At 40.8% G+C, this 121,998-nt stretch overlaps 11 protein-coding genes across 13 annotated transcripts in view; 4 read left to right on the forward strand and 7 right to left on the reverse strand.

The window, feature by feature from the left end:
• eif2s2 (eukaryotic translation initiation factor 2, subunit 2 beta) overlaps positions 1–3,845 on the reverse strand; it is a 5,513-nt gene extending 1,668 nt beyond the window's left edge. The window contains exons 1-8 of the mRNA XM_026331899.1: positions 3,716–3,845; positions 1,704–1,887; positions 1,454–1,554; positions 1,136–1,265; positions 955–1,055; positions 441–589; positions 228–284; positions 1–74 (exon numbers count right to left, since the gene is read on the reverse strand). The exon at positions 1–74 is cut by the window's left edge and continues 12 nt beyond it. Of these exons, the coding sequence (XP_026187684.1) occupies positions 1–74; positions 228–284; positions 441–589; positions 955–1,055; positions 1,136–1,265; positions 1,454–1,554; positions 1,704–1,887; positions 3,716–3,730 (811 nt within the window). The 5' untranslated portion in view covers positions 3,731–3,845. The remainder of the gene's footprint in view (positions 75–227; positions 285–440; positions 590–954; positions 1,056–1,135; positions 1,266–1,453; positions 1,555–1,703; positions 1,888–3,715) is intronic.
• Positions 3,846–4,226: 381 nt separating this feature from the next.
• LOC113145512 (charged multivesicular body protein 4c) lies at positions 4,227–9,985 on the reverse strand. The gene is made up of 5 exons (XM_026332330.1): positions 9,651–9,985; positions 7,748–7,925; positions 7,146–7,260; positions 6,449–6,575; positions 4,227–5,538 (listed from the first exon to the last, which is right to left on the reverse strand). Exons 1-5 carry the CDS (start codon positions 9,832–9,834, stop codon positions 5,474–5,476), a joined length of 669 nt encoding a protein of 222 aa, XP_026188115.1. The 5' UTR covers positions 9,835–9,985; the 3' UTR covers positions 4,227–5,473.
• Positions 9,986–11,152: 1,167 nt separating this feature from the next.
• LOC113145511 (vesicle-associated membrane protein-associated protein B/C-like) lies at positions 11,153–16,786 on the reverse strand. 2 transcript variants are annotated; one of them, XM_026332329.2, is made up of 6 exons: positions 16,461–16,786; positions 15,087–15,239; positions 14,432–14,535; positions 13,983–14,063; positions 13,368–13,499; positions 11,153–13,169 (listed from the first exon to the last, which is right to left on the reverse strand). In XM_026332329.2, exons 1-6 carry the CDS (start codon positions 16,516–16,518, stop codon positions 12,996–12,998), a joined length of 702 nt encoding a protein of 233 aa, XP_026188114.1. In that variant the 5' UTR covers positions 16,519–16,786; the 3' UTR covers positions 11,153–12,995. The 2 variants fall into 2 exon arrangements, with proteins under 2 accessions (XP_026188114.1, XP_026188113.1); XM_026332328.2 differs by having other exon boundaries at positions 13,368–13,550; positions 16,461–16,785.
• Positions 16,787–20,020: 3,234 nt separating this feature from the next.
• On the reverse strand, positions 20,021–39,688 carry gnas (GNAS complex locus). 2 transcript variants are annotated; one of them, XM_026331879.2, is made up of 13 exons: positions 38,273–39,688; positions 37,949–38,087; positions 33,587–33,659; positions 29,967–30,021; positions 29,712–29,831; positions 27,783–27,880; positions 24,590–24,644; positions 24,258–24,331; positions 24,089–24,147; positions 23,880–24,000; positions 23,126–23,256; positions 22,409–22,476; positions 20,021–22,160 (listed from the first exon to the last, which is right to left on the reverse strand). In XM_026331879.2, exons 2-13 carry the CDS (start codon positions 38,085–38,087, stop codon positions 22,014–22,016), a joined length of 1,140 nt encoding a protein of 379 aa, XP_026187664.1. In that variant the 5' UTR covers positions 38,273–39,688; the 3' UTR covers positions 20,021–22,013. The 2 variants fall into 2 exon arrangements, with proteins under 2 accessions (XP_026187664.1, XP_026187663.1); XM_026331878.2 differs by having other exon boundaries at positions 37,949–39,687.
• Positions 39,689–44,446: 4,758 nt separating this feature from the next.
• LOC113145754 (piezo-type mechanosensitive ion channel component 2) lies at positions 44,447–69,142 on the forward strand. Its single transcript, XM_026332815.1, has 56 exons — positions 44,447–44,510; positions 45,860–45,955; positions 47,184–47,285; positions 47,415–47,460; positions 47,688–47,847; positions 47,939–48,152; positions 48,281–48,494; positions 49,041–49,218; positions 50,144–50,242; positions 50,341–50,382; positions 50,577–50,703; positions 50,939–51,093; positions 51,778–52,044; positions 52,800–52,891; positions 53,032–53,179; positions 53,432–53,491; positions 54,403–54,551; positions 54,681–54,845; positions 55,183–55,224; positions 55,489–55,521; positions 55,853–55,965; positions 56,218–56,393; positions 56,603–56,779; positions 56,939–57,103; positions 57,371–57,571; positions 57,657–57,861; positions 58,025–58,126; positions 58,259–58,424; positions 59,181–59,424; positions 59,516–59,612; positions 59,911–60,070; positions 60,475–60,564; positions 60,712–60,803; positions 60,959–61,024; positions 61,232–61,344; positions 61,528–61,648; positions 61,904–61,978; positions 62,139–62,305; positions 62,505–62,704; positions 62,895–63,053; positions 63,293–63,616; positions 63,727–63,985; positions 64,268–64,456; positions 64,592–64,799; positions 64,979–65,111; positions 65,279–65,426; positions 65,533–65,747; positions 66,037–66,195; positions 66,333–66,480; positions 66,696–66,884; positions 67,293–67,385; positions 67,479–67,648; positions 67,849–67,965; positions 68,108–68,187; positions 68,403–68,622; positions 68,887–69,142. The coding sequence occupies exons 1-56, from the start codon at positions 44,447–44,449 to the stop codon at positions 69,140–69,142; spliced, it is 8,250 nt and encodes a 2,749-aa protein (XP_026188600.1).
• Positions 69,143–69,913: 771 nt separating this feature from the next.
• On the reverse strand, positions 69,914–71,503 carry atp5f1e (ATP synthase F1 subunit epsilon). The gene is made up of 3 exons (XM_026332944.2): positions 71,380–71,503; positions 70,926–71,053; positions 69,914–70,093 (listed from the first exon to the last, which is right to left on the reverse strand). The coding sequence occupies exons 1-2, from the start codon at positions 71,409–71,411 to the stop codon at positions 70,927–70,929; spliced, it is 159 nt and encodes a 52-aa protein (XP_026188729.1). The 5' UTR covers positions 71,412–71,503; the 3' UTR covers positions 69,914–70,093; position 70,926.
• Positions 71,504–72,637: 1,134 nt separating this feature from the next.
• Positions 72,638–75,706, forward strand: LOC113145870 (PRELI domain containing protein 3B-like). Its single transcript, XM_026333005.1, has 6 exons — positions 72,638–72,754; positions 74,102–74,270; positions 74,381–74,470; positions 74,965–75,035; positions 75,161–75,263; positions 75,359–75,706. The coding sequence occupies exons 1-6, from the start codon at positions 72,723–72,725 to the stop codon at positions 75,473–75,475; spliced, it is 582 nt and encodes a 193-aa protein (XP_026188790.1). The 5' UTR covers positions 72,638–72,722; the 3' UTR covers positions 75,476–75,706.
• Positions 75,707–78,153: 2,447 nt separating this feature from the next.
• bpifcl (BPI fold containing family C, like) lies at positions 78,154–83,487 on the reverse strand. Its single transcript, XM_026333004.1, has 16 exons — positions 83,327–83,487; positions 83,052–83,164; positions 82,774–82,888; positions 82,388–82,519; positions 81,532–81,687; positions 81,382–81,445; positions 81,225–81,285; positions 80,993–81,084; positions 80,197–80,373; positions 80,027–80,086; positions 79,587–79,754; positions 79,279–79,346; positions 79,150–79,192; positions 78,984–79,047; positions 78,606–78,682; positions 78,154–78,494 (listed from the first exon to the last, which is right to left on the reverse strand). The coding sequence occupies exons 2-16, from the start codon at positions 83,149–83,151 to the stop codon at positions 78,435–78,437; spliced, it is 1,437 nt and encodes a 478-aa protein (XP_026188789.1). The 5' UTR covers positions 83,152–83,164; positions 83,327–83,487; the 3' UTR covers positions 78,154–78,434.
• Positions 83,488–84,912: 1,425 nt separating this feature from the next.
• LOC113145995 (vesicular inhibitory amino acid transporter-like) lies at positions 84,913–87,135 on the reverse strand. Its single transcript, XM_026333178.1, has 2 exons — positions 86,755–87,135; positions 84,913–86,100 (listed from the first exon to the last, which is right to left on the reverse strand). The coding sequence occupies exons 1-2, from the start codon at positions 87,133–87,135 to the stop codon at positions 84,913–84,915; spliced, it is 1,569 nt and encodes a 522-aa protein (XP_026188963.1).
• Positions 87,136–100,185: 13,050 nt separating this feature from the next.
• actr5 (actin related protein 5) lies at positions 100,186–105,832 on the forward strand. Its single transcript, XM_026333688.1, has 9 exons — positions 100,186–100,574; positions 100,978–101,216; positions 101,492–101,661; positions 101,860–102,077; positions 102,249–102,413; positions 103,052–103,156; positions 103,354–103,493; positions 103,722–103,854; positions 104,310–105,832. Exons 1-9 carry the CDS (start codon positions 100,191–100,193, stop codon positions 104,625–104,627), a joined length of 1,872 nt encoding a protein of 623 aa, XP_026189473.1. The 5' UTR covers positions 100,186–100,190; the 3' UTR covers positions 104,628–105,832.
• Positions 105,833–109,641: 3,809 nt separating this feature from the next.
• ndufa4l2a (NDUFA4 mitochondrial complex associated like 2a) lies at positions 109,642–114,395 on the forward strand. The gene is made up of 4 exons (XM_026333733.2): positions 109,642–109,816; positions 112,834–112,919; positions 113,633–113,693; positions 113,804–114,395. The coding sequence occupies exons 1-4, from the start codon at positions 109,772–109,774 to the stop codon at positions 113,858–113,860; spliced, it is 249 nt and encodes an 82-aa protein (XP_026189518.1). The 5' UTR covers positions 109,642–109,771; the 3' UTR covers positions 113,861–114,395.
• Positions 114,396–121,998: the final 7,603 nt, after the last annotated feature.

The raw sequence follows: 121,998 nt of genomic DNA on the forward strand, positions 1-121,998 counted from the left end.
TCAACACATTTTCTATCTGTTTCTGTTGAAATCTGCCTTTAATCACAAGTTGGTTATTTCCATCTATGGAACCACTGTTAGGAGAAAAAAAACAAAGCAAAAAACACTTAAAACTTTGAAGCGTGCACAGAAATTTGTCTTTTCATTTGAGATTGACAACTTCTGCCTAAAACTGACCCAGGATTGAGTTATAATTCATTAATTCCATTATTGATACAAAAACATACCTCGTTCCCAGCTCAGCCAAAAGAAAAGCGAGGAGATGTTTAGGCTGACGATGCAACCTGACAAAGAACATGAAAGGTCAGTTTGTAGATGACACAAACCACTTGACATCACCTTTCACTGAAAAGGAAGAGCTGTGTGACAGAAGGCTTCAATCTGCTGGGCTGGTTTCAATCAAACTCAGCGTTTATGAGGTGAGAGAGTGGGGTGCTCACAGTTTGCAGATATCTGTGAAGTTGACGAAGGAGGTTTTCTTGGTCCCCACTCGGACCACCTGAGGAGGCTTCATCACAAATTTCCTCTTCTCTCCAGCTACCATGTCTGGGTTCTTCTCCCTCATGATGTTGAAGACTCTGTTCAGGAGCTGAGACAGACATGCCACAGAGTTATGCCAAATGTAGGCAATGCTCACTGCTTTCACATCAGGATAACATCCTAAATGTTTTAACTGTTAATTCTGTGACAGGTTTTCAATATAAAACAAATATCCACATATAGAGATACTTTTCTCCTTTTCCATACATTGCAAGTAACTTTCCTTACCATTTGTGAATACACAACAAAGTGTGATGTTTAAGTGGATGACAAGACTCTGCCAGATGTATATTTGGCAAATGCAGTGAAACAGATGCTATCTCCCTAAAAACAAATAAGCTGTCCCTCCTGATACTGGTTGATGGCTGTTGGTTTGTTTGGGCTTGTGTGTGTTTGTGTTTACAGCTGACCAACCTCATCATAAGTGTAGTCTCTTTCAGAACCGGCCCAGGCTGGTCCTGTGGAGGAGCTAAATGAGATTCCATCGTTGTTCTTTCCCTCATCGTCTTCCAATGCTGGAAAAACATGATAAAAACATTATTTGTCTGTCGTTCAATAGGTTAGTTGCTTTAAAGACGAGGTAACTTATTCTCACCGTCGTCCTTCTCCAGCAACTCTCCCTCATCAAAGTCCACTTTCTTTGACTTTTTCTTTTTGGTAGGAAGCATCAAGTCTAGGTTGTCCTCCTCCAGGGCCTCTGTCTGTTCTCCTTCAATTTTCAGCTCCTGGTTTGGAACAATAAAAAGTGATATTAAACAAGACAATGATGAGCCCTGCATCAGTGTTGTTAAGGTAAGATGGGAGAATTACAGGAAAACAACAGGAACAATTATCAGAGGATGGAAGCAAACAGAAATGCAAACTACAGGTGATGAGAAAAAATGCTGCAGGTTGTGGTTTAGCAGCGACTGACCTTTAATCCCTCCTCAATCTCATTATCAAATACTTTTTTGGGTTTCTTCTTCTTTTTCTTCTGGTTGAAGAAGTTCAGGTCATTCAAATCATCAGATGGCTCTAGAGAAGATGCAACAAATGCAGTTCAATTCACAGCATAATTCAGACAGGCAGCTAAATGGACAGTGTAACATCCCTCAGGAAGATAGAGTTGACACCGAGGCTTAAAAGTAAGCCTTCATTGAGAACATCTCTATTTTCAATCAGACCTTTCTTCCTGCCTTCATCCTCATCTAGATCCATCTCCTTGTCATCCCCAGCTTCTGGTTCTGCCTCCTTCGCCTCCACCTCTTTAGCTTCTTCTCCTCCCATCCCCTCTCCTCCTTCCTCATCCAGCATGAAGGGCTTCTTCTTCTTCTTCTTTTTCTTGGTCATATTGGGATCGAAAATCATCTGAAGGAGAGAAAAACAATAAAAAAAATAAAGAAAAAGTTTTACAATAAAGACATTATGGCGAACGTGACTGAGCTGTGACAAGTTTTCAGTTTTTCAAAAGTGTGAAATAATGCCCAGTTCAGCAAAGACCATCTGATAGTTACAGAACACATCCCGACACTTTCAGCGTCAGCTGGTTTGCACACTGGTCCCTGCTGAAAACATTATGGCCACAGTGTGAGTTAGGGGCTAAAACTTTTGTAGTTTGCTCAGCTAATTTTAGCTTTTCCTAGCCTTGAACACTGAATACTGATGTTTTAGTTGAGGCAGGTGTTTGTTTCATTAATCCCTTTTTATTACATAATCAATTCAGTGTTATTGGCTGGATGATTGCGGAGCATTTTCAGTGTGTCTGTCTGTGCTTATTCAGACTGCTCTGATAAATCAAAAATATCACCCTAGTGAAAATGGAGTGACACCTCCTCTGCAGACTGCTGTATTCCCATATATCAGGTGACTAAATCTAAGAAGATTGCAGGTTCAAATCCCGTTCGACACCAGCTTCTTTCCGCAGGGAGATTGCAGGTTCTGGCCCTGTCAATGTGGGTTCTTTCTGGGTACTCCAGTTTCCTCTCACAGTCCAAAGACATGCAGTTTGAGCTTAGGCTAATCTAAATTTCCCATAAGTGTGAATGTAAATGTTCAGCCTCGTGACAGACCGCTGATCTGTCCAGCATGTACCCCGCCTCTCACCCAATGTCAGCTAGGATTAGTTTCCGGCCCCATGCAACCCTGAATCCCCCAGGATAAGTGGCAGATGATGATGATGATGAATGGAGGGAAGTAACTAAATCTGAATCTAAATTAGCTGTTTAACATAAGAGTAGCTGTCAACTACGTTTGTAAGGGAATATTCATTTCAGCAATTTTTGAGCAAATCAACCATTTGTCTATTTTTCTCAAATGTGAGGTTTTGATCCGTATGGGAGAATAAACTGTCCATGTTTGACTATTGGATTATTTGTTGGACAATAAAAGAGAAGTGAAGATGACATTAAAAATGGCAATTTTACCGATTAATCAAAATAAAACTAAAATTGTTACTTACAGCCAAACGTCTTAAAAAAAAAAAAAGAATATTGTCTTTTAATTGGCACAACAGACACTTTCCAGATATTCAATGTTCTGAATAGATACAGTTGTGAAATATAGCAGCGACTTACGTAAGTAACTTTATCATATATTTTCTTGTGTTCGGGACATTCAAACGATGAAACACCGAGACGACGAGTGATCTGAATCATGGCTGTCTCTTTCTGGTCATCGCATCCATATGTCATCACGTTAAATGGATCAGGGTCAGAGATAAACTCCGATATTGAAATTAACTCCTAATATCGCTGACCGGCCTCCTGGTTCGTTGTGTACCATCTCTAGCTTGGTATAACGTTATGCAGTGAGAAAAACCAGCGCTAACCTTCAGCCTTTAGCTTTTTGTTTCAGGTTGGGAATATTAACCGTTATCGGCCAGTGCTAATGCTAATGCTAACTCACGTCAGCCCTTCAGTTTCCGTTATCCAGCCGCTATGATAAGGCGGACTAATACGATACACACATAATTAATAGTACAGCCACACAATGTGACAAACTGTTATACAACGGTGGACTGAATATTTGTGTCATGCTGAGCCGCTCGGGCCGTCGTTAGCTACATGGCTACAACCATGTGAGAGCTGCAGCAGCGCCCAGGCCCAAAGTCATCCTCAGCTCCGAGCCCATCCAATAATTCCCTTAAATTCCGCCAACAGGTGGACACACGACCCTAACCGAACACCAGCGGACTCACCTCGTCTCCTGACATGTTCGCGGACAGAAGAATGACTGAGCTCTAGCTTCTTTTTGAGTCGCTCTACCAAGCCTACACTTCTGCGCCCAAAATTTCTTGCATCAGCGTTGAATCCGCAGTGCGCAGGCGCTGAGACGCCAAATTCTGACGCAATTACTTCGCGACGGCACGTCCCAGCTCGGGGCATGTTCAAGAGCTTTAAGTTACACAACCCGGATTATTGCTAAATAATAATAACTTTGCATGTTTTTTTTTTTTAAATTGTTCACTAAAAACGGACAAATTAACAGCTTGTGTCGAATGTTATTTTATGTTATCCTATGTGTTAAGCTAACATAACACTCATTTGCCGTTTCCAGCTTCGGGAATGTGAGGAATTACTACTTTTCCTGAAAGTGAACTAAATATCTTTGGGTTTGGCAGCATGGTTAAAGTTGACCAACTCTGAAAGTGAATACAGTGACGTCGCACAGTAAAAAAAAAAAAGTTAACAGATCAAGCTTCCACTACATTAAAAGAATTGAAAAGTTTTAATGATTTTGCAAATAATATTCTCATCTGGATAAATAAAACATAGAAATGCAAACATGCTCGTCCATCTGTCCTTGTGTTAAGTTTTTTCATTATGTAAAAAATGTACATCATGACTTTGAAAAACTAAAGAATACACTCTTTAAACCCCAAAATGCTGATGTTGTAGACTGACTATAATGTAATCTTTTAAAAACCGCCATCATCTTCTGGATGCATTTATATGAGGTGTGACAATAGTTTATCATTATTATTATTACTATTATTTTATTATTATTATCATTTTAACATTATACAATTTGAAACAACAGAAGGACTGAGACAGACAAAGCAGGATGAAAGTGTTAGGATAAACATCTCTCTTTCTAGCCGTGCCTTGTGATCTGTATTGTGATTTTCCCATTGCTGCATGCTTCACACAACCTCTCAGTGACTGCAGAAATACAGTATATAAAAACACACACATTTGGGATATTTACACCAAAGAACAGGAACCACTGTGGGGGAAGCCACTCAAACAGTGGCAGGAGGTGACTGGGGGGTGGTGAAAAGAAGAAGAGGTTTGGATTCTGGCAAAAACACAGCTCAAAGGTGCTTCACCCAGAGCATGCTCAGCTGTTCATAAGCAGTTAACAAAAAAGAAACCAAAAAAAAAAAAATCAGGGCGTTTAGGACTGTTACTGTGTTAACAAGGGGAGGGAAAAAAAAAAAAAAAAAACATCCAGCAAGTTTAACGCAAAAAATACAGATAAATATGTGAGGACTAAGCTCCCCAAAAAATTCCCCTGTCAGCGAATAACGTTAACGCCACACAGCCCATATCACTAATCTGACAGCAGGTCCATTATCTCACCATATAGCTCATATTACTACACTTTATTATGAACTTGGTGGGTACCCAGTACAACGACCATGAAGTGCTAGTAGTTGTATTAAAATCAAGGGTAAAAATATTAGGTGACTTTGCCAAAGTACAACAAAACTGCCTCAATAAAAAAAGCCCCCGACTGGCTCATTTCCGCTGAGCACTAAGAAGTTTCTAGATTTATGTAGTGATAAGGTGTGGGGAAAAAGAACTACAGCATTTTTGCTTTTTTGTAGTGTTACATAAAGTAGACAGACAGCACTCCTCAGACACACAAAGTATTCATACACAACATCCTATCAGTCCATTCATTCCTCCTTGTTCCTTTCTCTTCCCTCTCTGCTGCAGGTGTGATACTGTGTTTACATGGCTTCCATCGCCCAGCGCTGCAGATCCTCCATGTCATCCTCATCCTCCTCTTTCTTGGCTGGAGAGGTGAAAAGACAGAAATGAGAGAGAGGCAGTTATATTAGTTATGTTTAGCCGATCACAACTAGATTCCAGGCGTCTATGGAGACTTTACCAGAGATTTGGGCTCTTGTTTTGGCATGATAAATACACCTACATAGCAAACATTTAGCTTAGCTTAGAATAAAAATGGGAAAGTTCTACCATGGCTGTAACCTAAGGTAATATACTCAGTCTATCAGTGTCTTTATAGCTCACTGTTTAATATGTTTGTTTAATCTGCCCAAAACCAAAGTTAAATGATAGTTCAGTGTTTTATGTGAGGATATGTGCTGTTCTATTTCTTGGCTGTGAGGAATTCCCAGTGGAGACTATTGAGGTTACTGGCCACCAAGAGAAAATAGTCCAGCGCTTTAAACTATTGCATTGTACAATCAAGAAATAATGTGGCAGGTCGATTTTTTTTTACCTTTGAATAAAGCCAGGCTAGCTGTCGCTAAGCTGTGCTAAATAACTGCTAGATGTTGCCTCACACCAAAGATGCTCATTTTTCTGGAAGTTCAAGTCAAATTGTGCTGACTACTAATAAAGGGAAGCAATAAGCCTTTGCCACTCATTTACCAGAAGAAGAAGAAAATGGTAAAAACACTGCTAGTCAGAAATTTACGTTAATGTGCTAAAATAAATAAATATATATCTAAACGTTGTTCATGAGTCCCAAACATCAAGTCCAAGTTGGGTTTCAAGTCTGTTGAGTGTATGCAACTTAGGTGCGACTCCAGTCTCCTTCTTTACATCATACAGAAGTTAATGGACAGGTGTGAAAAGGATCTCAATCACCTAACCCTAAATGAGGATATTTCCCATAACGTAACATGTTGCTGTCACACTCAGAGGTTTGTTGTATTAGTCTGGTATTAGTTTCTTACCAGGTTTGGAAGGTAATGAAGTAGAAGGCACGTTGGGGAGTGGGACATTCTCTGGTCCCCCGATCTCCAGCAGGTTTTTGTCCAGCTCTTCTTGTTCCAGCTCCTCCAGCTCTGCCATCAGCTCATCCTGAGAAAGAAAGCAGTCCACACTAAGAATGGGGATGAACACAAACTAACTTATGCAATGACATTGATCTTATGGTATAAAGAATAAATATTTAGTGTGGAAAAAATTGTCTCTGTAAGTTAAATTCAAATATTTCAAGCAAGTTGACTGAGAATTTGAGAAGGAACTAATTCGTGCTTTCTGCCATATTATTGCAGGATGACTGAATACCATTAGTTTTGTTGCAGTCAGGCCATGAGTAAGAGCATTCAAAAATAAAAGCTAATTAGACAGCCTAAATGCCACAGTGTTGACTCAAGAATGAAGCTGACCTCTGTTACATGAGGTTAACTTTGTGGAAAGATGCCAAGAAACAGTGTCTAAAAGGACCCACCATTCACTGTGTTCAGTAGGGCACAAAAGGTTTGCAACATCAGCATGAAGCAATAAATACAGTAAACTGTAACTGACAGTAACTAAGGCACTAGCCGACATAGAACTATCAGTTTACAGCAAGAGGCAGTTCAGAATCAGACACTGCAAACTTCCCACATGTAAAAATCAAATATGGTGTCACAAGGTGTCACCAACCTCATCAAACTCTTCTCCAAAGACAACAGGTTTAGAGATGGCGTCAGAGATTTCCTGGGCCAGCTCCTGCTGCTCTGTAATGTCCTGCATCAGGTCATCCACCTTGTCAATATCCCTGAAACAAGAATGAAGTGAGGAACCAAATCTGAGTAATACTGAATGTACTAATAGAACTTCTGACCAAGGCTAATTTATCATTTACATAGACACCTAAACATACAGCAATACAAAGATAACCAGCAGGAGCAACCACTGATGTTTTCTACTTAACCTGTAAGTTTAGCAGAGAACTGTATATGAATGCCTGTGAGTATATGGGCTTGATACTTATCTTTTTGTAACTCCAGCCTGTTAGACATTCACACAATATTCATTGCTGATGGGTTTGGATTACGAAGGTATTAGTGCATAGGGATCAAATCTCCTGTATTACTTTATGAGCAAAGCATATTCGTACTGTTTTGTCTATCGAGTTATAACAAACAATCTTTTGACTATCCTCATAGTCCCATGAAGGCAATTAAGAAGCAGAGGGCTATAAGTATACTATTTTGAATAACAAGCTTCAGTCCAGTCCAAATCGACTGGCTGATTGCTCTTACATGTTTTCATGTGCAGACTTCATGGCCTTGGCAGCGAAGCCCATGTTTTTTAGCACTTCAGTGTTGGTGTTGGCGTTCTCCAGAGCCTCTCTCTGGAACTCAATGGTCGACAGTGTCCCGTCAATCTGGGCAAGCTGCTTTTCATATCGCTTCTTTCTTTTCAAAGCCTGCAGAGCCGCTGTGGGGAGATGATAAGAGGAAAATGAGTTGGAACGGATATGAAATAGGTTTATTGCACAGAAATGTAATTTACTGAAAATGAATCATGGAGACTGGATTACTCCTAAACAGACCAGTCACATCATGGCAGGCTGAATAAGAGGTTAAACATGTACAGCGTCAGTCAGCACAACGTTGTATGCTCTGTGCAATTAGTGTGATCCACTACTGACTGAAATCATAAATAAAATGTTTCCATACCTACATAAGATTATCATCATTGTGACAGCTCAAAAAATAAGAAGAATTTAATATAGTTTGCAATGGGCACTTGGCAAATGAGATGGTAAAACTGGAAAGTAGATCTGAATCAGCCACATAACCACAAGCACAAAGGGGTTGGAGCAAAAACTGCTGGGATGACTCACTGTGTGTACCTTTGTGGAGTTGGAGAAGCAAACAATTAGACTACAAAGGGGATGTACACAAAGTATGCATGTACTATTCTTTTTCATTGGTTGCACTGTGATGCATGTGACGGTGATTCTTCATGTAATGAATAAGCTAAATTATTACGTGTGACGGGGTGATATAGATTTAAAAGCAATATTACTCAATAAATATCAGTCATACAGGCAGGAAAACTGTGCTCCCCAAAAGAAGAGCACCACTGATTTTGTTTCAGATCAAAATTTTACCTTAATGACACTTTGATGGATACCAACGCTACTGCACATTACACTCAGGGTATTCACTGGCCCAGAGAACTGTTCCTACTATTTTTGTTGACCCCATGATCTTTACTGCAGCAGTACAAGAGCTTTCCCAAGAATAAGAATGACCAGCTTGCTGTGACAAACTGGTAGATTCATGCTCCTTAGACGATGAAACACTTCACACGTCACTTTCGACACTGAGCTTTTTTCTAACACCAAATGTCAAACCTCTTGACTTCCTTGTTCTAGATGAATCGTCCACATCTATGTCTTCATAAACAGTCAGGACGGTGTCGTCCCTATAAGAGAATCATGTTTTGGTCAAAAAGCCTCCAAAGTAAGAGGCTGGTGACAGACCTATCGTCGTACCAAGTTGTGTCTGCAGTAAAATGGCTGGTGTTTGTGTTTGTCTTTGTTTGATCATGATCCTTTTGGAACCATCTGTAATGTGATGTGATCACTACCTGCTTTCATTGTCTGCTTTTAAATGACTGCCTGAATGTGCATGTGCCTTTTTATTCAACCAGTCATTTTTGTAGTAAGTGTCATAGACTGAGGTCTAGATGTTTCCATATTTCCCAGATGAAGAACAATGGAAGGTTCACAGGTGGTTGCAGTTGTTTTCTGACATTATTGCCTTATGTAATAATTTATCAGGCAGCTGCTGATAAATACAGACTCCTGACCGAGGGTCACACTCAGTGTTATCACGGCCTGTGAACATGTGAACATGTGAAGCTCCTTTACTCAGCCCACAGTCTGTCTACCTAACTAACCACACCTTTTAAAGGCGATCTTCAGACGTATGTTAGAAAAATGGCCTCAGTGACTCCCTTGGTGATAACAACCAGATAATCAAATCTGGCACTGGAATAACTAAACATCCAGGTGTGTCGGGTATTACCTATTGCCAACAGTGAAACAGCTCGGGGAACTTAGCCAACTTAGCTAACATGCTAACACGAAGCTCTACGTTATAAACCAGGCAGTTTGGCTGTGAAGGGAAGAATCACGCCACGATCTCTCACCTCTTTTGTTTTTTGTGCCGTTTTTCTTGGCGATCTGCAGTTCCTGTTCGATCTTTTTCTCTAGAAATTCCTGTTTCTTGGTTAGCATCTCCTCCGTCTCCCGGAGTTTCTGGATAGCCTCCTGTGGGCTCGGTCCCTTACCCCCTTTTCCTCCTCCTCCGAATATCTTCCCAAACAACGACATATTTGGAATACTACCGCACACTGCCTATAAAAAACAAACAAACCTGCGAATTACTGCGGACAGCCTGGCTACCTCGCCGCTAAGCTTCGCTGACACTTTAGCCTGAACCTGGGGGATTGTTGATGTTTTTCTACTTCCTGGATAAGGCCCAATGACGTCACACCGTCCAATGGCTTGTGGGCGTGGCTCGTTGTCTCTCTGCCGCCACCTGCGGGACAACAACAGTACTGAAAAATACTGCAGTACTTTTAGTGTACAGTACTTTATTTTCTTTGGTGCTTTATTATTCTGATATTTGATATTATCTCTGCTTATCTACATATTTCAACCTTTTCCCTCTGTCGTTTATTTTCTGCTTTTGCTCTCAGGTTTATATATTTCATCCAGTGACAATGAGAGCAATTTTCTACTGCACGAAAATTTATACTTTTTACTCAGCTAAACTTATTTGACATTTAATTACATTAAATTACTACAAGTTAAGAGTTTTGCATTCAAAACCTACACAGGAGTTTATTAGGAACACCTAGCAAAAACGAATGCCGCCTAACACAACACTCAGGTCATCATGTTCACTTTTCGTTTAAATCATTTTAGAGAGGTGTTGGTTCAAGAACATAGTAATTCTGGATGTTGTAGTTTGTGTTGCTGTTGAATTGTATTGTGATATACTGACAGATGTTTCTCTAATCACTGAGGCTGGTCTAATTAACATAAATATAAACCACTATTTCCTCCATCCCTGGCCTTACTTGAGCGATGTTGGTTTAAAAACTACAGTTCCCAGCTGTTTAAGGAAATTGTCTAAAAATTAACCAATATACCTGTGACCCTGCTTTCAAGATTTATCTATTTACCAATTGACATGGTGCTAAGTGCAACAGATAACTACAGAAAGCACTGTTAGTTTTGGTCTTTTATGATTATTAAAAGTATATACACATCTGGGAAGGATCTTTAAAAGGGTTTTAAGGGAAAACATATACTCGATAAATAACCATATCTTTTAAACCCTTCATTCAATTTTATCCACTGAATTTGCAATGAGAATAATAAGCTCCCACAGTAGTAGGCCCACTCCATATGAAGACAGAGCAGGTTAGTGAAGTGTTCCTTCAATCCATTAAAACCCATTTAAAACATATTATTTATGACTTTCTAAATTAGCAATTCAGCACTAAATACCTCATATATTAGACATTGGCTTAGTGGATGAGCACCATATTTTGCTATACTAAATGTGCAGCTACACACATGCACCATATTCTGTTCAAAGACTGCAATCAAAACTAGAAAAAAAGCAAGATTTTGACAACAGTTGGGGGTTTATGTATTTTAATTCATTATGATGCTACATGATCATTGGTGGTTGTTTAATTATTCCCCTCCTTTACTACACTATGTTAATAACTTTACCAGTTATCTTGTGAAGGCTTTTTAATTTTCTGTACATACAAAAGAGTATCCAATTACTGCGTGATTATATTACTGTGTGACTGTATTTCTGCATGTGTGGTCTGAAGCGATGAAGCCTTTTCTTTTCCTTTGATGTAGTGTGTATTCACAGGTCAGTCCTCCTCCCGACCGCCCACATTCTCACGCCTCTGCTCCCTCAGGCAACGAAACACACAGATATTTATTCTTTTTCTTTTTTAAAACAACCGAGCTCATGGTCATGTGATAACTGAGATAATACAGCTGTGTTGTCTCAGTTACCTTACAACCACAAGAGCACAACAGGAGACTAAAGAAAAAGATGATCCAAAGGAAACAAAACACACACGAGCTGATAAACCAGACTGACGATGGTCCCTTTTGAAGACAGTAATTATTTTGTTTTGCTAATATAACGCCAACACTCAGAAAAATAATCAGAATAAATCCAGGTCATTTCATGCAGATTGCAGAGTGAACACTTGAATATAGTGCGAATGAATATCATAAACAACAGAAGCATTGTGGCTACGTGATATTATAAGGAGGGAAAGCAAACAAATGCTGTAATACACTAGAGGATGTAAATACAATACTTCATGGAGGAAATGAAACAAGGCCAAATCTATTGTTACATACTGTAGATTTTAAAAACATCCCAGTTGGCTTTGCAAGTTTACGGCCTTAAGGGGGAAAGTTAGGTCTGAGTTTAGGTCTTAACTGGGAAAATCTGAAGCCCTGAACTCATTTACAGTTTGGTTTTTGAACTAGATCTCTCTGTAGCATAAATTCCTCATCATAACTTTGATTTTACTGAGTCATAATTCTACAAATGACCCTAAATTGGATTTACAGAATTTTATAACCAGGTCAATCAAAACACCCCAGGATTACTGCTGTATACTGGAATTCTGTTCCGATGACAGTTTTTGTTTAAGCAACCCTCTTCCTTCACTCTAAAACAGCCTGTGAGTTTATAGTTTGTGGTCTCATCACATAAAAACATCCACACGCAGCAACATTAGCCCTCCCACAGGAGGAAAACAAAACAAAACAAACAAAAAAACATCAACAAGTCTCACACACACACACATTACACACACACACCTTGCACTGGCTCACTTTTTTTTTTTTTTTTTACCACATACTGTTTAGAAGACAATATATAGACTTGAGTCTAGAAAAAAAAAAAAGTCTTTCACTGACCACTCGTGTTCACCTCTCCTAGAAGATCATCAGCAATAAGTGGAAGAGTTTAGCAGAAGAGGTGTGTTAGAGCTTTCTTACACCATGTGAGTGAGAAACTCAAAGACTTAAAGAATCAATGAAAGACTTGAGACATTCAGTCAGCGTGAAGCCACTTCCACACACCACTAACTTAACTGTGCAAGTTGGGGAAGATCGTTTGGGAAGGAGGGATGGACGGAAACATTAGAACAGAGGTTGTGATTATTTCCAAAAAAAAGGAAGAAAAGAAAAAGAACAGGGCAACACCAGTGACAAAAACACTCACACTCATGGTTTAACTTGGAATTGCCTTTCTTGGTTTTCTTTCTACACATTAAATTATTTTCCATCCAGACAAACCATCATGATATTGCCTTAAATGTTAAAAAACAATAAAGAGAAATCAACATAAACCCAGAAGACATCCCTGTTGCCGTCATTAACACGTGTCCTCCCGAGCACGCCGTCCCTCCATCACTGTGCTGTGTCCGTCTGTGTCTCTACAGGGCCAGCTTTCCAATGATGACACCAATGACAAAGAAGAGCACGCACAGCGCCAGGACACGGGTGCTTAGGCCTTCGTCCCTCATGGCAGAGGTCGCCATGGCGGAGGAGGAAGAGGAGTGAGAAGCAGCCAGTGATGTCACCTTTCTCTTCCGCAGCCCGTCGTCCTCCTGCGATGAGACAAGAGGAACCAACATACAAGTCCAAATAGGTCAGGACACAGTCACACACTGATGCAGAAGTAAAACAGTCAGTTTGTTGTTAAATCTTCTTCTGCTTTTCTGTGTAAGACAAAGCAGGTGATTGTAGACAATACAAGCCTGAGAGAAAACACAGACAGATTGCCTCTTTGCACTTGTGCGCCTCACCCTGATCTGTTTGTTTTCTTCCCGTAGCCTCTGCACCTCCATCTGCAGCCTCTTGCACTCCTCCATGATCTTCTTCACCTCCCCGTCATCCAGCGAGGCGCTGGCTGACTTGGGCAGCGCAGAGTGCTCAGTCTTAACAGAGGAGGTAGAGGAAGACACAATTTTGTTGCTTTCACTCTCATGCTGTAGAGAGAGATTTAGGGTGGGTGAGGACAATGGGGTGAGAGTTGAGGGAGAGGAAGGAAGGGGATGAAGAGACATGCAGAGAAATGGCAGGGAGTGAGATGAAAGTACAAGCAAATAAATCATAAATGATTAAATAAAGCATGTAATGGGTGATCGAGTGATGTGTTGTTGACGGTAGGAGATAACACCAAGCAAAAATGAGAATAATAAACTCAAAAGAAATATGTGATCTGAATGTCTCAATCTAACTTTAAGATTAGAACCACTGGCTCTAAAATGGCAGGAATGAGTTATATAAACCTGAAGAAGATGCAACAATTCTGGGTCTGTAGATGTGACAAAGATGCTTTGATACCTGGGAATTAGTAAATTAATGTATACAGCAATGCAATAAATGGAATTTTGCAAAAAACGTTTCCATGGACTTACAGTTTTGTCATTTTCTACTGGCATCTCAAATGTACATCTCAACTTTGAATCCATCAGCTCTTCAGGCTTCGCCTCCTTCCACTGTGGATGACAACATCAAGAGCGGGGGAAAGTTCATACAGGGATCCTTCAGCATCAGATCTGTTTATTTTATCTTTCATGTCACTATTTCAAAAGTTTATGGCCTAAAGAAATCATCTTCTAAAGAACTGCATTCACAGGAACATTATAAATGTGTGGGTTCATCCTCATATTTCAAAACAGCTTTGAGATAACAGATGTAAAGGGCAAAATTCAAGAGTTCATCTGAGTTGCTGCAGGTTCTCAACAAGGTAGTTGTTTAGGGAAAACTCAGGGTGAAAAAGTCAACTGTAATTAATAATTACATATTTAGAGAATTATCCTTTGCTGAATATAGTCCCAAGTCATATTTTCACTCCAGTACTCACAACTCCTTCCATGTCAGTCATGTCATAGGGAGCCAGCATGGACTGCACCATGAATTTGTGTTTACTCTTCTCATTGGGGTCGTAGTCAAAAGGCTGTAGCATAACTGTGGACATAAACAATGACAAAACGAAGAGTCAGAACATTAGGGAGAGACTAACTTCTTGCACTGCAACTGTAACAACTATGATGGGACGTGCAAAACAGATAACAGTCAAGTTTATGATTTGAGTTACATAGTTGTAGAGTAAGATATTACTCTAGCCTCATTAAAAATTGCATTGGCTGACTTGTGTATCAGTACATCCATTTAATCATATGAAACTAGATAATAATCATGTTGGTTATTATGATAGCTTCAGATGAGTTTAACATTGTTTCCTCTTTGTTTAGAAGCTGCAATAAAGTGATATAACTTACTCAAATTATTTCAGTTTGCCTTTTTCCCCCAGATGCCTAGCTCCAACTCAGGCACGTCTTATGAAAGCCAATATAAATAATCACCTTATTAAGGCACTAAGTAGAATATACAGGTATCTGAAATTACCCGTATCAGTCAGTTATCTGAATGAGACGTAAAAAAACACTTTGTTTGGATTTGAACGTTCACAGCGATTATCACCTTTGCTGCCAGAAGAAGCAAAAACATTTACAAACCAGAAACATTGATGGAGGTTCCAGCATCAATGACGCCACTGTTTGGGCGCACACAGTATCTGCGAGGTGCAGTTGTCTTGACTTTGAAACACACATTTCTCTCTGTGGGGTTGGTGAGCTTCAGAGTGGCAGTGATGACATCTGTAAACGGGCCTGAGGAGGACACAGAGAGGAATGTCACAGTGCGTGAATTTACAGACTTATCTTGTAGTTTGGGGACCGGCCTGCCAATATAAAAACTTCAGCAAGATTTATTTGATAAACTGAATACACGTGTTGTGTATCTGCAAGGATTAAATATGTGTGTAGTGTTTTTGAGAGACTCCACAGAGGCTGCTGTAAACACTGCATATTAAACATTAAAACGGTGCCAGAAGAGCAGCAAAGTGTGCAAGCTTTTATTATTCATGCCCCGCCCAAAGCCAAAAGCTGGATGCTGTAGACAGGCCAATTTGAGACACACAAGTGCTCGTGTTTTCTTGTCGGTTGCATTTAGACCCCCCTCACCAAGAAAACTGGAAAATTCAACCTATTAACCCTTAGTGATGTGACTGTGTGATGAGCCAGCAGTCTCTAATCAGTGACATTGTGCAACAGAAAGTGAGTGGGTGTATGCATCTTCTCCTGGTTTGTCTCTGCAATCAAAGCTCTGCCATAATCATTCACTACAGACTGATCTCATCACCTTAGGCCATCACTTGACCCATTTCTACAGCAGTATCCCACCCAAAGGCAACTTGTCTCCTATCCGTGGCACACCAGACCAGTCTGCTTGTTCATAATCGCCCTGGCTGCTGGAAACAGAAGAAGCTGAGAAGGAATTCAGGCTGCACAGTGAGAGCGAACGACAAAGCTCTGGATCACAGCTCACATATTATAATACCGTGAAATAAGCATGGAAACAAGGCCGGGCAGTGACACCCTGATCGTAGAAAATACTAGAAATCCCACTTCTTAGCAAGCTGCTGCTGGTCACAACACAGAGAACGACTATTAAACCAAACCGCAGTGATGCTCAGGCCACCAGAGGGTAAAAGACACCGAGCAGATGAGTTGTGGATTTGAGAAACGGCCCGGTGGGCCTGCCCTGACGCTGCAATGACAGCTAGCTCTGTGACGCGCTAGTCAGGTTAGCTCAATGCTACCTAGCATCGTCGCACAGTGTCGTTTCACCTGTCATCGCCACACACCACGCAGACCCCAGCTAATTATGTTACAGCTTAAATATCCGCTTTAACACCAGCGTCAACAAATGACAAACAGCAGCAAACGTGGCTGCGCTACGGGGAAGCTGATACGGGCTACACTGGCTATCGTCCACGGCTTGTAGGTTAGCTACCTAGCCCCTGGCCCTGCCCTTTGCTCCGGCGTTACCTCTGAATTTCAGTTCGTGTTGTGGCTCCAGCACCAGGACTTGTTCTGGTCTGGCCATGTCCCAGAGCTTCTTCCTGTCGTGACGGGGAGGAGGACAACTGTTTACCGCAGGTAGCCCGGAGAGGTCAAGCAACTAGCTTTCCGAAAAACACCCTGGCCGCCCACTGCTTTTTTACAAGAGGGAAGGAGGAGGAAGAGGAGGAGGATTACAAATGCAGCACCGCTCGGCCTGACTGGCTGGCTGGCTCTCTGGCTGGCTGGCTGGCTGGCTGGCTAACGTGCTAATGCTAACGGTGCTAGCAGCGGAGGGAGAGACTGGCAGGAAAGAGGCGAGTGACGTCGCAGCGGGGGCGGAGCGACGCGTTACGAAATGATAGGAGGAAAAAAAAAAACAAATTATATTTAAGCGACACTATTTATTTATTTTAGTGACCTTTTTGATAAACATAGCACTTTACTACGCTATGAAATGTTCATTCATATTAAATCCTTCCCCGTTACTAATGCAGAAAACTCACTTTTATGTATATAGCATTTATTTTATTTTATTCTAAAATTGTGTACATACTTCCTATCTGTATGTATGTTTGCACCAGTCACCAAGACAAATTCCTAGTACTGTAAAATATTCTTTGCTGTACCTGGTAATAAAACGTATTCTGATTCTGATAACAGAGAATTTACTTTATTTATTAATGCTATTCCTGATGCTCTATCCATGTTCAGTTTTAAGAATCCCTTAGAGTTAAACCCCTTTTTACGCATGTACCTTACCAATGCTTCTCAAAGTTTCTGCACTATCATGGTAAATGTGGTTTCTGTGAAAATGAACTTGAATCTTTATTACATATGTTTTAACAGTGTTCACCACACTGTAGCAAAATTTTGGGTTCAACTAAAGATTTTGTACATTGTAAAACTAATGAAAACATTGAGATAAACTGTAAAACTGGTTTTATTTTTATAGGCAACTTATTATGGTAAATTCCATATACATAAATGTAAATTTTCCAAGACTTGGCCCAACTTTACTGCTTTTCTACGTGAGTTTCAAATGTATATTCAATCGTTATCACTCATTCCTGGAAATTAAATCCTTCCACCCTGTTAGTCCCCTATTTAGTTCATATGATTTCTGCTACAAAATCATTAAATACAGTGTGTAGTTTTCCTTCTGTCTGAAATGTTGCATTGGCCAATTTTACCTTCAAATATGAAGATTTGATAGTTGGTTTTCTTAAGTGCCAACACTGAAGTCATGATGTCATGTCCTTTTCCCACTGGATTTCTTTCAACACTCTAAGACAAATTTCTAATAACAACAGTGCTGTCTCTTTAGTAGCAATGTGTTACTACAGGTTAACTACAGGTCCCATGGAATAAAATTACAAGCATGGCAGAGTGGGTAATTATGTCACTGTAATGGTTTTGTTTATAAAACTCACCAACGCTCTCTTCTAAATGACAAGCACGATTTTTGGCCTCTGCATTTGAAAACTGGAAACAATGATAGAGCAACTAAAATGTTTATTGTTGAAAGACAACAGACTTTCTCCTACTCTCCCTGACTGTGATACTAGTCATAGATTTTAAAGAGGAAAATGTTCAGTGGTTCGTTTTGTCAGTCAGACTTAGCACAGATCAAACTGGCTAGATGGTTAATGTGAACAAAAAGAGTTTTAAATTAGTATTTGGACTACTTCAGTATGAAACTAAGGTGACGTAGTATCAGATCAGTCTGATCGGCTGCAATGAAGGACAGTGTCTGACCAATAAAAGACCTATTTGACATATGGTCTAATGGAGCCTTCATCCTCAGAGAAGAACAATCAAATAAAAGAAAAGGGGATATACACATAGCTTATACAAGGGCCCTCCTTCAGCTGCTTATTCTCTAGACTACTCTGGTTGGGTTTAGGGTGAATCATTTTTTAGTGATGATTTCAACAACAAATTTTTGCCTTGAGAAGCAAATCCAGCCATCGCCACAGCAAGGATTTTTGAAACACAGAGTCATGTGGTATCTCAAACATTTAGCAAAGATTATCAGGCATAATAATGAAACATTAAATCACTAACCTTTTTTAAATATTTAATTTGCTGTTCAGTACAGCACATTTCTTTGCCCTATAAGTAGTGAAATACGCATCGTGTACGTTGAAGTGGAGATCTGTCGGGTTGTTACAACCTCAAATATTCCCGTCATTGTTGCATTTTATGCTTCTGTTTTTCTAACTCTTCTATGAATTCATTAAATTTGTATGATAAAGGACTGACATCATCATCATCACTGAAAAATCACAGAGGGAGAGATGAGATTTATCTGACCTGACTTTCAAACATTTAACAGGATTCAACTCCACTTTCACCATAACTATCTACATATTAGGATTCACACACCAGTTGTTTGAGCATGTCTTTAAATTTCTTTCAGGCTGACACTGTAAATTTAAGAGACATGAATCAGGAAAGAGTTGAGTCAGGATTCCCCAGGTCGTCTATTGAGAAACTGGTTCCACTGATTAGTTCGTATCTTTAGACTCCCATACAGAATGATCAACTGCTTAATTTTTAGAATTGTACTGTCCATGCTGACTAGTGTAATTAAACATCTTGTGAGGACTAACTCATTATGTAAATTTGGTTTAGGATTTGAGCAACTCATTGCTAAACTTCTATTTTGTGTAAAACCATTTTCCTTTACAGACGCATGTATAGTAAGCAACTTTATACATGGGAATATTATCTTGCTCCACATTCACAATATGAACTATAGATACTGTATTAGTTTGCACCAGCTCTTCACTGAAGACATTTGTTGTTGACAGAGTGAAATGCTCAAAAATCCAGACTTTATATATTCCCCAAAGTCCAGCCCAACATGTCTGGCATCATTAGAAAGCATGATGCACTATTTCAAATTGAGTTCTTTGGATGTGGATGATGTTTCACTGTACAGAGGATTTGTACTGTGGCACTGAAGAGACTAAAAGGTTTAGTTTCAGATACACTTTCACAGCGAGCCCAGACCAATTATTTAACTTTCAGTATGAAGGAAATGACTGGTAAACGAACAAGAAACTCCACTTCCTCTAGCATGGATTACAGCAACCCCTCCAGACGACACAAATTTAGGGAAAATATTGAAAAAATGCAACTTATGAGAGATAGTAGAAAGTAGTGGGTGTGTTTAAATGTGTAATGACAGACCTGTTGCTGTCTGCACCAAAAAAAAACTTTATTTCTTAGAGCTCCTGTTCAGAAAGTAGAGACCCATATTTGATGTACACATTAAATGAGGACTAGGGCACTGAAATGAGAGAGATGCTAATACTGTACAGGCTGCCTCTGCTGTGCAAGGCTAAGAAGGAGGAACCCCCTTATCAGAAAATAAACTGAAATTAATTTTTTTGTCTTTTTTTGCGGGGGGTCTGTTTTAGCAAAAGGATAAGATTTATGTACGAACAATCAATGTTTTGCATCTGTCTTCTCCTCTTTAACCCTTCCACATGTCCTTTGCAGATGTCAATGGAAGAAAACAAAAGAAACCTGAACACGACTTCATTTGAAAGGATTTAAGTTATAGCAATACGCACACTATCAAGTGTACAATTTGTCAAGATTCATTTGATTCTAATAAAATACTTTTTTAAAACCCATATACATTTCATATATTTATCTTTTAAGGGTATATGGATCCAAAAATAGACATTTAAATCATAAAGAGAATGGGAGGATAGAGGAAGAAAAATAAAACTGCGAAAGCTACAGATGGTTGTCCTCTGTCCTGGAGGAAAGAAGACAGAAACGACACAGGAGAGAGAGATCGAGGACAATAGATAGAGGGTCAGGTAAAGAGAGAGTGAGATAAAGAACAAGAGAGAGGAAGTGTTTGAGGGAGGCAGGGAGTCAGGAGGGGCTTGGCCAAGCTATACAGCGCAGTATGACACCCACTTTAGCTCATTACACACGTACAGTCGTGATCAAGGCACAGGGATCTTCTAAAAGTTTTTTTTTCAATAAAGTTGTACAAAATAATACATTTTACAGTCTGTACAAGAATAATAGTTCAGCAGTAAAGTAAAGACAGACATAGAAAGGAGCAAGAGGTTGGACAGGAAGGAGGAAAGATGGAGGAATGAGGGAGGTGCAAGCATTAGTGTCTCATTTGTTGATGTCATATATATATATATATATATATATATATAAATATATATATATATACACGCACACACACACACTCTAGGATTATGATATTTTATTTTCTCTCAAAACAAAAGAGCACTGCTGGAACAAACATGGAGAAAATGAGAGAAAGGGACAGAAACATAAAGACGAAGTGTGTAAAATCTTCAGAGGAGAAAGACCAGGGGTTAAAAAAAAAAAGAAAGAAGGGAGTGACAGAATGATAAAGAGAAAGCGCACAGGGCACAATGGCACAAAAGTCTACACAGACAAAAACAGCTGTGGAGACAGAATAACAGGGTCAATCATGACAAGATGAGAGTTCTCTTTAACTTATATGATACTGTACTGAAGAAGGATGCTTTTTGCCCTCCATTTGTAAAGTTCAGTAAAAGTTGGCATTTTTTTGTTTTTTGTTTTGAACGTAACATATCCTCTTCATGTTTTGCTCCAACACCAACAAGGCAAAGTCCTATGGCAAAACTACTCGGAGGAGAAGTTGAGGGACTGTTGTCTCCATCCCTGTCAAATGTGTCTGAACTCCATCAGAGAGATTGAGTTTGGAGTTGGCTGTCTCTGCCCCCTTGTGGCCTGAGTGATCACAACATAGCCCTGGCCTCTTTTAGTCTGTGGTGGCGCTGCTGTTTGGGGCATGGCAGCACAGTTACTCAAGTCTTTAATCTAAAAGCACTGTGTTTGAAAACTTTGCTGTCAGCTTGCCACTAGTTTGCAGATCAGTATGTTTCTGGATCTACTGCAGTTGTGCAGTCTAGTAAAAAAAGCAGGTTTGATACGTTTCAGTGTGCAAGCAGATCCTCTGGTTGAATTTACGCATGTGTGTGATAGAAAGGATTGGTGTCAAGAACCGACCACAGTGCTTGTGTGTGTGTGTGTTTTTTTTGTTAGATACAGTGTCCAGCCGATCAGGTGACATGTTTATTCTTTATTTGTAGTAATTCAACAGTTCTTCCGCTCCCAGTTGCACTGAAGTAGTAGTTCTCTCCGTCTCAACAAGAGGCAAATCTAAAACCCTCCTTACTGCAGGAAATACAGCCCATACCAGGCCACTCTTATTTTGAAAGGTGAAGGTAACAGGATGATGCATGATATTGAGAGGAGCTGGGAGCATGGCTGAAAGTGGAGTCTCTTCACGTGTTCCTCGAACCCTTTCAATAAACCAGCTGTTTACTGCAGGTAGGGAGTTTGCATCAGGGGAAGTTCTAGGTTGAAGGTGTGTTTATTGTAAATGTAAGCGTGTGCTTTGGCCCCTGTTTCTTCACAAGAGCTCACACACTTCTGTGGAAGAGGGGAGTTTTTTTATCGTCTGATGTGTTTTTGTGTTTTCGGGGGAACACCTATCCTTTCCCATCACAACAGTTCGTACTGTCGCAGGTGCATCCGCTGGATGATGTCTCGACAGTCGTTGAAGACACGGCGGATGTTTTCTGTGTCAACAGCGCAGGTGAAGTGGGGGTAACAGTAGTGCCTCCCGTCGCCACTTGCTGTGCTGATCCTCTGTAGACAGAAAAAAGAAAAGGTGAGAATTAGATTATTACAAACAAACACTGTCGTAGCACTAAGTGCTTCCAGTTTTTATTTTTAGCAGAGGCCCAGGTAAAGCAAACACACAACACATTCAGTCACATTCTTGATCATGACATCAAGGAATATATTGACAATAAGAACAACAGAGACTGTTACAAGCAATTACCCTTTAAATTAATTTAAATGCATGAAGCACTAAAGTATTCCTGTGTACTTACCAGGAATTCATCTCTTATGAAGTACTTTGCCCTCGTAACACGTGGATCTTCTCCAGGCTCTGGTGTTGCTGACAAAGCAAATGAGGCCAAAACTTTTATGGAGTCGTTCAGATGGAGACTGATCAAACATGAGTAGCTTACACAACAAGGATGAAGACTTCGGCATTTATTAGTTACAAAATAATGTAATCTATGTTTCAGGGTGAGGACTGTGTGTGCAAGTGTGTGTGAGCAGAATGACCTCAGGTGTGTATCAAGGATGACCCCTTGTGGTAAATGACAGTAATGCACTGCCCCTGATAGATCATGTCCTTTGGAGACATGGCCAGTTAACAGCTGTGTCATAGTGGAAACAAACATTACACTAAAAACAGACATATCACTGTATTTCCTGTATCCCTTCACAGTGATAAGCAGGTGATTTTTTTAGAAACTGGAACATATTTGGCACAGGTGGTGGAAAACTGGGACATCATGGTATTTTTCAGAGACCTGCTGGGACTGTTTGAGGCACTTTGGGGTGTCTGGTCACTCTATTTTACAAACAATGATTACAAATGGAGAAAGGGCAGCTAAACTTGCACAGCTACTAATATAGGCAGCATTACTAAGAATAAAGGGCAAACTTCTCAACTACCCTGAAATGTTCCTGTCCAAATAAATGAAAGCATGAGATCACAAGTGCCTGGACGTGAAGTAGATAAAATGATTACTCACCATCATCAGGTGTGGTGTAGCGAGCAAACTCAGGAAAGTATTCCTCAATTTTGGACTTCCCTGCCAGCACTTTCTCGGCTAGCAGGTCCTGTTTGTTTAGGAACAGGATGACAGAAATGGTCCGCAGCCATCTGAAGAGAAGTACACGCTCTGAATTAAGTTCACACACTGACACATCAAACTCTTTCTGGGTGTAAAGAGGAAGAGAAGAAGGACTCACTGCTTGGAGATATAAGAAAATGGCATTAAAGGTTGCAGTACATTCTAGACAATAGTGCTTATTTAAATGGGTCCACAACAGCAAAACAGTAGATGTTTCCTGCAAAGAGGAAACTAGCATTCTGACTGAAGTCTGTGTAAAGATGAAGGCATTAAACTAATTGATGATAAACGTGAGATATGCTGCTAAAGGTTCTGATAATTTTCCACCTTTCATTAACTTTTATTTGCTTACACGCTGCTGAAACCGGTAAATAAAGCACATGATCTCTCCCTGATTGGTGTTCTGCTGTGTTTGTTGCTAGGGAACCCCTGCATCTAGTTATACAAGAGAAAAAAGGAGGCCGGTTCAGAGAAAGTTTACCAACCTTGACACCAAGCTTGGTCAATAACCACTATCTGTCTACTGTTACAAAAAGATGATTTTCATGTCATGATTTCTTAGTTGTCCACAGTTTTGGAAAGACTTTTCCCACCATCATAGCTTTTACAGAGTGACAATAGATCACAGGCGTATGTGCCTGTGACTCTTTACCTGTTGTTCCAGATGTTCTTGAAGAGGTTGAGGGCCTCCTGTAAACGGTTTGTCTGATTGTCCTCTCTGATCACCATGTTGTAACTGCTACTGGCCACCACGAAGATGATGGCCGTTACATCTGACAGTGAGAGAGGGACAGGGATAATTCAGCCACAGTGAGACAAAAACATAATGAGCTGAGTCAAGTGCAAGCAAACAGAAATTACCGTTAAAGCACTGAATCCACTTCCGGCGTTCATCCCTCTGACCGCCAACATCGAACATACTGCGAATCAAACGATTGAAACAGTCATAGCAAGAGTTTAATACTTAAGATACGAGTCTGTTTAAAAAAATACATACACAGTGGTATTCTAACATTTTAATTTTACTTACTGGAAATTAACTTTGTCCACTTGAAATCTTGTCTCAAAGATCCCTGAAGTCAGTACTCTGCACCGCAGCAAGTCCTGGTAGACACAAAACAAAACAAAACAAAACAAAAAACTCAATTTAATTAGAATTTTAAATTTCACAAAGCTGAAGAAGCTATGCCACTTTACTCCTGATCAAAACTCTAAACTGGAAACAAGATATCAAGATAAGGCCATCAGGGATAGAAAAGAGTAACAGACTGTTTATTACATCTCTGCTAGAAACAGCATTTTAAAACCACCTTCTCACTGACATATCACTAGAAGTTATAATGAAGTGTAGGTTATTTTAACCTGATCAGTTGGAGTGTAGTCGCTCTGTTTCACAATGTCGATCTTGTCTAGAAAGCTGGAGAAAGAGAAGAAAGACAGAAAAGACATTACTACTGATCGGAGAGTTGTTTCATGTTAAAGAGACACGGTCTTTAGAATAAACAGATTCGTTCAGGCACTACAATGTGTCACAAAAAAATGGAAGCAACATTTTAGATGTGAGACACAACAGTGTGTTCACTCATTCATTCATTCGTTCATTCAACACCTCAGCTGGGACATCATCTGTAATGCAGCCTGTTTTTGCATGACATGCTAGAAATCCCTACAACAGAAACCAACATAAACAATGCTGTGTTTTTCTCAGTAGGTGACCTTCAAGAGAGAGGCATCATCCCTGCTACAAGAACCAGAGAAAATACTAAAGCACTTCCCCAACATGTTGAAATTCATCTGCGCATGTGGCAATAAAGGAATGATCTGAAGGAACATACCTTGTGGTGACCAGATCAACACAAAGGCAGGAAATACACATTCAAAAATGAGAGACTACTATAATTTTTAGTCACATGGATAAATACGGTTTGTATTAAGATCAAACATGTGAGAGATGAAATTCAGCTCTCCCCTACAAGCAGACCCAGAGAGATTCAAGCATGTGGCACGGTTATGAATATAATGCATTTAATAGTATTTTCCATTGACAAAACTGTTTCTATTGTTAATGCTGTTTGTACATGAGAGAAGTGAGCCACCTGCAGCATCTGCCATAATTTCAAAATATCATGTGCAGGGAAATTTTCAGGCTCACAAAACAATTTCACTTTCATTCTTTTTCCAAACTAACATGATCTTTCATTGTAAAAAAAACAAAAACTCTGTTTACATTAAATTCATGAGATAAGACTATAAAAAGCTAGTGGATTGCTACCATATGTTTACAATCAAGACAGTGCAGCGTGATTTCAACATCTAATATAACTTCAAGTGTCAGGAGGTTATTAAATATATTTGGAGCTGCAACCTTGAAAAGCTGCCCAGTGTGGCTTGGATTATTTAGTCTGACATCTTAGTTTCACCAAACAGTCACAGGATTCAGTCACTGTAACATCATATGTGACCTAAGTGCATCGCTGCCAAAATGTGTGTATTCCTGAAAAACAAAGAAACTGAAGGAAAGAAAGACTGACAGACGGCAAAACACGGGATAAAGAGAGGCCGACATGGTGCACAGAGCGAGTGCACGTGCTAAGAAAGAAAAGGAAAGATTGGAGTGCACGTGGGAGTGAACGTGAAAAGTGGGGAGAAAACAGAAGGAGGGGGGACAGAGAAATAGAAAGAATGAAAGCGTAGTGGCGTCTGTCTGACATTACTGAGCAGATTTCAAAAATAGCTCCCCAGTGCCATGGCCTCCAGCACGGTTACCATGGAGACCCAACCACAGGCACTATTAATAGTCTATCAGCTCCCGATCTAGTGCGACTGGAGAAGCTCCAGAAAGACGACACACAGACGGAGATGGAGAAAGGGAAGACAGAAGACGAGGAGCAGGATGGGTTTCTCTTCTTCGTGTGCAAGCAAAAAAGACGGGGAACAAAAGAGTGGACTGTACCACGTCAGCCACCTGAAGAAGAAATTGGGGGATGTGAGGGTTTCTCCTTAAAATTTCAAAGCTCACAACCAAACCAAAATGCAACATTAAACATATGTAATATTACCCAAGACTGATTTATTAGTAAAACTGCAGCTCAGGATAAATGCTTGTAGTCCACAGCTGAGCAGCAAAGGTATACTCCTGAAAGAGCACCCCTCCTCCTCCTCCTCCGTTAAAATCCTGTTATCAGTAGATGACTCAGCCTCAGCCATGTTTGCTCCCAAACTGAAAACTGCTATCTGACATGAGAATGATTTCACTGCACGTTTTCTTTTTTGGCTTTAGACTTGATTTTGCTTAGGGAAATAATGCAATTCTGCCCTGTTAAACAATGCATTTAAGAGGCCCTTGTGCAATCTGGGCTTTCGAGATATACTCCAACTGTATCTGACCATAATTAAAAATAGATGTTGAACACCTACATGATTAAAGAAATAGTTGATCTTTGCATATAAGAGCAAGTTACATTCATGTCCACATCCACAACCTTTGCGAATATTTCAGCTCAAAGCAAGTGACTGCTGTGTTTTGTATGGTCCAATGACAGAGGGCAATAGATAAATATTTGGACAAGCAAATATGCTCACAATGAGGGGGATATCAGTACACCGGTACAGTCAGCACACTGACTTAACATCTGTCAGTTTATACAGGTAGGAAATATAGGAACCTCTCCAGTGCTCAGCTTTCACTGTATGTCAGTGTAAAAGAAACATTCACTAAGAAAACATGGAGTCATATCTCAGAAGTTACCTCACCTCTGTTTACCAACTTCTTCAGGGAAATCCCGTGGTTCTAAGTTAACAGGGTGTAATGAATTAATAGCCCTATAACTCAGTATTGTTTTCACCTTTATTTATTCAGTGTAGTTTCACTGAAAGGACATCCCTGTTGCAGGAACACCATGATTTCTTTCACATTGTTCTCTATTCTCAATTTCATGGATGTTGACACGTGACGGCCAGATGAGCCTCATGAAGGGAAAACAACCTAAAGTAAAATTGTTTTAAGTCTCCACACTAAACTAAACTAAGAGGTATCTGCTCAGATGTTTCCTGGCACCACAGAGCCACCAGCACACCCTGAACTGAATCTGAACCAAAAACTGCTAAAAGGTTTGTCTTGCTGCCGTGGCCTTGTAAAACTAGTGGTTTTGTAATGCAACTTAAACTTAAGAATGGCTGCCAGAAGAAGAAAAGTTTGGAAAATTGTTACTGTTTCTTACAAACAGAAGGCAAAACCACTTAACAAATGATTTGATAAAAGCGTGTTAAACATTTAGACAAAGTTCACGATAACCCAAAAACCTCTAGCTGTGGTTTACCAGTTAATACTGGTACAGCTAATGTTTCTTTGAACATAAATATGAAAATGTCTGTAATTCTTAGGGGCAGTTTTCCTCTTATTATTCAGGTTAAGGTTTTAGTGGAACAGTGTGATGCAAAAGCCTTTTATTCCAAACCAGAGGATATGTTGTGGGGATATATTAACATTTTTCTCTAATAATCATAGCTCAAAATAAATATCATGATGAAGCTGCAGTGGTGGAGAGTTACTTACTATTGTGCACAGTCGATTAGCTGGTACTCGTTGGATCTCTCGTAGCACGCCCTGACCCCCTCATCCTGCCACAGTGTCTTTGCATGTTCGTAAAACTCCTGAGGGAAAAACAGAAAACCCGAGAAAGTCGGTTGGGTTACACCTGTTGATACCGACTGATGCTTGGATCGGTTTATCAAGCTGACGAAATCACAAATTACATATTTGTCATTTAACAAAATAAGTCAAATATCTGCAGTTCTTCGTATTCAGTGATGTCTTCGTGTGAGCAGCAAGAATTTGTACATGTAGAATATTTTATTTTATACATACGCACAGCTCATTTATGGAGGAACTAAATTAATTCATGTACATTAACTTGACGTCAACATACAACTCAACAACCTCATCACTCCAAGTCATGGAGCTCATGCCTTCACTGCAATGCTGCATTTTTCATCTGGATCGAGCACAGATACAGACCAAGCACAGGTTACTTCCTTCTTCCAGATGGGGAACACAGGGGCGTCTGTCACGACGTGCTCTTTGATGCCAATGAGCGCACACACCTTTGTTTAGGCGTTGCCTCTCTGTCAGATCCCGATGAAAGGCAGAGTACACTGTCCCTATCCTGTTTTATCATCTGGAAACTATGCTGTTCTTGTCATACAAGACCAAAGAGGTTAAACCAAACAGCAACCATAAACAAATAGCTGCTTCCCAACAGCTCATTGCCAGTGGAACTCCGGAATGATTTAGTAGTTAAAGAACATCCTGTATGTGAAAACTGATCTGAAAAGAACTGATCTGTCTTAGCAACATGTCACTCAGAGAAACTGTTGCTTGCTGTTTGCTCATTAAATAAAAATCACGCAGGATAAGTGCGCAAGCTCAGTACCATGTTAAAAAACAAACAGTGAAGACTCAGGTGAAGATGGTCACTGGATTCAAATTACACTTATACTTTCGACTTTACTACACTGTGCCATTAAACGGACCTCACTTGTTTTAACATATCTTTGCTGTATGGAACGAAACGAGGCAATTTAGCTGTGAAACGTCGCTCTACAATCACCATTATATATGAAATGAGAGCAGTCATGCCAAATAACTCATTACAATGACTGTATTAATTAAAAGTCAGGTCAAAATATCCTTCAACATGGATGCAATAAATATAAAGTGGGTATCTCAACAACGCCAATGTTGTTTACATTTTTTTTAATATGTTACCTCATTTAATAAAAACCACAACTGTAATTGGAATAACTGCTCAGTAACATGTTTTTTTCAGATGAGTGAATTGAAAAGTGAATTAGTCCTGCCCCACAGGTGGCTGGGGATAAACAGTCAAACTGAGGTTTAGTCTCTGAGGCTGGACAATTAAGTTAATGGAACATCCCGCTGAGAATACTAAACACACACAGACACGATCCACCAAGTCATTAGTATACCTCAGTGTCTGCTACCCACGTCAAGGGATTAACACCTGGGATCTGCCCTATCATCAACTGAAACACATATACTATACGATAAGTACCACGATCTGATGGAACAGGTTATTAAAACGGTCATAAATGACTTTAGCCAGCTAGCACATGTTTTGAAGGTGACAATAATACACTGTCCCAGTCATTACAAAAGTACATACATAAAGCCACTACTGTAGTAGTGCAGCAAGTCAAAACTGAAAGCAGGTTCACCAACAGGATCAAACTACAAAGAAATGTCATCACATATATTCAATAACAGTAAATGATCAAAAACCTGAACTAACATATGAGTGGTATATATACTGTGGTTTCAAAGAGAATTTAGACCCATTTAGTTTTGCACACTTTGTGTTGTGCTGATCTAAACTCAATATCTCATAACAAGAAAGTGAAAACATATTTCAAGAAGCTGAGTTCTTGTGTGTTTGTTTGCATAGTATAATTTAATATTACTCACAGATGGAAACTCAAAGTCCTTCTGGCTTACAAGGTTGAGGATGTATTCGATTCGGTACTGGTTCTCTGGACACGCCAACTGCACTGGCGGTGTCAGGTTGCTCATCGCTGTTACTATGGTCTGTCACAAACACACAAACCCAAACAAAAACAGAAGATGAACATGACGTTGGAATAATCCAAACAGTTCCAGTGAAGCGGTATTAAACATTTTTCATCAGCTACAAGCAAAAATGACACGAACACAGTCACTTACCTCAATAGCCTCTTTAATATTATTCTTGATGTCTTGAATTTTCTGCTTTTTCTCTCTAAAACAGACACAAACGATCAGTGAGGGATCAGTCAGGGATAACTATTGTCCAGCAGTAACATTACAGTAACAAACTAAAGAAGTACAAAAAAAAGACCACTCACTTTAATACACACCATTGCTCTTGCTATGTGGAAACACAGAAAAGAGCTATGACTGATGACAAGTTTTTATTTTAATTCTTTTGTATACAAAAATTACATTAAAGGGGCACTTTAAGGGGGAAGTTTTGCATTACCTGTTCAAAAGGTCAAAGAATGGACACAAAGACAGCATCTTTCATTAGACCCTGTAACCCTCCTAAATATTCCTGTCTTATAAACCCCATACTTCCAGTTTGTAACATGCTTTCTGTCTTTTTTTTTTTTTAAACCAAAAATTAGGGCAAAGCAGGGCACAAATCTGTCTGAGGTAATGTTAAAAACAGTACAGGGCCCTGGATTAAGTTTGTTTTAGAATGGGAAAGGGTAAACAGACCTTCACTGGCACGCGTGGTAGGGAAATTATGTCTGACTGGTGTGAAAGATAGTTGTTTGCACAAGAGATTTGGACACACTGTGACCAAAATGTTTCTAATAAAGGCAACTAGAGGGGCAGGTAGTCTATCTTTCACCTTGAGCCAGCCAGGACAACAGTGCATTGTGTTTACAACAGTTCTGTGTCAGTGACAAAGGACGAGGTGGGCCTCTTTGTACTGTGCCAGTTTTACTTTTTCACAAGAGACGCTGCTCCACTGGTCCAAATCTATGCAAAAATGTAGGCCGTCAGCAGATAACTGAGAGACCACTGCCAATCTGAACTTGGCTCATCTATTTCTTTAGACCAGTGTAATATGCATACTCATCTATTTGACTACCAAAAACAAAGGCAGCACATTTCCTCCACAACATCCACACAAGGGGGAGCTGTTTTGTTACTGGCAGACTAGTTCTACATACAATTTCTTCCTCATATATACTGGTAATGTATTTGCAGTAGTGGTTTAGATATACACATGCAGAAATGTTTAGGTTGCCACCTACCAACAAAAAAAATAGCTCAATAGCTCAGCATTAGAGAACGAACACAATGAATCTTAAATTTACATCCAACTCAACGCAAACAGATCAGTATTGAGAACGTCTTCCTCACACCAGGCTGCAACAAAAAATGCAGTCTTATCCAAAATGCATCTACATGCAGGCACATACATTTCCCTTGGCCAAGTTTCAGTGCTATTGTCAGGCAATTTTGGCCCTTCACATATCTGTGGCAACATTGATCTCTACCACATGCAAAACCAGATGTTTATTAACACAATAACAATGTCACTGTGACAAGGAAGGAAAGACTACACCAAAATCCAGAATATACAATGTGTTTGCTTTTCAGAAGTAGGTCCAGAAAGGCTTGAACTGAACTATAGTGACCAGGTATATTCCCACTAACATAATTTTATATATTACATTTAAAAAAATACACAGACTTGTGTAACATAATTTATGTAACACTCACTGACAAATGGTATCAGCCTTAGAGGCCTGTGAGGTCACTGTGCACCAAGACACACAAGAGAGAGAGAGACAAAGAGAGAAAAGAGGGTGTAAGCCAGAGTTTATTGGGTTAGGAGAAAGACTGAGACCGGCTTGTTTACATTTTCAACCTGATAGTCATTAAAAATCACGTGTCTGTGTGTGCACTCTATTCTTGAGAAAGGACTGAATGCCTTTGTGTGGTTAGAGAAGACAGAAAGAAGCCGTGACACAACTAACTTCTTACAGTGACAAAGATAAATAAAGGCAGACAATCAGCACCTAGCTTTAAAGGAAATGGTGGGACAAATAATCTGGGTTCAAAATCAACAGCATACCTGTCATTTCTCTCAACCTTTTGCCTTCAGAATCTTTGATTATCAAATGAATGTTCATTGCATTGAAATTATATTAACTTTGAAAAATGCCCCTCACAAGCTCCCATAGCCTTCAAATCAGGTCAACAGACTTGTCTATAAACAACTTACATCAGGTGAATTACCCAAAATAGAAGGCAAGTCAATGTGTAATGATATGAAACTGACAATTTTAGCAGCTAACGCCAAATGTTAAAATAAAAGTGGAAATGAAAACTGGTTTGAGGGCGCCCCAGACAGCCCAGTTATTTTGGGGAATGCTCCCACATATGGATGCAAACTCTCTGTCTGTTACTCGTGTCACTGGCTGTCTGTACTGCACTGGCAAAAGCTGAAAAGCCCCCAAAAAAGCACAACAGTCTTCCAGTCACGAGCCAACTGTGCTGACCCTCGGGTTACTAAAACACTCAGTTCATTCACCCCAAATCTTTTATCACACATTTTGAATCCTTTCAGTAAATTCATGCCCTCAGGCTCATTAAAACATATTATTATGCTTGTCATGTGAAACCCCACAAGCAATTTGCCTGTTTTGATAGAGCTTCAAAAAAAGGTGATTCACTTTTGAAAGATGAGATTTGACCACATACAAGTCAGTCAGAGACAAAAATAAGGAGCAACAAACACAAGTCTCACGTTTACGACACATAAGGAAAGAATAGGGCCCAAACATGGTCGGGTAAAACAAACAAAAAAAAACAGCCAATTACCCATGCAGTATCACAGATCTGACTGAAATTGATGATGCTGTATATGTGCTTGTGTGTCTTGTTAATGAAAACACACATACACACACACACACAGATTAGTGCTGCAGTCATGCGCTTGGTCACACGCTCTTGTCTGCCTTAGGTGCTGATTTTCTAGTCTAACCTTGGTTAGACTAGGAACTATCGTTATCACAACTGCCAGACCACTACATGCCAAGTCACACACGCACAAATCCTTCCATTTTGCCTAAGCAAAAATCGAGTATGCCGTGTGGAAATCACGAGAGTTGTATGTCTATAGATTAAATATAAGAATCTGAAATTAGAGATAGACGAGGTTTAGAGATTCTCATGAAAGCAATATAGAAATTGAATCACAACTACCTGGGAGGCCCCTGCGAAACACTGTACTTTTTCAAAAGGGGTTTCTTACACTTATTCTTCTGAAATGCTCAGACATGATATCCTGTTTATTTGCCTCCACTCCCATACTTAATAATATGACCAACGACACAGGATGTAATATTATCAATCAGCAGCTATAGTTCTCTTAAAGTTCTGCATGTCCAGAAAAGGTTTACTGGACCATGCATGATGTAAAGCTAAATGTCAATAATGAACATATCATTTATAAAGCGCCAAACCTGAGTTTGCCTCATTTGCATTGGGTCAAATATGTATTTCTGCACTGAGGTGTTACTGGGCTACTACATAGTCTCTTAAAAACACAAGCAATGGTTATCTGACAATACAGACATGTTTCTCTGGTGGAATATTTTTTTTTAAATTCTTGTAGTCTATATCCACACAGTCGTTTAATACTGCAAACAGCTACTGTAGCTACTGGATGAACGGACATTCGATTGTGTGCCATGTTCTTGGGACTCAGCAGATAGTGCCTATAGCTGCTTTTAGTTTATGCTCATATTTAGCAGCTAATTTGCCTTTACACAAACCATACTTACTCTGCATTGAAGCCATTGACATGTAGGATCCTCATCTGTTTCACTATGGTGCTCTTTCCTGACTCTCCAGCTCCTGAGAGAAAGACAAGAAAATATTATGGATCTGCTGACATGAAACAAGACCCCCCCCCCCCCCACACACACACAACCACACACACACACACACACACACACACACACACACACACACACAAAGTGTTGGGATACCAGAGTATACACATTTCTCTGAAATGTCTCTTTACTGTATATGTACTGTGGTTCAATTTCCCATATTTAGATAAAAGCACTGCATCTGATTAAAAGGTTTTCTATTTGGATGTTTATAATCTGCTCTTGCTGTGACTTAATAGGCTCTACAGGAAACTTTCAATGGACAAACACTAGATACTGTCATCACACTTTAGACTTGATGACTACCTTCAGATGTTTCCATAAACAGGTTTAAACATTTCCCTTCGAAGGCAGGTGGTATAGTGTTAAACACAAAAGAGTTTCATAGGCAATAAACTCTACTGCCAGAACAAACCAAATGTACGTTTGGCATATGGGGGCATCAAGAAAAAATAAAAGGCAGCAATTAAGTTTGGAAGCTCATTGTTTACCTTTATGTCCTGGTGAAAAAATGTTACCAAACGATGTAAACATCAGTGAGAGGGGCAAATAATCGTGGTGTGTGTAACGTACTAACCAACAACCACATTCATTAGTTTATGTATTTGTCTGCCGACAATCAGTAAAGGGCATTAAAAGAAACTGGATGCTGCAAGAACCGCATTTGCAACAAACTTACATTTCAACATTTATAAGTGTCCGTTCTTTCACACTGTCCTAAGCTGTTCCTGTCTTAGGCCTTTAACATTTTTTTATTCAGCTGTTTGCTCTTCTTTATCTTAATTTCATCTTTACGAGTAAAGTGAAGATTAGGAATTGACAATGACTCTTCAAAGTCTTTCCTGAAATCAAATAAATGTCACGTCTTCAGCAGGAGATTGAAACAAATATTTTGTACAAAAAGTTTAAAAATGAAATGAAGTCTAAATGTGAAGCTTGAAAATCACCATTAAATCAAACATAACATTAATCTTAACAAGGCAACTAAGGTAAGGCTCTTAGAAAACACACACACACACACACACACATTAGCCTCAGTGTGTGTGTGTGTGTGTGTGTGTGTGTGTGTGTCTCTCTGAGGGAAACATTTAGACGGCCAAGCTCTTCTCAGATGACCTGGAGTCCCTGTTGAGTTTTTGGTGACTCCAGGAACATTAATACAGGTGTATGCACCGACAGTTACTTAATACCAGACTTCAAACAGTGAAAAGGAATATTGAAAAGTGTGAAACCTCAGAAAGGACATGTTATTCTCAGCCATACTGAAGCTTTCTAAATGAAAAAACAACAGGGCAACAAGAACTGTCACCGTTTGTCCAATGTCCTCAGACTGACCTATGTGTGTACTGTTTGATAAAGCAGAGAGCTGAAGATTTGAACCAATTCCATAAAGACATTTATCTAATGACAATCCTATCATTAAACTGTTAAAATAACTGGTAGTTTGCAGCAAGTTTATGTTTATATATATATATATATATATATATATATATTTATTTCAGTGTTTTGGTCAGCTTTTCCCACCCATGAGCTATATTTATGGCAGTCAGGGACATTATTGGACAAGCCACAAACGAGTTTGGGCATTTTGGTGGCTCAACAAGCAACAGCACATACCATGAACCCATAACATCATACTCTCAAATCTGACTGATGACCTCATGTCACAATGTCAGCTCTCCCACATCTCTCTCATCTCCCTATCTCGTCCCACACTACATTGTCTGATGAAGCAGAAAAGAGAAACACCCTAAAAAAGAAACGCAATAAACATTAAATTATTGTATATTAAAGTAGAAAAGTACAGTAGTGTAGCAAGTGGTTATGGGGCTTGCTACCTTGTGTAGTACAAACCATTTTTGGTGGCATATTTTAAAACACAATCAAATGGGGTATTGAACCTGAATCTGTATGAGTAAAAGCAGAACTGTGTGCATAATACAATTCATACACAATTGGCTTCCCTAACTCAGGCAGATTTATAGCCTTGCATCATATAATGTGCTTTTTAAATGCTGTGCAGCATTGCACGCTGCTTCTGAAAAGTCTGAGATGCTTTAAGAAGATCCCGGTCATCCGGCTCTGGGTCGGTTAACCAAAACTTTCAAACCACACCAAGAGTTTTAAAAGTCTTTCAAATCTCTAAAGTAACCTAATACAAAAATGTGTTGAGAAATGACCTTAATGAACTCAAGCTGAGTGACTTCCACACACAATAACAAAACTATCTAACTGTGCGTAACTTGCATGAGATGAGATACAGAGGTCAGGTACAGTGCTATGGATGATACTATAATCTGCCAGTGTTTAAATGGAAACATTGTGAAGAAAAAATATTAATCTACTCTGAACACAAAGACTGGGAAATATGTGGACAAAAGCTGTTACTGTAAAGCAGACATAGATGTAAAATGTGAAATATGCCAATGAACAGGGAAAACTCGTGACCTCTGACTAGCTAAAGTGTGAATAGCATTGTCTTTCATTTACAAATATTGTGCTGATACTGTATTAGAATTGGGCTGTCAAATCAAATACAGTCAACGTACCACCAGGTTTATTTCGACTTCAGACTGTCAATAAAATGTTTAAATGAATCTTGGGTCAGATAGGAAAACAAATATAAATAAAGTGGTTAAAAGATGTGCTTAGTTTCTTTTATTCTAGGCAAACATATCCAAATGTAAAAACATCACAAGCAACAGAATAAAAGGCTCCTCAGATTATTGTCATGCCTTTTCTCCATCTGGAAACCTCTGAATACATTAGAAAAGATATAATAGTAAACATGACTGCATTAAAAATAAAAACTCACTTGATAAATGTTACAGGACTCTGAGAAACTTATAAAATCCACTATTTATCCTCAAATCTAATAAATGTCCAAATCCAGTATTTATCTTACTGGTCAATTGTGTTTAGATAGTCTATTTGTTTACTTTCATTTCAAAATCTTTATATCACTTTGGTTATTATATCTTTAGCAAAGAGGGTTTAGTCTGTAAAAGCAGGTATTTTATCAACAAGGGATTTGTAAATGCTACCCTTCAATACAACAATGTTAAACACTGCATCATGTTTTGGCTACTGGCTGCCACCCTCGCTGTTAGATTTGATATGGCATGTATACATATTGTGCTACCATGCATTCTTCAGCTGCACCAGGTGTGATCTGAGAGCGATCCTTTAATGCTTCATTTGGCTTTGTTCAGTGTTTAAAACACATGCAGAATCACAAATTACAGCCTATAGGCCCACGGGTGTGTTACCAAGTCATGCTAGTAGCAACTTATATAATTGCAAGGCAGCTAACTTTACGGCAGACATCTTTGTTTTGGATTTAATGTGTGTGCCGTCCTTCTGCTTTCCTAAAGTAACCACAACTTCCTCCCCAACATAAATACCGGTGTGTCATACGGTACGCACCCTCACCGGCATTTCTGAAATTAAATATTATGGTTTTTACAGAGAACACTGTGACTTTTTGGAAGTGATAAGCCTGTGAATAGACACATGAGGAGGGTACAGAGGGGAGCATGGCAGGGAAAGTTAAGACACTCATTTGTCTCTTATGTAATGTTGAGACCCAGCCCACCTCCAGTTCACTGACACACACACACACACACACACACACACACACACACACACACACACACACACACACACACAACCACATGTTGAGTCTTACATGTTAATTTCTTCATTAAGTAGATTTCAGCAGGTTTTTTCATACAGCCACATTATCTGAAGACGCTCTTTCACTTACACACCCACAAACTGGCATATGATGTTAGTTTAACCAACTTTTCAGGCCATGATCAGGACCAGAGTGAGGACTGCACAAACTGATTTGGCTAAAAAACAAAAAAACAAAAAAGGATTTGTTCTGCTAAATTGTATACGTTTACTCTCAACAACAATAACAACTATTTTGATGCCAGTGACTGTTTGTCCTACAATGAGCACTAACTGAGGTTCAACCCACCTTATATATTTACTGCTACATCACAGTACAGTCCCAGAATGAACCTATGGCCTGTGATGGTGGCAGAAGCGGTAAAACTCAGCACAGTGCTGCATTTTCAGCCTTATGCAATGGCAAAGTCATACTGTTGACTATGTTTCCCAAAACAACATCCCAGAAGGTTATGCAGGGAGGAAGCAAAGCCTCAACTGTGCAGACAGAGGCCTTGTCTGTAGATCTGCACGCAGAGAAAGCAAAAACAAGATAAAATGAAATACCAAACTCACCTAAAAGTAGTAGCCTGTGCGTTGCTCTGTATATCTGCTTGTCTTTTTGGAGCTGCTTCTCTATCTTTTTGTTTGCTTCTCTTTGTGCCTTCTCCTCATTTCTCTGGTCTTCGGTCTTGCTGTTGCCCAAACAACCCATCTTCCCGCAAGAAAATAAAAAAAAAGGAAAAAGGGGGTCCAAGGGAGAAGGAGGAGGAGAAGGTGGAAGAAGAACAAGAAAAAGTGGAGCTGGATGAGGGGTATGCAGAAAGGAAAATAAACAAATCAGCTCAACTAGTCTAGATCCCTCGTGTGACCCGCAGATTTGGCAGCAACGTCACCCACATTTACACCGTGGGCCTGCTCCAAAAACCGTCCGTGGTGCAGGAGAGACTATGTGTCCATAACGCGTATTCTGCTGTCAAGAGAAAGGGCAGGATACTGTTGCTGACGACACCGAGGCCGCCTGTCGGTTTGCTGAATCCTGCTCGGGCTTTTTCCTCCTTCACATGCGGCAGTTTTTGTTTTCTCCCCCCCCCCCCCCAACAGTCTGTCCTTCGTCTAACGGTGTAACCTCACGACCTGTAATCCACCGGTGCCGTTAAGACACCAAAAATCGGGCTTTCACCTCAAACGGAGGCAGGATAAACAGCCTAATTTGCATCTCCGAAAGCCCGGGTCTTGCGTCTCACTGCTGCCCGTGACAAGGAGCCAAACTCGGCGTGTCCAAAAAGCTCGTCCGTGCTGCGGCGCCGCTCGTTTCCACGTCTCCGGTCATGATACACGTTTCCATAGGTGGGAACTTAAACCGTGTATTTGTCTGTCTCCCCGACCGAGGTCTTCGTCTGGGGCTCGGTTGGACGGGGGGAAGGAAAATAATATTTACACCCAAAAGAGCTACATGTGTGTTACTCTCGTTGCTTCCGTCGTCATCCGGCTCCTCTTCATTCTCCGCATCAAATCGACCCAAAACAGCCCCAAACTCGCCCCGGGTGCCTTTTCAGCTGGATCCCCCACCACATCCAACCCCGATACGATCCCCAAAGCCTCGATTTGCCCTCCTGATTTGTGATGGCTGTCCCTTGCTGTGTTTTCTCCTCCAAAGGGCCTTCTCTCCCTCGCTGCCCCTCGCTTTTGTTGCCGAAATGTGTTATCAGCCCCTCACATCACCGCCGAGCCTCCAAAACTGCGCACCGAGTTTTTTTTTTTTTTAAATTCCCAGCTCGGCTCCGACGGATCCCTTCAAGAAACACAAAACACGAAAAAAAGAAAATGAAAATGAAAAATGAAAGAAGAGGAAAACGTGACCAAGATGTGAAAAATCCCTCGAAATGTGTCCACGTTAGTTGCAGGTGAAAAGCAGCCCCCGCTGTCAGGCTGTTTTTATAGCCCACACACACGTTTCACTCCCGTTAAAACATACATGTGTGTATATATAGATTCCTCCTCAATCCGAGGTGTGTGTGAACAGGCTGAAGCCTTCAGACTAAATGCGTTTACATTTAGAGAAAATAGGACGCGGGCTGGTTGTGGCAGCAAATTCCCACCGCGAAGGCCGCTCCGCTCCTGGCCGCTGGTCGTGGAAGGTGAAAAACGGGAATAACCGATTCTTTACGGTTATTATTTTCTCCCTTTCTCTCTCTCTCTCTCTCTCCGAGAATAGTAGCCTACATTGAGGAGACACACAGCGCCGAAGAGAGACGGGGTGGGGCCACACGGCGCTCATTGAACCCTGGGAAGGAAGGACCGACAGAGGAGAGGAGAGGCCGCTACGCCTCGTCACGTGGCCCGGGCGCGGAGCGGCGTCAGCGGCGCCCTCTTCAAAGAAACGACCGCACACGGTTCGGCCGGTGGGGGGTCATGTAGTGCTGCCGGGCCCGGGGCTCCCAGAGGTCTCTGCACAGCTAGACCACTACAGCGGAGTAGAAATCCTCTGTTAGACGTAAATAAAACCACTCGTCAGGATCCATGTTATATTATGTAAGTGGATTATAACTCTGAGTCAATATGTAAGAATCACTTTAGTGTTGCAATAGTCTTGTTAAATTATGTGCCATAATAAATAATACTCTGGTAATCTGATTCTGTAAACTAACAAAGCTGTCAAATAAATGTAAAAACTGCAATATCTCCCTTTGAAATCTGGTGAAATACAAGTATAAAATGGCATAAAATAGTAGTACTCAAATACCCCAGTATACCTCAGCTAATCGGAGACTACATACCAAACCTCAACACACCCACACCCCCAAATAAACAAACAAACTAAATGTTTAGCAGTATCAAAAACATGTTATTATTAGTCAGTGTATTAAGCAACTATGTAAACCAGATTTATTGCGCCATTAAGAATAATATTGATAAAAAATATTACCAAAAAATGCCTCGCAGGACAAAGTCCCTGGGGGCCTAAGCAGCAGTTGCTCATCCCAGCATGTTTTGAGAGAGAGAGAGGTAGAAATGTTCCTAGGACACACGCATCACGGGGAATGCCAATTGGACAAACACATTCCCACTGACGTCTGTGCTCCTGAAGTTTCCAGTTCATCTAACTTGTATGTCTTTCGGCTGTGGGAGGAAACAGCAGCAACCGGAGGAAACACATAACCACAGTGAAAATCTGAGCCCAGGAGCTTCATGCTGTAAGAAAACAGTGCTGACTACACAGCCTCTCATGAAATTCACTGTCCAACACTGTGAAAATATAACTGTGTGAAAACTGACCAGAGTTTTAGGGAAGACATAGTAGTCATACATGCATATAATGATTTACACTAAGTGCCCATAGTACATTTGTTTTCATATGGACCTAGCAGGTTAGTCTGACAGTGGTTGACATAGACTGTGTAACCAGATTAGGCAAGCACATAAATCCATTTCCAAACAATACAAAATAAGGTGCTTCCTGATTCCCTGGGCTTGTCACCGATTTTTAAACAGCCACAATATGCATTTTTCATGTCCGTCTCTGAATTACAAAACTATAGAGTGAAGTGACTAGACAAAAAGTCAGAAGTCAGAATTATTTTTATACAAGTCTATCTCTTTTCACATGGTTACCAGACTTAAAATGTTTACAGTATGATCAATATTATAAGAAGTTGCTATAATAAGTAAATGTTTCTACTAAAGTCCTTAAAAAAAATTGTCACAGTAATGTGTGGGAACTCTGGCTTCATCCCACAGTCCAAACACATGCAGGTTAGTGTTAACTGGTGACTGAACATTACTGGTAGTTGTGAAAGTGAGTGTGAAGGTTTGTCTCAATGTCAAAGAGAAGGTTTATGATGATTACAGTGGTATCCCACCACCTCCACTGCTGTTAGGTCTGTTAAACGCAAGGTGGCAGCAGTCTTCTAACTCTGAGGCGAAGACATTAAGATAATTTATTGGCAGCCAAGTCATCACTGCACAATTATTATTTAAGAATACCTAAAAAAATATTTTACATTGTAACATTTATAAAATGCAAAGTCAAAAATTTTGCTGGTTAAGTTTCTAAAAATAAAGCCTAATAAAGGTTTTGAGGCAAACTCTCCCAGCATTTTAACATGATCAGGAACACAAAAAACATAATAGAAAATTCATACTTTTAAAATTTATGCTAAATTGATTAACAATTATGCTAATTAATCTTTCTTTTCTGTTAAGATCTAGGTTGATTTAAAGAGCACACACTATCCTTTAGCCCTACACATATCACAAGTTAAATGTGTGAATATTATGGACTGAACAAGTCAACAATATGTTATGAGTTCATCAAGATCAAGATGCCTTGTGTTGCAGACACATCTGCTGTTTGCTAAGGTTTGTTGTAAATCCAATGTAATGTAATGTTCCCTAGTGTGAAAGAGAACCAACCCTCAGCGATGATGAAAACTAGTCAGATCTTACTCCCGTCAGAAAGTCAGAACAGAGGATCAGTTTAGTACGGTTTTGTTTCAGTAACAGTAAAAGCAAAATGCATTTGTGAGCAGTCTAAAAGCTCCAGTAAGCTCCACGTTTGAATCCCCTGGCAGTCCTCTGGGTTTTGCGGCGGACTTTGTAGTGACTGTTGTGCTGACCTGGTGTTCTCCTGTGCACGAGGTGAAATCAGTCAAAGTCTCCAAGGAGCAGCTCCCATCTGTTAAACTAAGATTTAAAAACTACAGCCAAACCTACTCTCTGTAGTTTGGTTGTTCACAATATGCGTCACTGCAATCTGCCTGTACGTCAGCTGTATGACACATGCGGAGACTGGACATAAATATAAACATTATAACTGCTTTGCATTTAACCTGAGTCTGCCATTAACTGTCTCCAATCAACATTTCTTCACTCCACTTTTGTGCTTGTTTTGTAGATATTAGCTGTCACTGTGTTTACATACACAGCCTGTGGTCTGTAAACTGCAGCACTCTATTGTACAACTTGCTTCCTGTTTTTTTTTTTGTGTTAGACACAAACTTTATCACAAAACAGCTTTTTTTTTCCAATTTCAATTTCTGAAAACTGACCTCTGTCACTGACTACTCTTTCCTCCTTTCCTCTGTGTTCCTTAGTGCACATACCACAGTTTACACACAGTTAGTGTGTAGTATAAGCAGTATAGACTATTTTTTGTATCATAGAAGGTGATGGGAACAAATACAAGCATCACTGAAATTGGTAAATGATCATAAAATATGTAAATGCTAGACTAACTATTCCCGGTAACAGATCAATATTGGCTCAGAAGTCATCAAAACCAGGGCACTAAAAGTATCTAAGAATTTTTCAGTAATGTTTTTGCAATCTTTCTTTCAGCTAATAAATTGCCAAACTCACACTTTCTCCCACTATATCAGCCCCCAAGACCCTTTTACAGCATATCTGCTCACAGCTCTTTTTAACTGCGCTGTCATGAATTGTTAGCTGCCTGCTCAGCACTCATTCTCATCATAATCAATTTAGATCTGCTGCTGAGGAGTAATTGAGTGTGTTTTTTTCCCTCTCATAGTCACAGGGTTTATCTGCCCACAGAGGAGCATCAACTGTGATGATCTACAGACAAAGGAATTTATTAGTTTAATTTGGCCTCAGTTAACAAGATTAGGAACTTCTGGCTGATTTGGGTCTCATAATGACTAAACAGACAGTAATAAATTAGACACCTAGATGTTATTTGTAAAACAGTAAGGATGAAAACAACCTAAACCCATTTTTCTTTTGCCTCCTCTTTCATTTTAGTCTCATACTTCTGTAAGCTGTGTAAACCCAAAGTAGCTTCACAAAACAAAAAAGTGTAATTAACCTGTTGCAAGATGGGCCCCAACTAACAATTATTTTAGCATCAATCTGCAGATTTTTTTCTCTTTTATATTTTGATCTGAAAATATTAGAAAATTGTAAAGATAAAAATAAATAAATAAATAAATAAAACGTCTTAAAACTGAACATGTCTTCAACTTGCTTGTTTTGTCCAACAAACACACTGTATTTTTCCCAGTTGTGGTAATTACATTAACACTGGACACTAAACCACAGAATAATCATCAGTTCCTCAAATTTACAGTAAATAGACTTTACAGAATCCAATATATAAATTCTCTGTTACTGGAAATAAAATTCACCAATCTAGCCAACTCACCTCAGTCTTACACAGACACCTGCTACTGGACTTTTCCAAATTTTTTGCCATATATTTTGGAACAAGTCTCGATCCTTGCATTGTGCATTCCTCTGTAGTCACACCAGCTCTTAATGGCCTCGCAGCCATGAATATTAGATACACTTCCCTTCACCCCACAGCATAAATGTGATGAGCCAGCCTGACGCGGCTGTAAGGAAGCAAACAGTGATGTCTGAGTATCCGTCTGGGTTTCAGATATAAAGTAATCAGACTGTGCTTTAACATAATGCATGAATGAAGGCAAATATATTACATTCACATGCCAAAACATATAACACTAAAAAAAGGTCTTTTTAGCATAATCACAGTCAAAACCATCATAATACTGTGTGAATTATTTGTTATCTGTTGTTGTTTGTTTGTCTGGTTTTATGTATAAGTGGAAGCATGTTTAGCGGAGAGTCTCCTGAGTAAGATCAGCTTCAGTATGAGCATAGTAACAGAGATACTGGATTACAACCCATTATGTCTGGGAGAGACAGAACGAGAGAGAGAGGTGAGCGAGGGAGAAGAGGGTGTGACAGAACCACAAGTAAATAACAGAGGGAGTCATCTTTTTCACACAATTTTAAATCCGGATCCTCCGCGCTCTCTCCTCTGTTCCTCTTCACACTGCTGCTTGTCACTGGACCGACATTATGTCTGTCCCGTTATAGTTTGAGTGTGTTGGACTCAAACTATATCGCCTGTATTTTCATTGCTGCATTCGAGGATGCTTTGAGGCTGCATACATTTTCGTCTACGAAATGTGTGAGCAGGTTGGCATTACCCTCCGCATTGCTAAGACGTTTACTTACTTGTGCAAACATCTACAAGGCGATAGTATCTGAAGGAAGCTGTGTGGGTGTCTCTGAAACAGAAAAGGAGACATGGCAGGGGACCTCGTCGTTGGGATGCTCTATAACTTACTACTACCCCTGCTCCTGCTGACTGGTGAGTTCAGGTCTGATTATTTTATTTGTACATTATTTGTACACAAAGGAGATTTTGGTGTGTCCTTCATCAGAAGAAAGAGTTCATATTATGTTTGGTTCAAATGGATAACTGATATTTCTGTTGCAGTTTCAGATCTTCATATGTCAGAGTTATAATTAGAGTAAGAATAAGGTTTGGGTGTCTACTAAATCAAATTTCTAATTGCTACCTGCTCAGGGCCATGAAAAAATACCAGTAAAAGTTAAAGAGAAAGACAACACACACAACTCTTAGAATACTTGTTTGATATTAAAATACTTTTTTGAATTTTGAATAGACGGACGTTGTGGTCTGAAGGCCGTATTGCAGACTTTTTACACATCTGACTATTGCTATTCCTTCTGTTGATCAAGTGGTCCTTAATTCCTTTCCCACAAATAGCTTTCTGTGGTGGCCTATATTCCCATATGCTATCAGCCTTGGGTTTTCATAATTATGTATTGGTTATAATTCCTCCATTAGCTAAACAAAGATGGTGTATTGATTAGTTGGAGTTACTGCAGTATAAGTTGGAAGCGATCTTTTTAGTACTAAGAAAACACACAACACTGATTCAGTTTTATAGATTAATATAACCTTGTATTACATGCATACACTCTGTATGGTGTCACAGAGTTAATGTGTCCAGCAAGTGTAGCGTGTTAGATGTTGTGATTAATTCTGTTTACTGTATTAACATAATGAGGTTTCTTGCAGCCAATAATTGTTCAATCTCACAATTTTATTTTAGATCCTAGTTGGCATCTTTGTTTAAAAGTTAAGAAGATAAACCGTTTTCAAAGCACCTCAAGCAAAGGTAGAATGATATGTGATACAATCTGAAAGATATTTAATTTAGCCACTGAAGGAACATTTGGAATAAATACAAATGTAATTAAATACATTTAGATAAAGACATTTAAATTCCAACTTTTTCCCTTGTCACAAATAATGTTTTTGTCAATTTGTTTAACCTGGTGTCTTCAACAGTTACCACCCTGGACTGGTGTAAAACTAAAAAAACTACTGGAAATCTTGGAAAGCTGTGTTAAGTTTTTAGATGACCTGTGGAAATTTCCCTTTAGAATTTATTTGTATGAGCACACGTTCACAGTTATGTGAGATGTACAGTAGGTTACACCCACACAGATCATTTGTTATTTGTTTTCTTTACTGCTTTCTCTACAGCTGTGCCATTTGGTGATATACAGAATAGATTTCAGAAATAAAAACTGACAGACTGACAACTCTTAAGTTTTTTGTGGACAAATTTAATTAATTTTGTATCACACAAATGAAGTATGTGTTTTATTTCCTCTAAACCTCAGCTTCCTCATTTCGCTACAATGGTCTGTCGGTGGTGTACTTCCTGTTTCTGCTCACCTTACCACTGCTGCCGAACCCCACCCTGGTCACCATGAAAGGTGAGAGGGTCTTCCAATACACATATGACATGTTTACGATTTTAAGGTTTGGGTTTTGCATATTTACTCATCTGTGTCCAAACTCACTTAAACAATATTTTGGTTCATCTGTTTTATTTATTTATTTATTCTGTTTTCTATTATATTTAGTAAATTATAGATGACGTGAATATATGAATTTGCATGTGCACACATACACCTAAACACCTAAATCCATAACATGTACTGCATGCTATCTTGCTCTCCATTTATTACTTCATGATGAAAGAAAAAATATAAAAAACAAACGTTTAATCGTTAAAAAAAGTTACAATAACGAGACAATAAAGCACAAAACGTTATATTAAGTAAGACAAGAAGTGTGCTTGTGTGCCTACTGTTTGTGTGTCTGCTTTCTCTATATTGATTACTACATTCAGAGGAATTAAAGTATCTATACATCTCCCCCAAAGTACTTTGTAAAGGGGATGTGGCTGGTCAAATCAATTATAGATAGCCTGGTAATTACAGTTAGGAATTAAAAGATGTGATGTCAGCATTTTGACAGCAGTTTTTTCTTATTTTCCCATCTCTTCCTTCCGTCTAAAAACTATCTGCCTTTTAGCTTGTCTGTGAAAGCATCATGGATCCCACAGTTGTCTTTATCTCCCTAAAATGATCTTGCTCTCCTTGGGCTAAGTGGTCAACTGTGTGTACATCCCTTGTGTGCCTGTGCATTTGCTTTTTTATGCATCCACCTATACTTCTGTGTGTATATACTTCAGGGTATATGTGTTTTATTATATAACTCTTACTGGGAAGCAGACAGGTGAAATTAAGCTAAAAGTCAACAACAGATTTGCTGCCTCAGCTAATGTTGAACTACGTCAGCATTTAATGTTGTTTTATCTCCACTGTTTTAATTAAGTGTGCAGATCTCTAGACTGAGATTCTTAACATTTATTTTCACTACATTCAGCATTTAAGTTTTATCTTTGCTGAATGGCACAGACAATAAATTCATAAAAATCTGAGTTGTTCTAATTCAGAGATAATTATCTCAAGGTTATATTATTATCATTTCATTTTTTCACAGATCACAGGATGTGAGTATAAATAAATAAGCTATAAATTAAGAACAGCTCAATAAACTGTCAGGATATATAACTTTTGCATGTCGTAATTATGATCTGTATTACTTCAATTATGTTTCATCGTGGTCATTATTACTGTTTGCTGCTCTGTTTAGGTAAAACAGGCCAGTTTCTGCGGATTATTGCTTATACTAGTGTGACCTTTCTGACCCTGCAGTGCTTCATGCAGATCCCCTTCACCTACATCCCTCCTCACGGTAAAAATAAACTTGTGACACTGTTTTTTGTTGTTTTGTTTTTTTTTTAACAAAATACTACTGATCCTGTGAAAGACTTAAAAGTAAATACTGGTTGACTATGAACATGATGATCATGTATTTTTACAGTTAGCGGCCACTGGGAAGACTTCCTTTTCCACGTGGGAATTGTAAGGTATGGTTTACATTTGACTTGTGTGTTTTCAAAGAGCCTATCAATTGTTGCATGGTAAAACAGGGGCAATAACATAATGCTGACAAACTATGAAGGAAGGTAAGTGTTTATCATGATTAATTTATTACAAATGTCAAGCAAGCCTGAGAAAATAGATTTTCATACCATCTTAGTATGAATGACGGGCAGAGGAGATTACACCTACAGTAATGCCTGTATGTTCCCAGATTCAGCGCGGTAGACTCTGGGAATATTGTGCGCATTTTGGCCCCAGATGTGGGCCTCTTCTTCTCTTCCCTCTTCTTACTGAGGCTTTGCAAAAAGCTACTGCGCAACATGCCCCAAGTCAGTCTCCATGAAAATGGAATACCGCAATCTGACCCTGAGGTAACTGCAGTCACACTTACCAACTGCTACACTATTTTGTCATCTTAAGAGCCCCACAGCGTCATGTCAGTCTGTTTTACTGCTATGGCAGGAAGGTGACACCACTGAAACAGAGTCTGACGAAGAAAGTGACACAGAGGGCTCGTCCTTTGACAGCTCAGATGAGACTACAATGCCGGTTCAGTCAGGCCCTCCCCAGTTTGTCCAGAAACTGATGGTGTTTGCAGCTGGACTGAGGCTGCTGCTGTCAGCAATAATGAACACAGCAGGGAAGGTGGTGGTGACCTTACTGCTGGGGCTGGCAGGTACAATACAGACGCTTATGTGTGCTATTTTTGTATGTATAACTCTGTCCCTATATTGAGTTTATTTCACTATTATTTTTCCTTTTACTTTGTGACACTGCACTTGGTGTGCACGTCTGTCTGTACAGGTATCGTCCTGCCCTCCCTCACTTCCGGTGTGTATTTTGGGGTGTTTCTCGGTCTGACATGGTGGTGGGTGTTCGGCCGCTCGATCAGCCTGCTTCTCTTCAGCTCTCTGTGCGTGATGATGACCATTTTCAGTGGAGGACACCTGGTGGCTCTATACCTCTACCAGCTGCCCCTGTCCCAGCAGCTTGTACCACCCGAGGACATCTATGCCAGGTACAGATTTAGACTCAGACTGTATTTTATTTTGACCTGGTGTTCTTATTAAATGTCAGGTATCACCAAGGTTTATGATGGTTTCAATCTAAGCATCTAACCTAACACAAATAAAACTGCTTAGCTTCTGAATTTTCAGATAATTAATTCAATCCAAGAATCAAGTCAAGGTCCTTAATTTTGAGTCTAAATTTGGCACTACATCAATAGCCCAGTCTGTAGCTTGTAACCTATGAAAAATTAACTGAAAGAATGTGTTTTATGTATTCTATATATCTTATTATCTCAAATGTGAAATAACTATTGTTTAGATTACTTTATTTAGGTTTATTGTGTATTTAGGTTGCTATGTGATATAGCACTGTAAAACCAAGAAAAGGTGTATTTTTACTAAGAAAAAACTTTTACCTAATGAGTGTTTTCATGTTGAGTTATCTTTCATTAGTTAATACAAACTCATATTTCCTATCCTCACTCTATCTTCCACCTTCTCTACTTACGTTTTCCTATTCCATCTTTATCATACACTCTTCTTCCTCTTCCCAGACTGTTTGGTATGACAGGTGTGATCAGAACGAACAGTTCAGACCCACACACTCTGGGTCTGCATCCACATGTCAGCTGGCCTGATTTCATCAACCCTCTGGTTCTGCTGCTCCTGTACTACACACTGGTGGCTCTGCTGCACAAATGGATCTACATCACGGAGGAGGTTTGTGTGTTTGTATTGTACATTATCATGTCAACCAAAAAAACATATCAAGTTCTGGAAGACTCTATTGCATGTTTTCCTTTAGATGAGGTGTGGAGTTCTCATTTTAGAATGTATTTATATTAACAAGCCTCTCAGTTAAATGAGGGGCAGGTTACACCTACACAGAGCATTTGCTGTTTGTTTAATCTACAACTGTGCCATTTTGTGATATGCAGAATAGACATTATGCAAAAGTGTGTTCTATCTGTGCTGACAAATGTAGACAATTTTGTATCATACAGATAAAGTATGTGTATTATTTCCTCTGTATTTACCCAGTTAGTCTTATCAAGTTAATTTATCTCTTATACACTTTCATTAATGAATACAAACTCATATTTACTCTTTCCTGCCTTTGCTCTCACTCTCTCTTTCCTCTTCTCTTTTTCCCTTTAACCTATATGTATCAGGGGAATTATGTTCAGACGCTGATGTAAGACATTTAATGTGTCTGACTTTAGTGTTTGTAGGATAATTTGTATAGGGTTATACATGCATGGGCTAGTCACTAATCTAGTGTTGCTACTACTGTGTATTGGGAAATGTTGAGTAAATAAATTCTCTTCGTCCAGGGGAGACAGAGACTACTTTCCAGAGTGTCTTTTGTAATGTTGGAGGGTGAACAATCCTAAATACTGCTACTGCTGCTACTACTAACAATATGACAACTACAAGTTACACTAATACTGCTACTAGTGATACTTCTGCTACTACCATTATCGGTAATTCTACAAAAACAAATGCCATGAACACTCTAACCAATGGCCCTTCCAATGACAAATGTCCTTTACATAAGCAAGTGTTATGTTCTATGCACAAATCAGGCTCAGTAACGTCAAATAGAAGTCAGATGATAGCTTACATGACAGTATTCGATGGGTGTTGTGTTTCTCAGGATATTGTCGATGGTGAGGAGTTTGAGAGTCCACTAGAAAGTCCAGAAGTTCCTCCAAGTTTTTCCCGGGTCATATATATCTCAGGGGACAAGGTGGAGGTAACCCTGGAAACATACACATTTTTTCCTGCAGTTGTTTCACTGGTCATTATATTAGCATTTCTCAACACATAACCAACCAAGATGTTCTCTTTCAGCTGTTGAGCAGCACAGATGAAGAAACCTATATACCAGATGAGGCAAGCCCTTTTGTTGCTATGTTTTGTTTTAAAAATTAATCACATTTTTATCACACAGAGGTGAGGTATGTGAACAGTGGTAATATACATTTTAGAAGTGTGTACACAAAAATCCTACTGACATTCTCACAAGTTTTTGGGTATTATTTACAGTGTGACCTAAACATACAATATGATGTGCTCTCTTTCTTCAGCCAATGAGTTTAATGATGAGCACTTCCTGGGAAGATGTCAATATAAATGATCTGGGATCTCTCTTAGAAGGGGAAGGGTACGCAAACTGTTACCCTGGACCACAGTATGAAGTGTCACCGTCACATGGTAATTATACTCAAATCTCCAAATACATCACCTCAGCAACTATAGATGTCAGTGTAGTGTTCTTAAAATTCAGTAATACATAATTTCCTGTTAAAAATCTGGCAATTAAAAAGTGTTTTAGAACTACATGGACTACTTTGTCCATTAAGATTTCTCACTGTAAATCTAATTCTGTTTAACCTGTTTACTAACCTCTTTCATGTGATTCTTTCCATTTGTCGTTCACTTGTATTAGAGAAAGAAGCTGAGGGAGAAGTGGAGGAGAAAAGTGAGGAGATCCAGAGGAGTCTGACAGAGACCTTGCCTGCTCCCTCAGGCCCAAGTGGTCTGGTCATCTTTGGACAGCTGGTGCAAAAACACAGCTATGTCAGCGCCCTTATCATCATGATGGTAAACTACATACAGTACAGCGATAAGTCTTGTAGTAACCATAGCCAGTGCCCATCAAAGAGACAAAAATAAATAAATATAATAAGAAGATTGTAGATTAGGATGACTGAGATATACTGTAGCTACTAGTGCAGACATAGGTAATGTGACAGATATATGTTAAAAAATGTAAAAAGCAACAAACAATACCCTAGACCACTGTGGGACCGATTTACTCACACACACAAAGGCACATAATGCACAGTTGATGATAAATCAATTGATATAATAGCTGGTTGTTATTTTCATTGACAGTTTTGAGGAGAAGCTAAATGTTAGCAACGCAGGCTAGGCTAATTTAATGTTAGTGCATTACCTTAGCATTAGCTTGCTAAAGGTAGTATACATTAGCTGAGCGAATTTAAACGAAATAACTGTTATTCTGACATGTTGGCTTGTTCAGCTCGATGTTTGACACGAACTAAACACATATTTAATAAATTTTGTGAAAAACATCGCGGACATTAACGATACCGCTAAAACTTCATGTTTAACAATAACGTTAGCCGTTAAAGTAACATCGACTAGCTAGCTAACGCTAACGCTAAAACATAAACTAGGTTCAAAACATAAAAAATAAAACAGGAACAACTGTTTTTCCTGCGTAAATGCAACCACGTGAACAATATAAAGTTGTATCTTCAGGTGTGGAGCATCACCTACAACAACTGGCTGACTTTTGCCCTCCTGGTGTGGTCCTGTATAATCTGGATGATGCGGGACCGGCGCCGTTACGCCATGATGTCCGCCCCCTTCCTGGCCATCTACGGAACCGTCCTGGTGGTGCTGGGCTACGTCAGCGGGCTGCGTCTGAACCGGGCCGAGCTGTACCCCGGTCTGCCCCCGGCTGTGATTGTGGACTTCGACCTGAGCAGTTATCACCCCGCGCCCTGCGTCCATCTGGGGGCTAAGGTGAGAAGGACATACCGGAAGTTTCCTTTTATGAAGACATTTGTTTTTGTGTTGTTTTTATCTGTTAATATTTATGTTGTTTTCATCTCTAAAGAATGTGAAGCACTAGAAGACTTTAAGATCTTCTAAATCTACTTATAACATTAAATATCTGATCAGGTTGGCAGTGCTATTTGACAGCATATGGTTCAATTTCTGATATATGTTTTTTTTTTAGTAATAAATAAATCTTAGTAATAAATAGGCTTTTTCCTGTACTCCAGGTCATAGCAGCCGCAACGAAATACCACATTTTTAACCAGTGAGATGAGCACTGATCAAATCAGAAACACAGGAGTATCCTGTGCAAAGTGACCAGTATTGTTAAAGAATTTGTCAGAAAATAGCATGTTCACATACAATCCCATCGACTGTGGTATCAAGCTGATAAATGATTCACCTATGTGAATAAGTGGGTATAGATGATGGATGGATGGATGGATGGATGGATGGGTTTCAGAATATTTGAAGAAGAAAAACAGAAAGCGCTGTTGAAGGAACTGTAGTTACTGTTCTTAACATTTAAAGATCAATCGGTTCTTAGCATTCCTGCTAATTAGACACTTTAAAGTCAATAATTCAATAATAATAATTTTAAAAATTGTGCACTGACCAGTAACTTTTGAAATGAAAACTTACCTAAATAGTATTTGGAATTTAACTTTGTTTGGTATTTTAGGTTGTAGAACTGAGATGATGTACTGTGTTGGCTGCAGGTTTTCTACACCTTCAGCTTTTGGCTGATGTTTCGTCAGCAGGTGAAGGAGCGACAAGAGGAGCAGAACAAGAAGGAGGAATCTTTAGATGAAGGCAAACTCATGTCACATCTTTTATTGTCAAATAGCTTTTTATAAGGATTAGGTTACTCTGTGCTGAGCTGTGGTGCCAGGCTATACGACTGATGGAAACTGATTTTATTCTTTGCCTCCCTATCCTCCCTCTGTCTATCATCACCCTCATCCTTCATTTCCCAGCTGAGGAAAGTCAGCCGTCACCTCTGGTAGCAATGGTGATATCAGGTGTGAAAGGGACGCTGGTGAAATATTGGATCCTCTTCTGCTGCTCTATGTTCTTTGTGGTCAGCTTCTCTGGAAAGGTATCTATTCACAGACTTTCTAATTAATAATTTTTCCAATTAAATATGCAACGTTTTACTTTATGTGCTGTTATCAAATGTTTTTGCTGTCATAATTTAGGTTTTTGACTTTTTTTCAGTTTCTGTTGGCTTTATTTTGGATATCGCATTGAATGTACATGCGCGTAATATGTACGATTTAAAAAAGTAACTGCCTTTCATTTCTGAATCAGTGTAAATTGATCTGATCTTTACAATGTTTCACTTGCTCAGGTGGTTGTCTACAAGATCCTCTACATTGTCCTCTTCCTCTTCTGTGTTGTCCTCTACCAGGTTAGTCATTTTAGTGATCTGGCTGGTAACAGACAGCCAAGAAGCACAGTGCAAACAGAAGAACAGTGCTGATTTTTGTTTTCCAGTGAAGCTGTAACTTACAGTACCAGACACTCTTTATCTTGTGTGGTAATTGCATTTCTCCTTGGTGTGAACATTGACCTGTATGTATGGATTTATTCTGTGGTTATAAACTGTATACACAGAGTACATGAAAAGGGGAAATTTGATATGGAGACTGCAGGCATCACGGAGTGGAGAGGAAATTCACTTTTATAACCAAGCTGTTGTGTAACACACTAAGAACAGTCATGTTGATCTTGTGTGTGGGACTGGCGTGTTAGTTTTAGTGAATCATTAAACTGTTGTTATTGTACATAAAATTACTCAGTATGGGTCTCCCTCACACACAAAAACACACTATATACAGCTAATATATATTTTTTTACAGTTAACAGTATTGATTGTGAGTCATAAGCACATTCACAGCCATTTTTGTTGATGTTTTCCTGGGTTTTCTTTCCCATCTTATGTTTCTGCTGACCTTTTAGAAACACAGTGGGCACTTACAGGAAGGCCTAATGGCTGCGGAGGTGACGTAAGACAAAATAACATAATTTGTCTGTTTGGACAACATCAGCAACACCCTGATGTTTTACATGCCAGTGTGTGTGATGGGAGAAATAAAGGCAATGGTGTTATTAATGTTGCTGAAGCTGTAATTTTATCTGCTTCTCTCGGAGGGTAAACGTTGTTTTGTCTGTAAGTTTAACTCATGAACTGCGTGAGTAACCCTCTCAGCAGCAGGTATTAAATATTGAAACAAGAAACTTAATTACAGTAGACTGAGTTGAGATATAAAGATCAGTAACGTGAGAGAACAAAACACTGTATATCACATCTGTTTTCAGATTCACTACACCCTTTGGCGTCGGGTCCTGAAGACGTTCTGGGCAGTGGTGGTCGGTTACTCTATGGTGGTGTTGATAGCCATCTACATGTACCAGTTCAGAAGTGTGTCTGGGCTGTTCAGACAGATCATGGGCATGTCGGAGGAAGGGTGAGTCTCTAAGTTTATGTTATGTCTCTAAAGTTATGGATTGTTACTCATTTAAAAAGCATTTTTTCTTGGGAAGTTTTTTGGAGCCTCACCCTGACTTTTTCTCGTTTCTCCTGTCTGATTCTCTAGTCTTCGTGACCTGGGCTTGGAACGGTACGACACAGTGGAGCTGTTCGCACGTATTCTGCTTCCTGCTGCGTTCCTATTGGCTTGTATCCTCCAGCTGCACTACTTCAACTCAGATTTCCTGACTCTCACGGACCTCAAGAACATCCCAGTCAGACAGGGTTCCAGGTGAGATGCAAGAATGTGTGAAGGAAGGGAAATAATATACAGCAAAAATAAAAATAGTCATTTTTGTCAATGGCTGGTAAGAAAAATCATCAAATTGCTACAAAACCACTTTGAGTAACATATGTTTAATATGGTCACTATTAAAGGGCCAGTGTGGCAAAATGTAAATAAAAGGAGAAATAAATTAATTTATTATAGTAATTTTTTCAGATAAACAGCTATCGTCAATTAATGAAAGTTTTCTGAGATATTTAAACTAGCACTTTTTGTTTCTGTACGTACTGACTAGTAAACATGTGTATCTTTCTTTGTCTGATGCATTTTTCTCTCTGCTCAGAGAGGAAGAGCTCAGGAATTCAGTCACTGTGATATCTGAGACGTAAGAAGCTCATTTATTCTTCCATAAATGTTTTCTTGCGCTCACATCTCAGACACTTGGACATTGTCTGAAGACCCATCATAATTGAAAGTATCTCATAGACTCGATTTAGTAGAGAGAATCACTGTTTGGATGCCAAAGAGGTGGCAGATTCTTCTGTAAATGCATTGCCTGTGACTTCTTAACAACATTAGGTCACATTTACTATCACCTGTACAGAAATGTTAACAATACTCACAGCAGTGTTTTTCATTTTATCCCCAGCATTAAAGAAAACATTGAAAAGTTCCAGAAAAAGTAAGATTTGTATTCATGTCTTGATTCTTGTTGTTTAATTGAATGACTCAGTATCTGTGTCTGCATCTTTTGCTTATTTGGAATATAATTTATGTATTTGGAAATAACAAGAAGCAAAACTTTTTAAGTGTTTTTGGTGGTGTATAAATGTATAATGTGAATAAAAGGATAAGAACTGGTTTACCTACATCACATGAACCAGTGCCATTAATGAATGAAGTTATGTTTTTTTGGGGAATATTTAAATAAGCAGCACTGCCTACTCAGATTAAACATTCTGTGATTATTGGGCAAAACTGTAAAACACTCCCTATTGTCCACTGCTGTACAGACTTGTGAAGGAGCAGATGGGAAGTGGGAAAAGTCAGGAGACCCTGGACAGAGTCGAACTACAAACGTCTTCAGAAAAAGGAGCTGAGGAGCCAGAGAAGCAAACAGGAGAGGGTAACTACAGTTGTCATTCTTCAATTAGAAGCAGACTCAATTATTAACATGTATCATGCCTATCCTCAAATGTTGCTTTTTTTTATGCCAATAATACATTTTTTTGGTAATATTTTACAAATTTGCCTTTGGGTACATAGATGTGCAATATATCATAAAGAAGTCTCTAACCATTAGCTTATGTATGAGCCATGTGAAAGCTATAGCGGTGACACTGAAATGATGTTCCCTATGCTCATAACGTCCCTTCAGAAACTGCCCCCAGCAGTCATGAGGACAAGTGGTTTGTGATTGTGGACCGGGCAGGTCTGCTCATCATTCAGACTCTGTCAAGACTCTACAAACTGCAGGAGCTGAGCTGGAGGCTGCTGGAGCTCCACAGCCTGAAAATCGTTTCCTCTGGCATCATTTGGATGTCACTGCAAGAGGTGTGATGTTTAGACTGTGCATGTGTGTGCAACATAATGTGTAAGAATGTCTGTGTACAGAAACTATAAGTCATAGTAATTTTCAATTTTGATGTCTTTGTTGATGTATAAGATTCACTGTGACTTCTCAAAACATTTCATATCAGGTACAGATATTAGTAATGCTCATGAATTTTAGGAAAACACAAATAAAACTGTGATTTCCACAGGTTTCTCTAATGAACTTGGTCTTCCTGGTGCTGTGGGTGTTTGCACTCCCTTTCCCACGTTTACGTCCTTTGGCCTCCAGCGTTTCTGCTGTGTGGGCTTGTGTCATGGTGGTGTGCAAGATGTTTTACCAGCTCAAAGTCATCAAGCCCCTTGATTACTCCTCCAATTGCACTGCTGTGAGTATTCATAGTGGTGTCTCTGAGAAATTAAAATACAAAAGTATGAACTTTGTCTTTTGTCTTGTGCTCCAAGTATCACCCTTTATGATTAGGTCAAATAATTCACTGGAAATGACTCTCACCTTCCCTTTTACATGTTTGTCTTCTGTATGTCAGGGCCTGGTATTTTCCAACAGCTCGAACCTGGATGGTGAAGTGGAGCTGATGGGGAACATAGTGGAGCTGCTCAGGAGATCTATTCTCTACACTGAGCCTGTAGACCCCGTCTACTGGTGTGGTGCGCTGCGCAAGTGCGATGGCAGGATCCTGCCTTGTCTCAGGGTACGTGACACACCTGCCTAAGTCTGGCTCCTGGAAAAACTCTTTTAAAAGTACACCTAACCAGATTTAAGCTCTATGCATCTACTCAGACTGACGACCAGGGAAAATATAATTCAGACCTCCACAGATCGAAAGATTCAATTCCTAACTAGACCTTTTATTAACATTAAGAATAATGTTATTTTTAAACTGTACTTTGTAGGACGTTAAAAGGAACATCCTTTAGGACATTTGGGTTTTTTCTACAAAGTGCGTTCTGTGTTGTAGAACCATCTGATGGTCTTGGGCCTGCTGGTGTTTGACGCGACTGTGCATCGCCACCAGCTCTACTTCCGTCTCCATAACGACCTGAAGCCTCCACCTTTCAGCATCATCTTCCAGGATATCACGAAGCAGCACCTGGATGACGGTGTTCTGCCCTGCATCAAATATTTCATCAACTTCTGCTTCTACAAATTTGGACTGGAGGTACTTATGTGTGTGTTTGCATTTCTCCATGTGTGTGTGAACTGTTTATAATATCTGACCACTGAAATGTGGATGCACTTCACAGATCAGTTTAATCGTGGCGGTCAATGTCATTGGTCAGAGGATGGATTTCTACGCCCTGCTCCATTCCTGCGCCTTATTGGCTGTCCTGACTCGGCGCCGCAGGAAAGCTATCGGGGAAGTGTGGCCTAAATACTGCTGCTTCACAGCGGGGCTCATGGTGCTGCAGTACCTGCTCTGCATTGGCATCCCCCCTGCTCTTTGTGTTGGTATGGAACGTTTCATAATCTGTGGTATTTCAGCTTCATTCACTATTTTACATATTTCTGTATTTAGATTGATGAGTGAGTTAGTGATTAGTTTACTGACTAATAATTGTTTCAGCACTTTTTAAAGCTCTATGCGTCTCATTCTGTGCTGCTGTGTTTACAGATTACCCCTGGAGGACTGCAGATAAGCCTTTGACCTCTAATGTCATCAAGTGGTTTTACTTGCCTGATTTTGCCATGAGACCCAACCCTTCATTTATATTCTGTGAGTCCAACTTTCCTTCCATCCTTCTGTGGCTCTTCTCTCCTCTTCCACGTCTGTCCTGTCTTTGAAGAAACTATTTCTCCCCTGTGATGCCTCGGGTCAGATCAGCCATTTCTCTCCTGGTCTTTGCAGATGACCACCTCCTGTTGCTGTGCTCGTCTCTGCAGTGGCAGGTGTTTGAGGAGGAGAACCGAGCGGCGGTGCGACTGCTGGCTGGGGACAACGTTGAGATCAGCCGTAGTCTGGATCCATGTTCCTTCAACCAGTTCATACCTGTTGATAACTTCCTTCACTGCAGGTCAGAAATACTCGTACTAACTCTACAGTATTTATTTATTTATTTTTAAAAAGTTTTTTATCATTTACATTTTATAGAAAGTTGTTTCTTTAAACTAAGAGTAGAGTTGTGTTATAATTTTTATTATGAATGACTTGTCTAAATGTTGATTTGAAATTTTAATGGTGATATGTATTATTAAACATATATTTAATATTATTGATGCTTGATTTATTTTTTCCTCTCCCTGAACATGACTCACCCTCAACTTCTGAATTTATAGTCTCTGGATAAGAGCAGGGAACTCCATAATCAAGCACTTAGTTAATTTCTAACATCTTCCTGCTCTGTCAGTTAAGCTGCAGGTGGAGATCTGGGAGTCCATCACACTGGGTTGTGGTTGTTTTAGGAGCATTAAGGGGTTGAGTTAGATCATTAATTTATGTGTGTTGTGAAAGTCATGAAAGCAGTTCTGGTAAATTGAAATTGCTGGATAAGCACTGATGGACATTGCACATTTCCATGATAGATCAATGCCTTTGTTCATGGGCTTTATTCCTCGTTCTGCTGCAGTTCCTCAACAGATTTGCAATCACGCCATTAAGAGAATATGTTTTACTAAAAGTAAACTAAAACTCGCTAATTTTAGACAATGCTTCGATGTTGAAGAGGCTCTTTCAGTGACTGATTAGCAAAAAGATCACAGTGGATAAAGACAAGAACTTCCTTCTCTTTTCTGCTTTACATCACCTTATCTCATCAATTCAACATCTTCAGGTGCTACCTCGACATGGTGAAAGTGTTTGTCTTCAGCTATTTCTTCTGGCTGGTGCTTTGTCTCATCTTCATCACCGGCACCACACGGATCAACATCTTCTGCCTGGGCTACCTGGTGGCCTGTTTCTACTTCATGTTGTTTGGCGGCAGCGTGCTGATGCAGCCTGTAAAACACATCCTGCGACTGTGGGACTGGCTCATCGGCTACACCTGCTTTGTGATCGCCATGAAGAACCTGCTGTCCGTGAGTTGCCACACCAACTAAAGAAGATCAAAATAACTTCTGTACAGTTGGTTATAGCCTCTTTGTGCCTTTACTGTGTTTTTGTGGCCAGCTTGGTTCTTGTGCCTACCTGGACAGCCTAATGAAGAATGGCTGCTGGTTAATTCAGGCCTTCAGCATGTTCTGCACCATCAAAGGCTATGATGTCCGTAAGTGTCTGTAAACCCAATGATGTACATGAACTGCTAATACTATTTACAGCATACAGATCAACACGAGTGATCAGAGTATTTATTTTCTATTTTATATTATATGAGACCCAACACAGAAATCCACCACAAATAGAGGAACAGCTTATATCTTAGTGTTACCACTAATAGAAACCATTTACTGGACGACATGTAACATAAACATACAACACAAAGTCAGCATTCATGTATTGTTTTTAGTTTTAGTGATATTTATCCTATGTGTGTGTGTGTGTGTGTGTGTGTGTGTGTGTTTCAGCTGATCCTGATGATAAGTGTGAGCTGCCGGAGGGTGAGGCCGGCATCGTCTGGGATGCGATCTGCTTCACTGTCCTCCTGGCACAGAGGAGAGTCTTCCTCAGCTACTACTTCCTCTACGTGGTGTCTGACCTCAAGTCTTCCAAGATTTTGGCGTCCAGGTACTCAGTCCCCGGTTTAGGTCCCAAACATACTGCAAAACCACCCAAGGCAAATAAACAAATAGGCTGCAGGTATAAAAGACAGAGGTAAATGTCTGAACATCTAAGTTCTTTAAGAAATCCAGACTAATTGACCTGTGCTGAGTTTAGAAACAATCAGCAAAGGGGCATGATAGCTAATGGAAGACTCCCAGGGCAGCTTGTTTGTTTGATATGTCCTTGAAGTTAGATGGTCCATGGTACATATGAAAGATAAACTAACTGTAATAATAATAATCTCTTACACGGTGCTTTAAAGAACATTAGAGAAAGAACAGAAAAATGATAAAATAGCAGCAATGATAAATTGAGCAGGTAGAGCCAATAATGAGTAATGTGATGTTGTTATTCCCTCTCTCTCTAAGGGGGGCTGAGCTGTTTGAGGCCAGGGTGAAGAAGCAGATAGCAGCCAGACTGGAGATGGAGAAGAAATCGGTGGAGACACTGAAGAAACAGTAAGAGGCGTAAAGTAAAACTGTGATTACTGCATCGTTTTCACAGTGACAACAATAGAAATTCTCCACCTGGCTCTTCTATTTTTTCATTCCTTGTAAATACTGAACAATAAGTAATGAATTCACCTTTCTACCATCGTTCTGTAGGATGGAGAAAATCAAATCTAAACAGAAGAGTCGGCCCGCAGAAGCAGATAAACCAGGCACTCCTCCTGCTGATCAGGAGGAGGTGACACTGGGTAATACAAGCAATGCTGTTTTTTTAGTTTCTACAGTTAACAAGTAAAGTCTGAGTTCACGCTCACATTTGTTGTCGGTGAAACACATTTTAGATCCAAAGTGTGTTTGACACAGGGTGTATAATGCGTTTTCACTGTGAAACTGTGTTTCCCAGGTGACGATGAGAAGGCAAAGAGAGATGCAGGAAAATGGTGGAAGCCTTGGGTGTCTCAGCCTGGAGGTGAGCAGCAACATCAAATAGCATCTAATGGTGCTCAGGCCTCTCAGAGTGATGCACAAATGATTAAAATAAATCGAACGAAGCACAGCAAAGGCAAAAATAAAGACTGTCCACTGAGCTGCTGTGGAGGAGCAGCCTTGGAGGTCGGCGCTTTGCTCCATCACCAAAAGTCGTGACGTAGTTTTGACACTGCTCTGTTTTCTGCAGTGGAAAACAACTGCGGCTATCACCTGTTTGAGAGTGACAGTGAGGAGGAAGAGGAGGAAGTTTCAGAGAAGAAAGAAGAGGTGGAACCACCAAAGAAAAAATCTGCTTTCCAGGCAAGAGCCAGAGAAACACCTGCGACTCTAAGCTCTTAGGAATGAAAGGGACATATTAAATGTTTTCCACACAATGAGGGAAGATACACAGAGGGAACACTGTCAGGGTTTAATGTTTGCACTGATGTCTCTATATTAGAACATCGTCAGTCAAAGTGTGTATCTGTCTTTGTGCTAACCCAGCTGGCCTATAACGCCTGGGTCACCAGCTCTAAGACGGCTCTGAAGGACCTGAAGAAAGAGAAGAAGCAAATAAAGAAAGAAGAGAAGAAGATAGCAAGGAGAGAACTGCGAAGGCAGCAGGGTGAGACATGTCATGTTAGTGTTGCAGAATCTAATCCCTCTGTGGTCAGTCCTGTTTTCTTCATATCAGTCTTTAAACGCCAGCATGGCTCCTGTGAACAGCAGCTTGTTTCATAGTTAACATGAAATGATTTGGTGATTTTGAGAAAACTTAAACTGCCTAAGGTGTCTAACCTGTGGTACCAGATCTTACCAGTACCAGGTTTGGGCCAGACCAGTTGCAAAAATGATTTCACAATAAAATCTTTTTTTCCAGGCATTGATAGAACAGACTCTAGTGAGGATGAACTGGTTGAAAGCACCATGGAGGAGGAGGGAGAGGAGGAAAAGGGTAAATATGAGTCACATGACCATCACCACAAACTACTGGATCCAACCACCTTTTCCCAACCAAACCTTTATTACCGATCACCTTTCTGATTTGTTATTGCTGTACTGTGAGCTGCAGCTGCAGAACTGTAACTCAGTGTGGACATATCCTGTCCTTACAGAAAACATCCTGCAGCGTATCGTTAATACCCTGAAGTTCAGCTGGGTGTTTCTTCAGTCTCTACTTGATGACCTGACGGACGGCCTGAACTCATTCTGTAAAGCCAACCTGGACATTTCCAAAGTGCTTCGCTTTGAGCGGGCATTACTGAACCAGCAGCAAAAGAAGGTGTAATAAAAATAAAACCAGGTCTTCTAGTTTCATTATGATCAATAACTACAAATGTTTGTTGATTAAACATGACAAATTACCCATAATTGGACTACATGGATTACAAGATGTTTTAATATATGATGTGTTCTCTACTCTGCTCAGCACTTTAAGGTAGCGTTGGCATTATGTTTCCCTCTTTTCCCTCACTCTTAAGGGCAAAGAGGTGAGCCAGGAGAGCGTGAAGCAGTTTTATGAGAACTGGATCTCCCGTCAGAACACGCTCTCATCTCAGGACGACCTAGACGACACTCTGCCTCCTTTCTCCTCGCCGTCCACTGTCCCCTCCTCACATCACACCTACGCCAAGCTGAAGAGCCAAGCCTCCAAAGTGTCCTGGGGCAGCAGCGTTTCCAGGTAGTTTAATGGAAGCTGAGTCAAACACACGTTTAACTCTCTCATGTTTTCGTTCTCTTTCTTCCTTCTACCCTATTTCTTTCTGTCTGTCAGTACAGAAATATAAGCTGGCAGTGATTGGAGCTGTTTAATCTATCTGTCTGTGAGACCCTGTATACTCACCTGCCGTCTCTCTCCCGGTCACCTTCAGCTGTATGACAGATGAGACGATGCTTGTCTCCAGGCAGCTCACGCAGGAGGATCTGGACGAGTCTCCTGCTCTGCCTCCTGCTGCCGACCAGCTCAGATCGAGGCTCCTGAAAACAGCTAACATGGATCTGACCTCCTTTGACACTGAACTTTCACCAAGGTGAAGGGAGAATTTTGGTTCCAGATTTTGTCTCTTGTTTTATTGACATTATATCTTAAATTAAGGTATTAATTAAATGGATTTTACTTGCTTCTGTACCTTTATTTCTAAACAGTATACTTTAGATGTAGATACTTAAAAATGTCCAGTTTCATGCTGTGGATTTTACACAGTAAATCTGTGTAAATGTGTAAATTTCCTTGGTTCTTTACAATTTACAATGTTTTTGTCCTCAAAAGCCGTGAAGATGCTGCACTTCAAAGGGAAGACCAGGAACAAGAGGAGGACGATGAGCAGGAGGACACCAAGGGCGAGAGGAAACCTGAGCAAGAGATGGAGACACAGAAAGAGGAGAAGGAGGAACAGCAGGAGGATCATGAGGTCAAAAGAGAGGATGAGGAACAACAGCAGAAAGAAGAGGATGAAAGTGCTGAATATCCAGGATGCAGTTCACTTGGTTTCAGGGAGAGTGATGGCGAGAAAAGCCTCGACCTCTCTGAATCTCCCAGGCCACTTAGTCACGAAACGAGGAACCTCACTGCAAGTGAGCTTCTGCTCAACAAGTCAGTAGATACGAAAAATGTATTTCCTGAGAAATAGCTATTTTTAATCTTTCACAGGAGAGAGACAAGCTGGTAATCCCCCTCTCTTTTCTTTCATTCCCCTCCTGCAGTATGTTTGAAAATGATGAGATTTCAGAGTCCGACAAGTTTTTCATGACGCTGCCGAGGCCCCTGAAGCTGCTGTTTGGCCTCTATAACACCATGGTGTCCAAGTCAGAGATGTTGTGCTATTTTGTCATCATCCTTAACCACATCGTCTCAGCTTCATTCCTCTCCCTCATCCTGCCCATTCTCATCTTCCTGTGGGCCATGCTGTCTGTGCCCCGTCCGACCAAACGCTTCTGGATGACTGCTATAATCTACACAGAGGTAGCTTGTTCTGACACCGTGTGCTTCATTTAACATGAGTGTATAGATTTTCTCTTTGTCCATTGCTGCTCAAAGCACAAAGGGCTGGTTGGACCGTGACATCAGGATGTTTTCCAAATTAAATAAAGTCTTTATACAAAAAGGGGAATTTGAGCTACATGGCAAGAAATGACTTCCCTTCTTTAGTTGTATTTGTCCATTATTTCCTGAAACCATAAGGATCTTTAACAGCTTGAACACTTGGTCCACTAAACACAACACTCTCTCCTGTGTTTCTCTCAGTTGACCGTTGTGGTGAAGTACTTTTTCCAGTTTGGTTTCTTTCCCTGGACCACCTCTGCCTACCGAGGCATCAACGCCGAGCGTCCCTTCGCCCTGCCCAACATTATCGGGGTAGAGAAGAAAGACGGCTACGTTTTGTTTGACCTCATTCAGCTGCTCGCTCTGTTCTTCCATCGAGCTATTCTCAAGGTAACCATGAAAAATTCCCACTTCACTTTATCTCCTCGCTCAAATATCCCAGTCTACCACTGTGTGTCTTGTAAGAGGCCACTAGCACAGTTGCAGCTGTGGTTTTGAACGTCCCGTGCGTTGGTGTTTGTTCAGTGTCACGGGCTGTGGGACAACAAGGAGGTTGAGATGCCTGATTTCTTCAAGAAACTGAAGAAGAAAGTGGACAAGAAGAAGATGACAGGTGGGGACAAGATGAGCAGCAAGGAGAAAACCCCACGCCGGCTGAAGTTCCTCCCTCTGCACGCCTCCACCAACTCCATATTCTGTAGTCGAAAAAGAGAAGACTCTGCAGGATCTGATGGTGAATAGTCAGAAAAAGCACAAGATATTTTATCAAAATGTGACTCTGTAGTTTTGGTGAATCCGCTGTGAGAATTCAGTCGACTTTTGTTTGTTTCTGGTAGTTGCTGTGTGACTCTAATCACTGTATATGACTAACATTTCCCCATTTCACACCTCTTCTTTTTTTTTTTACTGGAGAGATGAAGCCCAAGAAGCAGCACAGCAAGAAGAAAAGACATCAGCGACACAAGGCGCCGCTGACCAGGAAGCAGAGGATCAGGCAGCAGATCAGAGAGAGGATGCTACAGTCCAAAGCTGCCATCATAGAAGTGTGCGTTGTCTTTCATTATATGACAATTGGGCTGCTGGATTCTGCTTTTGTGCTTGACTGTTAGTTTCATTCTGCTTTTGTCTGTTGCTTTACGTCCTGTTGATCTATATAAGGTGTGAGTGTGTGCACTCTCAGATAAGTGTGTTTCCTGCTTCTGTTGTCCACAGTGTCCTTCACATCTATTTACCTATAAGGCAGTTTTTCTACGACATCATCCACCCAGACTACAGTCCTGTGTGTGATGTCTACGCCCTCATGTTTCTCATCGACGTAGTCAACTTCATTATCACAATATATGGATACTGGGCTTTTGGGGTAAGAGCCTCCGGTGTTTCTCACCAAACCAAGAATATACGTACTGACATACAGTATATAACAAAACAATATACACACAGGCAGACTGATCTTTGTCTCTCTGCAGAAATACTCGGCAGCGGCCGACATCACAGAGTCCCTGTCAGAGGACCAGGTTCCAGAGGCCTTCCTGGTCATGCTGCTCATCCAGTTTGGTACCATGATAGTGGACCGGGCCCTCTACCTGAAGAAGTCCCTGCTGGGAAAGTGTGTTTTCCAGGTGGTGCTGGTGTTCGGCATACACTTCTGGATGTTCTTCATCCTCCCTGGGGTCACAGAGAGGTCAGAGTTCATCGGTTACTTTTATTGCTACTCATTATTTATGCAGCTTTTGAATTCATTAATAGAGCGGATGATGGTATTACTTTTGTTATTTCATTCACTTTGTTAAACATGTCGATGTGTGATGCGTACAATGTACAACGTCACCACAAAAACAAAAAAGAGGAAATATTCTTTTGTATAAGAACACGTCATAAATTTGTTTTCTCCATGAAATATTACGGATAGTAGATAAATCTATGCCCAGTTTATGAAACGTCCTTCAAACATTTTCTTTTTTGCACCACAGGAGGTTCAACAGGAACCCAGTCGCTCAGCTCTGGTACTTTGTAAAATGCATTTACTTCGGCCTGTCTGCCTACCAGATCAAATGTGGCTACCCAAACCGCATCCTGGGCAACTTCCTCACTAAACACTTCAATTACCTGAATCTTTTTCTCTTCCAAGGGTATGAAAATGATTACAGGCTTTAATAACTACAAAAAACAACACAATAACACCACAGTGATTGTAGCATCATTGTATCAGACATGTTTTCTGCACTGTAAACTTTCTTCTCTGTTCTTGCCTCCGTTCTTCTTCTAGATTTCGTTTGGTTCCCTTCCTGACGGAGCTTAGGGCGGTGATGGATTGGGTTTGGACCGAAACTACTCTGTCTCTGTCCAGTTGGATTTGTCTTGAAGACATTTATGCTAACATATTCATCCTCAAGTGCTGGAGGGAGTCTGAGAAAGTAAGTGAAACCATGAACTAGCATGTACTGCTCGCTGCATTTAACCCTCAGCATTATCACTGCATATTGCCCAGTATAACTACAATTAAGCAAAACTTATATGTAAATCATCATCAAATGCCAACAACACTTGGATCTTGCATACTACTGAACTTTTTTTTATACATCAAACTATTTCTTTTTTTTTTTTTTGATCAACACTTTTTTTTCCCCAGAAATACCCACACCCTCCAGGGCAGAAGAAGAAGAAGGTGGTAAAATATGGGATGGGAGGATTCATCATCTTTGCTCTCATCAGCATCATCTGGTTTCCGCTTCTTTTCATGTCTCTGGTCCAGTCAGCGGCCGGGGTCACCAACAGGCCAGTGGAGGTGTCCATCCAGCTCAGCATCGCAGGATACGAGGTCAGGATCGGTACCAGATCATTAAACCATGAGCTAACTTTCACCCTTTTTCTTTGTGTGCATTATAAAACACTGAAGCTCATATTCATTCAGAGATTCTTGCTTGTATAAGATCAAACAACAAACTTGCTTTTTGTTTAGGGAGGTGAGGTGGTTTACAGTTAGAAGTCAGACTTTTGGACAAAAATGTTTGGATTCATCTTCTATAGAAAATGTAATGGCGACCCATTTAATCGTGGTCAAGATATGTCAGTCTGGACCACAGCAACCACCTCCCTGCAGAACCATCATGGTTTACACCAGTGATCACTGTTTACGGTGCCTCCAGATGTTCAGCTGTCACCTTTGTCATAGTCTGTCTGTAATTATAGTCGTATGTTTTACACTCCAGTTTTTCTGTTTCCACAGCCTCTATTCACCATGAGCGCCCAAGAACACAACTTGGTTCCGTACACAGAAGCTGGATTCAACCGACTCACCAAAGTCTACGCTACTCATCCAGTAAGACACCCTTCGTTTAACATCGTTGACATTTATTGAAATAGTGGATATGTAAACTCCTTCTCTCTCTTCGTCTCTCTCTCCCTCTCCCAGTCTGCTATGCAGTTCATAATGAACTACTTCACAGAGGACATTGTTGTTGCTAAGATCAAGAGCGATGCCAGTTTGCTGTGGAGCATCAGCCCAGCCAGTCGAGAGGCCATGATAGAGGAGCTCAGCAACTCCTCTCACATATACATGACTTTACGCTGGACGCTGCTCAGGTCAGTGTGTGTGTGTGTGTGTGTCATTTATTACAGATCCCTAGAACATAAATATTGGGCTTGAAGTACAAGTGCTAACAAATATAGTTCTCTAAAATGTGCTTAAGTAGATACTTTATGTGTAACTAAACTTCATTTGCATAAAGCTCTGAACCAAATTTTGCAATGTGATACGTAATGCTGCTCCCTGCTGTCCCCAGGAATGCATCCATATCAATGAATGCAGAGACGGTGGGAGAACACACCGTGAAGTTTGAGGACAAGGCCTTAAGGGAAGGGATCATCCAAATGCTTAAAGGCAACAGTAGCAAACCTGTGTGAGTATAAATTGAGGAAGCTGTGTGGTGTGAACTATTTCTCAGTGCTGTTACAAACATTCATGTAGCATGTTTCCAAAAATATTTTCTACGTCATGTTTTCAGCTCAGGAAGTGTTTAGCCATGTTGTTCTGTTCCGTAGGATCATTAACTCTCTGCTGCCGAAGTTCCTCAGGGGTCCCAAAGGACCAGAATCCAAAATGGCAACCAGGATGAAAGTAGGTTAGTTACAGTTTACTGTGTCTACAAATATTTTTCATAAATAATAATAGCATTCTTCTTATAATATCCAAAGCCATGTTGTGACATATTTGTTTGTGATTGTCGGATATTTAGGATTTTATAAATCCTCTTTTGAGTGTATCGGTGAGTCTCCAGAAAGACTCAGCTGATTCTGAGGGATCAGTCGTGTACATAAAAATCCTGTGTCCTCTCAGAGCACTCAGACCGCCCAGACCTCCAGGCGCTGGCTTTCTTCAGGCCCATGTCAGTCAAACTTCAACATGTCAACAGGACATCAGAGAAAGAGGCAGCTCAGTGGTGGGTGGTGAAGGAGTGCTCCCCAGTGCTCACCTCCTCCGAGTGTCACAGCATAGAGATAGTGGTTTTCAGTGATAAAGTCAGCCCCTCCAGTCTGGGCTTCCTGGCTGGACATGGGTAGGTCTTATTGAAATACATTTGGTTTAGGTTTTAAAGGGACATTTCTCCCACAAATACAGTAACTATTCGTCAGACTGCTAAGTTTAGCTGAGGTTTGAAGGTAACGTAAAATAATAAATTTGAGTATTTTTCTTTTTGCTCTTTTAAAACTAAAAATTACTGAGTGCATTGGTGATCTACAGATGCTTCCATATCCTTTAACAAGAGCAAATCACAGACTTATTTGAACCTATCCACTTCCTCTACTTCTATTCACCACAGCATCGTGGGCTTGTACATGTCAGTAGTTCTGGTCATCGGAAAGTTCGTCAGGGAATTCTTCAATGGGATCTCCAGGTCCATCATGTTTGAAGAGCTGCCATGCGTGGATCGGGTCCTGAAGCTCTGCACAGACATTTTTGTGGTCCGGGAGACAGGAGAGATGGAGCTGGAGGAGACCCTGTTTGAGAAACTCATCTTCCTCTACCGATCACCAGAGACCATGATCAAGATGACCAGAAAGAAGAAAGACAGCTAGGGTTTGGCACCATGTCATGCTGGTATGGGACGCACTGAGAGTGAATGTCACTGATTCATCACTCTAAATGGATGTATTAGAGCAAAAAAAAAAAAAACAACCAAAATGATCCATTATAACCATGAACTCTCCTGAAGTGCCCCTTAACTAGATTCTGAATCCCTTTTACACCCTGCTACATGACCTTTGACAGGATAGGCAGATCGTTTTTTTAGAAATCATGAGCTACATGTTCTTAGCAGTAAAACTAATTAATGGCAAAAACATTTCCTGATATGATTATAAACTGATTTTCATGTTAAAGGGATGCCCAGTATGAGAAATACTGACACTTAAATTCCTAGCAAAGTATTTTTTTCATGCAAACATATATAAGGCTTGTTAAATTCATTTAGAAGGTACTCAACCATCACAAAGGTTTATTTGGACTGCAGTTTAATGACTAACATGCCTGCTGGTTGTAGTTTCCTGTAATTTATCCAGTTTTCTGCCCACTTGGCAATGCATGCATTTCTAAGGATTTTGGATTCAGGTTTTTACTATTCCCTGATTTAGATGCTTATAGGAACAACGACATTTCAACAAAGCCAGGATATACTCATGGATCCACACACATACCTCTGTAAATAAAATGTTTCTGTATCTGACTATGACGACTTCCACTATTTATACCAAAATAAAAACAGTTGTTAGAGACAAAAACTGTTTCAGCGTCTTGGCCTTCAGTGGTGTAAACACAGCCTTCACTAATAAGAACAAAAGGAAACAATGTACTTCCAACATTCATCTTTAATACAATTTTAATTACAAATGAAAGGGAAAAACAGCAATTTTATTCCGGTCCCCAGTCTGACAAGTCATCTGGATGTCATCCACTTGTTTTTTTTTCTCCATGGTTTGCATAGGACCCCACAAATTCAGGAAAAACTATCTACATTACGTTCTCACATCCTGGAAGGAAAAAAAGAGCAGAAGTGTTGAAGCACGAAGAATCATTTTACACCTTTAACAGACCATGAGAACATTTCATAACAGTGACTGCAGATTCACGGCTGATACACTCATACAGAGCAAAGAGCTGTATAGCTGTAGCTGTATCTGAAGGGGGTACAAGAATTAGTTATGAGCTGGTATCGGCAGACACTTTTCATTTCTTGGTGACTTCTCAGCAAATTATATACTAGTAAAGTATTGGTAAAATGTAAGCTTTTAAGACTGCTGTGAGACAGCCATTAAACACAACATTCAAAAAGCTAAAGAAATCAGAACTTTAGGACAGCTGGAACTAACTACAAATGGAACCTGCTAAAGTCTTAATGATGAACGACAACCAAATAAAAAGAAGCACCTACTTCAATTACATGCTACCTTATAGACAAAGTAGTATTTTTACTAATTTGTAGATCAGAGTTTGCATAGAAAACACCATGACTGCCTTCAGGGAACTCAGGTAGAATATATAATGCATATTTCTTGATTTATCTGTTCAGGACTATAGTATAAGACTAAAATAATGCTCAATATTAAACTAATATAGCAATGGGGCACTGTGGATGGGACCTTTCGGTGCAAACCTACGAACTGTCACTTTTATGTGCCTTAGGCTTTTAAGACCTTTGCTAATGGAAATGGAAATGGAAACACTAAAGTAGCTTCCTAACCGGCCCAGTCTCAACCCAATGTCACAGCTGCCTGTCCTTAAACAAACAAACTGTTAGCGCCCACAATTCATTGATCTGTAGTTTCTTCTAAGCGCTGACAATTTATCCCTTTGTGAACTTACGCTATGCTCCATTTTTGGGTTTGATGACTTTGACGCTGGCCTCTGCGGCCTTCACTGCCTCCGTTTTGAACTGCGGCTTCAGCGCAGCCCGCACCACGTTAGCGCAGATGGCGGAGAAGCGGATGTAGCTGCGGGAAGGACACGCATGTTATCCGCATGCTAAAGGACAAGCCATGCTGAGTACGAGCAGGGTAGAAAAGACTATAATACTACGATGCTTGTTTACATTATAAATGGTTTATCCGATGTAGGAATAACACAGTTATTAGCTAACATTAGCGACATGTGTCAAAAAGCTAACAAGCTAATGTGGAGTAACACTAGTATGGGCTTAATTCAGAAATTCCAACTGATCCTTCTTGTTAACTCTAATACAAAAAATAAAAAATAAAAAGCCACTATCAACACTGACTACTAACACCTCTGCAGACAAATGTTTCTACGCTTTTATTACCTCAGGCCTGCCTGTCTCCAGTACGCGACCATCTTGCCTCTGTTGTGGCTTCAAGGACAGGTCGGTTCCGTGCGTGATGACGTCTGTTGAGATACGCAGCTTTTCTTCCCCCGCACCCAATGAGAAGAGTGAAGATCCTGATTGACAGCGCTGTCGACCAGTCGCCCCACCCACCGCAAACCGCGTCTCTCCCGGGTTTTAAACACCAAATAAAATAAAAAAAAATAAAATAAATAAATAAACTAACCACCATTGACAAGAGCTTAAATATCTTATGGAAATTTTTGAAGCTTAACGATGTCCTCATTTTAATTTTTTTCATGTTTATTTGATGTCTGTGCGTCTAGTTGAAACTGTGTAAAAAATGTGTACAGGTTTTGACATGAATTACCCACAGCTGAAAAAATAAATTACTGAAATGTTTTCGTTGTAGGGTGACATTTAATCCCGTTTGCAGGATTTGTTGGACAATATGAGAATCACTGGGAAACTACAATAATGCAGTGAAAGTATAACACTGTTTAAGTTTAGACTTTAAGTTTACTTTATTTATATAGCACATTTAAAACAACCACTAGACTGACTAAAGTGCTTCACAGTAAGAAACAGCATCATAAAATTAGTAATACAAAAACTACAATCAGAAAAATAAATAGGAAAAACAATAGGCCAGAATTTAAATCCTAAAAGGCCAATAAAAACAAATGGGTTTTTAAAAGAGACAGGCTGGGGGCTGTTCTGATCTCACTGTATCCTTAGCAATCAAATAGAAGAAAATATGAATAATTTACAACCATCATTTTTTTGTTTGGGGGAAGTCGTAGGTGACATTTATAGCCATGTAATAAATGTATGTATACAAAAAATATCACTCAAATCTTTTATTCACAACCAAACATGCCAGGAGGGGATTTTTGACTAGATAGATAGATAGATAGATAGATAGATAGATAGATAGATAGATAGATACTTAATTCATCCCCCATGGGGGAAATTCAGATTGTCCAGCAGTTTATATACAATAAACAGATAAACAGATAAAGACACACAGTCAATAACATATAGCATAAATATCATATCAATCAACAGTTAATGTTAAAAAGACTACTACTAAGACTACTAAGAAATGGTTTTAATGGTACATTTCACCACCAGGACTGTTAAATGAGAACATTGCCTCAATAAATAAATAAATAAACAAACAAATAATAGATTGTTCTGGATGGTGCAGTACCTCTGTCAGTCAGCAGGGGGCAGGTTTCTCCTTCACCTCTTCCTTCCACATTTTGGTCAGGCTGTCATTCATCGCCGGCTCCCAAGTTCTGACAGAAAAGCCTGTTAAGATGAAGATCTGGGCGTCAGAGCACATTTTTAAGTGAGTGATTTCCTGTCTTTCATGGTTTTTTTATACATCTCTCCTGGTGAAGTAACTCTATTCTGCTCTTGTGTGACCAGACCTGATGCTTCACCGTTAGCTAGCCGCCTTAGCTGCTAGTTAAGGTTGCAGATAAGTTAGATAACATAGTTAATGCAAGAAAACCACGTTAAAGTTATCAAACCGTTTGAGGTTTATACTAGTGGCACCAAGTAGTAAATGTGTCCATCGTTTGCCTTTATTTGTTAGCTTAAAAAAAAAACAGTGTTTGTGTGTCTTTGTGGCGAGAAGTGAGTTGGTTAAATTTTAGCTTCAACTAGCCTCAAAGCTAACTAATGCTAGTTTTAACGGTAACGTCACGTCATGTAAAGCGACGTCTCGCCCACATGTCATCGAGCGCGAGGGGGCTCGTGTTTCCCGTGAAGTCTGGTCGTCATCACGGGGACAAAGTCAGCCCGGTAACGTCGCGTGGGTGTTAACGTTACATAACGGACCGTGTGGCCGTCGGACACGGAGCCGCTCTGCAACATAACACAACAACTCGTGTAGGTTCTGTGTGTTTTCCCTTCTCACACAGCAGCACATGTGTAACAACGGTGGGAACATGTTCCCCGTTTCCAGAGGTTTCTGTGTTTGATATGGACAGACGGCTCTGGTAGGGGGCGTCCCTGCTCCCTCTGCTCCCTCTGCTCCCCCTGCTCCTCCTGCCAGGCTGGGTCTTTGCTGTCCGTGTTGATTCTGCATTTATGGCACATTTAAGGCAGAAAAGTTTTAAATTTCTAATTTGATTGGTCACATACGCAATAATACTGACTACCACATGCAGTGAAAAGCTTTTATATGACGGATCATTTTAAAAAGTGTAATTAAAAAGGTATGAGAATACATCAAGAAGAATAAAAAGCAAGAATAGAAGATAAAAAAAAGATAAATAAGGTGCAGTGATTTAACTTGGAGTATAACAATAAGTTATATACAGAGTATAAAGTATTAGTATAGTAAAAAGTATTTCCAGAGTATATATATAGAGTATAAACATAATAATGGCACCAGTGAAGTACAGTGGCATGAATGTGGATGTTACCTGGCTCTTAGGGATAATTAAATGCATATTGCTCAGCTGATCACAACACTCTCTGGAGAGCTCGCCTGTCCTGCTTAAAGCTGTTCACAGACCAGGCTGTGATGTTTCAGGATGCTCTCAGCGGTGCATGTGTAAGACATTTGCCCACCTCTACTGCTTCTTATAGGTTTTTATAACACTGACTAACTTTCGACTTCCTGAATGATAAATGTCTCGTAAGGATTTGCTGTTTTTAATGTCAGTACTGTTACTGGTTTTAACAGCCACCCGTGGGAGACGGTGACCAAAGCGGCCATGCAGAAGTATCCTAACCCCATGAACCCCAGTGTGTTCGGTGTGGATGTTCTGGACAGGAACGTGGACACGGAGGGACGATTACACAGCACCAGACTGCTCAGCACAGAGTGGGGGCTGCCTGCCATGGCCAAGTCTGTAAGTTAGATGATGAAATAGACCGTCGAGCTGCAGGGATGCACTGTGTTTATTTATAATAGTTTAAAATAGTTTTTTTCTTATACCAGGTCTGTGTCCTTTTCCTACAGATCATTGGGGTAACAAGAACATGCACGTATGTTCGTGAACATTCAGTGGTGGACCCCAAAGAGAAGACCTTTGAGCTGAAATCTACAAATGTGAGTAGCACTGAGATATGGCTCGTTGTTAACAGGCTTGCTAGTAAGAATTATGGCTTGTCAATACTTGACTGAAGTTAGGACGTGTGGGAAATTATTTTATAGAACAGAAAAAAGCTACAGCAAACTTTGGGCTCAGGTTAAACTCATCAGACTCGGTTAAGTGACCTCATCAGGTGCATTTATCTGCTTAAATCTGCTGCCCTTCATCTTTGTTATGTTTAAGCCACCGAACAAATGGGGGACAGGGACATCTAGAGGTGTATTTAAAGATGTTGTTGAACGGCATAGTTGGTATGCAGTAGTTATTATGTAAGAGGTTAGATCTGTACCTGACAGATAACTTTCCTGCTCTGACATGCTCACCATGAGAAAGGTTGCTGAGAGCAGAGTCACATTGAATTACAGTTGATTACACTGAATCCCTCTGAGGTCAGTGTAAACACTGTTTGCAATGTAAATAGACTTACTCCTACTTTATTTTGTCCTTCCAGATCTCCTTCACTAACCTGGTCTCTGTGGATGAAAAGTTGACATACAAGCCACATCCGCAGGATCCTGAAAAGTAAGTGACTCCATTTAAAAATGTGTTGTCATTTAATTAAAAGATGATGAAACTGATACCACAACAAATTGAATAATGTGTTTCAGCACTGTTTATCACTTTTATTGATATGCTTGTGTATCCAGGACAGTGCTGACACAGGAGGCTCTGATCAGTGTCAAAGGTATCAGTCTGAGCAGCTACCTCGAGGGCCTCATGGCCAAGACCATCTCTGTCAACGCCAGCAAGGTGAGGCCACCCTCAAAATCTCCCTGTAGCTCATTATGACAAAATGACCCAACAGCTTTTTTCACAAAATACCTGTCGCTATTGTCTGTCTCAAGGGTCGAGAGGCGATGGAGTGGGTCATCAGACGACTAAACACGGAAATCGAGGATCTGGCGGCGACCGCTCGTGGTACGATACGTGCTCCCATGGCAGCAGCTGTTGCAGACAAATGATGCCAGCCTTTACTGCGTCCTCCGCCATCGTGAACCGATGGACTTCTCAGACACTTTCCTCTCAAAGGGGACTTCTCATCAGCCAGCATAGCCTAAAATCAGCCCATCCTCCAAACCTACGTACGTCTGTTTGTGGTTGTATGTCATAAGAAGTCACAGTGGGTCCCCCCTTAGCATTCTGCATCGTTTCATACTCTCCGCTGCGGGCAGTGACGAGGAGTGTTGAGCTGATGACAGTTTTAAAAAACAAAACACGGTTGAATTAGACTTGAAGCTCATAGGACTTACTCTTGTGACATGAAAGCTCTTTTTTTATATATATATATAAAACAATTCACACTGTGCCTCCACATCATCTCATCAGATTCCTACTTACTGCCTTTCTTCACTCCATCCTAAAGTTTCTAATTGTCAACAAGTTGAGAAAGATTAAGCATTTTCTGGATTGGCTGACCTTTCTTTGTATGGCAGCCCTGACCAAAATATCTCAAACCCAAAATCTACCAATGTAGACAGGCTATAATCTCAAATACAAGTAACTGAAACAGTACAAACTGCATCAGTGGTCTGTGTTTTGATATTGAAGCTGTCCTGTAAGGTCAGACACTGGGAACCTTTAGTCTAGAATTTTCTTTTCTTTTTCTTTCCATCACAGTGAAAGCATCCAAACAGGGCATTGTTATTGTCATTTAGTTTTGAGACTTTTCTTCTGAACAGTTTGTTTGCAGAAAGACCTGGTGCAGCTTAGAGGTAGCAGGGCTCACCTGACAGTCCTGAGTATGAGTTAAGGGACCAGACATGAAAGCTGGTTTGTGGGTGTACTTGCACAGTGCTGGAACCTAAATCGTACCTGTCCAGGGCTGGACAGGTACGAAATTTTGTTTTGTACCATCAGGTGGACGTTTTTCAGTTTTCTAAGTGTATAATGCAGAGTACTTGATTACCAGGACCAGAACAGTCCACAGCTCATGAGCAAACGGTGATGCTAAGATGATTTTGTACATTTATGAACAGCAGCTAAACCTTGTTATCTTTGGAAAGTGTCAAAGTATTTAAGCAAAGCAGAGTAGGGAGCTTTAGTCTAATTAACCTTTGTACCTTTAGATGCAGATGCTGGTTGGTCTGCTAAAGCTTTCAGCATGGCCAACTGGTCGTCAGATGTTGTAGTTTCCTTTGATTGTTCTGGTCTACTCTGGTTAAAGCCCCATTGTCTTTGTTAGTCTCTTCTCTTACTCTGATGTTGTGCTGGTTAGTTAAATGTTACACTATGAAAATGTGCATAGTTGAATGTTTAAAGTTATTTTCAGCATATGCACTTTAGATTAGTGTGAGAGCACTGAGCAGCATGTTGGCACTCATCGGTGTTTAATGTGCTGTGAACGCTCTCCGGGGTTACGTTCAGGATTAACGTGCATGGCAACGTGAAATGTAATGATTGAACCAGCTGCACCGACCTCATTGTTCTGACCAAGCCCAGTTTACATTCTCTGAACCTTTGTTCCAGCTCTCATTACATGGTGATGTTTATGGTAGATTTGTATTAACGTTGACAGAGGCTGTTGTACTGATTCATTTTAAAAGCTGATAGCTTAGTGGCAGTGCAGTTTTTATACCACATAGTTCTTGCTCAGAGAGCACTCAGGTGCAGCATTAATAATATTGGTTCAGTTTCTATTATCTTCTCTCATAAACACTACACTGATATAGGTGATATACTAACCCTCTTGTTTCTTCTTCCTGTCTCTCTAGAGACTTCAGTAAATCTAGTTATACAAATGTAATGTTTACATCAGCGGGGTTTGTGTTACACCTGTAACTCTTTTTCAGTGTTATGTTGTTGTCCAGTGTCCTGCTCACCTGCTGTTGTTTCAGTTGATCAATTGATTGATTGATTTTTTTTTTTTTTTTTCACTCCATGCTTCCAGTTCAATTTTTCAAAAGCTCGTTCATAATCAACTTTTCATCTAAATCATGGACTGTGCAGCTCAGGATCATTCTGTGTAAAGTCTGGTCTGCAGCCTAAATGAGCGACCAGCCAAGCACTATCCACACATCATCTCCTTTCATTAATGAAGTATGATGTTTTTCTATGGTTAACGTTTTAAGAACAGTGTTTATAGGCGTTTATTTATATTTTGGTGGTGTTACATTCCAAGAATGTGAACATGTAACAGAATCTGAAGAGCGCACACTGAAATGTTTCAAAATAAAGAGTTGTCATTGTTTCATGAATATGATGGTGATTTGTAAAATGTCTAAGCTTCCACTTCTTCTTTGAGGTGTTTTATTCCACAAAACCAACCAACAAACATTTTAAAAAATGCAAGAGAAACAAAATTGGTAAGGAATGATAAAAACTTGATGCGGGTCAAAGATTCTGTTATGAAAGGTGAAATATTTGTGCATAAAAATTCTCTCATACTTTTACATCCTAGAAATTTTGCAAATCCCCAGATGATATTTTTCATATATTTGGTGCCCTCTGGTGGAAGCATAAACAAAAGCAGACAGCAAGCTGCTACTACTAGTATAGTTTTTCTACTAACAAGAATTTCAACAGACTTTCCAACCAGTTCAGCTTCTATTTATTGGTGGGGATAAGTGCAAATAGTTTGATAAGATTTTCAAACCCCTTTTCTCAGTTATCTCTTACCATATTAATACTGAGAGCGAACACATTTAAAACAATTTCTTTTTATTTTGAAGAAAAGACAGTATACACCCAAGCATTTATGAAGTTGAACTGCAGGCTTTGATTTAACATTGTGTAGTTGTGTAAATTATGAATGTAAAAATTTTGACTATATAGTGTGTTGCAAGGTTTCACCAGTCAAGGATCCACATGTGCTTTTTTCATGTGGTGACAGAAATAAACAAATCCACTTTACTGGTTAAAGGTTTGAGGCTGTGATCTGAGATAAAGAGCAGCTTGATGTACCAGGTAAAACAGGCCGGTTCGTCATTTGAAGTCATTCCTTGTTAGCAGCACCTCAGCATCGGAGCACAAGACTATAAACCCCTGTTAGGAATAAAGACAATGATCAGCCCAAAGACCTTGATTTCCTCCAAAAGCCCAGTATTAGTGACGTTAATATGTGTGTTACTTTCTTTGTTTTTTACTGTTACTGACCTCATCCACCTTCAGAACTGAATTAACCAGCTGTGCACTTTTCATTCTGGGTAAATCAACACCTTTGCCCAGTATCACTGAAACAGAATGGTTGAGGGACAGTATAAGGACACTGTAAAGTACACATTATACATTATTTTAATCTAGCTATGACCCAAAACAGTCAAGCTACAGTAAAGAGGCTTTGTAACCTTCTGTGTTGCTCTTGTTTACTATGATAAAGAGAAAAGGAACAGTTTACACTTTAGTAACCAGGATAAGGTGGATTGAGGAACATGATCCAAGAGGAGTCATAATAGAGCACTGGATAGTTGGACTGAAATTGAAAATAGCCATAAAATGAGAGGTAAATACACAAAGATGTAACTTAAGACTCACCATTCACTTTTGGCAAGACTGCCATCTCTATTCCCATCTTCACGACATTTTCCAAAGCATCAGTCTGCAAAAGGGAACATGTTTGATTCTCCTCAGTTTATACATACATGAGCCTGCAGCGCACTGTGACTAACATAAAATATTCGGTTTATTATGTGTCATATACCTGAAAGGTCCCCACTTCACTCCCTATCAGCGTCAGTGTAAAACTGTTGAATGAAGGCATCATCATTACTTTAAGTTTGAGTTTGTGAACTCAAGCTCAGGTGTATGTTTTAAAATAAGTGATGCTCACTTCTCCATTTCCGTTGATCCCTCCAGTCGTCCACCAGAAATCCACACTTTACTGCTGAAATTGGAGTCCTGATAGAACAAAGGTTGTGATTTAGGGGGATTATTTCTTACAATAATGAATGAGTCATATGTTTGTCCTGATTCATGGATTACTTCTTTAGTCTACAAAATACCAGAAGTAGTAGTACAAATAGTGCAAATGTATTAGATGATCAATTCTTTTATCGACAGTGGGCTATAAACCATAAAACTGGCTGAGTCAATCTTCACTTTCTCTGCCCAAAATGTCCAGAAAACAAAATTACTCACAACATTGAGAGTGAAGAGTGGGGCCTGGGTATCATTTGGCAGGATAGCAAAGGCCTTAACAGTGCCCTGAAAGTCCAGTTTGACAGCATCAGGCTTTAAGGAAAACATTGGAACCTCTCTGGCATAAACCGTCAGGCTCATCAGCAGACCTGGAAACAACTTGGGAAGCTGCAGAAAGACAAAAGGTTAATGGCAAACATCAAACTTGTTTGAATTGCAATGAAATTCCCGGAGTGTACATGAGTTTTTGTCTTAATTGTTTTAAGGAGACTGCTGTGGATTTTTAATATTATATTAATATTATGCTAAAGACTAAGTTCCATGTGACTCAGATCCATGTGAACTTGATCCATGAGCTCAGCAGGTACATGCTGACATGAAGCTATAGAGGAAACAATGAATGAGTTAATAAGTCTGTGGTGTAGCTGAATGTAACTGACCTGAGGAATGAACTGGCCCATTGAGGTGGTATTCAGATGCACTGGAGAGAGTGGAGGTATCTGAGATGATCAAACCACAGACATTGTTTAGGGAAGAAAACTGTAAACCAAACGTTTATCTCGTGTTTTTCTTCCTCCTTCCTGTCGGCGTATCTTGCAGGTATACTCACCATGCTGTCATTGACGGTGGCTTGAAGCAGCCCATCTGAGTAGCATCCGTATGAGGCAGAGTTCAGAGTGAATTCAGACATGCCCACTGAAAACATGTAGCTGTGCTGCTGAGGCACAGTAAAGCTCTGGGCCTCAAAGGGAGGTTCCTTATGAGTTCTGATACTGTAGAGCTCCCCCTTCAAATTAAGAGTTACAAACAACCAGTTAAGAGTATTTTTTGTTGCTGTTATTCATTGTCACACATTTTTGCACAAACCCTCATTATAAAGTAGATGTCTAATCCATCTACCTACAGGTGTGTGTTCATACAGTTAGTGCAATGCTTGGTGTCTGCTAGAAATAGTGCATCTGGATTCAGTTGTTGGCCCATCAGACAACAGAATCTTTTCCCTTGTCCTACAGACACGTTCTTCAGTCAAAGTGGCTTCTGTCTAGCCACTTTACCATAAAGGCCCTTTTAATGGAGTGCTGCTGAGATGATAGGACTTCTGATGTTATGGTGCTGAGACCGGTGGGCTCTTGGGCACCATCTTGGACAAGAGCGTTTTTTCCTGGTAATTCTAGGAAGCGTCCTGGTCATTCTATATTATATTTCACAATATTAAGGCCACCTTCACAGAGGTGTGCCACAGGCTGACTCCAATCACATTCTAGACATGTCAAGCTTAATTAGAGCAAACAGAATGAACCTGGTCACAGCAAAGGGTGTGTATATAAATGCATCCCTTTCAAATCAAACTCTCGACACAGTTACATGAGCAAAACGCTAAACTTCCTGTATGTCTGCATCCTTACCTTAAGACCCAGATTCAGACTTGAGGCATCAATGACAGGGAGACCGGTGAGGGAGAGGTTAAGACTAAGAACTTGATCCACATCAAAGGAAACTGAATAAAACAGAAATCCTTGTTGACTGAATCATCTGTTTATACATGTAAATATCTCAGTGTTATTTAACCTGTAAGTAAATACTAGCTGTGTACATTCTTTTTGTAATTAGATGCTAAAATGTAGCTTGATGTAATACCGTTCATGACCTGAAGGTGGTCCTCCAGGATTACAATTACTTCCTCAACTTTAGGGCAGATCTGCAGAGGAGACAAATACACAGCAACTGAAAACATTTACAGCATGTTTCTCTAAACACCAACTGACACAGGACAAAGATTCAGTGAAACACTTACTCTGCTCTGTATCTCACCCTTGATGTGCCCTTTGAAAAAGGGCACAAAAGGTCGGAAGATCCAACTAGTGACAAATGAAAATGTAGGAAATTATAATGTGACATCAGTATCTCTCCTCCTCTGCATCACTCTCTCTCTGCTCTACTGTACCTCGCTCCACCATAGAACTGTATGGCCACATCTCCAATTGTACATGTGCAGGTGACACTGCTGATGGACAAGTGCCCATTAGCATCTTTCCCCAGCTCCACTATAGACATCACAGACACACTAAATAAAGCCAAGTCCAAGGTCCCCCCATCATGTCTGAAAATAGACCGTACAAACAAATCAGTGCACATTGGTGTTGGTATAAAAATCTCTTTATTGACTTGTCCATATATAAATTATGAACTATACCTGATTATAAATATATATTATTGTAGAAGGAAAATATTCTACTATCTTTGAGATTCATCCTATAGGTTTACTACTGGAGATTAAAAACTGCCGATGACTTTCTGCACTGTAAACATTAGCTGTAAATAATTTGACACTGATTTTTATAAGATGGTATGGCAAATTTATGTTTCAATGCAAGTTAGTTAGAGTAAAAATGGTGATAATGTAGAATACGTGACATAATGCAAGTTCCCCTAAGTTAAAACAATACAACACTAGAAAAACTGACATGGTACCTTTAAAGAGATACTTCCTTTTTCTAAATCACCAGATCAGAAAGTACACAAAGAATGTTCTGGACTTGAACCTAAAGATCATTTCCTCATTCATTCTTTATATCTATTACTCTACCAACAATTTGCCATGTAAGTGTGTAACAAACATTTAAATGAGATTTATAAGTAATCTAATGTTTTTATGTCTTGATAAATAGAAACTTACTTCATGCGCTTCTGTTTTGCTCTAATGAAAAACCTGAGAAATACCAGTACAACTCCTGCCTGAACACCTGTGGGGTTACTGCTTTTACACTCAAGGAGTAGACCAGAAATAAGGGAAAACTCACATTATGCCATAGTGTGTCCTCCACTCGCCGGATAGTGCCACACTGAGGCCTGACATGGATGACTTGAGTCCAGTAGTGTTCGGGTAGAACTCGACCGATGGCTCTGGAAGGTCAACCTTCGTTATGCTGATGCTAGAGCACAGTGCAAAGGCAGCTGTTAACAGACGTGAGGACTGGCTCTTGTCAACAGGTCCAACAAAATATTAAATTATATATAGTGCTAATGGATTTGTACTTGATTATTCACCTTGGAGTTCAAACTCATGAAACTCAAACGTACATAACCTACATTTGAAGAGCCAACTGTGTATGAGTTCAAGAAGTAATCATAAAGTGGGATGTGAAGTAATTTAAAGAGGCCTTTGTATTCAAGAATGTAACCCTACCCGCTTAAAGTATAGTCCACGCTGCCCAACCGGCCAATGGGAAATTTACCGCTGATGTCGGGGAGAGTGACATTCTCCAAGATCTCCTGAATCCAGTCTGTACCTGTATGTTTTCCTGGGCCAAACACCACATGCAACAATATGTTGCAACTCACATACTGATCATACAATAAGGTTTTGTTTATGAAAACATGTAGGTCCAGAGCATTCAAACATTTTTCTATTTGTTTAGGTAACCATGAAAAGTGAGAGAATAACCCCATGTCCTACTGCCTTACCGTACTGAAGTCCTTTGTTGGTCAGGATGACTTGTATCGCAGGATTTTCTCCACATGTGTAAGACAGGAGCATGAGCACTGCTATCACAGATGGAAGCATGTTGCTTTGGTCCCTGTGGTGCAAGCAACAGCCAAACTGTACTAAAGCAACATCTGAGGCCAGGAAACTCAGAGCACAGTGAGAGAACTACTGAAACATTTACAGTTTTATGAAACCTAAATCAGAAGCATGTCAGTGACAACATACCCATTTGGTGATATATTATGTAGTATACCTGAATGACAAGCAGCTCCTGATGTCTGTTCTGCGACTGTTCTGTGTCTGTGCTGTCGATCGTTCTACTGCAGCTTTTGCTTTCTGAAATACTAAGAAGTGAAACTTTCTAACATCTGAGAATAACCTTGGATGGGCTGCTGATTTGAGTTCTGTGTGTGTATGTGCGTGTGTGTCTGTATGAGGAACAGGAAGCATTTTGTGTTCTGCCATGCGTTACCCACTTAGTAGCAGCGTAGGTGTGTGAAACCCAGACACTACATTTCATACAGAGAAAATTTGATATTTCTTTGCACTTAAAGTGCATCTTTACATCTGATAAGAAACTAGTTTTGTTTGGCAACATCGACATATCACGAGTGACTAGCTGCAAAGAGGGAAATGAAAATGATTTCCTACTCATTTTATTTTTACAATGTGCAACAGTTGGCTTCTTTCTGAATTCTGAGGTTTGGAGGTGTCAGGCTGGCAACAGTTAAACCATCGAAGTGAACAGTTTTCACACCCTGTGCTACAAGCTGTTTCAGGCTCGTCTGCACCCTGTGAAGAAACATTTAACATGGCTCCTGTAGCTACATGACCTATCGGAGCACATCTTTACAGCTGCAAACCTTGGTCTTGTGCTGCTCATGTTGTTTTTTAAAAAGGGGAAGCTGAATTGTTGTTTGTTATGGGGGGAGCTTCACTGTCAGGACAGACAAGAGACTCTTATCAGCAAAGCTTCTCAGTCAGTGCTCCATGACATTTTCAGACGTGTCACATTTCACTGCAGGACAAGAAAACAGTAGAATCACCAGCCATAAAATACTTAATTTATTTATCTCTTAATTCAACAAATACTCTTTACCTCACACACCATAATTAGTTCCATTAAATCACAACAAACAAGTTCAATAGGAAGAGAATATTAGCAGACATTTTTCAATGAACACGATTAGGACCCACTTGCTTGCACTTTGAATTCACTTCATCCAGAGAGACACGTGAAACACCAAGAAAACAAATGAGCCAACAGGACTACTAGAGGCATAAGATGGAAAATAAAACACCAAAGAAAACCAAACAGCAAAAAGAACTCTGTTTAAACAACTACATATAACATTATCCATAGTTTATTAGAATCCACAGCACCGACTGATCTGATAGGTGTCTTGGTCTTATATTTATCTGAAGTGTTTTTAATATCTAGCAGCTCAAAAACCAAAGATAACAAGTTCACTCAATTGCTTTTCACATATTCATTCTCTGGATATAAACATGTACACACTCACAGTTTCACTGGACCTTTAACAACTTTGCATTAAGACTGGCACCTTGTTAATCCCCCATAGGCCTCAAGAACAACCCCCTTTTGATTCAGAGGTTGTGTTCCTCTGACCAGTTAATGAAACACGTTTTTTTGGGATGAGTAGACTACTTTACACTATGATTGTAGAGTTTATTATTGCACATTATCACGAAGGCAAAATAAAAAAAGATGTACACTTCACACAAATAATCCTCCCCGGAAATCTCAGTGCCAAGTGGTCAACATGATGTTTTTCCGTAAGGTCTTTGACAGGACCTCACCTTCCAACCAGGCTCATCTCAGTCATGGATATTGTACCTGAACGCCTCTATAAGCCCTTCAATCGAGTGAATGAAGCCGGACACGGCGCATATGCCTCCGATAACAAAAATGGCAACGTCGAAGAAGACGTGGTGCCACAGGAGATTCCTCCACTGGAGCTTCAGGTGGAAGAGACTTGGTAAGAGGAAACACAGGCCAGCGCCGGTGAGGCTCCCAGTTAAACCCATCAGGAGGGCGAAGTGGGGGACAAAGACGGCCATAAGCAAGGTGAAGACTACCAGACCGATTCGAAGGCCAAGACCCCACGATTTCAACTGCCCAGTCGGGCCGTAACAGTTAGGGAAGAGGGCTCTCCCACCATCCTGGAACAAGGATTTCTCCAGAACTTCAACAGCAGCGAAGAATGGCAGCGGGTAGGACAACAACGCCTTGGCGACGAGGAAGAGGTTCACCACAGCCCGGATGGTTGAAGGTAGGTTATCGGTAATGACCTCTTTGGTGGTGTCTGCCCAGGTCAAGTAGGCCACCAGGGCAAAGAGGCCCTTGAGGACGCAGGCGGCGATGTGAGTCCACTCCATCATGCAGTGGAACTCGCTGGGCTTCTGCATGTTTCCCTCCAGAGAGGGGAGGAAGATCTGGGAAGTGTAGCTGAAAACAATGATGCCAATTGAAATTGGGAATTTCTTCACATCTATGTAAAACTTGACCTTCTCCCAGGCCCACTCACGCGCCCTGGAGAGGCAGTAGGCAATGACGAGGATGTTGATGATGAAGTGCGCCAGGGTGCAGAGAAGACTGAACTTGGACACGGCCTTCAGGTTCTTCAGGAACGCGCACGGCAGGAGCGTGGCCGTGGCCACCACAGACCAGGCTTTCTGGGAGACGGGGAACCCCGGGAAACTGTTGTACATCAAGTTGCCGCTGACCACAACGTAAAGAATGCACGTCATAACCAGCTCGATAATCTGAGCCACGTTCACAACGTGCCCGCCCAGCGCTGGGAAGCGGGGCGCGCAGCAGGCGTTGGCGATGTCCACGTAAGAGTCCCTGATGCGCACCTTTATGCCGTCCTCGTTCTCCTCGTACAGACACGCTATGAGGATTTTCCCGGTGTAGCAGCAGACCACAGCCGCGAAGATAATGAGGAAGAGACCGAGGTAGCCGCCGTGTAGGATGGCGTACGGCAGGCCGAGGACGAACATGCCCTGCGGACAGAGAAGCGCAGTTGAGAGGACGAGGCCAAGATCGCAGTGAAAGGCCGCGCCAGTCCAGGCATGTAATGACTGGCTCCTACAGCCCACATCTTACATACTAACAGTTTCAAAAATCACATTTGTCCAAATTAAAATAATCGCAGAACACAGAAACCTATTTATAGCAGCTGAGTCATTTCTAAAGTCTGCATCACTATTTTCGCTCTGCTCTTGATACAACAGGCCGTTTCTCTGCGTTGGTCATGCGATGAATCAAATCAAGGAATTAAAAATAAATCGTTAAATAACAAAACCCTAAATGGATTTCATTAAAACTTAAATTTGATGCAGACATTGATAAGCATGTGGGCTCTATTCAGCCTCGGGGCTATCGGAGTCAAACAGGCCCTGCCTGCAGCTGCGCTGATAAAAAGATTTGAATAAATAAATGTGATGCGAACCAAGACTGACTCTTAAAATTGATACTGTGATCAAATGTATCAGGGTTTAACAGTTTTCAAAGCGCAGGATCATTTTAAGCTGTTATTCTAACCTTGACTCTTTCTCATTGCAGCTTAAAAATCCTTAAGGTGACATGTGTCCAGAGCCTGGTCCATGCAGCCCGCTGTCTTTTCTCACATGCACATGTCACCAGGTGTAACTTACCTGAATGGCGTTGGTCACGTTCCAGCCCGCTTCCCATGATGTGATTTTTGGTTTATCCTCATCCACAGAGCCTCCGGTCTTCAGGGTCGCAGGCCTGGGGCCGGTGCCGTCTCTCTGGTAGTGGCTGTCTCCCTCCAGCTCCCCCTCTCCCTCCATGTGTCCTCCTTCCTCTCCTCCCTGGAGGACGTCCATTTGCATCCCTTGCCTGTAGTCATAATCCAAGTCATCGCACTCGGCGAAACCCAGACCCTCCTCGTCCGTGGCGGCCTGGAAGCCCAGGCGGGCGAACACCCCGCTGACCTTGGCCTGAGATTTGTGGGACACCGTGTGGGCGGCATTGGTCAGCTTGTTGGTGAGCTTGTGTCGGATTAGGTGAGCCATTTCTCTCCGAGTGAAATATATAAACGCTATAAACGAGTGAAGAGCAGAGCTGTGTTTAAGTCCTACAGTAAAGTCATGCCTGTCGTCGTGCGGTGACGTTAAGCTAACCAGCCTCCTAACGGCCGCCCAACCGTTAAAAACCCTCAGCCGCTTCTCTTGGCTCGCTCCCCCATATTACTCATTGTCGTCTGCAAAGCAGCGCTGCAAAACTCATGAAAACAAGGAAAAACTAAAAATATATCTTCGTTTGTCAGTAAATGAGACAAACACGCATTTTTCTTTTTTTTGTTGTTGTTGTTGTTTTTCCCCCAAGAAGGTTTGATCCTGCTGTGGGCACGAGCGCTGAAGTCTCTGACTGCATCATCCAATGAGAGGGAGCGAGGGGAGCGTGCACGTGTCAGCATAGAATGTCAGTGTAGCGGCTCGCGCACAGCAGTGTCACGACGGGGGGGGGGGGAAGAGAGAGGAGAGAGGGGAGCGGGATAGATAGATCGATAGATCGATAGATCGATAGATAGCGAGTGACGAGCAGTGTCAGAAACAGGTCCAGGCCTTGAATGCAAATAAACTGTAATGTCCATTTTAATATTCATTTTAATCTCCATCTAAATCTGAACCATTTTTTCGTTAGGACAAAAATGCGTCTGAGCATCTCGTGTGAATTTTAACATGTGGAATGAATCGTAAATGAACCGCAGCAGGTCGACTGCGCGCACACACACACACACACACACACAGGTCTGCAGGCCTGATATTCTTTTTTAGGAATAGAATCATAGGAATAATATCGAATAGAAAATATTGAATGTCATTATCTCATAATGTTTCTTCTTCTTTCATAGAAACAGAATCTGAGATAGGCCGCATATAAAAACGTGTATTTCCTTTTAGAAAAAGCCTCATTTCGTCAAAAAACACGGCAACAGATTTGGAGTTTCCTGCTCATTTAACAGCTTGACTCCAGATGAGCACGTTGGGGCTGAGGGACGCAACTCGTTGCTGCCGACATGATGCTCATCGTGCCGGCGGCTTGCTGCAGACAGCACCACGGTCAGCTCCTCAAACACAGAGGAAACGGGACGGACTTCTCCTTTTTTTCATTCAAAGAGAAATAAAACATTGAATGCTCAGTCTAATGGCTGTGGTAATTTACTGCCTTTGAATGGACTACAGCCTTTACTTTACTTACAGGAGGAGAGTTATGTCTTCTCCACCTCAACTCTAATCCCCAGAAACACGATGCGCCTCGTCTTTGCCTCCATAATCTGCTGTGACACGGCTGAACAAAACTGTCAGCACATTTTTGCAGCCTGCTTGCAGAAACCAAGGTGGTGGGCAAGGTTGAAAAATCCACAGATTTTTCCACAGTCGCGGATTGTGGTCTTTAAAAATCACATAGGGCACTTTTTCTTATAATTAAGGATAATCTGCAAATAAATTCTTTTAATTCTTTTAAGAATTAAGCCACAATATCGCACGAGCAGACAAAAACCTAACATGAGACAAAAACCTAACATGGACGAGGGGTCTAAATTTAGAAAGCAGCCAGAGGACAGAGAAAGTTCCGCATATTTTCATGCTTGGCTTGGGCTCTTTTGCCAGCTGCTGTTTATGTTGAGGTCCAGCACAATGTGTGTTAGTGAGTGTGTGTCATCCATATCTGGGAGTGTGTTTGTGTGTGTAGGACAGCGAGGAAATAGAGAGAGTCCTTGAGGCGTCTCTCCCACCCCCATCACATGCACAGACCCCGGGCTAATGCTGGGAGAGAGGATCGGCTGCAAATGTCTCACACACACACACACATACACACAGTCATGCAAACAAGAAAACGCAAACACGCTAAACACATGCAGAGAAATGTAATCGAAGGCCCCTAAAAAAAACACTGAAACAAAAACACACATTAATTTTACGGAGCATTGAAAAAATATACTAAGCTACATGAAATTCTCTCCAACACGAAAGACGAGTTTCTAAGCTGGAGCCGCTTCCTCATGACAAAAAGGATTTTCAGACTCTTTTCTTTGAAAGGGCTCTAAGATTGGTTGCTGGGGCGACCAATTTAGCTTCTAAGGCTACAAAGAGGAGGATTAATTTAGGCTCGATATATGTGTATGAGTGAGAGACGGCAATTCGGCGTGTGTGTGTGTGTGTGGGACTGAGATATGAAGGGTTTTAGTCTCGTCTAACAGCCGTGCAGTGCTGACTGGGACCAATATTCTCAGATAGTTGCCATGGTCACAGTAATTGGACGGTGTGTGTGTTTGTGTGTGTGTGTGTTGGGAGATTGTTTATTTGCAGTGTGTGAAGCATTTAAAGTTAAATGTAAAAGCATTTAAGTCAATTCTGAATCTTTCTTGTGGCTGTAGTGAGAGACAAAAAGGCGAAATCTAAATTGCGGTCAGTTAGATAAAGCTTTAATTTAATTAAAATTTGATTTTTATTTTTATTTTTTTCGTACACTGCATCCACATCTGCGTCAGAACAACCTACCTACATCCTGGGAGAGGATGTACATTGAAATGTATTGATTTGTGGAAATATACATTTAAAATATGCGCCTCCTGCACTTGAAATAAAATTTAAAAATAGCAGGATAGCTATAGTAGGCTTCTCATGGCAGATGAATTTGGCTATTCCACAATGGCCTTTCCCACGGCAGACATTTTGAGGTGCCACCAAAAGCATAGGTGTGAATAATAAAGGTGTCTGAATTAAATGTTTCAGTTTCTAAAAAAATCAAAAGCCTGTGAACTTATTATTTTCAGGTAAAGCAGAGCAGGAAAAAAAATCTGTTAAAGCCTCCACACGTGCACACACGTTATTTCTCTCCGGGGCTTTGTGCGCATCCGTGTGGGCGTGTGCAAACTGCACTTGATTGACATCTTCCTCATCCTTCTGCTGGTTTTGTTGCACCTTTTTTAGGGCAGAACAACTTCCACTGTAATCCTTGGGCATCCTCTCACAGCACATGCACTGTAGAATACTGAAAGATGGTAAAGTCTATTTTGTAAATGCTTCAGATAGACACTACACTACAAACCATTAAAATGGTCTTAATGAAGAGGTAAATATCACATATTCATCTGGACCAGGGCGTCTAATTATACAAGGCCAAATATTAACCTATTCAAATTTATAAAGCCTGCTTTCTAAAGAAGTGAATGAATACTGACACTGTATTCATCACCTACAGTACAGACAGGTATCGTCCAAAATGAAACACACACTAATAAATTTAAATGTGTTTTTAGAAATAGCCTTTACACACACATACATTCCCACAAATGGATGCATGAATGGTGACAGGTGCACAAACACATTAATCACTCTATGGCCCAAAAAGATCTGCTGCCCTTACAGGGCCAGAGACTGAAGAGAGCAGTAGTGACAGGCTGTGTGTGTGTGTGTGTGTGTGTGTGTGAGAGAGAGAGAGAGAGAGAGACAAAGACATGGAGGTTACAGTGCATGTGTCTAAAGAGGAAGAAGATTTGTTTGTGTGCAGGCGTGACAGGGTCTGGAGGAGAGTCATGGAGGTTTCAGGGGGTTTTGTCTGCAGTGCGGCTCTGATATGTCAGAAGTCAGGATTGTAAACCTGGGTCTGTCCCTCCTTCAATCATTTCTTCACATGTGCACACACACAGTTTTTCTTCGTTCTTCTGTTTGTAGTCATTCATTTGTTTCTTGTGCCCATTGTGAATTAATGATATCAACAATTGACTCGTGTGGTTGAATTGAATTTGAATTATTTTATTGTGACGTCATAAGAACAAAAAACAGATGAAGCTACATTTTAAATGGCAAAAAGAAAAGCCACCTGATTCCAGAGCCCAAATGTTTACAAAATAAATTTCTGTTACCATGACAACATAATGGAAATGATTTCACAATTTTGTGATTCATAATCATGCACCTAATTGTCGCTGACAGATGTTTTTCCCCTCAAACTGCATATTGCTGGTGAGAAGTCACGCTCCCTTTCTGCCTCCCTTCCTGGAGACGATACCTAACTGTGAGGAAAGCAGAGGAAAGACTGTCCCATTGCTGCCCATGTGAAAAAGACACAAACAAGACCATGTATAAAGGTAAATTTCTTAACATTAAATAAAAAAATCAATCAAAGAAATCATTTAATTTGTGTATTATCATTTATAAATCCTGAAAGGATTTACTGTATTTAACATCTTATTTTTCAACCACTTCTCTATTAAACCACATCATGGTCAGTGAAAAAGTAAATCATAATATAATAAATAGTGAGCATAATTGACCCTTTCCAACATTATATATTCCCCTTGTTGGTTCTAATCAAACATCTACACAGAGACTTTCTTTTCTTTGTTCTAGGTTGAGCTCGTGACTGTTAGGAGACGCACACTCTGTGCTATCCCCGGCTGCAGCCAAGAGTCCAACCTAGCACACTTTAATTTATATCTGGAGGTGGTTACATGGGTTCCAGGCACCGTCTCACTTTACACAACAGGGGAAAGTTGAAACATAGGTTGACTTCAAAGTTCATACAGAGTTCACATCCATATCTTTACATGTCCTGGTGATTTGCACAGAAAAACAGAGAACATCCTTGACTATGATATGCCTGGTTGCACCCTTTACATAAATCTGTCTGCAAAATGACAATTCTCATAACACAGTTAGCAATTTACAATGCCCTTATTCTAACATTTCCCTCCTGTTTGTCATTTTCACCATGGTATCAGAGTTTTCCATCTTCCTTTTGGGATTTTCTGGAAACTCGTCATTATGACTAAACAAGATTTGGAGAAGCAAGGCTCTGTGAGGGGTTGGGCGAAAACCTTCTGTAAAGGAAAAATTCCCAACCGGCCCCCAGGCTCCTGGGCGACCACCTCTGGTCCTCTGTCAGAGCACAAACAGTTCACACATAATCAGTATTTACACAACCTGTAGCATGTCTGCAAGAGGATACTTGGTAGGTCCTGATCCGTAGTTTTTGTAGCTGTATGCCGAATTGGAAACCCCTTTGTTGGGAGCAAGTGGTATTTACAGTCTCGTCTGTGCTTACATAACAGACAATACTTAGTGTCCCTAGACACAGAATCAGCCGATGGAGAGCCATAGCTGGGAGTAAGGATCAGATGGTCTCTTCAGCAGCCAAGGGTTTTGATACCGGCTGACTTCCACCTTACTCGGCTCCTAGCGGCTGTAGTATCTTGCAGTGGCTCTGATGAATCCACGTAGGTCTCTCCTGAATCTTCACTGCAGTGGGAGTGGTCAGGATCACTGTATAGGGCCCCTCCCACTTGGGAGTGGACCAGGTCTTCCTCTTGATGACCTTTATCAGAACTTGGTCACCAGGCTTGACTCTCTGCACCTGTGGAGACAAAACATCTCTTGGCAGATTATTTGCACTCATGACTTCTCTAGTTTGCAACATCTTGCTCATCCATTCAGCTAGAGTAGTTTCTTCTTGAGGTTTTTCACACACATTGTCACAAATGGGAAGTGTAAAAGATCTTCCATAAAGGATTTCAAACGGGGTCAGGCCTCTGTCTGTTGGCGTGACCCTCATATACATTTTCACCAGGGGGAGACATTCCACCCATGTCCTTCCCGTTTGCTCCATAGTTTTCCTCAGTCTCATCTTTATAGTGCCATTAGTTCTTTCTACCAGGCCTGCACTTTGGGGATGGTATGAACAGTGGTTTTTCAATTCAAACCCCACAGATATTTAGACATCTGCGTAACTACTTCATTTACAAAATGTGGACCATTATCACTGTAGACTCACTGTGGGATTCCATGATCTGGGATTATACTTTTGCACAGCGCTTTGGCCACTGTTAGTGCATCAGCACTTTTGCTAGGCACAATCTCAACCCACTTAGAGTATGCATCTATCAAAACAAGACAATACTTGTATGTCTGACATTATGACAACTCTATGAAATCCATGTGAATAACTGGGAATGGATAGTCCGGATTGGGGAATCTCCCTCTCTTTGGTCTGAGATTTCCCTGTGGGTTATGCTTACAGCAAGTCAAACAGGATTTACAAAATTTTTTGAGTAGTTATTAAAACCTGGTGGTGCGTAGAAATACTTCTCCACTGCATATACCATCCCTCCTGTTGACACATGGCAAGGCCCATGCGTCAAAATAGCTGCCGTATGATAAAGACTTCTAGGCAGGCAAAGTTTGTCTTTAATCTTAAAAAGGTCTTGCTCAATTATGGCTCCTTCTTTGAGCCAGAGTTGCTGTTCAGCCGGTGGGGCTCTTTTCTGCATGTCTGAAAGTACTTCATGATCTATAGGCTGTTTCACTTCTTCCATGAGGTATAGGTTACATTTCCCAAACTGTCCCTGCACCGCTGCTTTTGCTATAGCATCCGCTCTATTGTTTCCTTTGGATATTGGATTTAATTTCCTCGTATGTGCGGCACATATACAGACAGCGAGTCGTTTTGGTAACATGACAGCTTGTAATAACTCTTTTAAGAGTGGGGCATGTCTAACTGACTGTCCTCCAGCTGTCTTCATTCCTCTGCGAGCCCATTGTATTTCCTGCTTCATGGCCATCGGTGTTTCATAAATCAAGTCTAACAGCGGTTGTGTTACTTGAGCATAATCTGGAATCCACTGTCGACAGTAGTTACACAGCCCTAAGAATTGCATCATCTGTTGCTTAGTGATAGGCTTACAGGCTTGTTGAATAGCTGCTTTCCTGGATTCAGTCAGGGCTCTGCCTTCTGGTGTTAATTTATGACCCAGGAATACAACTTCAGAAGTAGCCCACTGTAGCTTTTTTGGAGATGCTTTGTTGCCTGTTCTTTCTAAATGTTTGAACAGTGCTATCGCCGTGTCTTTGTTATGCTGCTGAGTGTCTGATGTAATTAAGATATCGTCCACATAGGTCAAAATTTGGCTATGTGAGGGCACATGGAATGTAGATAAGCAATTTTCCAATTCTGATACAAATATAGTGGGGCTATCAACATAACCCTGTGGCAACCTGGTGTAGGTGAGTTTCTTTCCCTCAAAGGTGAACCCAAACCATCCCTGTGAGTCCGGATGTACTGGGATAGAGAAAAAAGCATTACTGAGATCCACAACCGTGAACCACTTCATTTCAGGTTTTATATGGTTCAGCAGAGTGTGAGGATCTGGGACACACGGGGCCCTACTTTCAACTGCTTTATTTACTTCCCTTAAATCTTGGATCATCCTCCAACTCCTCCCATCAGCCTTTTTCACTGGAAATATAGGGGTGTTACACTGAGCCTCTGGTGCTCTCACCAGGATCCCTGCATCAAGCATCTCTTGTACCACAGGCCTGATTCCCTGAAGGGCGTCTGGTTTAAGGGGATACTGCTTTATCCTAGGTCTATAATCAGATTTAGCCTTAATAATAACTTCTGGAGCTGTGGTCATTAGGCCTACATCAGTTTTGCTCCGAGACCAGAAACTGTCAGGCACCTCAGCCAAACACGGATCTAACTCCTCCAGAAGTAACACTCATTCTCGGTCATCCTCCCCCATGTGAGCACGGGGAGTGGCCGTTACAACCCAATTTAAGTTTTTGTAAAAACAGCTTCCCACACTATTACTAAACCAGCCTCCTTCTTCTTCATGCCAATCACAACTACTCTCAGCTTTATTCAAAAACTGCTTTAACTCCTCCCAGTGCATGTCATTCGTCTTAGACACTGACAAGTGAGGATTAGGTGACCATCCCATCAAGAGGCGCTTAGCTTCTGGAGGAAGACTAACAGAGCAGACTGCCTTTCCTTTCCTATCAGTATAAAGGGTCTTAAGCGTTATCCTCTGTGGCCCTAACTTCTCAAACTTCTGTACATAATCAAAATCTGGACCTGGAGTGTGTTTATAATAGAGGGTGACATGCATCTGCTCTGGGGAGAGGCTTTCTGTGTGTGGTGGTTGAGGATCAGGCAGCAGGCGCAGGAGCTGCTCTCCTGTGCGTCCAGGGTCAGGCATGGGCAGATCTAGGGACCACCAGTAATGTGGTGCCCCTTGTTTCAGCACTACATAAGAGGGGATCTCCTCCCCCGGGCCTATGGCTGCCATCCCGTTTGTAGTAGGTACTAAAGATATTTTTAATTTGCTCAACAAATCTCTGTCCAATAAATTCACAGGACAGTTAGGACACAAAACTGCCATTACCTTTTCCTGAAAGCCAGATGCCTCATCCTCAATCATAAAACTTTGGGAGAAACTGCAAGGGGTGACCTGTCCATTTGCTGATTTTACAAAAATATTTTTATCACCTCTTGTCACTCCAGGAACTCTATCCCTCAAAACTGTTCTGTCTGCTCCTGTGTCACACAAAAACTTCATTTTCTTCAAGGTCCAGCATTTCATCTACAGTGGGGCCTAGTCATGCTTGGGGGTTAAAGGATCCTGGTCTCCTATACTCTTCTGATCGTCTGCCTTCATCTCTCCCTGAGCTCTGGTTCTGCTCATCACAATCACGGGCAAAGTGTCCTGGTCTACCACAATTATAGCATACATCATCCTTCCATTTCCTATTTCCAAAGCCTCTCCCTGAGCTCCCTCTCCCTCTGCCTCTTCCTCTGAATCCTCTCCTGTTGTACTGTGAAGGACCTCCTCTCCCCTGTCACCCATGACATCCAGTAGTGCAAACACGGCAGCTTTTGATTGTTGTTCTGATTTATGTTTCTGTAAGTCTTGGGCATGCTGTGCATAATTCATTATTTGAGTCACTCCATCTGTGGGTGTATTAATATTTAGCTTTCGGATGTGGTGAGTGATGGACGGAAGAAACCCACTCAGCAAGGCCTGTTTCAGTTGTTGCTGATAGGGGGAAGCGACAGTGTCAGAGGGATCCAAACCACTGTTTGCTTTAAACACTTCCTCTAGCCGTCCTCTATAGTCCTGCACATCCTCACCTTCTTTCTGTTTACATTGGGCAATAGCTTGGTAATCAGGAGGTTTAACAAATGCATTTTTTACTCTGTCTGTCAGTAATGCAACTTGGTTGTCTAAGACTGGATCTCCGTGGGCCAAAACCTCCCCCACTGGAGTCCGCCCTGTATATCCTCCCCTCACTCCTCCATATCTGTGTCCTAAAGCTTTCCTGCACACTGAGTCAATCTCCTGCCCGTCCAAATTGTAAGTTTGTCTAAGTTGTTGCAGATTTTCAATCCATTGACGAACATTAGCAAAGGGGTCCCCTAGCCCTTTTACTGCATCCTCCAGCTCCTTACCAGGAGAAGGGGCCTGTTGTCATTCCCTACTCCAAAATGAGGGTTAGGCACCTCTATGGCTGGAAAGATGCTGGCTGGGTCAGTCAATGGTGGCCAGGGCGGCGGATCAGGACGGGGCCCCATCCTTGACCCATCGCCCTGGAGGTCCCTAAACGGACTTAATTTTGACATGGCCTCTGCCAGTCCTTGGACCTCATCAATTAAAGGACCATACAGATTTCCTGATCTAGTGTGGCTAGGACTGATTAGAGCAGGTCCAGCCGTAGGAGGCGGGATCGCGGCTGTCCTCGCTGCCCCCATCACAGGTGCGGCAGCCGCAGCAGCCGCTTCTTCTTGTTGAATTAACGCTTGTGGACGCCCTACAAAATCAGCTGGGTCCTCTTGGAGGGCTGCTATGAGGGACTTTTATCTCTTCTCTTCTCAGCTTGCTCTTGCCATTTTACTGCCTCAATGAGCTGCAATTTAAATTTATCAATTTTCCTAGGTTCTACTGTGGCCATTTCTGCTTTTAACTAAGTTACCAATTTATCGCATGCGCAGGTTTCCAATTTTCCAGGAAACTCATACTTTTTCTTCCATTCTCCTAAATATCTCGCTGATCCGGGAGAATAAGTGTTCATAAATTTAGGATCCCCCATTAATTGGGGTTTACTGTTCCCCTTTCCCATAGTTGCAACTTTGGCACAAGCAAACGATCAGTCACAACAGCGCGGGGATCGTCCACTGTATCAGGCTTCTACAGATACTAATTACCTGCGGATACAGCCGTCCACCACACTCAACTTCTCAATTTTTACTTGTGCCCAACAAAATACACAGTTTTAATAGGTAGTGACACTGCTCTATTCAGCCGACAATAGTCCGTCAACTACCATCAGTCACACGCTCTCATTCACTCACACGCTCTCATTCACTCACACGTGTTTCAGTATCCCTGATACTTTCTTTTCGTCCCAGACGAATAGCGCTTTTACTTTTCAAGTGTCCCTGACACTTCTATGTCCCTGACATAGGTTTCGTCCCTGACGAACTCTGCAGCTGCTTTCTAGTGTCCCTGACACTGCTATGTCCCTGACATAGGTTTCGTCCCTGACGAACTCTGCAGCTGCTTTCTAGTGTCCCAGACATAGAAGTCAACGCAGCTCACCTATTTCTGCAGACACGTCTCTTGTCCGGCTTCCGTCAAGCAGCAGAAGTGAAGAGGATCTTTTCAGGCGAGTAGACACCGACCTCCCGTCGAATTCACGAGGGTGGATTTTCCTCGATCCCCTATGGGACCGACTGTGCACAGTTTTCCAGCGTCCTCGTCCTCCTCTTCACCGTTGATGCTGTATTGGAAACCGGGCGGAAACACCAATAAATGTTGGTTCTAATCAAACATCTACACAGAGACTTTCTTTTCTTTGTTCTAGGTTGAGCTCGTGACTTTTAGGAGATGCACACTCTGTGCTATCCCCGGCTGCAGCCAAGAGTCCAACCTAGCACACTTTAATTTATATCTGGAGGTGGTTACATGGGTTCCAGGCACCGTCTCACTTTACACAACAGGGGAAAGTTGAAACATAGGTTGACTTCAAAGTTCATACAGAGTTCACATCCATATCTTTACATGTCCTGGTGATTTGCACAGAAAAACAGAGAACATCCTTGACTATGATATGCCTGGTTGCACCCTTTACATAAATCTGTCTGCAAAATGACAATTCTCATAACACAGTTAGCAATTTACAATGCCCTTATTCTAACACCCCTCCCTGCTCGTGGGAACGAACAGCCTGCTCATTCCTCCACAAAATGGAGGCTGCTTGGCATCACGCGTGGCAGTCCCAGAGTGCTTGTAGCCTATTAGCTCCCCTGCGCCTTGTCACCACGGACTGGATGACAAGCACAACAAGCAGTGAGCTGCGAGCCTTGTGCATGTACGGTGACACAGTGTCTCCTGAGAGGAATTGATTCCAGTGTGTGTGTTTGTGTGGATGTGATATTGTGTGTTTTACCAGTGAGAATGTAACCATGCATATATGTGTGTTTGAGAGGTTGAGTTGACCCAGATCTGCTTATTAGCATCAGGAGGAGGGGGACAGCAGTCACTTAAAGCTTTGTGCCTGAGCACTGAACTGTGCTGGGGCTGCAGTGACACACCATCAAGCTTTATACAGTAACATCCCTCCCACACACACACACACACACACACACACTTTTCTTCCTTCATCTTTTTCCTCTTCTGCTCCCAAATATCTGCGCTATCCAGGAAATAAACTTAATTGAGAAAACACACAACAAAAACTGAATTATAGGAAGGTTTGCATGTTTCCTTACTACAATTGAGTATAACATAGTTGACTAATATGTTAAAGCCAATGTATATACATGACATATTTGGCATCTTTTGATTTTGGATGAGAATTTAAAAGTTCTGCTAATTTTGCAAATTGGAAGGGTTTTAAATAATAGCTAACCCATGCAAATTTGTGAGCAGGTATTATATTTGTCATATCATGTTTAAGACGTAACATCAGTCACATCTGTAGCATTAAAATAGGCTTATTATCGAATGAAGGCGTGCATGGCAATCCAAGATTCTGCATGGCTAGTCTAGATAGAGCACACTTTTCACACAAACGTGAAAAGCTCCATGGGCAAATTGACTGAAGGGCCTGAATTGAAGCAGAGTGGGATGTACAGTAGCTCTCATGTGCAGGTGTCCCACATCACCAGCTGAGGCTTCACTCGGTCAGCTGAGAGTAACCGGATGGCAGAAATAAGGGATCTCACAGCCTGAGGGAAAAATCTCTGTTCAGTGCTTTTATTGTAGCTTTAAAATAGATTAATCTTTTTTTTTTTTTTTTTTTGGCAATTATAGCATTATTTGAGGGGATGATAGAATAACATGCAGATATAACATATCAGAAATGATTGGATATTTAAGTTGAAATCAAGATCCATGTTACTGTGGCTTCTCAGCATGAGTTTGTACCAAATGACCAAACAGTTAGATTAAAGAGGTATTCAAGTATAATTTCTATACAAAATTATCAAAATATTTCAATAGTAGCTTTTTAATTCGCAGCATGGTGGCTGAGTGGTTAGCACTGTTGCCTCACAGCAAGAAGGTCGTGGGTTCGCATCCCGGCCTTTCTGTGTGGAGTTTGCATGTTCTCCCTGTGCTTGCGTGGGTTTACTCCGGGTACTCCGGTTTCCACCCACAGTCCAAAAACATGCATGTCAGGTTGATTGATGACTCTAAATTGTGTGTGAGGTTGTCTGTCTTTGTGTGTCTATATGTGGCCCTGCGACAGACTGGTGACCTGTCCAGGGTGTACCCCTGCCTTCCACCCGAGAGAGAGCTGGGATAGGCTCCAGCAGATCCCCGTGACCCTGAACAGGAAAAGCGGGTATAGAAGATGGATGGATGGATTTTTAATTCTTCTACAGGCTACAATGTGACCCAAATGATAAACAGACCTTCACCATGAACAATTCAGTCTGTGGTCTCATTTCACAGACTCGTTTTTATTTAGAGTATAGTGCGACCTCTGGTGGTAAGAGTTAGGGAACTATTTCACAATTCACATGTATTGCAAATGCAAACTACATTGGTACACATTGCGTAGCTTATTTCTACAAAGCTTAGTTTCACTGTGGACAAACGGGCAATAATATGTAGTTTGATAACATTACGACTTATATATTTTATTTTACATGTTTATATTCTACAGAGTTTATCTTATATTAATTTGTGACAACAGAAACGCGTCATTACAACTGGTGGGAACGATATGTCGACGACACCAAGCGTCCACTCGGCTGTATTTTGAAGCGACACCTTCCCAAAATGGCTTCCAAAGCGGAACCGCTCTGTCAGATTTTCTCATTTCAAGACTGTAAAGCGTCTCCTGACCCGGTTTTTGATCTCCCGGCCCAGTGTCTGACCCACACACCGGCCCCTATAGTGATAGACAACGGCTCCTTCCAGACACGGGCAGGCTGGGCGGCTTCGGCGGCGGAGCTTGACTCTCCGCGGCTGCTCTTCAGGTCGGTGGCGGCGCGCAGCAGAGGGGCCGCCCGCAGCGAGACCCAGATCGGTAACGACATCCCGAATCTGGAGCCGCTGCGGTGGCTGCTGAAGAGCCAGTTCGACCGAAACGTTGTGGTCAACTTCGAGATCCAGGAGCTGATTTTTGACTATGTGTTCACACACCTGGGCATCGCCTCAGAGGTGAGTGCTGAAGTCTCCCGTAGTGTTGGGCCAAATGTTGTTTGAATGTTGATTTAAAAAAAGGTTTTATGTTGTTTGAATTTTGTTTTAGCTCCTGTGTCATTTTGTTTCTTATCAGTGCCGGTTTTACTAGAGTAGAAGTTCATGTTAGTTTCCACTGACAGAGTTTTAGTGTGTATCTTTAACTCACTTAAATATAATTAAATATGTGGACTACACTGACAGAGATAGCTTAGGCACAGTGACAAGATTTCATATTTTGACTTTGACCAGACTAAAAGCTTGATGACAGCAATTATAATACAAAAAGAGATGTATAGATATCAAAAATGTAAAGTGCCAGGTTATGTTTTGCCATTCCTGTTATATAATTCCTGTTATATGCTCTCTCATGCTTTGATAGGGCCGTGTGGAACATCCAGTCGTGCTGACGGAGGCGCCCTTTAACCCACTGCACTGTCGGCAGATGATGTCGGAGCTGCTGTTTGAGTGTTACCGTGTTCCGTATGTCTCTTACGGGGTCGACGGCTTGTACAGTTTCTACCACAATAACAAGCACAGGAACATCCAGCCGCCACACACTGGGATCATTCTGTCCTCGGGATACCACTGTTCACACATCCTGCCCGTTATCAATGGCAGGTGAGGAGTCATGGATGCAGACAGCTGCTTCTGTGTTGTATTTTATATTTTTCTTCTAAGAAATGTGCTTCCTCTCTCAATGGTTGTATTGTGTCCTTCGTCCTGTGGAGGCTGGACCATTCATGTGTCCAGGGCTCAGTTTTGAACTGATGAGAATTGCAGTTGTGCTTTTTCTACTATAACATGTCAAATGACCCATTGTGATTGACTTTCTTTAATACAATCATACACACACTGTTCAGTAGAGGCTTATTTTGGTCTGGTTTTGATTGAAGACTGGATGCAGTGAACTGTAAGCGTGTGAATGTGGCTGGGAGCCAGGCAGCATCCTACCTGCAGCGACTGCTCCAGCTGAAATACCCAGGTCACTTAGCTGCCATCACACTCAGCCGCATGGAGGAACTGCTGCACGAACACAGTTATACTGCTGTGGATTATCATGAAGGTACAGTATGTCAGTACTAACCTCCTACATCTATTAATATACTTGAAGCATCTTTGGGCAAATTCAAGTTGTCAACAATTAATCATTAATCTTAACAAACATTAATAAACTTTAGAAAACTACTGGAGAGGCATTCAAACACTTTCTTACTTTCTTCTCTACTTACTTCCCATTCCCTCCATTTTGTGTTCTCTACAGAGTTAGAAAAGTGGCGCAGCCCAGACTTTTATGAACGGGAAGTTCACCGTATGCAACTTCCCTTCTCGGGTAAGTTGCCTGGCGGCTGTGTGAGTGTGGAGGAGAGGCAGGAGAGACGAGCTCAGCAGCTTCGACGGCTTCAGGAGATCAACACTCGCCGGCGTGAGGAGAAGCTGCAGCAGGACCAAGAGAGGCTGGACAGACTTATGGCAGTGCAGGCAAGGCACCCATTGTAACAGTAAAGTTACTCTCCTAAGGAACTGAGATGTTTAGATGCTTAATAATTACAAAAAACATGCAAAATAGCAAGTTACTGTAGCTTTGTTAGTTTGATTCTAAAATGCAGCTGGTGTGTGTTGCAGTGTAATAAAAGAGTTTTGTTTATGCAGGAGCTGCTAGAGGATGGCTTGTTGGATCAGTTTCATAAGAGCTTGGTGGAGCTGAACATGGATTCAGCTGAGGAGCTGCAGTCATACATCAACAAACTGCAGCTGGCTGTGGAGCAGGGTAAACAGAAATTGCTGCACAGTGATGGAGGAGAAGGAAAGACAGAGGTGGGTGCTATTCCAACGAAGTCACAGAAAAATAGAATTAGTAAGTCATAAATAAGTCAGTGATCACATATCGAGGCACCAGATCTGGTAAAGATTAGGATGGAAAGAATTGGGATGAATTCTGTTCTGACAGAGAGCTGCCATAAATCTAGGACCAGATATTCAAGTGTCCCAGATTTGATATGAAAGAAACTGATTTTGTTTGTTTACGTATCCATGAAAAGATCAGGTCTGAAAAAATCTGATTTTTGCTGCTTTAGCTTTTAATGTGAACACTGGCTTTCCTTGCAACTGAAACAAAATGTATTCTGGTATTTTATTAACAAGCACTAGAATATATATATATTTTTATACACCCTGAGGACAGGACAGCAATATATAAACTCTGTTTCCATGTCTGTGCCTTTTCTGTGTATGCCAAGATGTCAAACCAGTCTGTATTCCCCACAGAAAATATCAGCTGATCAAATTAGGAGGCACTGAGCTGCAGTCAAATTAAAATTATTCAGTAAATAGTTAAGTCTGATAGTCATTAGTGTGAATGTGCCGCGAGGTTCTGCAGGATCTATCCTTGTTTGCTACAGTCTGTGTGTGGCAGCCAATGTGAAGCCTGAGGCTGTTCTGTCGCTCTGTGCCAGGTGCCTGAACTGGAACAGCCGATGGATGAAGGAGATGGAGTGGCACTAATGGATTCTGACTTCCCTGAGGACGCGCTGCCAGAAAAACCTGCTAATGTCATTCAGGTAATAGTGCAGAGACACTAGAACGTCCCAAACAGATATTTAGATCCTCATTAATGAAGTGCAGGCAGTCATCTTCTGGTTTTGAACATGTGACAGGATGTGTGAGAAACTTTCTGTCCCATAGAAGGTTATTGTGCCAGAATAATAATGAATCTAGCTACTATGACACTAAAGATTAATTTTGATCTTGTCTCCAGCCCGTGTTCAACATGGCGGAATACCACCAGCTGTTTGTAGGGACAGAGCGTTTGCGGTGTCCAGAGATCCTGTTCCAACCCTCGCTGATTGGAGAGGACCAGATGGGACTAATGGAGACACTGCAGTACGTCCTGGCCAGGTAATGACATGGTCAACTAAGTGCATGAAAAAAAAGATCTATGGTCTATATAACACTGACTTACATATTAACTACAGCACTACCTGAATTTCCCTTCAGAGATGAATAAAGTTTATCTTATCTTATCTTTTCTTATATATTTTTTCACATTAACATAACTTTTAGCAAACAGTAAGAAGCATTCTGATGTGTCATGTTTTTTTCTTATTTCTTCTTTACCTCATACAGGTACACTCCAGAGCAGCAGGAGGCGATGGTGAGCAATGTGTTTTTGACAGGGGGGAACATGCAGTATCCTGGGATAAAAGAGAGGGTGGAGAGAGAACTGCTGGCTATGAGGCCATTCCAGTCCCATTTCAAGGTACAGTCTATATCATTGTTTTCACCCAGGCTGAATTTTTGTCAGAAAATCAGAAATGTTATTAAAATTAAAAAAAAAAAAAAAGTTTAATTGTATATCTTTGCTATTTTGGCTACGAAAAAGTCTTTGTGCATCATTGCTAATCCAAAGCACAAAGTCTTTTTCACTAAAAATGATAAATAAAATTAATTAAAACTATGATTTTAAGGTTTTTATTTCTACCAATATGAGTTTCACCTGTATATTTCCAAATAGACTAACCTATTGCATGCCTTGTTAACCTGTGTGACTTTCCATTTGGCATTACTCTCTGTTTGTGTCTCTCATATCTGGAAAGTGAAGGCACAGTGATCCCAGTGGATCAGCGCTATGAGCTATGACAGTGTGAGGAACCCTCAAACTCCCAGGCCTCGGGCAGAAGTTTGAATATATATTTGGCTCTGTATGACTCCCAGGTGACCATGGCGTTGCGGCCGGCCCTTGACTCCTGGTACGGGGCAAGAGACTGGGCATTGGAGCATCCACCTGGAGGAGCAGCAGAGGGATGGATCAGCAGACAGGACTATGAGGAGAAAGGAGGCGAGTATCTGAGCGAGCACTGTGCTTCCAACGTCTTCATTCCCATGAAGATCGCCAAACCGGCTCCTGCTCGCCCCGCTGAGTCCTCGCTCACATCAACAGGAGCTTCTGCTGCTGCTGTTACCACGGTTACATCTGCCCTGACTCCTTCCTGTTCGGCGGTTGCTGCTGATGTTTCTATAGTTACCTCATAAACTGAGATTTCAGGTATCAGGAGTCTCTGATGTTCAGTGAACTCCAAAAATGATTTTGAAATGAAGTGATTGCTTTTTTTGGAGCACCCACTTTCATTCTCTTTGACTTGTCTGCTTCTAATTCAGTTTGTAAAATCGAATGTTTCCCAGCATGCCTTTCAACATCCTCCAGGCAGGTGTGAAGGTAAAAACGAGTCAAACACAACAGCGACGTTGCTTTTTTATTCGGTGACTGAAAACACAAGTTTATGTTCAACAAATGGAATAGTCATCAAAATGAATGTTGTCAAAACCATCCAAAGGAGAAATGTTGTGTGTTATCATGTAAATAGAATTTGTTGTTTTTGTGTGTGTGTTTTTTAAAAAAATATATTTTCATTGATGAAAACTGATGCTTGTTTTTGACTAAGTAACAGGCTGGAGAGAAAGAATGACAGCTGTCTGATTGCAGGAGTCACGTTGTATTTTAATCAGTCTCCTTTCTTCTTCCTCTTCAGCAGGTGAGTTCAGCTTACATAACAAAACATGTTCCCACCTTTAGTTGTATCTATACACACAGATAGTTTTGCTACAACAGAATTATGCTACAACATCAACATAACGGGGATGAATTTTATTTGCTGTACTCACAACGTTCAAAAAATATATAAATAAATTCAGCTGCAGTATTTTTCCATTAGCCTGGATGTTGGCTACCAGTGACAATAGTTTCAGTACCAAGTATCAAATGTTTATTATTTAGATTAATATAGAAAAATACCTGTTACTTTATGTCCAGACCTCTAGATGATGTCTTTAAATAGCTTGTTTTTTCCAACTTCAGGCCATGATGTTAAGATTTTAGGATTTGGACCAGATTTTTGTATAAAACAATGAAAAAGAGCAAACCCCATCCAAGAAACAGTGACCAGAGTATATTCTGCTTTTTTGCTCAATGACCAACATGATTCACGAATGATCAAAATGGTTGATCACATTTTCACCAATCAGCTGTTTCAGGATAGTGTTTCCCCACTAGGTGGCACAGATCACCACACAATGTAGTCAAACTATTTTCTCTCCCTACAGCAGCAGCAACTCAGCTACTGCATTTTGGCGTTAGCACAGTTACAGTCTATTATTCCATATTGCACAAACCTCTAGAGTCTGTTCTGATAGATTTTCTAAAGCTCACTGTGCAGCTCTGGAGCTGGTGTGTCAGCCAGTTCTGACTCTAGGTTTTCCTTTAATGCTGAGAGTGTTTTTTTTTTTTTCAGTTGAACAAAAAGCACTTTATTTTACCATGCTGTTTTAATTTAATAGTTTCATGTTCACACGAGGACACAACAGCAGGAGCCTCTGACTCTGAGTACACCACAGTGATAATGTGTGAAGTGCATTTCTGCAGTTCTTGTCAGGTTTCTTTACGGTGCGTTTGCTGCACTGCTTTGTTCCTTTATGGTCCACAGTATTAACCTAGTAGACCTCTGCAGTCTAATAGTATTATGTGGTGTGCTGGTGCAGTGTGCTGGTTCAAGGTTCAAACCCTGTGAGAGCTTGTTCTGCTTCTGCTCAAGCACCAGTGTGGCAAACTCACACGCACACATCCAGCACAGCAGTGCAGAGTGGGGCTAATCAGAGCTAAAGCAGGCCTGTGGCTGCAGGCTGATTGGCTCAATTTTAACAAGAGGGATTTAAAAGGCAAAACAAGGCAATAAAAGCAAGTAAATAGGATTTATTTCTACAGCAGTACCATATTTCAGCAAGACTTTCATGATGATATTGTAGCTGCAGGTGCACAGGACTGATATTGTGTCTTTGTTTGTGAAACAGGTGAATAATCCCTGAAGGTTTTGATACATACAAAGACACATGTAATGTTTGCTACAAACATGTTCTGTCTGTGTTGGTCAGTGTTGTTAGTGGTTCATCTCAACCCTTTTTGTTTAACTTAGTAGTTAAAAAGATGTGATAGTTAGTCATTGTACCCACCTTTTCCATGTCCATAGCTGCTTTCACCTCTGCATGTCCACCATCCATTTCTTTCCCTCTTGTATGCATTGTCACTCCTTGCCAGATTTCAGCGATGTACAAGTCAAATTACTGCTAGGTCCAATAAACGTCATCATTATGTGGGATTTCTAAATAAATTCTCTATTGGACAGCTCAAGGGATACTGTAGGTACGCCATGTAGATCATGTGTATTTTTAACAAACCTGCAGTGTTGGACTCTTCATGCTACAGTCTGGCCAGTGTCCAATTAGGAGGATTTATCTGTTGAGCTGCTCTGTTGTAGGTCAGCAGGAGCACCAGGCCGGGCTGAGCTCATATCACACAGACTCGGGTGGCAAGGGAAGACAAAAATAAGAAGCCAGTGTTGAGCATGTGACAGATGCACAATGAGGTTTTTTATAATGGACAGTTTTTGAGGGGTAAACTTAAAGAGAGAGAGTTTAAAAGAGCCTGTAAGCACTCAGTCATGTTGGCATAGTTCGATCAGGTATAGACCAGATAACTGCAAGTCTTGAATCAAAATCAAACACTGTCTTTGTTGTAGTTGGATGGAGTGGTGGTAATTTAAACTATTTACTTTTTTAACTCAAGAAAGAACCAAATTCCCATTATGGCCTTAAATATGTCTGTGTTTATTATAGTTTGTCTTGTGGGACTTGAACATAAGCCATGAATTGAAGTTAATGCAGTTTGGCAGCTGACCATCTGGTCACAAATGTCACAGTCTCTCACGAGAGGTTGAAGGCAACGTGCAAAGAATCACTTTCAACAACCTCAATGAATTTTCCAGTGTCCACACACTGATTTTTATATTGTACAGACATTAGCTGAAATCAGGGACTTTAGAAATCAACTTAAAAACATCTAGTCTCCTTTGGATGATTGGACGTCATATCAGTTATAATGAAATTATCATAAATGTCCAACCAGAGTCACTTATTGTGGCACACAGCTCAGGAGGTGCAGCATCAACATCGACAGTGACCTAACCAGAGCAGATATTTCTGGCCTGGACAGAACACATGGCTTCTGTTCCTGGGACAAAGGATTCACATGGTAACAGGTTTGTACAATGGAATAAAAGTATCAAATATTCAGAGAAAGATTTCTGCAGCATAATCTTCAGGTCTTTATAGCCTGCTCATGTAAGTTCCCCTGCTTCAAGGATTAAAGAAGGAAAAAGTAATTATGCCGAAAAGGAGGAAAGTTGTTTATGTTGCAGGAGCAGTTAATATTTTGCAGAGCCACCTTTCAAGCCAACATGGGGCCTGTAAGTGTTCCAGTTAGAGTTCAGAGTATGTTCTGCAGTGAAATGTTAAATGTGTTGGAATTGTTGCCATAATCAATGTCAATGATTGGTTTGATTTAGGTAGACGGTCTTTAACATATTCTGACATATTCTCTGTGTAAGTGAGTTTAGGTCAGTGGAGGCTGATTTGGGACTTAAAAGACAGTTCCAGGACCTCGTCGGCAAAAGATCTGACCACCATCCCTACACCCCCACACTGCTTTGGAAGGTTTAAGGATCCCCGTCTCACTCAGGGCTGCACTACTGTCCACAGACGTCTCATTTGAGGCTGATGAAGCCATTAGAATAAACCTCTGTTATGAAAAGCTTCTGCAAATGATAATAGTTTTCCCTCTGAATGATAAACTCGTATCCTTTTTCCTAGTTAATCAAAATGCAGTCTTAACAGTGTCTGTGATGCCTGGGAAATAATGAAAGTGAAGCAGAAAGTGAAGCGCTCACGTGCCAAATTGAACTGTGTGTTGTTTTACCTTCCAATTAAACCGGAGTGAAATAAATCAGAGGCACCGGCCCGTGAAAGAGAGTTTTGCTTTTGAAAAGAAAAGGTTTTTTTATTTTTTATTGTGAGCATACAGCTACATGCTGTGACTATCCCTCTGTGGCATAACTGAGAAGCATTGTTGCACTGATAGTTTCTTCTTTGTCCATGTTGTTACTGTTGAGGTCGAGAGAGATTGTGCAACAAGATGAATATTTCAGCCTCGGCAGCAACAGACGGAGGTTATTCCATCTACTGTTTTTTATTCCATCTACTGTTGATCAAGTTGTAGAAGTAAATTCTGTGTGCATTTTTGGTTTTCAGTTTTGAACCTTTCAGGCAAGAGTGTCTTAGCTTAGCATCACCCAGAGTGAATCTTTTCCAGGATCAACCACATTTGAGGGACTTGATTTGATTTGCAAAACAGATTTGCAAATCAAATCAAGCTGAATTTCCATGTTTTCAATCATGCTAAGTGTCCGTTCTGGTCTGTTACTGTGCTGATTGGCCTTTTGATAAACCCTTAAAATACACATATCCTGATTACAGCATATAATTAGAACTTGGAGAGTCACTAGATGTCAGTGGCCAAGATCATCATAAGTAGAAGGAAAGGGAACAATTTCCAGGAGTGTTTCTGGAGAGAAGACCACACGAATGCTCTGTGGAGAGGCTGCAAACATTTGGACAAGTGTTTATAATTTCACTTGGTATCCTGCTTCTTGTATTGCATGAACCCCCCCCCCCCCAAGAACAATGTGTCTCAACCTGGTAGAGTCTCATTCCCGTGTGGGTACTTTTTGTTTTTCTTCAAAGGGCTGAACTGTGTGTTTTTGGGGATGTGTATACACGGTCTACTTTTATCTTCACGGGCAACTGCAGAGACATAGATATATCCCAATGGCCTTTAAAGCACAGTGTTTGTAGAGGTTTTATTTCCTGTGGTCAGCTCCCAAAGGGCTGAAAATGTTTCAAACTCAGGAACGGAAATGAGGGAGAAAAGACCTCTGAGTTCTCTGCAGGAGCTTGGACAACGTTGTCTAAATAAACACTCAGATATAAGCACCAAATATCTCTGGCCTGGATATTTAATGAACATTTTCAACAATGACACCTTGTGTTTTCAGTATAAACAGCCACACAGTGTCCAGTATAGTGTAATCACTCCAACAAAGGGGCAGAAGTAGCTGTAATCAGATGTAAATGACCTCTCTCTCCTCCTCCTGCTCCCCCCCTCCCTGCACATGCAGAGAGCAACAAGTCTAAATCTGTGCACGGCTGAGCAAAGCTTGTTGTTGCTGATAACAAGGACCTGAATTACTGACTCTGAATTATTTGTTCCTAAATTTCTATAAACTGGAGCGATGATATTTAGGAATGCTGTGGAGCATGCAAAGAAGCACCCTGGCGTAAGTAATCTTTCATTCCTGCATGTTTTCACTAAGTAGTTCTAATCTGTTTTCACAACCAAAAATAATTTAACTAATAAGTTCAAAGTAATGTTTAGGCAGGAACCTAACAAAGTTTCTGAACTGCACAATTTCTTATGAAAATCTTTCTCTAAAATAACAGAAATATCTAATTAATATGAAAATTATTTCAGATGTGCAAAACCAGTGTGTCTAATAGTGAGTTAGACTAAAATAAATCCAGTGTTTTTCATTTGTCTAGGTTTTATTTCATAGTTTACTACAGAATATTAACATCAGTGGGTTAACAGTGGAAGCTGTGTTGCACATTTAATAAGTGGCTGGATGTGTTTGTTTATTCAACTGACAGGGGTAATACAGATAAACGTGGTTACACGTACGATGAAGATAGGATTTAATTTATGGCCCACAGGAAACATGACCACAGCTAAATTCTAACCTCTGCACCAGGTTAGACTTTACTATTTTTTCAGTTTATAGTCCTTTTGCAATAAAAACCGTAGTGGAAAAACATTGTGTTTTTATAGTGTTGGTAAAATAATTAGTCAAACCAAGAGACTTGATCAGAAAGTTAAGTTGCTGCAGTGTCTCTGTTGACGTCAAGCCAAACTGAGCTCAAGACGTTAAAAACACACCCAGAGTTTTACAAACGTCCTAAATCTAAACTGACAAAATCTAAGCATTTAGGAAATGACTTGTTAGAATAGAATAAATGTTAAAATGTGAGTTGTCCCTACAGGGGATGGGATTACTTCTGCATTTTTAACCAGCCCCGCTGTCAGAGCGCAGAGTGACAGAGTTTTAACTTCTTGTCATCAGCGTCCCACGAGAGAGAGAGAGAAGCTGCAGGGAGAAAATCCCTCTGACTACCAGAGCTCCTTCATACGGTCTGTCATTCTGACAGACAGACAGGCTGAGACACGGACAGAGAGAGAGAGAGAGAGAGAGAGGAGCTGCAGAGAGCAAATCCCTGTGGGACTCTACAAGCCTCCTTGATCAACTTACAACAGGCAGACAGACAGTGAGACAGAGACAGGCTGTTGGAAAGAGTCAGGGAGACAGACAGAAAATCAGCCAGACAAACTGACAACTAGTCAGACAGACCTTTACATGGAGCTCAGGTTGGTTGCATTTGGCCAGAACTGTGTGCAAAACCACTCACTGCTCAACATGTAGCAGGTGAAGCTCGTAACTACTCACAGCTGCTTTTTCCAATGTGTTGTATTTTCTAAACAGACTCTGTGTAAAATCATTAATCTGCAAAGTAAATGGAAACTTTCACTGTCAGATGAACATGGTGGAATAAAAATGTCTGTTAAATGGAGTCGAGTAGGGAAAACAGTACAACAGAAACTGGAAATACACAAGCAGAGTACGCGTAGACTTGAAATTGGTTATTGATTAAGTGTCTGTAAACAAATCGATTCAAACGGTGAAGAGCAACTGAATCAGATGGATGGAGATTAATCAGAAGTCAGACTGAGGCTGAGCAGAGGTTTGTTGAGAAGGTCTGAAAGAAACAGATAAAGAGACAGTTTGACAGGGAGACAGTTGAAGACAGATATCATTTAGCCAAGCTGCTGTGACAGCAATAGGTGTTTTGATAAATAATCAATATTGATCACAAACCAGCACCTGTATTTTCTCTCTGCCTTTCATTTACCTGAGTAAAAGTACAGAATCAGCAGAACAACATCGCATGTAACTTAGGAGTCCTGATAGAAAATGAGTTTCTGTTTCCATTATGATAACTGCTGTCATTTATAACGTCACTCTTGTTATCATGACTAATCAGCTGCATTGTGAAGTCAGCCAGTCAGCCACAGCAGCACAGCTGTAAATAAGCAAACCACTGCATTAGTCTCATTCATAGCACAGCTCCTAACATCCTAAACACATCTGCTCCCACAGAAACGCTCCAACAAGGCCGTCTGGGGAGAAAATAGAAGATTGTGCTCTGTTTGTTTAGTGACAGACCTGACAAAATGGTGGATGTAACACTGTCACATCAGCTGCTATGGGATGTTGGGAGTAGTTGTTGCTACAGCAACAGATATGTTCAGCTCCTGACATGCGAAACAATCACCATATAATTCAATGCCAAAGTTCATTAAAAAGATGAAATATGCTGTAGCTCTCGTCACTAAATGTGATATCAATATGTCTTTCTGTGTCCGACAGAAAGTTTATTATGTGAAAACGTTTTCCTTCACTCAGCTGCACAGAAACAGCGTCCAGCTGTGTGCAGAGTGCACAGCTGTCCATACATGGCTAAACATGTTTATGGATGTGGTGGGCTACAGTACATTTATTTAGCAGTAAATTAATAAAGAGTTTTCTAAATATTGAGAAGAGTTAGATGACAGGATCTGTGTGCTAAATAACTTATAAAGCTTGAGCTAAATGGTGGTTAGCTTGGATTAGCATTTAATCTTTATTTACACAGGCTACTTGGCTCTTTTATAACAGAACTACATACAATCAGGGAAACAATCTAACAGGCTGTACAGACAGATATACCAGAAATGAGGTAGTATTACAATATGCAGGCAGTCACAATAGAGAACAGTAACATAAATCCTGACAGCAGGGAGACCACACACAGACGGGTCTGTCCAGGGGCCAACAAAACCCACCAGCTCCTCTAAAGGTCACTCACCAGCAAGACCCCAGGAAGTCCTGCACGTGAGGGCATGTTTACGGCTTAAAGCACCAAGACATAATGTGTTCAGTGGAAAAGTGGAACATCTGATGTTTTACATTTCCTCCAGTCAAACTTTGAACGTTCCGTGTTCCCTGTGTGGGCTCCGACCAGTCGGTCAAACAAAACGTCATGTTGCCTTCTCATGGTTTTAACTGCTCTATACACCATCTGTATATATACTACCGGACAATTATTGATCTTAGTATCACATGTCAAATTCAGAAATAACAAATCAATAACCTTAATCTACAAAATACACAATCTACTCTTTTGTTCTTCTCTCTGTGTGCAGCTCATCCCCCAGTTCTTCTTCATCTGTCTGGGAATGGGTGGTGCATCTCTGTATCTGATCCGTTTGGCCAGAGGACCCCATGTTACGTAAGGAACTTTAAATGTCACTGGCTTCTGAAAACACACTTTTCCCATCAGTTTAACTGGGAAATGGTCATTTTACACTAATTAAACTCAGACGTCCTTCCTCTGTAAGTTATAATTTCATTCTCAAATGCTGATTTAACATTTCACAGGCACATGGAGGGCAGATAAATTCTTTCTACGGTTTAATTAAACATAGGGTTTGTTTAATGGCTGCTACTGGCAGTGGGGTATCTAACTTGCTTTCATTTCTGCCTCAAAATGCCTCTTGGACGCCATCTCTGCCTGCTGTGATCCAAACTGTTGATTTACTTTCACTGATTCTCCAATAACAGCAGACACAGCTAATTGCTTTTAACAGCAGCTCTCAGGATGGTGCACTGCCACGTCTCTTTGAAGGTCTTTCATCATTTCGTTTGATGATTTGATGGTTTACAGGCTTGATGAAATTATTAGAGCGTCCTGGTGGTGGCTCCGTGGGCTTTAAAGCACTTACCTTGTGCTGAGTTTGACTGTGACCCTCAGGTTTCGGCTGTTTTTGCTTCTTCGTTCAACATTTCTGTTATTGTGTGCAGATGACAAAGCAGTTCTCAGGGGTATCAGATCACTGGTGAACGAATACTGAAGCATTAGGTCATTCATGTGTATCAGATTTCCAAATCAGCCAAAATGCTGCCTGTTTCCCTAATTCTGTGCCTATCTGTTCCTTCCAATAGTTGGAACAAGACCAGCAACCCTGAGCCATGGAATAAACTAGACCCCACATACCAGTACAAGGTAAAAAAAAAACATTTGCACATACAAAGTATTATGTTGGAAAACTCCAGATGCACATGTTTGGTTTCATATGTGGAGGGAAGATATCATTTCTTCTTTTTCTTCCTCAGTTTGTGGCCATCACCACGGATTACAAAAACCTGAAGAAGGAAGGACCCGACTTCTAAATCTCACAAACCAGAGTTGTGAATCACAGCAAATCCTGATCCTAGGATCTTACTCACTCCCCCATTCCCTCTTTTCACTTTTCTCCAGTGATATTGCGTGTTTTATCAAACTGAAATGAAAACCACACATATATTCATTTAATTCCAGATATCTGGGTTTAATGAACACAGGTTTCATGAGTTTTCCAAGCTGCACTGAAATCAACAGAGACAAAAAGCCTCCTGGAACACCGAGAAAAACACACTCAAATATCTAGAAATTGTACACCCTGCTGTTAAAATGGCACACAGCAAAAGCAAACATCTAATTTTTATGCTAAAATTGCGAACAGACACTGGCACAACAGGCTTCCTTAGTCTCTCTTTTTAAAGTTGGACGCCTGCTGCAATAGGCTGAAGCTCAAATGTACGTGACCAGGCTGCGTGTGTTTCTTCATAGCTGTCATGTGACTGCAGTAAATTCAACTGTGTAAGGTCTCAAAACGGAAGCAATAAACTGGGCTGAAATCTTACAATAAATAAAGTGTCTGACTTCTGTTTGGATGAGAGCATGTTCTCTCTCTCTCTCTCGCTTTCTCAAACACACACACACACACACACACACACATTCAGAGGCAGGTGGCTTTCCACAAACACCTGCATGGCACTCAGTCAGATACAGATCTTTTTCCACAGAGATAAAAATACACAATCAGTAGCTCCGATGGAACAGATCCATCTGTCGGCGATGCAGCTGTCACTCTGCAGCCTGATTGGTGCTTCATGATCACATTTAGTGCACATGTTTATCTATGTGCAACGCTTCCTGTGGCAGCAGCCCAGTGTCTTTGATCAGCGACAGCAGCGGCAGGAAGCTGAGCAGTCCCCCAGCGTGGCGTTGATGTATGACAGCAGAGCACGCTGTGTACAACCTGAGCACGCACACACAAACCAGCCCACATCCAGGTACCACTCTGACTCCATATATCGCAGACACATGCACATATACCAGATACTGGATGAAATGAAGCAAACTGATGAGATGAATCTGGCAGAAACTCTTAACTGTGACTGATGTTTAACAACTACATGCACATCTGTCTATAAAAACAGATGCAGGCAAAGATGAGAAAGTGTCTGCAGACTGAACATATTCAACTCTGCCTCTATGATTCTTGCTTTTGTCTTTTGAAGAGTATATCCTTAATACAAAACAACGTGCCTGGCAAGAGACATAATGTTAAAATGACTATAAAATTGTGGGAAATCTCAGGAGACCGCTGGATTTGTCGATGTTTAACTTGCGACATGTATTTTCCTGCTTTTTGAGATTATTCCCCAAATCCTGCATTGACATACAATCTTATGCTTCTCTTCTTTTCTGCTTTATTAACTTTCTTAGTACGTCCCCTGCTACTTGTGAAGGATGCGTAAAAGACTCTTAAATCCTTACAGGATCTCTCCTCTTTGTTCAGTGAAGGTGAGAGTGAAGGCGTTTCATCCTCTTACGAAAGCTCAGACTTCTCCTTCAGCTCTTTGCTCTCTGAGCTCATGTCAGTACCAGCTGTGTTGTCATTAAAAGATGGCAATGGAAAGAGAATAAGAATAGTGAGGATCCAAATATTAACATCCTCTTCGAACAGCCCAGGGATTGTTATGGCTGTATAGGGAGGCCTAGTGACTTAAAAGATGGGGCACGAAGGATCAATTGGTTTCCCTGATGGATATTTAAAAGCTTTAAATCTCACACACACGCTGGTCAAAGGAGTCGCCAGGTCGTGAGAAACAGGCGCAGAGATGAGGCGGATGAGTGGTTATTTGTGTCTTGATGCTACATGTGCGTCCTTGTGTTTTCCGATGACAGAACTGAAAGCTTCTCTGACCTTTGACCTGCGATTCAGCTGGCCAGTCTCTATGGAGGGGACACGTTCCTCTGGCAGAAGCTGAAGCAGTAACCTTCAGCTGAAAAATGCAGCCTGAAAAGCCAAACAGGACACAAAGAAGCCTGTAACAAAAGTCCATTCAGTTCTTTGATGAAATAAATATTAGCTGCTACAATGAGCAGCGGCAGCGCCTCATGTTGCAAAACACCTTCAGTGTTACTTCCTCAAGCACTTTGTGTCTTAGAGGAAATATTCCTCTTAGAATAAACAACAAATACATGACAATAAAATAACAGCAAAGTGTGTAATTTCATCCCAGAGCGAAAGAAAGGCCTGCTCTTATTTATCTGTCTGAGGCTATAATGATCTGGCTGCAGCGATTTAAGAATCAGTAGGAGAAGATGGATTCAAATGAATAGAAAAGCTAGTTCTGGAGGTTTTGTGAGGACAGTGAAGGACTCCGGTCTTACATAATGTCCTTATTTCCTCGTGTATATAATGAACTGCCTGTGTTTATCAGCATTATGTAATGTGGGGTGACATTAAGACACAGTGTGACAAAAATAAAAACGGTTTTGATGCAGGAAACAGGAATGAGAAGATGGTCTTATTTACATCAGCATCTTACTTACGTCTGTGTTTGATTACAGCCTGGTCATAGTTTTCTTGATTATCTTGTTTGACCTAAAGTCATTAAAAATGTCTTCACACTGTAAAACTATAGCAGCGTCTGAGTTCATGAAAACATGTGAGATGGATGCAGTGTTTTCATCATGTGAGGCTCTAATTTCATCTTTTGCAGATATCTGTCTCGGTCTGGAGATTAGCTTTTATTTTTCTTTTTCTGGACTGCTCCCTGAAGTTGACAGCGAGAGGAAATGACCAGAGGAAATGCCAGCAGCTTAACAAGGATCAGTGTTTATGAAAACTGAAGAGCCTCCTCTCTCCCTCGACTGTAAACATAAATCATCTGTCTTTCTATGAAATGTTACAGAGCACCAGTGCAACTCACAACACAGCGTCTGAAATATTAAAAAATCCAGCAAAACCAACTGCTTCAGATCTGAACACAGGACACTTCGCAAATTCTTTACAAGAACAAATAAAACAGAAGGTAAATTAGGTGACATTAGTCTGTCTTTACAAACCAAACAAAAATATACATGAGCACCATTAAAGTGTTGATGCTGATAAACTGTGGTTTATTGGATGTAAACTGAGCTTCTGTCCAATTCTCAGCACAGCTGCTGGGAGTTTCCCAGTTTCCCTGCAGACAAAGGCCGACGTCGACTGAAAGGAGCTTAGTGACAAAAAGCCAAATACCTTAAGACACTTAATGTTCCTGAAGTGAAGACTTCATTAGAGAAAACACAGCAGCTGCCTGGTGTATTACCTGCCAGATAAGGAGCACAAGACACATTTATCAGCGGTATATAAATTACTGATAAATAGTTCATCTAAGTCTGTAGAAGTAAGGACATGTTTAGGTGTTTACAGTACTTTCATTCATTATTTGTTTATACACCAGTTTCCGTGGGAACAACAAAAACATTAATAAACTCTTATACAGCACTGACTTCTATTTATATTAGAGTTTTATTTAAATATAATGCAAGTTGTAACAATAACAATTCAATAAGGTGTTATATTATTACAAACCCCCAAATCTAAAGCTATTATGTTAGAGTGGGTCTGAAGGTGCTGGAGAAACTGTCTTTCAGACTGTGTTGGTGTTACTGGTCAGTGAAACCTGGCATAAGGGAAGGACCTTGCAAATAGCTCCACCCGCTGGCAGAGCTCTGTAATACACAGGAACTGTCTCTGGGTCTTCCAGCAGGAAGGACTTGAACCTATCCATTTCCTATTGGGAGACAGGGGAAGCAAAGCAATAAAAACTCTTATTTTTGTAAATCTGCTTTTTTAAAACTTCCTCTGGTTCCACAAAAACACTGATAGTTTGAATCTGCCCTGTGCATTATGTGCGATCCCGTTATATCCCAGGTAATATAAGGCTATTAACTGGTGTCATTGATGTAATTTCCATAAATAACTCCATGTTCACAATGATTTGACACAGTGCAAACTAAATAATGAATGTTATAATGTTGTATTTGTGTAAATGGTGTTGAAAACGTTTATTATCACGTTTACTTCCACTCCATCCCCCCAAACAGAGAAACTGCTTCCTCTCTCACCAGGGCGATCGAAATCCCTTCATCAGTCTGTCTCTTTGAACTTCCTGGAAGTCAGAGCTGGAGTTCCTGTAAGGAAGCAACAGATCAGCACATAAAAAGTTAAGACGTAACCATATTATACGATCACCACTGATGGAGGTGATAAAAAAGTTAAGACGGGTGTGGATGAGAGAGGCGTGCTGACAGGCTGATGGACAAGCTGTCGGATACATGAACAATATACCAAGAGACAAAAACAAACAGACACATCACAGAGACAGATATTCAGAAAGAGAAGAAAGCACCGACTGACTGGTTGACAGTCTGCAAAACAACCTCCACTCCTTATTTATTAGTGTACCGAGCCTGAGTCCTCCTGGAATGAGGGCGCTCTTGTCTCCAGGACAGGTCTTCACCAGTTCCAGTTCCAGGACCCTCTCGAAGTTGAAGGTCGACCAAGATACCATAAACCTTTATGTATACCTGTATGTGTAATGCATCTTTATCCTCAAAACACTCCCTACCTGACACCAGGCTCAGCCCAGCACAGTGTGTCCAAGCCATGGACACTTGAGTTATGTGCTGTTTGAACCCAGGAGTGGAAGCCTGAGAAAGACACCATCACACTAGGACTTGTATGATTTATAAATAAGTGTCATGGACTTGGTTTTGGACTTCCTGGGCATGTGCTTTTACTTTGGTTGGGTTTCCTGTGTCGCCTATAGGCTTAGGCCAGGTAGTTTTATGTTTAGTTAAGGTGATTTCACCTGTGTCTGATCTGTCTTGTGTGTCTTCCCTAATTGTCTCCACCTGTGTCTTGTTAACTCCTCCCCTGTCTGTATATATAGTCCCAGTGTTCCTCAGGTTAGCTACCAGTCTTTCTGTTTCCTCAGTGTTCAGCTTACCAGCTTTTACTCCTCAGGTACTATTGATATTTTGTGTATTGGATGTCTGCCTGAGTTTGACCTGTCTACCTGCCTGTACCTGCAGAGCAGGGAGAGAAAGTCAAGTTGTTCTCAACATGAACATCATCTATTATTTTTGTAATTTTTTAACAGTATAAATGAAATAACCATCCACTGTTCTCTGTGTGGGACAGTCGCACCATGTAGAACTTCACCAGCCTGATATTTCTATGGGTAGTGGAGGTGACCAGGTCAGCATGTTGAAAAGGCGAGGGAGCAGCTCCTGCTGCCACCGGCTCACTGATACGAGCCAAGTCTGCAAGCAGGTAGGCATTTATCTCCACCCCAGCTGAAACACACACGGTGGTAAAAGTCATCCTTGTTTTTTTTAAACTCTTTAAAGTCTCATCCTTTTCTTGTGCTTCCTATTGCTGTTATATTCTGCTGCTCTTGGTTTAAACTGCTTTTTGATTTATTTCTGGTTTTTTTTTTTTTTTTTTTTTGTTGGTTTTTACTAGTACAACTTATTGGACAGAATTCCTGACATAGGAGGTAGGTTTGCCAGAGGGAGAGCAGTCAACGAGGCGAGCGTAGGCGCTGGTTCCTGCTATAATGAGTCTGGGTCTGAAGAGTTGGGCTGTCTCCTCCAGCTGGTCATGATCTATCAAACCTGTTTTGGGCTGAGTTGATACAGGGCGAGAGCTTGAGCTTTGTTTCTTCAGATTTGCTTCAACAAGTTTGGTTTGAACCTTTATATGTTGTAACCAAAAGGCAGTTAAACTACATCCAGCTTGTCAGGCATCGATTCAAAGTAAATGGAGGCAGCTGAGATTCTCTTGTCTGTCATGTAGCAGAAAAACAGTCAAGCATGTAGGTATAACCAGATGGTCCTCAGAGGATTCATGAAAGATCTTCTGCGGTGCAATGAACATAGTCTGATCTTCTCTGGGTCATCATGTCTCTTCCATCTGACCAATACACTTCACATAATTAACTAATTAATTTTAAATTAGTTTTATTGTTAAATGTGTCTGAGAAATAAAAAATGCTGTACCATGTTGTTGCTTTGTGCTGCTGAGTGCAATGTTCTATTGTTATAAGTCAACTATCTCTTCAATGCATATTTGTATTGAATGTTTGCTGCTCTTTTTCTGTGCTCCCACCAACCCCCAGCCAACCCCTCATATAAGTTTTATGTAGAGTCTGGCATATAAAACTTGCAGGTCTGCACTCGTCCTACAGCTGTCACCTGCAGCAGTAATGTGAGCTGCGTATTTCAGTGTCAGTTTGGGGGCAGGGGGGGGGGGGGGGGAAGAAGAAGAATTGTTTGTATTTCACAACTACCTGGACAGAATCTCAAACTATTTCATGGCTAATGCAACAAAAGTGAAGCAGCTAACGATGCAATAAGTGTCAGATAATGTCAGATGATGATTGTACTAAAATATCTCTCTGCATACACTCAATAACAGTTTGCAATAATATGTTATTATATATATATAATATAATTCAGAGTGACAACACTATAACACATAATTATAACCTGCAGTTATTGCTTATTATATATATCTACATTTAATAACTTTTAGGAATCATAATAGATGAGTTAGTACCTGTTATATTGTTAACCCCAGTCAACACCCAGAAAGTTTTCAACTAAAAGCAAATGTCACATTTTTGTACAAACCTGTAAAATGTGCAGCAGCAGTTATTCAATCACTGTCCTCCATCGGGCAGATCCAGGCCAATGATTCAATCATGATGCTGCAGTACAACTGTGTAGACTGCAAAGTTAGCAGGTGATCCGGAGTAAGGCTGGACATTGATGCTCCACAGATCTGAGTGTAGCCCGAAGGTAGTGGGTGCTGCCTATCTGGTCTATGATCTCTACACCTCCTACCTATTTTAAAAAGTACAATTTCACAAAATTCTGTAATTTTCAGAAGGCCCGAATTTCCTGGGCTTCTGGTCTTGAAATCTCATAATTATTGTCATTCTTAAGTCACACATGCTGTATTATTCCTGTAGGGTAACCCTCTGAGTACTTGTTGTTCAGACAGGAACCCTGGGCCCTGAGTGCTGCACAGCTGCAGAAGTTCTGACAGGACAAACAAGCACCGTGTCAAAATCCAGAGCCACACACTCTACATTTTTTATCATGCTTATATATTCAGAACACTGTCACCATCCAAATATAACCTTTATTTACCTGGAGAAGGGTGACTGAACACCCCTGCTCTATTTCAGCTAGTTTAGCTCACCTGTGAGTATTCCTCCTGCAAACACCACTAATGAAAACAATAAAACATGACCCTGAGTGAGAGCTGGATAAAATCGATCTCTTTAATCTGTTGCATAAATCTTCCAAAAAAAGCTTGATCACTGCCCTTTGTGGAAGCTGCAACAATAAATTAGCTCAACTATAAAAAAAAAAAAAAGTACCAAGAGTATTGAAGTATTAGAGGTACTACCGTCAAATTAAGGGATGGATATGGAGCGATCTAACTAATACTAATCCCTGTGGAGTTCGGCACAGTGTCAAATCTCCCAGAGGCACTTGAGAGTCAGAGGAGAGATGGAGCTGCAGAAAAGGAAATGAATGTAAATAATTTTCCTACCTGTCTTTTTTTTCTCCCACTCACACTGCACATATTCTCTCTCTGTGTCCTCCTCAGCCACCCGCTCTGCCTTGTTCCTATACCAAACCTGTCACTGTTTAGGGATCCATCAATCATTCCAGTGGGATTTAAAACCCATGTGACTCTCTCTATGACATGTCACACCACCGTGTCAGCGCACACACAAACACTCACACTCACTCCTCCTCCATTGTCTCAACTTGAAACATGGAGCTCAATGGCAGAAATCAGTGAGGGAACCTAATGGGATCATTTGACTGTGTTCCTGAAGAAAAAACAGGGGCTCTCCACTGGGAGTCAGCCTGCAGCGGCGACTGACTGACAGCACATGCACAAGAAGATGAAAATCTTTCGGATGTCATTGTGACTGATGGTGCTATGGATTCATAATTGCTGGAGAATAAAGGAACGAAAGCTCCCTTTCTTTTCCCATAAGCCCCCACTTAGATGAAATCAGTGACTTTCAAGCAAAAGATGCCCAGGAAACCTTTGTAAGCTCCCTAAAGAAGACTGCTGAATTCTGGTGCCTGCTAAAGGAGCCTCATCTGCAGTTTTAAG

This window comes from Mastacembelus armatus, chromosome 7 (genome assembly GCF_900324485.2).
Source record: "Mastacembelus armatus chromosome 7, fMasArm1.2, whole genome shotgun sequence".
NCBI lineage: Eukaryota > Metazoa > Chordata > Actinopteri > Synbranchiformes > Mastacembelidae > Mastacembelus > Mastacembelus armatus.

Coding starts and splice junctions, on each gene's coding strand:
- LOC113145995 (XM_026333178.1), bottom strand. CDS start 87,135: ATGGCTCACCTAATCCGACACAAGCTCACCAACAAGCTGACCAATGCC. Junction 86,101..86,754: donor ACGTGACCAACGCCATTCAG/GTAAGTTACACC, acceptor CTCTGTCCGCAG/GGCATGTTCGTCCTCGGCCT.
- bpifcl (XM_026333004.1), bottom strand. CDS start 83,151: ATGCTTCCATCTGTGATAGCAGTGCTCATGCTCCTGTCTTACACATGT. Junction 82,889..83,051: donor CAACAAAGGACTTCAGTACG/GTAAGGCAGTAG, acceptor TGTTTGGCCCAG/GAAAACATACAGGTACAGAC. Junction 78,683..78,983: donor AGTCTTGCCAAAAGTGAATG/GTGAGTCTTAAG, acceptor ATTCTGTTTCAG/TGATACTGGGCAAAGGTGTT.
- atp5f1e (XM_026332944.2), bottom strand. CDS start 71,411: ATGGTCGCGTACTGGAGACAGGCAGGCCTGAG. Junction 71,054..71,379: donor TGGAGACAGGCAGGCCTGAG/GTAATAAAAGCG, acceptor TCCTTCCCGCAG/CTACATCCGCTTCTCCGCCA.
- gnas (XM_026331879.2), bottom strand. CDS start 38,087: ATGGGTTGTTTGGGCAACAGCAAGACCGAAGACCAGAGAAATGAGGAG. Junction 33,660..37,948: donor GCACAGGCTACTACTTTTAG/GTGAGTTTGGTA, acceptor TCTTTCTCTCAG/GAGCTGGAGAGTCAGGAAAG. Junction 29,832..29,966: donor ATATTAAAGAGGCTATTGAG/GTAAGTGACTGT, acceptor TGTTTGTGACAG/ACCATAGTAACAGCGATGAG.
- LOC113145512 (XM_026332330.1), bottom strand. CDS start 9,834: ATGTCGTTGTTTGGGAAGATATTCGGAGGAGGAGGAAAAGGGGGTAAG. Junction 7,926..9,650: donor CGGCACAAAAAACAAAAGAG/GTGAGAGATCGT, acceptor ATCTCCCCACAG/CGGCTCTGCAGGCTTTGAAA. Junction 7,261..7,747: donor AAGTCTGCACATGAAAACAT/GTAAGAGCAATC, acceptor TTCTTGTTTCAG/GGATATTGACAAGGTGGATG.
- ndufa4l2a (XM_026333733.2), top strand. CDS start 109,772: ATGATATTTAGGAATGCTGTGGAGCATGCAAAGAAGCACCCTGGC. Junction 109,817..112,833: donor ATGCAAAGAAGCACCCTGGC/GTAAGTAATCTT, acceptor CTCTGTGTGCAG/CTCATCCCCCAGTTCTTCTT. Junction 113,694..113,803: donor ACCCCACATACCAGTACAAG/GTAAAAAAAAAA, acceptor TTTCTTCCTCAG/TTTGTGGCCATCACCACGGA.
- LOC113145754 (XM_026332815.1), top strand. CDS start 44,447: ATGGCAGGGGACCTCGTCGTTGGGATGCTCTATAACTTACTACTACCC. Junction 57,862..58,024: donor CCCCCCTGCTCTTTGTGTTG/GTATGGAACGTT, acceptor CTGTGTTTACAG/ATTACCCCTGGAGGACTGCA. Junction 64,457..64,591: donor TCCATCGAGCTATTCTCAAG/GTAACCATGAAA, acceptor GTGTTTGTTCAG/TGTCACGGGCTGTGGGACAA.
- LOC113145511 (XM_026332328.2), bottom strand. CDS start 16,518: ATGGCCAGACCAGAACAAGTCCTGGTGCTGGAGCCACAACACGAACTG. Junction 15,240..16,460: donor ACACGAACTGAAATTCAGAG/GTAACGCCGGAG, acceptor TGTCCTCCTCAG/GCCCGTTTACAGATGTCATC. Junction 13,551..13,982: donor CAGTAGAAAATGACAAAACT/GTAAGTCCATGG, acceptor CTCTCTCTACAG/CATGAGAGTGAAAGCAACAA.
- actr5 (XM_026333688.1), top strand. CDS start 100,191: ATGGCTTCCAAAGCGGAACCGCTCTGTCAGATTTTCTCATTTCAAGAC. Junction 103,157..103,353: donor AACCTGCTAATGTCATTCAG/GTAATAGTGCAG, acceptor TCTTGTCTCCAG/CCCGTGTTCAACATGGCGGA. Junction 103,855..104,309: donor CATTCCAGTCCCATTTCAAG/GTACAGTCTATA, acceptor TATGACTCCCAG/GTGACCATGGCGTTGCGGCC.
- LOC113145870 (XM_026333005.1), top strand. CDS start 72,723: ATGAAGATCTGGGCGTCAGAGCACATTTTTAA. Junction 72,755..74,101: donor GCGTCAGAGCACATTTTTAA/GTGAGTGATTTC, acceptor TGGTTTTAACAG/CCACCCGTGGGAGACGGTGA. Junction 75,264..75,358: donor TCTCTGTCAACGCCAGCAAG/GTGAGGCCACCC, acceptor GTCTGTCTCAAG/GGTCGAGAGGCGATGGAGTG.